General features: G+C 42.7%; 1 protein-coding gene across 1 annotated transcript; it reads right to left on the bottom strand.

Annotated features, from left to right (window-relative positions):
* Positions 1-46,079: 46,079 nt before the first annotated feature.
* On the bottom strand, positions 46,080-121,016 carry ccdc6b (coiled-coil domain containing 6b). Its single transcript, XM_068052459.1, has 9 exons — positions 120,725-121,016; positions 68,972-69,121; positions 66,217-66,345; positions 63,025-63,128; positions 62,007-62,167; positions 60,592-60,748; positions 59,568-59,668; positions 58,641-58,765; positions 46,080-54,006 (listed from the first exon to the last, which is right to left on the bottom strand). The coding sequence occupies exons 1-9, from the start codon at positions 120,977-120,979 to the stop codon at positions 53,821-53,823; spliced, it is 1,368 nt and encodes a 455-aa protein (XP_067908560.1). The 5' UTR covers positions 120,980-121,016; the 3' UTR covers positions 46,080-53,820.
* Positions 121,017-121,721: the final 705 nt, after the last annotated feature.

The raw sequence follows: 121,721 nt of genomic DNA, 5'->3' as shown, positions 1-121,721 counted from the left end.
TGCCACAAGAACCATTCAAGTAGGGGGAGTAAATAATAATGTACTGATAGTAGGAGATAGTATTATTATTACTGGCTATCCCTTGCAGGCAAGGATGATTGTCTATGAATCCAAAGATGGCTGGTGAGGCCGATTCAGGATCTACAGACTTTATGCCACGTAGGGCATTTGTCGTCATGTGGGATGTCTGGTCTTGTATTATTAGTTCGGGTCATGGCTTGTCCTTTTCATCACACTCGCTTTTCCTCTTCATTTTGTTGTCGTCGGGTCTCAAAATGCTGGGATCCTTCCCACAGACTCTGCCTTCATCTGGTTCGGTCCAGAGCGATGGTTTCCCAGGAGTTGATGTTAATGTTGCATTTCATCATGTTGGCTTTCAGCACATCTTTGAAGTGCTTCTTCTGTCCTCCTCTGATGCACCTGCCCTGCCTGAGCTGGGAGAAGATCAGCTGCTTTGGAAGCCTGGCATCTGACATCCAGACTATATGACCAATCCAACAAAGCTGATGGAGGATAATCATAGCCTCGATGCTTGTGGTGCCTGCTTGTGAGAGGACACTGATGTTGGTGCACCTGTCCTCCCACTTGATATGGAGGATCTTCCACAAGCAGAGTTGACGAAATGACTCCAGTGCTTTGAGGTGCCTCCAATATATCGTCCATTTTTCAACCCCGTACTTTAAAGGTAGGGATCACGACCCCATGGTAGACCATGAGCTTGGTTTTAGTTTTGATGTCGCGATCTTCAAACACGCGCTTCCTCAGGTGGCCAAAGACTGCACCAGATTTCAGGTGATGCTGGATTTCTTCGTCAATGTCAGCCTTCTGTGAAAGATACTTCCAAGGTACTGGAAGTGTTCCACATTTTTTGGGCACTCATCGTGAATCCTAATCAATGAGGCTGAGGCGTGTGCATTTGGAGCTTGCTGATGGAGGACTTTGGTCTTCTGAATGTTCAGTGTAAATCCCATCTTCTCATATGCCTCAGTAAATATGTCAACGATTCTCTGAAGATCCGTTTCCAACACAACACTTACTGCAGCGTCGACGTCGTATTGGAGCTCAGTGACTGAAATCAGGGTGCTCTTAGTTTTTGTTTGGAGTCACCTGACATTAAATAATTTACCATCTATTGAATAAATAAGCTGCACTCCAGCAGGGAGATTTTCTCTAGTCAGACAGAGCATGGCAGATAGGAGTTGGGCGATGTTTGATTGTTTGACTTGGTTAACTTTTGTCTTAACCTCAAAAGGGTCTGTAATAGATCTGTTGCTAAGGATCACTGCTCTATCATCGTGCAGCAGGTGAAGGATGGTGTTGAATTTTGGAGGACATCCATACTTCAGCAGAATCTTCCAGATTGTCTCACCATTTACAGAATCGAAGGCCTTTCTAAAGTCAAAAAATGCCATGTAGAGAGGTTGATGTTGTTCGCAAAATTTTTCTTGTAGTTGGTGAGCTGCGAAAATCATGTCAGCAGTGCTTCTTGATGGCCTAAACTCACAGTGAAATTCGGGGAGTAGCTCTTCATTAAGTATAATGAGTCAATTCAGAAAGGTTCTTGTAATAATCTTTCCTGCAATTGAGATCAGGGAGATGCCTCTGTAATTTCCACAGGTGGATGTGTCCCCTTTCTTGAAGATTGTCACAATCATGGTGTCCTTGAGATCATTTGGGATTTCCTCTTCATTTCTGATCTGTAGAATGAGGGCGTGGAGCTGGAACGCAAGTTCCTCTCCGCTGTGCTTAAAGACTTCAACGGGGAATACATCACCTCCTGCCGCTTTGTTGTTCTTCATTTGTGATGGCTTTCATCATCTCCATAGGCATTGGTGGAGTTCTCAGCTAGTCTCTAACTGGATGTTGTGGGATTGAGTGGCTCAAAGACTGGTGTGGGAGAAGTGGGTTTTGATTCATGGGACACTGGCACCAATACTGGATAAAGCGGGAGCTGTACCATTGGGACCAGTGTTCTGGCAAGTCATATAACTAGGGCGGTAGACAGGGTTTCAAACTGAACAGTTGGGGGAGGGGGGGTGCGGAGAAGGGGACCATGTGAGAGGAGATGTGGTAAATTAAATGGAACCAATGAGGTAATAGAGCAGGGTAGCGATTTGGGTAATGATAACCGGAGTATGGCAGGAAGGGACACAGTGTGCAAACGTAAGAGTGCACCAGCAGTTAAGGCCAGAGATTGCAGAAATGGTAAAAAGGTAGAGTTAAAGGCTGTGTGTGTGACTGTATACAGCATTCATAACAAAATGAATGAATTGTTAGCACAGATAGAAATAAACATGAATGACCTGATAACCATTACAGAGGCATGGTTGCAAGGTGGCCAAGGCTGGGATCTGAATATTGAAGGGTATTTGGCATTTTGAAAAGACAGGAAGCTAGGAGAAGGTGGTGGGGTAGCTCTGTTAATTAAGGATGTCATTATGACCACCTCAGCACGAAAGAGCAAGATGTAGAATTTCAGTTTGGGTAGAAAAAGGTAATAGGAAAGGTGAGGGGTCATTTATGGGACCACTTTATAGGCCCCCTAACATTTGTTACACTGCAGCACAGAGTATACAGGAAGAAGTAAATGAGGCGTGTAAGAAAGGTACCACAATAATCCTGGGTGAGTTTAATCTACATGTAGATTGGGCGAATCAGATTGGCAAAGGTAGCCTGGAAAATAAGTTCCTAGAATATATTAGGGACAATTTCTAAGAGCAGTACATTCTAGAGCCAACCAGGGAGCAGGCTATTTTAGACCTGGGAATGTGTAATGAGACAGGATTAATCAATAACCTCATGGTAAAGGAGCCTCTAGGCAACAGCAATCATAGCATGACAGAATTTTATGTTCAGTTTGAAGGGGAGAAATGTGGGTCTAAGACTAGTGTTTTAAACCTAAATAAAGGTAATCGTAAGGGTATGAAGGCAGAGCTAGCTAAAGTGAACTGGCAAACGCGGTTAAAAGGTAGGACAGGATTGATGCAGTGGCAGGCTTTTAAGGAGATATTTAACTCCTCTCAGCAAAGATTTAACCCAATGAGAGAAAAGAACTCTGAGAAGGATGCATCATCTGTGGCTAAATAAGGAAGTTAAGAATAGTATCAAATTGAAAGAAACACTGTACAAATCTGTAAGGATTAGCAGTATGTCAGAAGATTGGACAGATTTTAAGAACCAGCAAAGAATGACAAAAAAAAAGGGAGAAAGTAGAGTATGAGAGAAAGCTAGCTAGTAATATAAAAACAGATAATAAGTGTTTCTACAAATATTTAAATAGAAAAGCCAATGTTGTTCCTCTAAAGAGAGAATCTGAGGAATTGAAAATGGAAAATAAGGAAATTGCGGAGACGTTGTACAGGTATTTTGTGTCCGTCTTCACTGTAGAAGACGGAGAAATCCTCCCAAAAATGCTTGACAATCAAGAGGTGAAAGAGTGGGAGGAACTTAAAACAATCACCAGGGAAAAAGTGCGAGGAAAACTATTAGACTTAAAGGATAACAAGTCCCCAAGACCAGATGGCCTGCATCCTAGGGTCTTAAAAGAAATGGCTGCAGAGAAAGGAGAGGCATTGGTTACAATCTTCCAAAATTCCTTAGATTTTGGCAGGGTCTCAGCAAAATGGAAAATAGCAAATGTAACACCTTTATTCAAAAAAAGGGAGATAGAAAGCAGGAAATGATAGGTCACTTAGCCTAACATCTGTCATTGGGAAAATGCTAGAATCTATTATTGAGGTTATAGCAGGATACTTAGAAAATCATATGATTTAATGAAAGGGAAATAGCGTTTAACTAATTTATTCCAGTTCTTTGAGGATGTAACAAGCAAGGTGGATAAAGGGGAAACCTGTAGATGTGGTGTACTTGGATTTCCAAAAGGTATTTGATAAGGTGCCACATCAAAGGTTACTACATAAGATAAGAGCACATGGTGTCGGGGTAACACATCAGCATGGATAAAGGATTGGTTATCTAACAGGAAGCAGAGAGTAGGGATAAATGGGCCTTTTTCAGGTTGACAAGCTGCAACTAGTGGAGTGCCACAGGGATCAGTGCTGGGGCTTCAACTATTTAAAATCTATTCCAATGACTTGGATGAAGAGACCGAATGTATGATAGCTAAATTTGCCAATGACACCAAGATAGGAATGAAAGTAAATTATCAAGAGGAGGTAAAGAGCCTACAAAGGGATTTAGATAGGTTAAGTGAGTGGGCAATAATGACAGAGGGAGTAAAATGTGGGAAAATGTGAACTTGCCCACTTTGGGAGGAAGAATAGAAAAGCTGTATATTGTTTAAATGGAGAGAGATTGCAGAACTCGGTGGTACAGAGGGATCTGGGTGTCCTGGTACATGAATCACAAAAGGTTAGTATGCAGGTACAGCAAGTGATCAGTAAGGCAAATGGAATGTTGGTGTTTATTGCAAGGAGAATTGAGTATGAAAGTAGGGAAGTTTTACTGCAGCTGTACAGGGCCTCGTTGAGACCACATCTGGAATACTGTGTACAATTTTGGTCTTATTTGACAAAGGATATAATTGCATTAGCAGTTCAGAGAGGATTCACTCGACTCATTCTGGAGATGAAGGGCTTATCGTATGAACAAAGCTTGAACAGTTTGGGCCTATAACGGTTGGAGTTTGGAAGAATGAGAGGTGATCTTATTGAAACATATAAGACCCTGAGGGGACTTGACAGGGTGGACACTGGGAGGATGTTTCCTCTTGTGGGGCAGACTAGAACGAGGGGACACAGTTTAAGAATGAGACAGAGATGAGGAGAATTTTTTTTTCTCCGAGGGTCATTAGTCTGTGGAATTCTCTTCCACAGAAAGCAGAGGAGACTAGGTCATTGAATTTATTCAAGGCTGAGTTAGATAGATTTTTGATAGACGAGAGTGTCAAAGGTTATGGGAGCCAGACAGGATAGTGGAGTTGAGACACAACCAGATCAGCCATGATTTTATTGAATGGAGGAGCAGGCTTGAAGGGCCGAATTGCCGAGTACAGTTCCTGTGTTCCATGTTCTTAGGTTCCGAGGTACACCCACTGTGCTGCTAGGGAAGGAGTTCCAGGATTTTCACCCAGTGACAGTGATGGAACGGCGATATACTTCCAAGTCAGGATGGTGTGCGAGTTGGAGGGGAACTTGCAGGAGGTGGTGTTCCCCATGTGTCTGCTGCCCTTGTTCTGAATCTAGGTGGTAGAGGTCGCGGGTTTGGAAGTTGCTGTCAAAGGAGCCTTGCCAGGAATAATGCGTGGAATTATTTGAAGTAAGCCGAGACTAAAACTTTTACCTTAGACTGTTTTATGAAATAAGCTGTCACAAAAGCAACCCTGGCCTTGGCAGACTCAATTGCGTGCAGTTTCACAGTTCTCATTGTTAAGATATATTGGCAACATTTTGGAATATTCAGCCTGTCTGACCACTTTGTGGGGTGGGGGGGGGGGGGGGGGAGCGGAGGAGGTGGAGGATAAAGGACACTGATAATGGCATGTGATATGCCAAGCTATAGTCAAAAAGAAATTGCTGTCAAACTAGCTGTTGGCTAGTACTTTATTTTCAACTGTTAACATTCAATTTACCACTGGAAACTGGAAAGTACATAAGATATAGATAGCAGGCAGGTTAAAACAGGGGAAGGAATCAGCATTTTTGGTGCCTGAACCGATCAAAAATACTCCACCCAGCTATGCATGACAACAGCCTTTAAACTTTTCTCCCATATCTCTCCAAAACTACTCAGTGTTTAAAACAAAAACAGAAAATGCTGAAAACACTCAGGTCAGGCAGCAACTGTGGAGAGAGAAGCAGAGTTAACATTTCAGATCTGTGACCTTTCATCAGGTAAGAAAAGTATTAGGTTTTAAGCAAGTGATGGGGAGTGGTGGTGGTGAGGAAGAGAACAAAAAGAAAGGTATGTAATAGGGCAGGAAAGATTAAATAACAAAGATGTCATGGGACAAAGGCAAAGAGCGTGTTAATGGCTCTGGTGAAAAACAAAGCATTAGTTCAGAAAGTGTGTTAATGGCAGAATAATGAGCAGCTCTGTCCAAACCCACATGAAAAACAGGCACATGGTTAAAAAATAAAACAAAATAATTTTTAAAAGAAATTAAAAAAAAAAATAAAAGGCCAGTCATTCTCTAAAATTATTGAACTCAAGGTTGAGTCCGCAAGGCTGGAGAGTGCCTCATCGAAAGATGAGGTGCTGCTCCTCGAGCTTGTGTTGATGTTTTCTGGAACACTGGAGCAAGTGAAGGACAGAAATGTGGGCATCAGAATAGGGTAGTGTGTTGAAATGGCAAACAACTGGAAGCTCAGGGTCATGCTTACAGACTGAGCGGTGGTGTTCCCCAAAGTGGTCACCCAATCTACTGTTGGTCTCCCCAATGTAGAGGTGTGAGCAGCGAATACAGTATAGCAAATTGAAAGTAGTACAAGTAAATCACTGCTTTACCTGGGAGTGTTTGGGGTCTTGGATGGTGAGTTTTCCAGCACTTTGTTTTTATTTTGGATTTCCAGCAGCTGCAGTACTTGACTTTTATTTTACTAAGTGTTTTCTTTGCCCTACGAAAGGACAGGAAATCTTTTTAACTACCTGTCAACAAGCTGCTCTTTTCTTGTTCTCCTTTCCACCTGCTATTCACATACTAGTAGATCTTCTATGGCATTGTGCACCGAGTGCTGAAAGGTACTTTCCTCTTCCATACAATATACAAGGGTCACAAATATATGCTGATTGAATACGTCAAATTGCGCTATTGGTACAGAATATTGTGCGAGTATTAATGATATTAACAGCCTCGAATTATATAATTATGTGCGTACATGCAAGGAAAACTATAAAACAGTGGCCTTGATTACTATTCAATAGTTGTTCAACAATCCAGTCAGCTTTATGATGTACCTTTTTTAAAAGCCCAGGCTTCGGAGGAAGATGCTAAAGGTGGTGTTGCAGGTAGACATGGTAAATTGCAGAAACTGCTCGAGGAGGAAATTTGAGAGGGAGCGTGAGGAAAAGTGACCTAAAAATTGGGCTAAAAATTATTTTTTTTCCCGTAAACATACTGCTGAATTCTGTGAAAATCTAAAGAATCAAAACTGGAAGTCTCAGAAATTCAGGCAACACTTGGGGCAAGAGATAAACTCAGGCTCTTTTACGAGCAGATTGTTACTAATTAACGGTTGGAGTGGAGAAACTGTGGAATACTTATGTTGGCTGGGATAGCTTTGCTAATCTGATATCATGTTTGCTCACTTGGAGACAGTGGGAGGTAAACAACTCCCAACAGCCTGTCTTTTGCCAACTAGTTGGAATGCAATAACGTGCATTTATACTGCACCTTTAATGTCGCAAAACGTCCCAAAGTGCTTCACAGGAGTGTAATCAAACAGAATTTGACAATGAGCCACATAAGGAGATAATAGGGCGGAAAGAGGTAGATTATAAGGAGCTTTTTAAAGAAGAACAGAAAGATGGAGGGGTTTAGGGAGCGAATTCCAGAGTTTAGGGTCTAGGTAACTGAAAGCTTGACCACCAATGGTGGAGTGATTAAAATCAGAGATGTTCAAGAGGCCAGAATTGGAGGAGCGCCGATATCTCATCGGGTTCTGGGCTGGAGGAGATTACAAAGATAAGGGGGGTGGGCGGGTGGGGTTGGGGGGCAGAGGAAATTAGGTCATGGAGGGATTTGAAAACAAGGATGAGAATTTTAAAATTGAGGCATTGATTAACTAACCAGGAGCCAACATAGGTCAGCGAGCACAGGGGTGATGGGTGAACAGGATTTGGTGCGAGTTAAGACATGAGCAGAAAATCTTTGGATGGCCTCAAGTTTACAGAGGGTAGAACTTGGGAGACTGCCAAGAGTGTGTTGGAATGGTCAAGTCTATAGCTAACAAAGGCAGACATTAGGGTTTTGGCAGATGAGCTGAGGCAGGGGCAGGGTTGAGTGACGTTACGGAGGTGGAAATAGGTGATGGCACAGATATGTGGTCAGAAGAAAATCTCGAGGTCAAATGTGACACCAAGGTTGTGAGCAGTCTGGTTCACAGTTGCTAGGGAGAGGGATAGAATCGATGGCTAGGGAAACATTTTTATTGAAGTTGGGGTGGAGGTCCCAAAGACAATGGCTTCAGTCTTGCCAATGTTTAATTGGAGGAAAGTTTTACTCATCTAGTACTGGATGTCAGACAAGCAGTCTGACAATTCAGACAATGAAGGCATCAAGAAAGGTAGTGGTTTGGTAGAGCTTGGTGTTGCCAGCTCGTGTGTGGAAATGTACGCTGTGTTTTTGGATTATGTAACAAACATGTAATGGTGGTGACATGTGTAGGAGGACAGTTTAAATTGAATCTGTGTGACAAGATGAATTATATTTCTTGGTTCCCCTTACAGGTAGTTGAGAAAAGTAGGTCAAAAGTAGTTTTGATACCCAAAGATTTTGAGAATCACCACAAAGAAAGTTTGGAAAAGATTGTTGGAATAAGCCCAAGAAAAAGGTTTTAAAAGACAATATTCAGAAGGTTGAGAAAATTTAACCTGTTGAATTATGATACACTCGACTCTATGGAACTGTCTAAGTCAGTGAGAAGAGAGAGACAGAAATTAGAACTAGTCAAGGTGCATACAACAATGCACACACAGATTGAATATACCAGAGGAAAAAGACAACACAGGAAGGGAGGAATTATTTCCAGGCCAATGAGGAAGGAGGCATTACTGGATCTGTGTCTGGGGAATAAGGTGGATCAAGTGAATCAAGTGACAGTAGGGGAACATATAGGGGACAGTAACCATAGCATAAGGTTTAGGTTAGCTATGGAAAAGGACAAGGAACAATCCAGAGTAAAGATAACTAATTGGGGATGGCCGACTTCAATGAAGTGAGAACAGATCTGGCCCAAGTAAGTTGGAATCAAAGATTGGAAGGCAGAACTGTAACTAAGCAATGGGCTGCTTCTAAAGAGGAGATAGCTTGAGTACACTCAAGGTACGGCAAACAGATCCAGAGCTCGCTGAATGACAAAAGAGATGGACAGTAAGATGGAGTAGGAAAAGGGTGCAAATGACATATGTCAGATAGATAATACAATTGAGAACCAGGCTGAATACAGACGGTTCAGAGGGGAAGTAAAGAAACAAGAGAAGCAGAGAGAGTATGAGAAGAGACTCACAGCTAACATAAAAGGAAATCTAAAAATATTCTTAAGGAAATTAAATAGTAAAAGGAAGAGTGGGGTCAATTAGGGACCTAAAAGAGGATTTACGGGTGGAGGCAGGGGGCATGGCTGAGGTACAAAATGAGTACTTTGAATCTGTCTTTACCAAGGAACAAGATGCAATCCAAGTCATGGTGAAAGAGGAGGTAGTTGAGACACTGGATGGGCTAAAAATTGATAAAGAGGAGGTATTAGATATCCTGGCTGCACTTAAAGTTGGTAAGTCATCAGGGCCAGATGAGATGCATCCAAGGATACAGAAGGAATTAAGAGTGGAAATTGCAGAGGCACTGGCCACAATCTTCCAATCCTCCTTAGATACAGGGGTGTTGACAGAGGACTGGAGAATTGCAAATGTTACACCCTTGTTCAAAAAAGGGTGCAAGGCTAAGCACAGCAACTACAGACCAGTCAGTTTAACCTCGATGGTGGGAAAGCTTTAAGAAACGATAATTCGGGCCAAAAGTAATAGTCACTTGGACAAATATGGATTAATTAAGCCAGCACAAATTTGTGAAGGGCAAATCGTGTTTAACTAACTTGCTTGAGTTTTTTGATGAGGCAGAGAGTGTTGATGAGCATAATGTCGTCATGCACACAAGTAGTATAATGATGCAAATTATGAACAAAATCTGAACAGTTACAAAAAACTCACTTCGTCTTTTAAAAAATGGACTTTTACTTTAAAAAGTGAACAATGATCGAAAATGGCCACCGAAGAAAAAAGGATTGGCCTTTGTATATTCAAACTGTCTGACAGGGATAAAGGAATCTTCAAAGCTAAGAGGTGTCAATTGTAGCCATCCTATGTTTGTTCAGGGGATGTTGGCATGGCTGACGAGGCCAGCATTTATTGCCCATCCCTAATTTCCCTCGAGGTGGTGGTGGTGAACTGCATTCTTGAACCGCTGCAGTCCTTGGGGTGTATGTACACCAACAGTGATGTTAGGAGGGAAGTCCAGGATTTTGACCCAGTGAGAGAGAAAGAATGGAGAAATAGTTCCAAGTGTGGCTTGGAGGGAACTTGCAGGTGGTAGTGTTTCCATGCATCTGCTGTGCTCATCTTTCCAGATGGTAGAGGTCGCAGGTTTGGAAAGTGCTGTTGAAGGAGCCTCGGTGAGTTGCTGCAGTCCATCTTGTAGATGGTACACACTGCTGCCACTGTGCATCAGTGGTGAGGGAGTGAATGTTGAAGGTGGTGGATGGGGTGCCAATCAAGCGGGCTGCTTGGTGGCGGATGGTGTCGAGCTTCTCGAGTGTTTGTGAAGCTGCACCCATCCAGGCAAGTGGCGAGAATTCCATCACACTCCTGACTTGTGCCTTGTAGATGGTGGACAGGCTTTGGGGAGTCAGGAGGTGAGTTATTCTTTGCAGGATTCCTAGTCTCTAACCTGCTCTTGTAGCTACAGCATTTATGTGGCTGGTCCAGTTCAGCTTCTGGTCAATGATGATCCCCAGGATGTTGATAGTGGGGGAATTCAGTGATGGTAATGCCATTCAACATCAAGGGGAGATGGTCACATTCTCTTTTATTTGAGATGGTCATTGCCTGGCACTTGGGTGGTGTGAATGTTACTTGTCACGTATCATCCCAGGCCTGGCTATTGTCCAGGTCTTGCTGCATTTCTACACTGATTGCTTCAGTATTTGAGTCGTCGCAAATGGTGCTGAACATTGTGTAATCATCAGCGAACATCCCCACTTCTGACCTTATGCTTGAAGGAAGGTCATGGATGAAGCAGCTGAAGATAGTTGGGCCGAGGACACTACCCTGAGGAACTCCTGCAGTGATGTCCTGGAACTGAGATGATTGACCTCCAACAACCACAACCACCTTCCTGTGCATTAGGTATGACTCCAACCAGCAGAGAGTTTCCCCCCCCGATTCCCATTGACTCCAGTTTTGCTAGGGCTCCTTGATGCCATACTCAGTCAAATGCTGCCTCATCTCTTGAGCTCAGCTTTTTTGGTCCAGGTTAAACCACGGCTGTAATGAGGTCAGGAGCTTAGCAGCCCCGGCGGAACCCAAACTGAACATCACTGAGCAGGTTAGAGCTAAGCAAGTGCCGCTTGAAAGCGCTGTCGATGACCCCTTTCATCACTTTGTTGATGATCAGGAGTAGACGGATAGGGCAGTAATTGACCACGTCAGATTTGTCCTGCTGTGTGTGTGCAGGACATACCTAGGCAATTTTCCACATGCCAGTGTTGCAGCTGTACTGGAACACCTTGGCTAGGGACGCGGCAAGCTCTGGAGCACAAGCCTTCAATACTATTGCTGGAATGTTGTCAAGGACCATAGCCTTCGCAGTATCCAGTGCCTTCAGCCATTTCTTGATATCACGTGGAGTGAATCGGATTGGCTGAAGACTGGCATCTGTGATGCTGGAGACTTCAAGAGGAAGCCGAGATGGATCATCCACTTGGTACTTCTGGCTGAAAATGAAGGCAAATGCTTCAACATGGTCTTTTGCACCGACTGGCAGGCAGTGACAAGTGGGGTACCGCAGGGATCAGTGCTAGGACTCCAGCTATTCACAATATATATGAATGATATAGATGAGGGAATTAAATGTAATATATCCAAGTTTGCAGACGACACAAAGCTGAGTGGGAGTGACAGCTGTGAGGAGGATGCAGAGAAGCTCCAGAGTGATTTGAACAGGTTGAGTGAGTGGGTAAATACATGGCAGATGCAGTATAATGTGGATAAATGTGAGGTTATCCACTGTGGTGGCAAAAATAGAAAGGCAGATTATCTGAACGGTGATAGATTGGGACAGGGGCAGGTGCAGTGAGACCTGGGTGTCCTTGTGCACCAGTCGCTGAAAGCAAGCACGCCCGTGAAGCAGGCAGTTAAATGGTATGTCGGCCTTCATAATGAGAGGATTTGAGTACAGGAGCAACGATGTCTTGCTGCAATTATACAAGGCCTTGGTGACACCACATCTGGAGTATTGTGTGCAGTTTTCGTCTCCTTATCTGAGGAAGGATGTTCTTGCTATGGAGGGAGTATAGCAAAAGTTCACCAGACTGATGTATGGAGAGAGATTGGGTCGATTAGGCTTATATTCGCTAGAGTTTAGATGAATGAGAGAGGATCTCATAGAAACCTACAAAATTCTAACAGGACTGGACAGACTAGATGCAGGAAGGATGTTCCCGATGGTGGGCGATTCTGGGACCAGGAGCCTCAGTCCAAGGATAAGGGGTAAGCCATTTGGGAATGAGATGAGGAGAGATTTCTTCACCCAGAGAGTGGTGAATCTGTGGAATTCTCTACCACGGAAAGCAGTTGAGGCCAAATCATTAAATATATTCAAGAAAGAGTTAGATATAGTTCTTAGGGCTAATTGGATCAAGGGATACAGGGAGAACGCAGGAACAGGTGACTGAGTTTGGATGATCAGCCATAATTCTATTGAATGGTGGAGCAGGCCCGTAGGGCCGAATGACCTACTCCTGCGCCTATTTTTCTGTGTTTCTATGTTTCTTGTTCAGTCAGTAGTGGCGCTACCCAGCCACTCTTGGAGATAGATATTGAAGTCCCCCACCCAGAGTACATTTTGTGCTCGTGCTACCCTCAGTGCTTCTTCCAGTTGGTGTTCAACATGAAGCAGCACTGATTCATCAGCAGAGGCAATGGGGTGGAGTTGGGTGGGGTGGGGGGGCCGCTGTAGTAAGTGGTAATCAGCAGGAGGTTTCCTTGCCCATGTTTGACCTGATGCCCTGAGACGTCATGGGGTCCGGAGTCAATATTGAGGACTCTCAGGGCAATTCCTTCCCGACTATATACCACTGGGCTGCCACCTCTGGTGGGTCTGTCTGCTGGTGGGTCAGGAAATACCCGGGGATGGTGATAGTGGTAGTGGTATCTGGGACATTGTCTGCAAGGTATGACTTCGTGAGTAAGTCAGACTGTTGCTTGACTAGTCTGTGGGACAGCTCTTTCAATTTTGGCACAAGCCCCCAGATGTTTGAAAGGGGGACTTTGCAGTGTCGACAGGGCTGGGTTTGCCGTAGTCGTTTCCGGTGCCTTGGTTGATGCCGGGTGGTCCGTCCGGTTTCATTCCTTTTCTTGGACTTTGTAGCAGTTAGGTACAACCGAGTGGCTTGCTAGGCCATTTCAGAGGGCAATTAAGAGTCAAGCACATTGCTGTGGGTCTGGAGTCACATATAGGCCAGACCAGGTAAGGACAGCAGATTTCCTTCCCTGAAGGACATGTGAACCAGATGGGTTTTTACAACACTTGACAATGGTTTCATAGCCATCATTAGATGATTAGATCATTAGACTAGCTTTTAGCTCCAGATTTTTATTAATTGAATTCAAATTCCACCTTCTGGATTCGAACCCATGTTGCCAGAGAAATATCCTGGGTCTGAGTTACTAATCCAGTGGCAATACCACTGCACCACCACTGCCCTAAATAATATGTTTCAGTTGTCTTATGACCAATTGATTATTCTACTGGGCAGGGGGATGTAATTAGACTCTCTTTGGTGTTGAATTGGCTCCAGGATGACATGGTAAGTGTTGTAGGTTGAAACTGAGTCAACCTTCTGTTGCAGACTTAGCAAGTTGGTACCTGAACGAGGCAGGTCCCTGGCACTCCGCTGGCCCTCTAGCCAACATGGTGCATGAGACAGTCTTGATGGACTAGCTGGTCTTTTCCTGTTAATTTTGAATGTTGGCAATACTGGGGTTCGTGGATTTAGTAGATTGAAAGGGTAGCCATTGAACAAGTCCTACACATGAAACTCATTGCAGCCTGCCACAATACTTCTGTCATTGCCTGCCATAGGTTGGGTCCCACCTTTGGTACAACTGAGTGGCTTGCTAGGCCATTTCAGAGTGAACCACATTGCTGTGGGTCTGGAGTCACATGCAGGCCAAACCAGGGAAGGACAGCAGATTTCCTTCCCAAAAGAACATTAGTGAACCAGATAAGTTTTTTTAACAAACAATGGTTTCATGATCACCACTAGACAAGCTTTCAATTCCAGATTTATTAATTAAATTCAAATTCCACCATCCTACACCCTTCCTAAAACATTCCAGAATTGAAGGTCTTCTTCTGAAACAAAGAAGGTGTGAAGTAGTCACGTCCTGGGCCATTATGCTACCACCATGGGGAAGAGACCAAAGCGTCGCCTACCATGAGGTGAGAAGTAACAACTTCATTTTTTAAAAAGCGGCTTAGAGACACACACTGGCAGAAAGAGAAAGAAAAGCAGCATCCAGAGGTTTGCTTCCAGAAAACCAGAAGGCACATGCCCTTCTGTAGAATCCTACATCTATACTAGACAGTAGTGAACTAGAAGTGATTCATAGTCTTCAACTGAACTTTCAACCGAGAGAAATCTACAATCACATCAGCACTACAATCCAATGGAACTAGATTTCCAAGAGAATTCAACAGCTTTATCGTGACCTCCCCCCCCACTTAAAAATCACTTTCCCCTTTTTCTACTCTCTATCTGTCTCTTGGTGTGTGTATGTGTGTACATGCGAGTGAATGTATGAGTGGATGTAGTTGGAAAAACTTCGTGATAAGGCGTATTTATCAATAAACAATTGATTTTCTGTTTTCAAACTTGAAAGAAAACCTGTCGCTGACCGTTTGACAAATAAAACACCAAGGGGTTAAACCCCAATAACAAAACACATTTGCTGTGGTCAGGTGGGGAGTTGAACAGTGGAAACCACCCACCTCTTACCACATGACTAACAATGTGGTGTACATGGACCTCCAAAAGTCATTTGATAAAGTGCCATATAGCAGGCTTGTCAGACAAGTTACAGCCCATAGAATAAACAGGTCAGTAGCAGCAAGGACACGAAATTGGCTGAGAGACAGGAAACATAGTAGCAGTGAACGGTTGTTTTTCGGACTGGAGGAAGGTATATCGTGGGGTTCCCAAAGGGTCGGTGTTAGGATCCCTTCTTTTCCTGATGTATCGATGATCTAGACTTGGGTGCACAGGGCACAATTTCAAAATTTGCAGATGGCACAAAACTTGAAAGTATTGAGTACTGTGAGGAGGATAGTGATAAACTTCAAGACGACAAAGACAGGCCGGTGGAATGGATGGACAAATGGTAAACGAAATTTAATGCAGAAAAGCGCGAAGTGATACATTTTGGTAAGGAAGAATGAGGAGAGGCACTATAAATTCAAGTGTACAATTCAAAAGGGGGTGCAGGAGCAGAGGGATCTGGGGGTATATGTACAAAAATCATTGAAGGTTGCAGGGCAGTTTGAGAAAGCGGTTAATAAAGCATTTCGGAAAGTTAGGGGCAGAGTACAAAAACCAGGAATTTATGATAATCCTGTATAAAACCCTGGTTCGGCCTCAACTGGAGTAGTGTGTCCAATTCTGGACACCACACTTTATTGAAGATGCGAAGGCATTACAGAGGGTGCAGAAAAGATTCACGAGAATGGTTCCAGGGATGAGCAACTTCAGTCACATGGTTAGGTTGGAAAGGCTGCGTCTGTTCTCTTCGAAGAAAAGATCAAGAGGAGATTTGATAGTGTTCAAAATCTTGAGGGGGCTGGACAGAGTAGATAGGGAGAAACTGTTCCCATGTGTTGAAGGATCCAGAACCGGAGGACACTGATTTAAGGTGATTGGCAAAAGATGCAACAGTGACATGAGGGAAAATGTTTTTACAGAGTGAGTGGTTCGGATCTGAAATGCACTGCCTAAGAGTGTGGTGGAGGCAGGTTCAATTAAGGCTTTCAAAAGAGAATTGGATAATTATCTGAAAAAAAAATTCGTAGGACTACAGGGAATAGGTGGAGGAGTGGGACTGGGCGAGTTGCTCTTGCAGAGAGCTGGCATAGACACAATGGGCCGAAAGGTCGTCTTCTGTGCTGTAACCATTCTATGATTCTGTTGTGTGTTTTTGTATTTTGTAGCATAGCTGGGGCATTCTGGAGAAAGTTGGCCTTATCCTGAGTCTGAGACTAAGAACTCTATTTACATAATACTACATACACTCTCATCAAGCCTCTTAAGCCAGCATCCTTTGTGCTGCTACCTCTTCAAGTCTAACCTTTTATGACCTGCTACATCACTCACAATGGGAGGGGTTGCTGTCACTGTCTTCAGCATTATACCTTTACATGCTTATACTACAGATTCTACAAATACTAATACTGAAAACACAGATTAATCTGAAAAAAACCCAGAGGTGAACACAAGTATTGCAAAAGGAAGGCAAATTTTCCCATTCTACCATAATCTTGTCCTTCTAAGCCAGTTATATGAATCTAGTAGTTTATCAGCAATACTCTGAAATGGGCTTTAAATGCACTAGGCATACTGGTTATTCAACGTTGTTTTAACCTGTGGAAGGAACCCAATTATAAAATAGTCTTGCCAATCGTGCTTTAATCTTGAATATTGTGACTTAATCTTCTGTGAAGTAGAACCCAACTGGTGCTGAGTTAATGTTATGCACTTAAAACTATGTTTGAGGCTACAACGTTTGAAACTTGTAACTACATCTGCCAAGTATTCTGTGTAATTTTATGATAGTAGTAATCATGTTTGACACCAATGGTTTTGCCAAGAGGTTTTTTTGTTAATTCAATAACATACCACCTCCAAAGTGATTGATTTGGTTTGTCTAACCGTGAAAATACTCTGAACTGGTTAATAAAACAGAGTTTGGAAGGAAACTTTAGTTTTAGGCATCTAATAACCCTCAGACATAGTAATTCTTCAACCATTTCTCAGATCGTCATTCCTGAATTCATTCATGCTTTTGAGGTACCATACTGTTGAAGACACTTTAGATATGGTTTGATTTTTAAATAGACTATTGATGAAACACTCAAGACTCACCTACATGAGGGCGCTCGCATGAACACTAAAGAAACTCAGCAACATCCAGCCCAGAGCAGTTTACTTAATTGGCAACTCTGTATCCACACCAACACACTGCGGTTGCACTATGTGCAATTTATAGATGCACCAAGGTTATTTCGATAACACCATCCTCACCTGCAACCTCTATCGCCAAGAAAGCCAAGAGCAGCAACGTCACAAGAACTGTATCACCTCCAAAGTTCCCTCCCACCATTCATTATCACGGGATCAATAGTCCAGAATTCTCTATCTAACACCATAGTGGGAAAGCCATCACCATGAGGGCTGCAGCAGTTCAAGGAGAAGGAACACCATCTTCTCAGAGCAACGAAGGATGGATAATAAATGAGAGCTTGCCAGCATCACCTATATCCCAATAATATGCATCAAACTTCACTAAATTATTAAACTACTTTTTTTCCCCCCATTTTTTGATGTTCACAGCACTCTAACATGGTATAATACATTCCCCTATCATATGCGATGTCTCTCGGGACTGGAGTGAGCTTTAGCCACGTTTAGTATAAAGATCTGAGAGACAGAGACTGCAGGCTGCTGAACACAAATGCTTCTTCTTTATTCGGTTTTACTTTCACTTTCCCTTGGCTAGCATGTGTGTTCTAAGGTGTACACAAAGCACAATGCAACTGCAATTTCAAAACACTATAACACTACATCTTAGTAAATGAGAGACATAGCATGCTTCAATAGTTTGTTTCCAAAATGTAAACAAACAAATGTAAATAGTTCACTTCATAACAGTCACTCAACTATGGTGGACATTTTCTCTCGAGTAGGATATCGTTCGACATCAGATGTAGTTCTCATTTGACTTATGCTCCTCAACTGAGGTGTCAATGTCAGAATCGGATTCAATGTTTGCGAGTGGTGTTTTCAGTGTTTTGAAGAATGATGCGTTTTGCGTGATGATTTGCAAACCGCACTTAGCAGTGATCATTGATCCTTTTGCGTTGATCACAACAAATCGTTGGATGTCATAAGCGGGTTATTTGTTTTCCATCATGACTATCACGTTTCACAAGTACTTTATCTCCTGGCTTTAGACGTGTAGGTCTAAATTTCATTTTTTGCTCTGCATTTAGCTTCATTTGATCCTTCTGTTCTAAATTGTGTTCGCATACATGTTGACCATTAGCTCTGCAGGGTAGCTCAGGTAGACATGTGCGCATAGGATGTGCAAAGATGAGTGCAGCTGGAGGTTTTCCAGTAGTCAAGTGAAGAATCGCTCTGTAATTACAAAGAAAGTTATATAGCGCTTGCTTCCATGACTTGTTCTCAGCTGTAGCTGTATGTATTATTTCCTTCACGGTTTGCATAAATCTCTTGACTTTTCCATTAGTTCTTGGCCAACGGGGGTGCGATTGTCCTATGAGTGAACCGGAGATAGTTTGCAAATTTGCTGAACTCATCGCTGTTGAATGGGGTCCATTGTCACTTCTTACTGTTTGAGGGATTCCAAACAGAGCAAAGATCTGGTCAAGTTTTGGGATGACTGCTTTCGTTGAAGTTGACGTAACGAATTCCATAACTGGGAATCCGCAAGTCATTGGTGACAACAAGCAGGTGCTCATCTATGGGCAAATCTGTGAAATCAACCCTAACTTCAATCCATGGTCCTGGAGGTAGTTCGGATTTCTTGAGAGGACCATGAAGATTTGACATGGCTGCCTGACATGGAAAACCACTGATTGATTTTGTGCTCTCCCATGCAGTCAGTTCCTGGAATATTTGTAGGATCTGCAGTGTTTGCCATGGCTTCAACTTCCCAAGGATCTTATGATACTGCTTCACTGCTGAACACGTGACCGAAGAATTCAATTCTACTTTCATTGAACAAGCATTTGTTTTTGTTCAAGGTGAGGTTACATTCTCAGACGTTGTAGGCATGCATGTAGGCATGTCACGCGTTCCCGGTAATGTTCAACATGCCTTCAAGTCCTTGAAGTGCAGACTGAATCAAATGCCGAAGTACCTCAGCTGCTGAGCTGACTACGCTGCTGAGCCTCTTGTATCGGAAAAGTCCGACGTGAGTCGAGAATACAGTAAGACACCTCTATTATTCTACAAGCTTGATTTGATGGTAGCCTGCATTGAGGTCAAGTTTAGTGAAGTGTTGAGCACCATTCACTTTCTCTATATCATTGATTGTCATGGTCAAGTATCTTTCTCGTTGTATGGCTTTGTTTGATCACATATCAATGCATTTCTAATCTGGTTCTCACTCTTGGGTTTCTTGACAACTTGTATGGGCGAGACCTAAGGGGTAGGCTCATCCCCAAATTTCTCAATGATGTCAAGATCAAGCAGTCATTGTCAGTTTCCTGACATGAAACTGTATTCATCGCTGTTAATACACAGCTGGGGGCACATTAGGGTCAACATGCATCTTGCTGATACCAGTGAAGTGATCAGCATACAGTTCGAGAATATTTTTGTTATGGCTGCTTTTGCTGACAATGCACCCACTAGGTGGCGCAGTACTGGCACATGCAGAAATGCAGCCTCATCGACTGAAACGTCACTATCTGTGACTTCTCAAACAGCTGCCAGTAATCAAAATGGCGCGACTCAATTTGACACGAGAAAAGGTCGCTTCAAGTCTTCACAGTGGTCCGATGGGGGGGAAAAAGGTCCTTCAAAGATAGGAATTCAACAGTTCGGCTGTTGTCGCATTAAACTGTCCCTTCAATAATGAACAGCAAATACCAATAATTTGTTGGGAAAGAAAAGCTTTTCTTATTTTCTCTTATGGAATTAATTCAGCTTGAAGCTTTGTAGAATTTTAACACAGCTTCTTCTGTTCAAATTGCTGCAGAACTCTCTGCCAGCTAGTTTAAAGCCAAAACTGCAACACTGAATCATGTGACACCTCTCTCCTGCTGCTGTTGCTTGGCAACCAGAATGCAACTGGAAGACTGAGTCTCTGGAACCTTCTGTCTTAAAGGTGCACTGATCTATTTAGTCTTAAAAGGCACACAATGTTTCCAAGGAGAAATCTCAAGACCGTGACAAGAGACACTCTGTTTTGTTATTATTTGTTGGAATCGCATATGTGACCACAATCATGTGCAGATCTGTTACTGTGTGGAAACAATGAGCATGTCGCATTCTCCAGATATAATGTAGAATACAGATTTTGGTTGAATGTCTTTGAATGAGACTGGCATTTCAAACATTGAGGATATTCAGCAGTTTGTCACTGTTGTAAGGGAAAACTTTTGTATTCTCTGGTTTGCAGAGAATGGGGCAATCCTGAAGTTTGTTGAATGTTTTGTCTCCCATGACATTGGCAGACACTCCTGTGTCTATGAGAGCATCTATGTTCAAGCAGCCAATGGTCACTGTCACACATGGCTGTTTGTTGTATTGGAGAGAGAACTCAAAAGTATGTTCAGGGTCATCCGCCTCTATATTAGCTACATTATCTCTTCCTTTTGCTGTGGTATGCATATGTGGCACCCTTGCGCTGGTATTGGTCTTAGTGGTCGATTTTGCTGATGAGTGACAAACACGAGCAAAGTGGTTGAATTTTCCAAAGGCTTTACGCTAGTAGCACGACACTCAGTCTGGTGTGGGAAAGCACTGCTACAGTGGAAACATTCTTTGGAAAAGTTGCAGCTCTGTTTGTGAGATGACTGTTGTTGCTTTGCAGGTGGTTTCCTGGTACGTGAGCAATGAACAGTGTTTACAGGAGTTGAAATGAGAGTGTGGTCATTCCATTAGCAGCCTCAACTTCAGTGGCTCTGGATTTAGAGCGATAGTGATCTTGCTGACTGCAACAGCTCTGACAGCTTTCTATCTTTCTCAGCATAGTTGACAGGAGAGACAGCGTTCGATTATTTTCATTTTCATTTTCCATTTAACATGTTCAACATCACCAAAGTCGCATTTGATTTCTAGTTGCCTCAATTGCATGCAATATGGGTCAATTGTCTCATTTTCTTCTTGCTTACTGCATTGGAAGGCAATAGTTTCGCATATGGTGTTTTTCTTAGGTATGAAGTAGGTTGTTAGTGCATTTTTTTGCTGAGTCGTAGATATTTCGCTCAGCCATAAGTGTCTCGAAGATATCTTCTAATTCTTCACCTGCATAGTGGAGAAGTAGGGCCTTTTTCCTGTTGTCATCTGTGATTGCAAAACTTGCCATCATGCCTTCGAAACTTTGCAACCACTTTTTGCCAACATGGTAATACAGATGATGGCTCTGAATGCACATCAAAAGGTGGTAGATTGGACATGGACAATGCCGTATTGATCAACAACGCAGAGAGAAAGGATCTAGGACTGAGCTCTTTTCAGAGGAAGCTTCTCTGTAATGATCAGAGATGATTTTTTTTTGATTGGATAGTTATATTGGAGAGATCAGTGTGTGAGTATACACTGTACAAGCTTTCTATGCGTCACTCTAACACATTCTGCAACTTAAAATGCTGTGTAAAACTAGACAAAAACTTCAAAAATTTTCATACCTGAAAGCGATGTTTCCAGTTTTTCACCATCCTTTGCTATTTACCTCGGCATCATTGTGATGCCTTTCAGGACTGGAGTGAGGTTTAGCTGAGTTTACAAAACTATAGACATAGTAAACTAAGATATGTGAGACAGAGACTGCAGGCTGCTGAACACAAAGGCTTCTTTTTATTCTGTTTTACTTACATTTCCCTTTGCTAGCATGTGTGTTCTACAGCAGCACCAAGTGTACATAAAGCACAATGCAATTGCAATTTCAAAAAACACTACATCATATACTTTTTTGCACTAACACAGCTTCTTGCCCAAGATTAAAGCACCAGAAACATGTGTCACCCTGGCCTACCCTGTTCTGACCCTCACTCAATCCTCACTGCTTGTGGGAGCTTTCCCTGGGCAAAACGTCTGCTGCTTTTTGCCTGCAGAACGAAACCCCCCCACTTCAATAAACGTGAAGTACTTTGAAACGTTTAAGAGATACTATAATGGGAGACATGGATGCAAGGCTATTTCCTATTTAATAATAAAAACAGAATATTTCAGCTTTTCATTAAGCTACAACTAGTCACCTAGACAGTTACTGGGCACATCAGCCTGCAGTTTCTATGGACTACTGAGGGCGAAATGGAGTTCAAAGTCAAATAATCCTTACCAGAGATGTAGCTTGTGAAGTGTATGAACAATCCCCCTGCTGGATTGCAGGCGCTTTTGCAAAGAGCTCTTCACAGTCCTTCAGTATTGAACAACAACCTTGTTCTTTATGTACCTCAGACCCAAGAAGCTCTCTGAAGAAAAAATTTAATATAGTGTCATAAATAACATTACAATGCTTTTGTTTGTTCAAGAAAAACAAACCTATTCCAATAATAATTTTGATAATTCTGCTCAGTTCAGTTTGAAGAAACTGTAGAATTGAAAGCATAGCAAGGAAACTGCTTACCGGAAAATACTGGGCCCAAAGGCTATCGCCAGGTTTTGCAGTGTCAGGGACCAGATTCAAGGTGGGACCCAACCTTTGGCAGGTAGTGAGAGAGGTATTGCGGCAGGCTGCAATGGGTTTCAGGGTGTGGGGCTTGTTCAATGTGCTACCCTTTCAATCTACTAACCCCAGTATTACCAACATACAAAATTAACAGAGGAAAAGACTGGCCAGACAATCAAGTCTGCCTCATGCACCATGTTGGCTAGAGGACCACCAGAGTGCCAAAGGCCTGCCTCGTTCAGGTACCAACTTGCTAAGTCTGCAACAGAAGGTTGACTCAGTTTCAACTTACAACACTTACCAGGTCATCCTGGAGCCAATTCAACACCAAAGAGAGTCTAATTACATCCCCCTGCCCTAGTAGAATAATCAGTTGGTCATTAGACAACTGAAACATATTATTTAGGGCAGCGGTGACGTAGTGGTATTGTAACTGGATTAGTAACCCAGAGACCCGGGGTATTGCTCTGGCAACATGGGTTCGAATCCCAGAAGGTGGAATTTGAATTCAATAAATAAAAACCTGGAGCTAAAAGCTAGTCTAATGATGGCCATGAAACCATTGTCGATTGTTGTAAAAACCCATCTGGTTCACTTATGTCCTTTAGGGAAGGAAATCTGCTGTCCTTACCCGGTCTGGTCTACATGTGACACCAGACCGAAAGCAATGTGGTTGACTCTTAACTGCTCTCTCAAATGGCTTAGCAAGCCACTCAGACATATCTAACCGCTACAGTCAATAAAGAATGAAACTGGACGGACCACCCGGCATCGTCCTAGGCACCGGAAACGACAATGGTAAACCCAGTCCTGTCGACCCTGCAAAGTCCTCCTTACTAACATCGGAGGGCTTGTGCCAAATTTGGGAGAGCTGTCCCACAGACTAGACAAGCAACAGCCTGACAGTCAATATACCGAATCATATCTTACAGACAATGTCCCAGACACTGCCATCACCATCCCCGGGTATGTCCTGTCCCACCCACAGGACAGACCCACAAGAGGTGGCGGTACAATGGTACATAGTCATGACCATCCTTGGGTATATTCTGTCCCACCGGAGGACAGACCCAGCAGAGGTGGTGGCACAGCGGTACACAGTCTGGAGGGAGTTGCCCTGGGAGTCCTCATCACCACTCCGGACCCATGAAGTCTCATGGCATCAGGTAAAACATGGGCAAGGAAACCTCCTGCTGATTACCACCTACCGCCTTCCCTTAGCTGATGACTCAGTACTCCTCCAGGTTGAACACCACTTGGAGGAAGCACTGAGGGTGGCAAAGGCACAGAATGTACTCTGGGTGGGGGACTTCAATGTCCATCACCAAGAGTGGCTCGTTAACACTGACTGAGATGGCCAAGTCCTGAAGGACATAGCTGCTAGACTGGGTATGCGGCAGGTGGTGAGGGAACCAAGAGGAAAAATATACTTGACCTTGTCCTCACCAATCTGCCTGCCACAGATGCACCCGTCCATGTATTGGCAGGAGTGACCATCGCACAGTCCTTGTGGAGACAAAATCTCATCTTCACATTGAGGATACCATCCATCATGCTGTGTGGCGCTACCACCGTGCTAAGTGGGATAGATTTCAAACAGATCGAGCAATAAAAAACTGGGCATCCATGAGGCACTGTGGGCCATCAGCAGCAGAATTGTATTCAACCACAATCTGTAACCTTAAGGCTCAACCTACCCCCACTCTACCATTACTACCAAACCTGGGAACCAACACTGCCTCAATGCAGAGTGCAGGAGGGCATGCCAGGAGCAGCACCAGGCATATCTCAAAATGAGGTGTCAACCTGGTGAAGCTACAACCTACTTGCGAGCCAAACAGCATAAGCAGCATGCAATAGACAGAGCTAAGGGATCCCACAACCAACAGATCAGATCTAAACACTGCAGTCCTGCCACCTCCAGTCGTGAATGGTGGTGGACAATTAAACTAACTGAAGGAGGTGACTCCACAAATATCCCCATCCTCAATGATGGGGGAGCCCAGCACATCAGTGCAAAAGATAAGGCTGAAGCATTTGCAACAAGCTTCAGCCAGAAGTGCCGAGTGGATGATCCATCGATGCCTCCTCCTGATGTGCCCAGCATCACAAATGCCAGTCTTAAGCCAATTCGATTCACTCCACGTGATATCAAAAAACAACTGAAGGCACTGGATACTGCAAAGGCTATGGGCCCTGACATCATTCCGGCAATAGTACTGAAGACCTATGCTCCAGAACTTGCTGTGCCCCTAGCCAAGCTGTTCCAGTGCACCTACAACACTGGCATCTACCCAGCAATGTCGAAAATTGCCCAAGTATGTCCTGTTCACAAAAAGTAGGACAAGTCCAACCCAGCCAATTACCATCCCATCAGTCTACTCTCAATCAGTAAAGTGATGGAAGGCGTCGTTGACAGTGCTATCAAGCGGCACTTACTTAGCAATAACCTTAGCGCCCCAATACAGCTACAACATTAGCATCTACCTGACAAAGTAGAACATTGCCCAGGTGTGAGCTATCCACAAAAAGCAGGACAAGTCCAATCCGGCTAATTACTACCCCATCAACCTCCTTACATAGCAATAACCTGCTCAGTTTGGGTTCTGCCAGGGCCACTCAGCTCCTGCCCTTATTACAGCCTTGATTCAAACATGGACAAAAGAGCTGAACTCAAGAGGGGAGAGTAACTGCCTTTGCCATTAAGACAGCATTTAACAGAGTATGGCATCAAGGAGCCCTAGCAAAACTTGAATCAATGGGAATCAGGGGGAAAAACTCTCCGCTGGTTGGAATCGTACCTACTCCAAAGGAAGATGGTTGTGGTTGTTGGAGGTCTATCATCTGAGCTCCAGGACATCACTGCAGGAGTTCCTCAGGGCGGTGTCCCAGGCCCAACCATATTAAACTGCTTCATATCAATGATCTTCCTTCAATATTAAGGTCAGAAGTGGGGATGTTCACTGATGATTGCACAATGTTCAGCACCATTCGCGAATCCTCAGATACTGAAGCAGTCCATGTAGAAATGCAGCAAGACCTGGACAACATCCAGGCTTGGGCTGATATGTGGCAAGACACATTAGTGCCACACAAGTGCCAGGCAATGACCATCTCCAACAAGAGAGAATCTCACCATCTCCCCTTTACATTCAATGGCATTACGATCACTGAACCCCCACTAACAACACCCTGGGGGCTACCATTGACCAGAAACTGAACTGGAGCAGCCATATGAATACCAAATTGACTCCTGAGAAGGCAGAATCGCGCCCCCCCCCCCGCCCCCGTCGATGTCATTAGAGTGCTCCCAGATTCGCACATGTGCAGAACAGACACTTGCTGCCAGTACGGTGCTGCACAGCCTACGTCAGCACCGGCTTGCCACGACTAACTCGTACATGCACGCAAAAATGTCATTTGTCGCTCGTCACTCCTGGCCTCGCCACTTCGTCCCACTCTGCGTCCTCCCGTTTCTGGTTCCCGGTACTGCTCCCCACTCCCTCCCGCTTCTGGTCCTGCTCCCTTCTGCGATCGCAGCCTTTTTTCCCTGCACGGGGGAAGTGTGGAAGAGAGAGTGACAAGATAGGCAGGGGAGGGGAGGGAGACGGCGAGCGGGAGGGAGCGGAGGAGCGAGCAGCCAAGCGGGAAGAATGGGCGAGGCAACGGATTCTGTTGAAATGCACCCACAATCCCGCACACGTAGCTTTTCCTGGAGTTCAGGTCTAAACACAAAGCTCACTGAAGTGATGCTGGATCAAGTTGTTGATTTGGCTCTTATTGCATCACAGAAGCAGCTCTCTGCTGGTGTTCATGTTGAACACGAGCTCCCAGGATTTATCTGTTCCAACTTCCAAAATGTTAGAAAGCTCTTCTTAAAATGCTCTCTGGTTTAAAATTCGGGTTTGTGTCCTGAAATGATAGTCAATAAAATTCTTTAAACAACTCGTTGCAGGGACCAGAAGTGGTCATTTTGGTTTTATTTGTTTTTGTTTTTAATGATATATTGAGCAGCGCCATCTTTGCTACTGGCAGCTGCCAAAACATCACAGACAGTGATGTTAGAGTGCAGGAGACTGCATTTGCGCATATGCAAGTACTGTGCCACCCAACGGTTGCGTTGTCAGCAAACGCAAACTATAAATACCATGGCTACAAGAGCAGGTCAGAGATTTGGAATCCTGCGGCGAGTAATTCACCTCCTGACTCCCCAAAGCCTGTTCACCATCTACAAGGCACAAGTCAGCAGTGTGATGGAATACTCTGCTTGCCTGGTGCAGCTTCAAAAACACTCAAGCTTGATACCAGCCAGGACAAAGCAGCCCGCTTGATTGGCACCCCATCCACAAACATTCACTCCCTCCACCACTGATGCACAGTGGCAGCAATGTGTACCATCTACAAGGTACACTGCTGCAATGCACCAAGGCACCTTCGACAGCACCTTCCAAATCTGCGACCTCTACCACCTAGAAGGACAAGGGCAGCAGATGCATGGGAACACCACCACCTGCAAGCTCCTCCCCAAGCCACACATCATCCTGACTTTGAACAATTTCGCCGTTTCTTCATGGTCGCTAGGTCAAAATCCTGGAATTCCCTTCCTAACAACACTGTGGGTGTACCTACCCCACATGGACTGCAGCAGTTCAAGGCGGCAGCTCACCACCACCTTCTCAAGGGCAATTAAGGATGGGCAATAAATGCTGGCCTAGCCAGTGATGCCCACATCCCATGAATGAATAGAAAAAACACACCAGACCCTAAAGACAATGATCAGGGTATACTGCTATGAGTACCCCCATGACTGGGACAAAGGGTTGGGATATCTTCTGTTTGCTACCAGGTACTCACCCAATGATTTCACTGGCTTTAGTCCCTTCAAATTAGTTTATGGACACGAGGTGAGAGGTCCACTAAAACTAATCGAGGGGATTTTGGGACACAGGGACAAATCTTCCCTGGAAGGTTACATCTCCACATTTTGAGAATGGCTTACGAGTGCCTGCTTGGTGGCTCAGGAACACCTAAAACCTCCCAGACAGCCATGAAAAGGCAGGCAGATAAACATGCCAAGGCCAGAATATTTTAGCCTGGAGAACATGTGTTCATGCTATTACCAATACAGGGAGAACCACTGAAATCTCTGTTCAGTGGACCATACAGAATAGTAAAGAGAATTAGCCAGGTGAATTATATAATTGACACCTCAGATCATATGAAAAAGCAAAGGCTATGCCACATCAATATGCTAAAACAGTATCACAGCCAGGAAGGGGACAAACAAGCACAAGTCTATCAGGCAGTCAGGACAGAGGAAGGTGAAAGAAATAGTGAGGATGAGTTAGAGGGAGGCCTGGAGGATTCCCAAATCGAACGCTCTACCGTCCAGTTAGCCAACACTGAAATGTTAGGGAAATTAGACACTGTACTCTGCTATATAAACACAGAACAGAGGGGAGACCTACCAAGGCTGCTCACAGCATTTAAAGGGATCTGCAGGGACTAACCAAGGTGCACAACCCTAACCCTACACGATGTGGATGTAGGAGAGACCCCTCCCATAAAACAAAATCCCTATCGCATAAGTCCCAGAAAACTGACCTAGATCTGGGAGGAAATTCAGACTGAAGACCTAGAAATTAAAGATTTAAATTCTGAAGGGAGACACAGAAAAGCTCATAAGCCAAAAGGAAAACCTTCAGCCCAAAAAGGTTTTGTGGCAGTTTTGGAGGGTGGTGATGGCAAGTCAAGTATCCTGAGGAGGAATTGTGGGTCAAGCTGGATGAGCTGGAACAACAGGAAGAGATGCAGGACAAAATTGATACATGGCCTCAAGCTGCAAGGAAAAGAATGGGATTAGTGTAGGATTAGTATAAATGGGTGGTTGATGGTCGGCACAGACTCGGTGGGCCGAAGGGCCTGTTTCAGTGCTGTATTTCTAAACAAACAATTCAGCACTGGGTTAAAGTACAAAATGACGATGAAGCAATTCAAGGGAGGCTTAAAACTTTGCCTGACAAAGTGTCTTACATTGGTATGGTGCCATTTGGTCCACTTGCATTTATACCAGGACAGCTAATCGACACAAATTAAGTCATTGTTTTACTACATGACAATTGGTTTGAAAAGTGCTTTGCAAAGCAAACTGTTGGCCCAGTGGAGCACTGGAAAAAACATGTACAAAAAACACTGGATGATCTTCACAAAGATCTTCACAGTCAGAGCAGTTGGAGTTCCCCAGTTGTGCTCGTACCCAATACCGGATGAAAAAAAAAACTGGAGCATGGCCACAACAGTGAGACTGACGAGTGTGTGTATTACCTCATAAATTAAGTGTTCCTGTTGTCACAGTTCATTTTGTGTGGTGGGGAGGTGTCACGCCAATGTGCTTTATTGAATGATAATTTTCTTTAATCCACTGACTGGAGATCTGAATTTATTTTTTTAAAAAGACATTTAAGACATTAAAAGGATGACTTTGCTGGCAGCTTAAGATGACCACCTAACTGGCAACACCATATCCTACATTGCAAAGGATTGTGAGGAGGGAGCCAAAATGTCTGCTCATTTCCTAGCAAGATCCAAGACCCAGAAAGTTCAAGGGAACGGTTTGTTCTCTTTCTTTTACCAAGAAGAAATACTTCTAATCCTGAGAAGTGTGAGGAGATGCATTTTGGGAGGATTAACAAGGCAAGAGAATATACAATGGATGGTAGGACCCTAAGAAGTACAGAGGTACCTTGGTGTACTTGTCCATAGATCACTGAAGGCAGCAGATGGGCTAGTAAGATGGGCGGAGCAGTGGCAAATGGAGTTTAATCCTGAGAAGTGTGAGGTGATGCATTTTGGGAGGACTAACAAGGCAATGGAATATAAAATGGATGGTAGGACCCTAGGGAGTACAGAGGGACCTTGGGGTGCTTGTCCATAGATTACTGAAGGCAGCAGCACAGGTAGATAAGGTGGTTAGGAAGGCATATGGGATTCTTGTATTCTATGCCTTGGCTAACAAAGGCAAGAGCAGGGAGGTTATGATGGAGCTGTATAAAATACTACTTAGGCCACAGCTGGAGTACTGTGTACAGTTCTGGTCGCCACACTATAGGAAGGATTTGATTGCACTGGAGAGGGTGCAGAGGAGTTTCACCAGGATGTTGCCAGGGCTGGAGCATTTCAGCTACTCAGACAGACTTGATAGGCGAGGGCTGTTTTCCTTAGAGCAAAGAGGCTGAGGGGGGACCTAATTGAGGTATATAAAATTATGAGGGGGGTAGATAGGAAGAAATATTTTCCCTTAGCGGAGGTGTCAATAACCAGGTGGCATAGATTTAAAGGTAAGGGGCAGGAGGTTTAGAGGGGGGTTATGGGGAAAAGAAATTTCACCCAGAGGGTGGTTGGAATCTGGAACACACTACCTGAAGGGGTAGTAGAGGCAGGAACCCTCACAACATTTAACAAATATTTAGATGAGCACTTGAAATGTCTTAGCATACAAGGCTACAGGCCAAGTGCTGGAAAATGGGATTAGAATAGATAGATGCTTGTTGGCCGGCACAGACACGGTCTATGAAATTCCGACTGTATTCATTTTGTGTTGTTTTTTTTTTTTAAAAAGGGCAATGGCTAAACAAACTTACTCTTACAAAATACAAACACTAAACATAATTGAAGTAAAATCATTTTGCTCAAATTCGTACTGCAGTTTTCTTTTAAAACACTGATCAAACATACATATTCTTTTAACCAAATTCTGTTCAAAAAGTCACTAAGTTACTACAAATAGAGTTACAAATCTGTTAAAAGCACCTTGTTCGACAAATGGTTAGACACTTATCCAAGCGCAGCATATCATGAAAAACTGAGGTACAACTGTGTTAGGGAGGTGAGTGTACAAAGCAACCGTTATAAGCAGGTTCACTTAGTTGAATCAGTACAACTACCATAATGATACAAAATTAATATGCTACACTTCTCACATGGTTGGATCGTTGACGTAAGTGGGCTCCTAGCTATCTTCCAGTATTTGTAAAACTCTTTTCTATAGGAAATACTCCCAAGCTTTTGTTGGAGGGGAAAGAAAGAAAAGGGGGTGAGAGAGAGGAGTGGGCTGGAAGGGGGGGGGGGGGCGAAAGGGAGGAGGAGGTAGGGAGGAGGTGGTAAGGAGGGGTGAGGGGGAGGAGCAGGAGGGAAGAGGGGACGAAGGAGGAAGGGGAGTGAGAGGGAGGAGCAAGCAGGGAACAGGAGGGCTGGTGAGGTAAGGAGAATGGGTGGGGGGAGGCAGAGAGGGAGGGGTTGGGGAGCATGACGGGGGTGACAGAGCAAGGACAAGTACAAGGATGAGGGGGAGCATGGGTGAGGGGGCGAGCTGAAGCGCGGCGGAGCGTGGGGACGGGATGGGACAAGTGCAGGGAGCAGTGAGGAGGATCAAGTCGAGGGGGAGCACAGGGTTGGGGGTGAAGGGAAAGGCAGGGAGGACAAGGGCCAAGGGCGAAGGGGAGAGAAGAGTGCAGGGGCAGAGGCCTGGGCAGCAGACGGTGAGAAAGGAAGGGAGCCAGAGAGTAAGGATGACCTCTTCAACGAGCCTGCGAGGAGGTCACCAGGTATTACTGGGCAGCTTCCTCAGGTGAATTGCCCATCCGCCACTGGTCATACACCAGCGGCAGTGGGAGGAGGCCCTTAATTAGCCACTTAAGGGCCTCAATTGGCCTGGGTCAGGCCGTTCGCCACCTCCCCTGCCACTAGTAAAATAGCAGCAGGGATGGAAAGGCAACAGGAACTGCACCCCATCTTCCATATGATTTTACAACCCCCGACCCCACTCATTCCTGAGGAGGGTGGGGGGGGGGGCATAAAATTCCAGCCAGAGGGCTAGAAAGCGAGACAGCGAAAGACGGAGGGCAAGGGCGAGAGAGACAGGGGGTGATGGCAAAAGTGAGAGAGAGACAGACAGACAGACAAAGGTTAAGAGAGTGGAAGAGGGTGAGGGGGAGAGCCACGGAGGGAAGGAGATTGCTAGAAAGAGAGATATAGCTAGAGAGAATGAATGATGAAAGAGGGAGAGTGAACAAAATGGAGGTAAAAAGATTGAGCACGAGAGAGAGAGGGAGAAAGAGAGAGAGAGTGAGGGAGGAAGAGCTGAAGTGGGAAAAGTGTCACCAATATTTTCACTTTTGGAATGCTTGCATCGAGGATCCATAGAAGTGGTCCCATGCCAAAACTGGAGGGGACTGTGCGATCAGTGTGAGTATTGCTGTACATAACTCAGCAATAAAGGTAGATTCATTTTTGTGAAAAAGGAAAATTTGGGATCTGATGACCTTGTTTCGGAATGCTGAGATCTAATGATGCAAGTCTCTGTCCCCAAGCTAACAACTTCATGCAGCTGGAGTTCACTTGAGAGCATTCTGCAACACCAGCTAAAAATATTTATAACAAAAAAATGCAACAATGACCTCCAAGGAGATATTGCTGAGAGACTAACTACAGGCCAACTTTGTGCCAGAATCTCCATAAATGTATTCTCTTTTTAAATTGGTTTTATGCTTTAGAAGCTGGAGGAGTTACTCTGGCTAGTCACCACTGTACCTGCTGTGAGTCTGCAAGTTAGGCCTGGCAGTACAGGTCCCAAAATAATGTGCTAATAATGGACAGGAGTAACAATCTAAAACTTTGGGAACAAGTAAAGTTGAAGCAGATTTGTTCCTACTTCACTATTCAGGGTCTAATCCACATTCTGTATTCTGTTTGACTTGTACATTACTAAATTTGATGATATCAAAGCTTACACTCCAGTGCAATACTGAGGGTGTAGTGTTGGAGGTGTCATCTTTCAGATGAGACACTAAACCAAGGTCCCATCTGCTTACTCGGCTGGATGCAAAAGGTCCCATGGCACTATTTTGAAGAGCAAGGGAGTTATCTCCGGTGTCCTGGCCAACATTTACCCCTCAATCAACATCATGGAAACAGGTTACTGTTCGTTATCACTTTGCTGTTTGTGTGAAAATTGGCTACCATGTTTCCTACATTATAATAGTGACTATAGTCAATCATGCCCATTAAAGACATATCATATTCCTAACTTTTAAGATACGAACTTTACCCAATGTGGACTCCTTAAAATTGACTTTTCCTTTAAAAAAGTGGACAATGTGCTGCAAAGATAGCCGCTGAAAGTCAGATGACCTGGCCTGTGTATTCAAAAACTGCCTCACTGTCTCAAAAAGACAAATGGATACATTCCAGGTGGTGTTAATTACACCCATCCTGAAACCATCAAGAGACATTCCTAAATTGCTGGCTTTCTTCTGAGACAAAGAAGGTGTAAAGTAGCCACATTATAACAGAATAGTACTCATCCAGATATCCATAGATAGCCATGGATTCCACATCCTGGTCCATTGTGTGGTCACACCAGGGGAGAAGGCTATGTGCCAAATAGCAGAAATGGTAATGTGATGAATTTTCACTTCAAAAGGAAACCCTCTGGAGAGATAGGGAGAGATCAAGCATCATAAAAAGTCCAGCCAGGCTGTTAATTCTACACTTTAAAGTTCTCTGCTGTAGCAAGTTGAAGTGACCACCGCCTCCAGTCTGAAGTCACCACCAGAAATCTACAACACCTCAGGCCTGCACCTTTAGAAGTGACTGTCCTTCTGAGAAGATTCAACATGTTTACCATAAACCATGAACACCTACCTCACTTAAAACCACTCACCCTTTTCCCTCTCGATCTACTCTTGTGTATAAGCGCATGAGTGAATGTGTGCATGAGTGAGGTGGCGAACATTTCGGGAATCATGTAAAAATAAATCGTAACCAACCAGCCTGTGCTTGCAAAACTCAATACAGTGTCCAACATTAGATGCGATTCTGCAATTGGACAACATTTGCTAAATAATCCGCAGTGTGCTAAGAATTACGCTGGCAACCAATTTAAGATAGTCAGTAGGGCTCGCAGTGTGGTGCATTTGCGCATACTGGAAGCTACATATATTAACACGCAGGGCCCTGTTCTTTGCAGACAGAAAGAACAAAATAAGTGACAGCCATTTGCAGGTTCATTCCTCAGGGCAATGCCTTGACCAGAGTCAAGCTGCCTGGTTTAAATTTCAAACGACACGTGGCTGTTAACTTGCCAACCACTCAGCACTCACTTCTCATGCAGTATAAGTTGTTGTTTTCCCTTACATTGGTTATTCTTGCGTATTGACCTGAGGCGTGCAAGACGAAAAGCTTCGACAACATGTCTCTATTTTCAGCAATTCTCAAGTTCTGTACTACCAAATGAGTAATTCAAAGTCTGATGTAAGTTCCCAATCGAAGAAATCAATATTTCACATTTGGTGTATAGGGTTTTCTTGACACTATTGATGAATGCATATAACACCTATCCTTTTTATTTTAGCATGCAACGTTGACAATGCATTGAATGCAAAAGCTTTGGTTTTAAAGCTAGACTTAACAGTAGAAGAGGAAAAATATATCTAATAGAGAACACATAAGAGTAAGAACAGAATCTTCAGCGGGTGCCCGGAAGTTAGCAATTTCAATTTTATTTGACAAAATGTTGTTATGGAGATTCAAAAGTTAAGAGTGCTGCATTACCAACACATTAATTTAGTCAAGCAAAGGGAGCTATTTTAACTACAGGAGGTTAAACTAAAATATAATGCAAAGGAGTTAAGGCAAGCAGCAAGGATCACAGAACAAACATAACCGGCATTAACTTTGAACTGGAAGTTCAGACAGAAAGCACAAGGGGCAAAAATGAGTCAGAAATAAAGTAGAAGTTACAGCCCAAGAGGCCATTCAGTCCAGTGTCTGTTGTACTGATGTTCCTTCTTCAACTGAAACTACCTACTCTAATCCTCTTTCCTGCTCTTCTATATTTTTCTTTTGACCAAGTTCTTTTAAATTTTGCTTTTCTTTCTGCCTCAATGGCCACTTCTGGCAAAGCATTCGATATTCCCGTAACCCTCTGCAGACATGAAAAAATGTTCTAAATTACCTCTTCTTTCTTCTGGTGATAATCCCAAGATTATACCCCTTTATTCCCAGTCAACCTGTGGAAAGAATCATTAACTATTTCTCCTTTCAAAACCATTTATAATTTTGAAAAAGTCCACTAGATGTTCCCCTAACCTCTGTTTCAGACCCAATTTTCAACCCATTTTTCAAATCTATAACTTCCTTTTTATGGTATAATTCTACTATATCTTAACTAAACACTTCCTGTAACTGTACTACCTATAACGTAGTGCCCAGAACTGTCCATCAGTACACACATCACTTATTTGCTTTATATTCAATGCTCCATAATCACATTTGCTTTTTCTACCTACACTGTACTTCAAACACCTATGTATCTGCATCCCTAGATCTCCCCATTCCCCCAATCTCTCAACAATGTTAGCATTTAGAGTATACATTTTTTCCCCCTTCTTCCCTTGTCAAAATGGACTTCTTCACAATTCTCTGCATCTGCCACCACTCTGCCCAGTCCACTAAGCAAGCCTATGCACTACTGCATTCTGCCTGAGTTTGCCAAGCACCCTAAAATTTGGTATCCGAAAACATTGAAACATTCTGAGTAGAATCTTGCAGCACAGGAGGCAGTCCTTCAGCTTGTCATGCCTGTACTGGCTTTTTGAAAGAGCTCTCCAATCTACTCCCACGTCCCAGCTTTTCTCCCATAACAGTACAAATTAATTCTCAAGTGCACGTCCAATTACCTTTTGCATGTTTCGATGGAATCTGCTTCCAGCAGGCTTTCAGGTAATGCGTTCCAGTTCTTAACACTGTGGAAAAAAATCATTTCCCCTCCAGTTCTTTTGCCAGTTATTTTAAATCTATAACTTCTGATTATTGCCCCACTTACCAGAGGAAAGTTTCTCTCTCCCGACTTGCTCTATTAAAACCCCTCATAATTTTGAATATCTCTATTAGGTTTCCCATAATCTCTCCTCTCAGACCATCTGATCAGCTGCCTCTGCCACTCCCCTCCCTTCTTCTAGCCCATTTGACCAAACTTTCTCTAAAGTCTGACCACCCCCCCCCCCCCCCCGACCCCCCACCCTAGCCCTGAACTCGCATCATTCCCTAATTTCTCTCCGGGCTCATCATCTTCATAAGACTCACCTCCTGCTCCCTCAACCCTATTCCCACTAAAGTACTGATAACCCAACTTCCCTCCTGATCTCCATGTTAGCCAAAATTGTTAATGGCTTTCTCTTTGGGTACTGTACCTCTCATTCAAATCTGCCATCATCTCTCTCCTCAAACAAAAAAACCCTTGAGCCCACTATCCTTGCAAACTACTGCCCCATCTCCCAACATCCCTCTCCTCTCCAAAGTTCTTGAATGTGTTGTCGCCTCTCAAATCCATGCCCATCTTTCCCAGACACCAATGTCTGAAGGTCTCCTGGCAGGTTTCCACCCCTGTGCAGGACTGAAATGGCTATCAAAATCTCAAATGACATCCTATGCAACTGCGACAAAGGTAAACTATCCCTCCTCGACCTCCCTGCAACCTTTGACATGATTGACCACACCATCCTCCTTCAACACTTCTCCACCCTTGTCCACTGGGTGAGAATGCACTTGACTGATTCCATTATCTATCTAATCATACTCAGAGTATCACTTGCAATAGTTTCTCTTGCTACTCACACACCATTACCTCTGGTATCCCCCAAGAATCTATCCTTGCCCCCTATTTCTAATCTACATGCTGCATCCTCAGCGACATCATCTAAACAGAGTCAGTTTCCTATGTGCACTGATGACACTGAGCTCTACTTCACCAACACCTCGCTTGGCTCCTGCACTGTCTCAATTATCTGACTGCTTGTTTGAATTCCAGCACTGGACAAGCAGAAATTTCCTTCAATTAAATGTTGGGAAGAATGAGGCCATTGCCTTATACAAACCTATTTCCCCTATACAAACTCCATTCCTCTCCCTGGCAACCGTCTGAGGGTGAACCAGACTGTTTGCAACCTTGGTGTTATATTTAATCCTGGGATGAGCTTCCGATCACGTGTCTGTAAGACTGCATATTTTCAACTTTGTAATATCGCTCTGCTGCCCATATCCATACCCACACCAAGTTCCATTTACCCATCACACCTGTGCTCACAACTTACATTGCCTCCCAGTTAAGCAACAGTAGAATTTTAAAATTCTCATCCTTATTTCCAAATCCCTCCATGGCCTTGCCCCTCTCTATCTCAGTAATCTACTCCAGCCCCACATTGCTCTCATCGAATTCTGGCTTCTTGAGCATCCCGATTTTAATTGCTTCCTTCAGCTGCCTGGGCCCTCCTTAAACTTCTGTGCCTCTCTCTCCTCCTTTAAGTTCATTAAATCCTACTTCTTTGACCAAATATTTGGCCATTTGCCCAAATATCACTTTATGTGGTTCAGTGCCAAATTTTTCTTTATAATTTAATGTTTTATTACATTGAAGATGCTAAATAAATACAAGTTGTTGTTCAAAAAATTCCACCTTCTGCAATCTCCACATAACCCAAATTCCCCATCTCTCATCCTACTGGTAAACTTTCTCCAGGGCCCAAATCCTTCCTGAAGTGTGGTGCCCAGAATTGTACACAATATTCCAGCTGAGGTTTAACTGGAGCTTTGTAAAGGTTCAGCATGACTTTTGTTTTGAATTCAATGCTCCTGTTTGCAAATCCAAGTATCCCACACACTAAATGCCTTATCAGCTTGCCCAGCCACCTTCAAAAGATTTGTGATTATACATAACAGGTCCCTGCTCTTGCACATGCCCCCCTCAAAGTAGTACCAGTTAGATTATGGCTGGAACTTTACAGTGGGGGGGGGGGGGGGGGGGGGCCCGTCCACTGGCCAAAAAGTTGGTGGCCAGCCCATCTCTGCCAGGCCTGGGGATCCAGACTGGATTTTACACTTTCCAGGCCCTTAATTGGCCTTGGGTGGGACTTCCACTTCATTGAGGCAGGAAGTCCTGCTTAATGGAGCTGCTGGCCAGCAGCTCTTAGTCCCAGCAGTGTCACTGGGAGCTGGGACTACACAGAGCTTCAGGAGGATGACAACGATGGCCCCAGAGAAAAATAAGTTTTTAGGGCCTCGCCAGGGACAACCGGTCAGGCCCTGGCAAGGCAAATGGGGTTGGTTAAGGGGAGCGTGTTGTGCATTGGGGTTTCGGGGCTGGCCCTCTATTGGGCACAGGGTGTCTGATCAGGAGGGCCCCCCCCAGTTGGTGGACAATTAAACAACTAACTGGAAGAAGCAGCTCAAAAAGCATCCCCATCCTCGATGATGGGGGAGCCCAGCATATCAGTGCAAAAGACAAAGCTGAAACATTTGCATCCATCTTCATACAGACGTGCGGAGTGGATGATCCATCTTGGCCTCCTGCTGAGGTCCCCAGCATCAAAGATGCCAGTCTTCAGTCAATTCAATTCACTCCACTTGACATCAAGAAATGGTTGAAGATACTAGACTACTGAAGATTTCTGCTCCAGAACTAGCCACGCCCCTAGCCAAGCTGTTCCAGTACAACTTCAACACTGGCATCTACCTGACAATGTGGAAAATTGCCCAAGTATGCCCTGTCCATAAAAAGCAGGACGTCCAATCCTGCCAAATACCGCCCCATCAGTCTACTCCTGATCATCAGCAAAGTGACGGAAGGTGTCACTGCCAGTGTTATCAAGCGGCACTTAGACAGGAATAACCTGTTCACCAATGCTCATTTTGGATTATGCCAGGGCCACTCGGCTCCAGACCTCATTACAGCCTTGGTCCAAACACGGACAAAAAGAGCTGAACTCCAGAGGTGAGGTCAGAGTGACTGCCCTTGACATCAAGGCAGCAATTGACTGAGTATGGCCTAGCAAAATTGAAGTCAATGGGAATCGGGGAAAACTATCCACTGGTTGGAGTCATACCTATTACAAAGGAAGATAGTTGTGGTTGTTCGAGGCCAAACATCTAAGCCTCAGGACATCGCTGCAGGAGTTCCTCAGGGTAGTGTCCTTGGCCCAGCCATCTTCAGCTGTTTCAATGACCTTTCCTACATCATAAAGATCAGAAGTGGGGATGTTCGATGATTACACATGTTTAGTACCATTCGTGAGTCTTCAGATACTGAAGCAGTCCATGACCATACGCAGCAAGACCTGGACAAATTCAGGCTTGTGCTGATACGTGGCAAGTAACATTTGTCCCACACAACTGCCAGGCACTGACAAGCTTCAACAAAAGAGAATCTAAGCATCTCCCCTCAACATTCAATGGCATTACTATCAGTAAATCCTCGATCAACATCCTGGGGGTTACCATTGCCCAGAAACTGGACTGGAGTAGCCATATAAATACTGTAGCTACAAGAGCAAATCAGAGGCTAGGAATCCTGCAGCGAGTAGCTCACCTCTGGACTCCCCAAAGCCCGTCCACCATCTACAAGGCACAAGTCAGCAGTGTGATGGAATACTCTCCACTTGCCTGGATGGGTGCAGTTCCAACAATGTTCAAGGAACTCGATACCATCCAGAACAAAGCAACTCGCTTGTTTGGCGCACCATCCACTACCTTAAACATTCACTCTCTCCACCACCGACACACAGTTGCAGCACTGTGTACAAATACAAGATGCACTGCAGCAACTCATCAAGCCTCTTTCGACGGCACCTTCCAAACCTGCGACCTCTAACAACTAGAAGGACAAGGGCTGCAGATGTGTGGGAACACCACCACCTGCAAGATCCCCCTCCAAGTCACACTGGACCTGACTTGGATCTGTATTATTGTTTCTTCGCTGTCGCTGGGTCAAAAACCTGGAATTCCCTTCCTAACAGCACTGTGTGTACCTACACCACATGAACTCCAGCAGTTCAAAAAGGCAGCTCACCACCACCTCCACAAGGGCAATTAGGGTTGGGCAACAAATGCTGGCCTTGCCAGTCCACTCGCATCCCATGAAAGAACAAAAGCAATGGTCCGAATATCAAATCTGGGCGACCCAACTGCATGCTTCTCTCCAATCAGAAAAACATCCATTCACCAATTCTCACTGCCTCCCATCTGTTAGTCCATGCAGACCCCTCACCATCCTTTTAATCCTATATTTTGATTTTCAAGTCTATTGTGTGGTACTTTATCAAATGCCTTTTGAAAGTGCAGTAGGGTTATAAATAGAATTTCTTCATCAACCCTCTCTCCAACTTCAAATAACTCAAATGGGATGCATCACCCATGATATGCCTTGAACAAATCTGTGCTGGATCTCCCTTATTAACCCAAGCTTCTCCAAAGGACAATTCATTTTTTCCTTGGGAAAGGTCTCTAGTAGTTTTCCCACCACTGACATTGGGCTGACTGGCCTGTAGTTAACAGGTTTATCCCTTGCCCCCTTTTTGAATAGGAGTAAAACATTTGCAATCTTTGAGTAATCTGACACCACTCCCATATCAAGCTCCTCGGAGTTAGGCTTACATCTCAAATAAATGAAAAACAAGCAATTCCAGAATGTGGCTTTCCTTTCCTCACATTTTACAAGAGGTCTCATGGCATCAGGTCAAACATGGGCAAGGAAACCTCCTGCTAATTATCACCTTCCATTCCCCCCCTCGGCTGATGAATCAGTACTCCTCCATGTTGCACACCAATTGGAATAAGCATGGAGGGTGGCAAGAGTACAAAATGTATACTGGGTGCAGGACTGCAATGTCCATCACCAAGAGTGGCTAGGTAGCACCACTATTGTTCGAGTGGCTAAGTCGTAAAGGACATAGCTGCTAGACTGCGTTTGCAGCAAGTGGCGAGGGAACAGAGAGAAAAACCTGCTTGACTTCGGCCTCACCAATCTACCTGTCGCAGATGCATCTGTCCATGACCGCAATGGTAGGAGTGACTGCCGCACAGTTATTGTGAAGAGGATGTCCCGTCTTCACACTGAGGGTACCCACCATCGTGTTGTGTGACACTACTACCAGGCTAAATGGGATAGATTTCAAACAGATCTAGCAACTCAAAACTGGGCACCCACGAGGCGCTGTGGGCCAACAGCAGCAGAATTGTATTCAGCCACAATTTGTAACCTCGTGGACCAAATATCCCCCACTCTACCATTACCATCAAGCCGGGGGACCATCCCTGGTTCAATGCAGAGAGCAGGAGGGCATGCCAGGAGTAGCATCAGGCATACCCAAGAATGAAGTATTAGCCTGGTGAGGCTACAATCTAGGATTCCTTCCATGCCAAACAGCGGAAGCAGCATGCAATAGACAGAGCTAAGATCCCACAACGAACGGATCAGATCTAAGCTCTGCAGTCCTGGTACAAACAGTCGTGAATGGTGAACAATTAAACAACTAACTGGAGGAGGTGGCTCCACAAATATCCTCATCCACATCAGTGCAAAAGACAAAGCTGAAACATTTGCAACAATCTTCAGCCAGAAGTGCCAAGTGGATGATCCATCTCGGCCTCCTCCTGAAGTCACCAGCATCACAGATGCCAGTCTTCAGCCAATCCGATTCACTCCATGTGATATCAAGAAACAGCTGAAGGCACTGGATACTGCAAAGGCTATGGGTCCGGACAACATTCTGGCAATAGTAGTGAAGACCTGTGCTCCAGAACTTGCCGCACCCCAGGCCAACAGTTCCTGTACAGCTACAACACTGGCATCTACCCGGCAATGTGCAAAATTGCCCAGGTATGTCCTGTGCACAAAAGAACAGGACAAATTGCACCCGGCCAATTACCACTCCATCAGTCTACTCCTGATCATCAAAGTGATGGAAGGTGTCGTCGATACTGCTATCAAGCGGCACTCACACAGCAATAAACTGCTCACTGACGCTCAGTTTAGGTTCCACCAGGGCCACTCATCTCCTGATTTCATTACAGCTTTGGTCCAAACATGGACAGAAGAGCTGAATTCAAGAGGTGAGGAGAGAGTGACTGCCCTTGATCTCAAGGCAGCATTTGTCAGAGTATGACATCAAGGAGCCCTAGCAAAACTGGAATTAATGGGAATCAGGGTAAAACTCTCTGCTGGTTGGAGTCATACCTAGCACAAAGGAAGATGGTTGTGGTTGTTGGAAGTCAATCATCTCAGTCTCAGGACAGCACTACAGGAGTTCCTCAGAGCACTGTCCTAGGCCCAACCATCTTCAGCTGCTTCTTCAATGCCCTTCCCTCCATAAGGTCAAAAGTGGGGATGTTCGCTGATGATTGCACAATGTTCAGCACCATTCGCAACTCCTCAGATACTGAAGCAGTACATGTCCATATGCAGCAAGACCTAAACAAGATCAAGGCTTGGGCTGCTAAGTGGCAAGTAACATTTGCACCACACAAGTGGCAGGCAATGACAAAATACATTGATGAAGGAAGAGCAGTGGATGTGGTGTATATGGATTTTAGCAAGGCGTTTGATAAGGTTCCCCATGGTAGGCTCATTCAGAAAGTAAGGAGGCATGGGATTCAGGGAAAGTTGGTTGTCTGGATACAAAATTGGCTGGCCCATAGAAGTCAGAGGGTGGTAGTAGATGGAAAGTATTCAGCATGGAGCTCGGTGACCAGTGGTGTTCCACAAGGATCTGTTCTGGGACCTCTGCTCTTTGTGATTTTTATAAATTACTTGGATGAGGAAGTGGAAGGTTGGGTTAGCAAGTTTGCCGATGATACAAAGGTTGCTGGAGTCATGGATAGTGTGGAAGACTGTTGTAGGTTGCAACAGGGCATTGACAGGATGCAGAGCTGGGCTGAGAAGTGGCAGATGGAGTTCAACCTGGAAAAGTGTGAAGTGATTCATTTTGGAAGGTCGAATTTGAATGCAGAATACAGGCTTAAAGACAGGATTCTTGGTAGTGTGGAGGAACAGAGGGATCTTGGGGTCCATGTCCATAGATCACTCAAAGTTGCCACCCAAGTTGATAGGGTTGTTAAGAAGGCGTATGGTGTGTTGGCTTTCATTAACAGGGGGATTGAGTTTAAGAGCCGCGAGGTTATGCTGCAGCTCTATAAGGCCCTGGTTCGACCACACTTGGAATATTGTGTTCAGTTCTGGTCGCCTCATTATAGGAAGGATGTGGAAGCTTTAGAGAGGGTGCAGAGGAGATTTACCAGGATGCTGCCTGGACTGGAGGGCATGTCCTACGAAGAAAGATTGAGGGAGCTAGGACTTTTCTCATTGGAGCGAAGAAGGATGAGAGGTGACTTGATAGAGGGGTACAAGGTGATGAGAGGCATAGATAGAGTGGATAGTCAGAGACTTTTTCCCAGGGTGGAAAGGGCTATCACCAGGGGGCATAATTTTAAGGTGATTGGAGGAAGGTTTCGGGGAGATGTCAGAGGTAGGTTCTTTACACAGAGAGTGGTGGGTGCGTGGAATGCGCTGCCAGCGGTGGTGGTAGAAACAGATACATTAGGGGCATTTAAGCGACTCTTGGATAGGTACATGGATGATAGTAGAATGAAGGGTAGGTAGTTAGTTTGATCTTAGAGTAGGTTAAAGGTTCGTCACAACATCGTGGGCCGAAGGGCCTGTACTGTGCTGTACTGTTCTATGTTCTATCTCAAACATGATAGAATCTAACCATCTCCCCTTGACGTTCAATGGCAATACCATCACTGAAACCCCCACCAACATCCTGGGGGGTCACCATTGACCAGAAACAGAACTGGACCAGCCAGAAAAATGCTCTGGCTACAAGAGCAGGTCAGAGGCTGGGAATTCTGCGGCAAGTAACTCACCACCTGACTCCCCAAAGCCTGTCTACCATCTGCAAGGCACAAGTCAGGAGGGTGATGGAATACTCTCCACTTGCCTGGATGGGTGCAGCTCCAACGCTCAAGACAAAACAACCCACTTGATTGGTACTCTATTCACCACCTTCAACAGTCATTCTCTCCACCACCAACACAGTGACAGCAGTGTGTACCATCTATAAGATGCACTGCAGCAACTCACCAAGACGCCTTTGACAGCATCTTCCAAACCAGTGACCTCTATCACCTTGACGGACAAGGGCAGCAGATGCATGGGAACACCAAAACCTGCAAGTTCCCCTCCAAGCCACAGACCATCCTGACTTGGAACTATGTCGCTGTTCTTTCTGTGTCACTGGGTCAAAATCCTGGAACTCTGTTCCTAACAGCACTGTGGTGCACCTGCACCCCAAGGACTGCAGCGGTTCACAATGACAGCTCACCATCACTTTAAGAGCAATTAGGGATGGACAATAAATGCTGGCTTAGCCATCAATGCCCACATCCCCCGAGTGAATACAAAAACATCTGCTCTTTAAAATGTGGCATAATTCCCATGCACTTGTGACTACTTTGTCTCTTTAAGGCAGAACGCTTGCAGCTGAAATAGACTACACAGTCCTGCTCTTACCCAAATTTGTGGGGCTACAAACTGTAGAGCTACTTGTGCATGTTAGGAGATTGTGCCTTCCCCACCTACAGTTGACCATATAAAGCCTTTCACCAGGTTGGCATTGTGCGTTCAAGGTGCTGTTTCGTACAAGCAGAAAAGTAGTCTTAAGATGTTGAAAATTGAAGCAGCATATTCACTCTGATATACATAACATGTCATTTGCATCTCGAGTATGGAACATTTTGTGCCATGCAATCTTGGGTCATCTAGGATATAGGCGATACTGTACTGTTGAGTCGTCCTTTCTTGACAGAATCCTTCAAGAATCCATTTTCTTACATATCCATTCCTGGATCCTGCATAGAAAGCATTGATTCTGACCTGTCAGAACTGTGCACTGCTTTGTCTGGGAAGGGTGCCCTGAATTGCCAAGTTGGTTAACTGTACCTGCATGGCCATTTTACCTTGCAAACAGTGGGTTATGTTATGTACCATTCTGCCGTTTGCCCACAGAAACTATTTTGTGATACCTCTCCATCCAGCGACTCGGGTTCAGTTCTGGGTACTGCCTGTGCAGAGTTTGCAAGTTCTCCCTGTGACCGCGTGGGTTGCCGCCGGGTGCTCCGGTTTCCTCCCACAGTCAAAGACTTGCAGGTTGATAGGTAAACTGGCCATTGTAAATTGCCCCTAGAGTAGGTAGGTGGTAGGAGAACAGTGGGGATGTGGTAGGGAATATGGGATTAATGTAGGATTAGTATAAATGGGTGGTTGTTGGTCGGCACAGACTCAGTGGGCCGAAGGGCCTGTTTCAGTGCTGTATCTCTAAATAAAAAAAAATCTCCTTAATCAGATTGAAGAGTACTTAATGAGACAGAGTCTGATTGCGAAGTGCAAGTTAGAATCTTGAATTCAATGCCAAATCATATATAGAAAGCTGAATAAAAAGGGAATTAAGATGGGATTGAGAGTCAGAGAGGGAGATGGGACTGAAAAAGTTTTTAAAAAATCAATAACATTTTAAGGAATGAGTCTCCACACTTCTAAAAGTTATTTTTCAGTGCCAGAGATTGTCGGGCAGTAATTAAGACTTATCGTGGCATCGAAAATTTACTTATACTGGAATGGATAAACCCCAATATTTTTCTGGCGAGTTTAGTGGGTATCAATTGGGCAAATACAGCAACTTCACACTGTTCCATGCATTTCTATGCCGAATCTGTCGGCAAGATATTGTAGCACAGTTTCTGGAGGAGCAGGATAAATCAGACAGCAACGTACACAAAAGCAAAATACTCTGCTTAAAGGTCAATCTGAAACGTTAACTTTTGTTTCTCACCGCTGATGCTGCCTGACCTGTTCCTATTTCAGATAGCATCTTCTTGATTTCCGCATTTAACTGCACATGTGCAGTCACCAGAAGTTGCTGTCTGATTTATTCTTTAATAATGGTGATCACTGACAGCCTCAGTTACTTTTAGCTGCCAAATCTGGACCAATATTGAACAGAATAAGCTTCCCTGAAAAACAAGACTTTTGAACAGTTAAATTTCTAAAAATCAAGTTGGTTGCTCATGTTAATTTTTCTTCCCAAGTACATTAAACCCATCATGTCGGTCTTTCTGTGGATCTCAAGCTATTCGAATCCATTCTGATTCTGCCTCAGTTTCAATTTAAGAACTGCAGTTGCATTGTTGCAAATGGACTCATAACATTTATATCTGCTGGGCACAAATATATGATTCACCTCAACGCAATCATGGTTATTTTCACCTTGGCTGATTATTTGAACTCCCAGTTGTTCCAGACTTTAAAGATCACATTTGTTAAGATAGATGTTAAATTGGTCCACAATGTGTTATGGAGAGCCTACCCTACCGTTTGAGAACAGCCCATTACCTTATGCAAGATTGGGTTGGTATTTAAGAATAGCCTGGTTCATATTGTGTTGAGTCCCAAAGCAGTTACCAGTTTTCTCTTTTTTTAAAATAAAAAAACCCTGCACTATACAGTTTACTTGATTAAATACCGATAAAACAAAAGCATTGGTGTAAACGCCTATGTGAAAAGCTGCCAGTATCCTACTGTACATCAATAGAACATAAGGTTCTGGATATAGGATTTGTACAAAGCAGTTTATTAGCATTTTCAGTCACAAGAAAACAATCACATCGTACATGGGTTTTCTTAATGTGGAGTCAGCTACCTAAAGTTTGTTAATTTGAAATAGAACTAAAAGTACTATACAGTTCAGGTCAGTTTACTTAAAAGTAGAGGTTGAAAGAGTAATTCACCACAATTAGCAAATTTTAGATCAATTAATAGGGGACAAACATTTGGATTCAGGCACATTTTCTGCTGTAAAGCTCAGTACTTATTAGCAAGGTGTGCGCATAAATGGGCCAAATACTTCTTATATTTAATTGAAATGCACATGTAGATGAATGCATTATTCACACATTAAAAAAAATTCTGAGGACATCTAATTAAAATAAAGGCACTTTTGTAATATTCATCTGTAACTAACCCAAATCAAAACTTACAAGGCAGGAACTATGTAGAAATCAATTAATTCATTTTTTCATGAAGTCAATCAAAAAAGATAGCCCTTGAAGTGATTTTTGTGAAATTGTGAAGCACCTGAAAAACCTTCAGATAGTAAACAAGTTGATTTAAAAATGAACCAAACACAAGGTAATGTAAACTACGATCAAATTGTACACAATTTTTTTTTGCTGTTGTAAACACCATCTAAAACATCTCCATATGCCAGAATTTGCTTGTGTTTATCACTTAATTCAGCAGTTTGGATGCCCATATTCTAGATATTTAACCTGAACCGAATGTGTATATAAACAAAGAACAGCTACCAGAAATTTGCCGAATCTTGCATTTATCAATGTACATTATGTACACAGTACACAGGGTAGGCTGTGGCGTAGAGGTGCAGAAACCCAGGCTAGTGCTCTGGGGACATGGATTCGAATCCCACCATGGCAGATGGTGAAATTTGAATTCAACTAATAAATCTGGAATTAGAAAGCTAGTCTAATGGTGACCATGAAACAGTTATTGTGAAATCCCATCTGGTTCACTAATGTCCTTTAGGGAAGGAAGTCTGCTGTCCTTACCTGGTCTGGCCTAGATGGAACTCCAGGCCCACAGCACTGCGGTTGACTCTTAACTGCTCTCAAATAGCCAAGCATGCCACTCAGTTCAAGGGAAATTAGGGACGGGCAATAAATGCTGGCCTAGCCAGCGACGCCCACATCCCATGATGAAATAAAAAAAAATATCTGTTCTGATACATTCATATCTACCAAAACAATGAGATTAATAATGGGCACACAGGGAAATATCAGCAGTCTGTATGACAAAATTTTATGCTTTACTTTTTAAGCCAACCTGGCATTATAGCTACAGTCGAGTTAGATGTCACAGGCATGCAGGATGGGAGGGTCTGAATTTTATGCAACACCACTCTAGTCATAAAAACACGAAAAAATACACAAAAGATTAAATTTGTCTTTAAGATCACTGTTTAAATTATTTTACATGTCTCAAACAAAATTATTTTCTGAATGACTTGGGTACTACAGAGATATTGGAAACAGCAAAAGGGCCAATTTTCTTACCAAGATGCATATAAGCCAGTTCCTTTGAAATAACCAATCTTTTGGTGCAAAATCATATTCACCTATGTGAAATAGGAATTGCATTGTAAGACGTGTGGCACACCTACAATCCTAATGCAGTTTTCTGAAAGTACTTCACCTGGTTTGGATTTAACTGCTGTCATTTGGCCAATTATAAGGACCATTTGTGAATTGCATATGGAAGGTAATGTTGCAATCAGCGACGCAAACGTAAAAATCTAATTTGAGCCACGTACTTCAACAGGAACTCACAGCTATATTAAACAATACATAAAGAATGAATGGGATTGGGACAGTTTCAAATCATTGAAATGAAGTGGAATTATGCTACAGTTTATATATTAAAAAAGGAACAAATTAGGACTTGACAAAACAATTGTATTTCCATGGTCACATCCAATCATATGCAAATACTGTAGTACACTTACCTGCCCTCATGTTGCTAGTCAGTAAGTTTGAAATCAGCTGAATACTTGAATAAAGCTCACGTTTTAGCTATGGTAAGCCATTTAATGAGATCATAATGTTTAGTTTAAAAGCCAGGTATGAGTGTTGCAGATTTAAAATACAGTTCACCTAAAATATGAATGATTTTGGTAGCTGCAAAATCTTTTTAAAAAAAGCTTCAGTCAGGATACACTATCACTACATTATAACATAATGACTAGGTCAGTTTACAATAACTGAACCAGATTATACTATTTCCAACAGACATGAGTAGGCTCAAACTAAAGCAGTTTAAGTCAGAAGCAACTACTGTAAAAGTTTGGAAACATCTGTTTGAAAACTATTTGGAAACATCTGAAGTCCTAATTTGTTTGCCTTAGAAATACAAACAGTCATGCAGATGTGCTACATATTTGTCTGCATGACAGGAATGACTGCACTTCAATTCTATTTCATTGGTTGTAAAGCCCTTTGGGATATCCTGAGAACATAAGGCACACTATATAAATGCAAGTTCTTTTACTAAAGAATAAACATAAACTGATGTGCACATTTGTCACGCAGACAGTGGCATGTTCTTAATTACAGCAATTCCCATACATTCTATCGTATCCCTCAATTTGAAATGGACTAAAGAATTGTTTTAAGCACCATATTAGGTTGCTATTGGAAAGCATCTACTGCAATTTAATTTTTAGAATTTGGGTCTCATTTAGAAACTCACATGTACCATGCGAGTGGTTTTGCAGTTAACTATAGGCATTTACAAAAAATTGGTCAAATATATGTCCAAGAAAAATGGGTGATTAGGTCAGGTTAAAATGATTAAAGTCTATAGCAAGGGGCTATTTTAATACTGGTGGTTAAAGTACAATTACTCAAAAGCCCAGATATAGTTTTTGTTCCGTACGCTCTAGGACAAAGCCTCATCGGCGTACTTTTATGGTTACAAAAAAAAAATTATGCACCTACCTCGACAGACACTCATGCCACCTCAATTGTTATACATGGAAACCAACAGAGCTAAGTGTCCATAGCAGGACTGAATAATCATTACATTATTTTGGGCCCCCGTCACATGGCTTTGATCAGTAATTCCAATTGATTGGGAAGCTCACAATAGAAAACTTCTTTGGTCTCAGTGTGATGTTGACATCAGGACAAACATCAAACTCAAACCATTTCACCAGGGCTGGTCCAAATAACAGCAGGTTGTTCAATGCTCCCTTCAGTTATCAAAAAGTACACATTTCGAACTAGACTGCAGCCAATTGAAAAATTGCAACTGCTGGAGAAAAAAATCATTTCTGCCAATGTGCCAGTCTGTTCAGCAACTAGTTTGGGACACCCCTCACCAAACAGTCAAGCTAATAAATGCCTTTAATCTTTCACACATTTTTCTGATAAAGGAGTACAGTGGGAGCTATGTTTAAAATCAAAAGCAAAAAAATGGATGATAATCTTATGTACTAAATTGAAATCAGAAACCCTCCTTGGCAGGGTAATGTCAAAATAGACACAAATAATTAGTACTAACAGTCACAGTTCACTCCTGGACACAAAATTAAGGCTGGTGAAATTTAGGTCTTTCAGATTAGAAGTTTTAGGTCATACTAATATTTAGACTCCTGGGGGTAGGGGGAAAAAAGAGAAAGATAGACTTTATCCACAACTGTGACCAGCTCCCACTTGACCATTAAGACTTTATAAGGATCCATCTACATCTTTTTCAGAAATTTTCAGACCAGTTGATATACTTTAAACCTACCAATGATTGAGTCAAAACTGGGGACAGTAATGTGCTTTATCTGCCACTCTGCTAATGAAGCTTGCTGATGAGTGTATGTACAAATAAATATCAGAAATCTAAGTTGCACAGGCCGTTCACCTCTCCCTGTCCACAGGAGAGGGGAAAGTATTCCTTATATTGTGAAATTGTGAGGAATCTCACAACTGCTCAATATTTCAGTTTCTCTTGTGCCACACTCTTTCAAATGTAAACAAGCTTACTCCAGTACCATGGACTTTCTAGATTTGGGTATTTTGGAGACAGTTGACCAACTAAAGATCTTCTACGTAAATTCATTTTGGGGTTTTGGGGGGGGGGGGGGGGGTTTGTGGCATGAAGAGGAAAGGTGCTGAAGCTTGGACCTTCCTCTGGTGATGGTTGGGGCAATGCAACTTTCAAAATCCTGGCCTGAAATTCTATGTTCATGGAACAACGTTGGGTATGAAGTGAGAATATACAAGGATAACATTAAGGGGCCACTGATTTGCAGTTTCCACAGAAAAATGGTTGGATTTGCACATTATGATCCTCAAAACTACAGTGAAAATCTCAATTCCATGCAATAAAAGGAAATTGTGTCTTAGTCACAGTAAGCCAGTGGCCTTGAATACGGCTGAGACTTGTCTCAGTACCCAAGATACGCATAATATACACTATCTGATCAAATCAAACTGTTGTACATTAAAAATCACTAATTATGGTCCCATCTAAAAATCCTGGGCCCGTAATTAAATTAAGCCAGTTTTTTTTTCAAAGCATCAGCCTCAAGCGTCTGAAGCCCTGAAGCAACATTTCTGCACTACTTATCTCCTCTGCTTTTCAACAAATGGTACTTTAAACCACAGACAAATGTTATGGGTTTACTATGATGGGTTGCCAACAGATAAGCACTCCAGTCCTGATGGGACAGTGTTCTTATCTCTCAAGATTTATATAGTGATTAGGAATGATCTCCAGCATACTTAGAATTAGGGCAAGGTGTACAAAACACATGATGATAGGAACACAACAGCCTTGCCTTCCCTAGTACAATAACCCCAACCCCCAATATGCTGAAACTTAAGAAATCATGACTCTTCAGTGCCTCTAGGATGGAACATAATTCAGAGAATGAGCTTCCAATTTGTTTGGAGTTAAGGACTTACTCAGAAGCCAACTCCTTAAATGTCATTCATCATGTTAAATAAAATGTAAATATTAGCTTATTGACAAGATGTTATGAATGGCTCCAGCAGAGCCCGAGGAAGAAAGTAGAGCATGACTGAAAAATGAATGCCTCTTAAGGCACCATTCTTAGCCAAGTGGGCCAGTAAAAGAAACAATGAAAAAAACTTGGTAGAATTTGGCCAATGGCTGCATCCTATTGCACCTCAGTATGGTGAATCACATTAAGAAACCCTTAAGTGTTCACAATCCAGCTAGCTGAAGGAACATAGGGAGCTGGCATGCAAAGGGCTAGAAGTTATTAAATAAGGTTTGGTTACACTTGGTCAAGAATACTGCAGTCAGGATGGAAATACAGGCCTTGCAGCAGGTGAAGCACGGATTTACCAGAACTTTAACAGGACTGAAAGGGTTAATTTAGGAGGACAAGTTGCACGAACTCGGCTTGTATTCCCTGGAGTATAACGGATTGTGGGGGGGTGGCGGGGAGAAAACGGGACACAGGCAGACAGGAGGGAGATCACAACTTAACTTGATCTTGCTCTCACCCAACATCCACAGACAGCATTTCAATCAGGAGTCAGCGGACACCAATCAGGAGCAAGAAATCATGTCAACACTCTCTGCCACCCAATACTTGGTTGCTGCAACCAACTATGATCCCTATTACAAAAGCAAAATACTACAGATGCTGGAAATCTGAAATAAAGACAGAAAAATGCTGGAAACACTCAATAGGTCTGGCAGCATCTGCGGAGAAAGAAACAGAGTTGATGTTTCATCAAAGTTCTGATCAAAAGGCTATCGACCTGAAACATTAATTGTTTGTCTCTCCACAGTAAAGGCTGGCTACCCGACCCCAACGGGACCAGACGGCGTGTGTTGGGTTTGGGTTGGGTCAGGTACGCTCGATCACCACCTCCGGTAAGTGGCTCCACTGTTAATGTACCTTTTGGACTTGAAAGGTGGTTTTCTTAGTTATTTTAAGCTTGTGCAGATAAGCAACAAAGTGAAAAACGGAAGGTAGGTTACCTGATGGTTGGGTCGGGCGCGGGAAAAAAATGAAAGGACTCGGTCCGGGTCAGATGTGGTTCTGTCGAGCTTGGGTTGGGTTTCATTTGCAGACCCGAGCCGGCCTTTACTCCACAGATGCTGCCAGACTGGAGTATTTCCAGCATGTTTTGTCTTTATTATCTATGGTCCCTATTGCTGCCTCAGCTATGAACAGTTACTTTAGCATAGACTGGAGATCGAAGTTGATGCCTGTTTGATCTCGGGGACTTTGTGCACAAAGCCTTCAGGGGAGTCATAACAATCCAGTGTGAAGTTAACTAGGAGTTTACTGTAAATAATGCCACAAAAAAAAAACATGACTTACATTAACTGGCAGCTACCTATTCTCTTCTCACCCTTTCTCCCAGCATAACACTTTTGTTTTTAAAAAAAGGACACTTACATTTTTGATGCTGCTGTAAAGTCAAACCAAACTATTTATTTTTGTTGAGTGAACGGTAAATTGCAGTTCGGATTGCTCCCTTTTATACAGTGTACCGGCTTAGTATTATTGAAACTTTCATTACAGCCAAGAAGTTGCGCTCTCCGCAGCCTGTCCCATATCTACCAAGCAATACAGAATTATCTGGCTAAGATAGCGTTATACCTTGATAATTGGAAAGGTTATCACACCTGGGTTAGCAGATTATACCTCAATGCATCTGCTCAAAACAGTTCCTTTTTTCAGTCATCTCTTCAAACCCTCAAAAACTGATTTGGCAGGAAATAAAAACTATTTGTTCTTTAAACATGGTACTTGCATTTGCAGGGCTCACCAATATTTCAGCTAATGATTACTTGTCATCAAAAGCAGGTATTTTACAGCAGGCAACATTCTCTCAAAATCAGCACAACACACGGCAGCTTGCTTGTCTAATGACTTAACTATCTACAAAGCTCAGACATTAAACCTAAGTTTAGTTACATCAAAAAATGTTGATCGCTGGATTGAAATGTGAAAAGTTAACGATTTAATTTCGCCCCAAGCCGGATCTATAATAAATTTGATGATTAAACTTGGAAATAACCCCACCAAATGGTATATATTTGCCAAAATCAGTTTCTGAAACTTTTGTTGAAAAAAAGCAGTCACAGCACATCACAGAAATTCAATACTGAATCTGTATTAAGCTTATATGCTGTTTATTTGGATACAAATCATACCACCGATAGACATTAGATTTAGCAATGATGCTTGATGTATCTGAATGTTTCCCCTAAAACTCCGTTGTCACTTTGTTTCAAAATGTAGTGCGAATTCTGTAAATGCTTGGCAAAACCCAACAAGACACTAAAGCATTAACACTTAAGCGTAAACACGGCCTAGAAAACAAGACACATCATGCTTGCAATTACTGCAAAATTTGTGATGAAAATTATTGGAAATGTTGTCCTGTATTTTTTATTTAACAAATCTGCGGAATGAAGCTTTGGAGCTGTCGGACCGACAGAACATTCAATCACGTACTGTTATTATCAAATGGGTGTGGCAAATATTTGAAGCAACAAAATGAAGGTTGTGCATGAGGTTCCAGTCAACACTGACAAAATGCAGTAAATTAGTGTTGTGGACAAAACACCAGCTGCCCTCCAGACAAACATTTACAACACAGTTAGCGGTGAAGCCTATATAATCTCAGTGCAAATAAGTCAAATCCAAAAGATGCCAGTTAAGCCTTTGGCTTTAGTAAACTGCTTTTTATGTCATCAGTCCACTCTGGATGCAGCTGCTTCACAGCATGTGCGCTCTACGGCTGAGGAGGAGGAGGAGGATATGCTGAAGGCTGGGGATGGGCTGGTGCACACTGAAGCGCTGGTTGGACTGGTGGAGGTGGCGGCGGTGGCAGCTGAACCACTGTCTGTGTGTTTGGGGAGGGCGGAGGTGTTGGACGTTTAAATTTGTCAGGGCTGTTGCTTCTTCTTGGGGAAGGCCTCTGCAAAACAAACAGATGCACATAAGCTAAAGGATACGGTTTTAGAACAATACAGATCAAAACTTCTTAAAAAGTAACCTCAAACAGAAAAGACTATCCCATATAGAATTACACTTAAAAGAATAAGTTCAAAAGGAGCGAGTGAAAAGCTGGACATCAGCATAGAAACTTTTGAAGGTTCAGCCTTGATGCAACTTTAACAATAGCATCTGAAACGTCAGCAATCCCATTGACATTTTCTTTTTTTGCTTAAACAAGTTAACTGCTCAAATTGAGAAAGCAAAATTTAAGAGAGTTCCAGCATTGGTGAAGCAGCACTAAAGACTTTATTGCTACCTGCACAGCTAAAGGCAGTGATTCAATCCAAGACATGGTTCCACTGAGCAGCAGCTCACTCCTGTACCTCACCTAACAGTCATTTCTTTATGCAAGGATCTAGTGAGTGCTAGTAGAGCATCAATTATTAACTGTATAGTAATTGTGATTAATGGTATGCACATGGTGGGCATTAATTGAGGTTTCACTTGAGCCATAAGTAGACACTTATCGAAACTGTGGGGTGGTTGAGTTAGGAGGTACAAGCTTGTGATATTTCATTCTGTAAATAAAAGACCCACTAAAGATAGGCTCCAGTATTATCCTTCACCAACTGACTTTCTGGAATAGAACTACTACTGGCATTTATACAACACCTCAAACTCAACAAACAACTTTACAGGAGCATTATGGAACAAAATCTGACACTGAGCTGCATAATGAGATATCAGGCTGAAGGAGATTACAGACATAGGTAGGGGCAAGGCCGTGGAGGGATTTAAAAAGGGTGAATATTTTAAAAATCAAGGCTTTGCTTGACTGGGAGCCAATATAGATTAGCAAGCAAGGGGAGATGGGCGAGTGGGGGTTATATGGGTGGCTAGCCAAGAGTGCGCTGGAATAATCATCATGTCTAGAGATTTTAAAGCCATAGATCAGAGTTTCAGCAGCAAACAAACTGAGGCAGGGGTGGAGTCAGGCAATGTTACAGAGATGGAAGTAGTGATAATGCAGATGCTTGGTCGGAAGCTCACCTCAGGGTCAAGTATAACACCAAGGTTGCTAACAATCTGGTTCAGCCTCAGACAGCTGCCAGGGAGACAGAAGGATTCGATGGCAAGGAACAGCGTCTGTGACAGGGACCAAAGAAGATGGCTTCTATCTTCCTAATATTTAATTGGAGGAAATTTCTGCTCATTCAATACTGGATATCAGACAATAGAGGCAAAGGAAGGGTCAGGGGAGGTACATCACAGTCAAATCTATTCCTATCCTCACCAAGACAATCCACATAACTTTCCAAAAAATATTTACTGCATAAAACAGAAGTGAAAATTCCAGCTCCTTTCCTCTCCCCACCACCCCCCACTTCCACCCAACACTTCCCCCTCCCACACAATGGAAACATGAAAACCAACTGCAATGCTCTGCTTGATATCAGTTGAAGGATTGAAACTGTTACCTTCCAGGCACCAACAGTTTGAATACTACGAAAGGGCCACCCCCTCAACACATCATGAAAGAGAAAAAAAAACATGAGTGGTAATCGCTTCAGTGTTGCTCTTTCAGAACTCTACCAATGACATGATGCAAAAATTTAAACGCAAAATTTGAATGAGTTGTTCTGGAAAAGTGAAAAGAAAGATGAAAATCCCAGGTGGTCGATTCTAATACATTAGATGAATGATCAGTTCCTCCATTTTTGGTGGTAATGCTGAGGGAGGAATGCTGGTCAGGAGTGCAAGTCAATAGCCTGCCTTCACTTCCTCCACACTGGTCTGAATTTGCACTGATACCTATAGAATGACGGAAGCTTGTAGCACAGATGGAGGCCATTTAGCCTACTGTGCCTGCGCTGGCTTTTTGCTGGAGCAATCCAGAATTTATTGCAGCGCCCTGCTCCCTCCCCATTGCCTTGTATCTTTCTCTGCTTCCAAGTCTTTTCTTAAAACATACAACCTTTTGAAAATTAAACAATAGACTGTGGAACATTTCATTCTCCCATTTCTTTTACTCGGTGTTTTTGGAGCAAGAAGAACGTTTCTCCTCATTGTCAGCAACTCCCCAACCAGACAAAATAGTCTTTCCTTATCCAACAAAACACCTGATTATTTTTAAAACCTCTATTAATTCTCCTCTTGGCCTTCTGTGTTTCAGTGGAGATAGTCCCAGCATCTCAAGTCTCTCCTCATAACTAGTTTTGCATCACTGCCATTATCCTGGTGAATATACATTTTCAATCTACTCCCTCACTCCATATGCCTGAATTTTTCTAAGCAATGTCAAGACATTATAAAATGCCTTCTGAAAATACACTGCAGTCCCTTTATCCATCTGATCAGGCAGTTCTTCAAAAATGACGATATTTTTGCATCCTCGCTGACCTTAATAAAAAGCACGTCAAAGTGCTTTCAATTTATGGATTCTAAGAGGTTGCCCACTGAAAGAAACCTGGTTTATTCTCACTTTTTGAGCAGAGATATGGCATCAACTGTGCTCAAGTCCCATGGCACAATTTGTATATTTGAGGACTGATTAAAAAAAAGTGTTCAAAGCTTTGCTATCTCTGTCCAAACAGCTTATGGTACAAGTTAATAGAACTTAGTGACTTATCTAGCTCAAGATCTGCCAATTAATTTTTTTTTAAAGAATTAACTCTTCTTCTAGTTGGCTTTTAAAATTGTTGTATATCCTTCTCACCTGCATCATTTCGGAGAAACCGATGAAAAATATTTAATATTTTTGCCATATCTTTATCCTCCACAAATGGAACTTCATCCCAGTGGTCATAATCTTCTGCTTTTTGTATACTTTTGGAAGGCCATACCATCTCCTTCTATAACATCTGCTCGCCTTTCATCTTATCCCCTTTATGTCCCAATCTCTGTTCATCGCCACATTACACGTCTACATTCTTCATGATAATCTTTCGTACCGTTAGCCCTAATGTCAGTTTGTATCCATTTAACTCTCTTCTTTGATGGAACCCCTTTTCACCTTATTAGGGACATAAACATTGCACTCCATTTCATTTTTTAAAATGTCCTTTCATTTTTTTTTTTGCTTATTTAATTTAGGCCTGATCCCTCATTTTACTGAACTTTGCCCTTTTGCAGTTTGATTATCGGTTTCTACTGCCACAATGAACCTAACCATTTCCCAACTGTTCTCCGATTGTCACGTCATTTATTTCATTTCTCAAAAATCAAGCCATGCTCCCTTCTTTGTTGGACTAGAAACACACTGATCTAAGGAGGAATCCTGGATACATTTTACAAACATTTCCCACTCTGACATAATGCATTACCTGAGTAGCAAAACAGCAAAACAGATTTGTTGCTTTTAAATCTCTCTAGCTCATTGTCACTAGCAGTTGTCATGCTCACTGAAAACTCGATCTCACTTCCAATTTCTTAACGCTATTCATATGGATTCTGTTTTAGTGCAATTCCTAGGGAATCTTTGTTCCAACTCTGTGATAGCATTGATAAATTTCTACCACCCAATCTCTGCTGAAAACCCAAGATCCACGAACACGAGCTCTGAGCACATTTATGATTTCACACTCTCGGGCAATATCCCAGTGTCATTCAATGCATTTATGGGCGGCGCAGTGGTTAGCACCGCAGCCTCACAGCTCCAGGGACCCGAGTTCGATTCTGGATACTGCCTGTGCAGAGCTTGCAAGTTCTCCCTGTGACCACGTGAGTTTTCGCCGGGTGCTCCGGTTTCCTCCCACAGCCAAAGACTTGCAGGTGATAGGTAAATTGGCCGTTGTAAATTGCCCCTAGTGTAGGTAGGTGGTAGGGAATATGGGATTACTGTAGGGTTAGTATAAATGGGTGGTTGTTGGTCGGCACAGACTCGGTGGGCCGAAGGGCCTGTTTCAGTGCTGTATCTCTAAATAAAAAAAATAAAAAATTCTATTTATGGAATTGGATCAAGGAATGCCCCTGTATAATCCATCCACCTCCTCCAACAGCACAGTCATACCTCAATATTTTATCTGAACTGATCCAAATTTGGCACTGTAATCAACCATTTTATAACTACTTTTAATTTGAACATGCTTAATTCCGATTAAGCAGCTCAAATCTTTTGGTTCAAAGTAACTTTGAATTTTTAGTAGAATATATATTAACTGCACTCAACAGCTTTCTTCAAATATCTACCAAAGAACAGCTTTTTAAATTCCTCATTGCATTCTACCATTCAAATCTTCTAGACCTGACTTTTTCCCCTTCTCTCCTCCCTGATTCTATGATCAATTTAACAATGAGATCTTAAAATACCCACATCACATTAATCATCTTTGTTCAGTTTTTAAAGCAAATCAGTTTTTAGAGCAGAGTTCACCATTCATCCTTGCTACTCCATTCTGCACCCTTTCTCAGGCATCAGTGCCCTTCAAGCAGAGTCCAAATTCAGACACAAATGTAAATAAGCATGCCTTTAAAACAGCATTTCCCCTATGGTTTGTTGTTAATCCTTTACTCAAATCCATTTCCCAATTAGTTTGTGTTACCCCTTTCCCCAAACACACAAAACTTCATTAGCTATATACAGATTGACATTATTCACTAATTTCTTTCACTCACCGCAATACCGTGTGAAGTTCCCATATGCTGTACATGAAGACCAGGTGAGGTATAATAGGACATTCCAGCACGAGTCAAAGTAGTAGGCGGAGTGAAACCGACACTGTGGCTTGCATAAGATAGTCCTAGAAAGGAAGAATACACATTGGCTTGCGCTCACTCTGCTTTTTAAGCAAAATTAGTTTTTTTCTCTGGTGGCCAAATATTTTAGGACAATTGAAAAGACACAGCTAACAGCAAGTGAAATTCACTCAAAAGTTAGTCAATTTAAAACACTGAATGCGATTCAAATTCATTCCTCAAATAAATCCAGCAATCTACTATCTCAACAACCAGGAACATCGGTTGAATATACAAACACAACAGTGTCAAGCATCCAAAGATTTTTTTTTTTTAAATCCTTCCTTTCAATACATATCTAAATCACCCTTTGACTGGGAAAGTGACTGCAAATATTAGAATTACTAATTTCCCCCTTTTCCTCTCCTCCCAAATTACAAAACTGTCCGTCATATGTTGGGATCCATGATCTGTTACCAGCAGTCCTCTGGTACCCCACCAAATGTGAACCTAAACAGTGAGTGTCAGTAGGTTATTACAACCATGTTATCGGAGTCACTGGACAACATCAGGAACCATGGCTAATTATTTACCCAACTGCCACCCAATGAGCATGAAGGCCATCTGTAAAGATCCCAACCTGCCGTCCTGGATCAGCTTACTCAGAGACCAGAAAATGAACCTGGGATTTTCTATCTGGATGGCTCAGTGTTGCATCAGCAATTCCTCTGCCCACTACTGGGGACAGTTTTTCCATAAACTCTCATACTGATACTGTCGCGACTGATCGATCAGAAGATACTACAGGAAGTCCAGATAGTAGGAGTTTCATATTTCTCATGAGCATAACACACGTCGAATACATACCAGGAGATATAGGCCTGCTGGAACTTGGAGATGGCGTGTAAGGAATAGGACTGGATACAGTGCGAGGTCTAAGCCCCTGTGCAGACATTTCATTAAAATATCTGGAAAACAAGAGTGCTGACTTAGTAGTTTTACTTATAAAATTGCACCAATACTTAAATTGAATATATCCAAATTCTAGACCAAAGTAGTTATTAATAAGTCTTATTTACCCATTTACTTATTTATTTTGTAATTGAAAATGATCACTGAGTTAATGCTCATCAACTACCCCAAAACAGCAAGCCCCACAACTGCAACCTGGCTGTGTGGAGGATCAATAATACGACCACACCCCCTACCAATCCAGAGCATGAAGCACTACTTTCTTTTGACAATGTTCCAGTTTGACATGCTTCATGTTGCTTCATCTGCTTATATGCAAAAAACAGGACTGATACAATTGTATGCAAGGAATTCCACAACACACAATGCCAAATAGAGGCGTAAACACACCAATCCTGGGCTCCTTGTGAGGAGTGATATCAGTTAGAAATTGGACTACAACAATGTAGCACAAATTCTCCAACCTGTGTTGGGAAGCACTGGGAAGCAGATAAAGGAATTTATGTTATAACATGCAGAACCAGAATAGGCTCACGTCCAATTTACTTTACCCCATACTTCACTCATTTAAACAACAGAGGATATCCTGCATAAATATTTACAAAGCCATGTGACAACTGAGTGATTCCCTCCAGTATCTATCCCCATATCTTCATTGAACCAGCATAGGAATCAGTGAAGCCTGTGGCTATTTGATTATCGCCGTCTACAGATCTCTCTAAATTCAAGGTTGCTCCAAGCCACTTGTTTATGCATGGAAGATAAACAGCAACAGAGACTGGTTTTCATGTTGTAACTTCTACGTATTTTGTTAGACTTTTTAAAAATATAATTAAAATTGACCAGTTTTTTTTGCTCCACTGCATGTTCAAGTCTAGTCGAAAGAAATCTCATTAGAGGCAACTTCCAGCACACAAACCTTTCATCATCCATTTCTAAGCTAGATTCGCTTTCCGACAGCTGTCTGCAAAGAGCCTCTCTCCTTTCCATTTCTCTTTGTAGTTTACGCTGGAGCCTCAGATTCTCTTCCCTCATGTGACGCTCTTCTTCTAAATACTGTGCCATTTTTTCTGTATCTGTAAATTTTGAAATGAATGATGCATCAGCTTAAAGCTGTGTGGTTTTGTAACTGAGAAACAAAACAGACAATTCCAAACTAAAATAAGCTGTCAGAATGAAAGGTGAAAGTGTCAAGAGAAAAATATGCATGGCAATGAAGCATGTCTGCTGATTCAAACATGCAGAAAAGTATGCGATTTAGATGTCTTGAACACAATGCAGAAACTTGGTGAAAAGTACTTGAGAATGTCAATTATGAAGTGAAAATAAACTGCTAAAAAGGCATCCAACAATAAACAAAATACAAGGTTTAAAGAAATAACAGTTGTCGATTGAAGCAGAACTGTGCAGAGTAAATGCAGCTGTTGCCATGCATGCACATGGCACTTTCCTGCTGCACAAAAAGTTGACATAGCACTGGTCAGTGTACCTTAACAAGGCATAAAGTCTTCCAAAGAGGGGAGGAGGCCAGGAATCTCAGGTGTCCTTATAAATTTCAACTGAATCAGCCTAAAGCTACAAAATATCTGGTGATCATTTATAAATAGATCACTGGCTAATGCAGCAACAAAGAAGTTATTTAAAACACAGAAGGCAGCCATTTGGACTATTGTGCCTGTGGTGTTAGCTCTTCAATTGGACAGATCTATTCCAATTACTATGCGCTTTGTCAGTATTACATTTAATATATTTCTGTATTTACAATAATTTAACTGGATCTTCACACTTCAAAATTCATCAACGGGCTTGATTCAGTTCACACAGTAGAGTTAATAAATGAGAAACATACACCCTAAATTTCTTATGACTATTGAGACTTTGTGCTCAAAGAAAGGAATGGAATATGTGCTATTTCAGGCACTGGCAAGGTATATGATGATTAAATTTAGAATAAAAAGCTCCTTTGATTTGGTCACAGCCCCAACCAAAGAAGAACACTTCGTCTGCATCACTCTGGATCACGACAGAGTCTGTCAAAGGGACAGTCTTATGATAAAAGATCTATGTCACATCAGACCCACAGGCAGCAGCTTTAATCCTGTCGAGCTGGGCTGGCTTCAAGATGCGAAGGGCACTATGTAATCTTGTGCACCAGACAGTCCCAGAAAATGCATTTTTCTTTTTACAACGGTTAAGACATGATTTTAAAAAAAAACCTAAATCATGCCGTTGTTGTCTAAATTGATTTCTTTTAAATCACTTAATAACAATGGAAACAGAGATATGGAAAAAAATTCCACCAGCATGACATTTCAAGTTTATGGTCGAACTTACGCTGTAACTGGGCAGCTCGAAGTTGTTTTTTTAGCCTCTCTACCTCATTTTTCAAAAATCTGATATGCCGCATCATGTTTTCTGGTGAGTCTATTTCCATAGAAATATCCCTCGGCGAAGGTGGGGCTGACACAGGCTGATCTAGTTTCTCCTGTAAAATGCTGAATTAAGAAATACTTAGAACCTAAGCCATAAAAAAGTACATTTTAATTCTAAAATTTACTCATCAAGCCTTAATTAAGTGTACAGAGAAACAAGCTAATCAAGCAACCATGATTGCTTTTTATGGACAAGATACCACAGCAATATTTTAAGTGCTTAAAATTGATAATCATTCACGTTATTGCGTCACTCACATTAGTTAACATTTGTTAAGGTCAGAAGAGAAACTGCCTACCCTGTAGGATGTGTGTTCTTCAATTGAAGTATGTTCTTCACACACCTAGCTGGATAAAGCTCTGGAGAAATCATGTGCAGCATGTGAAAATGTCATGTCACTGCAGTGAAGCATTGCCTCACATGATCCAATCCTGCATAAAGCCCCCAAAACCTACACTGATTAGCCGGCTTGCTTTGACCTGAAATTATAGCGAATAAGGGGCACTAACTATACCCTCATCTTCCTCAAACTATACCCTTCTACAACGAATGAATGGGTTAGCTTAAATTATGTAGAGGATGCATATATTATAGGACAATTGCTGAGGTAGGTAATCAAACATTCTTAATTCCAGTATCTCAACTGTAGGACAATAGTTTCCAAACTTCTCCCCACAGTGGGGGGGGGGGGGGTAAACATAACCACCACTCCACCGCATCCCCCCCCGCCCAATTCTGCAATTAGACACCCTCAAGCAATTAGATTAGTTATTTTAGCATATGAAAAAGGTCTAGTAATATTTCCCTACTGCACTCCCATATAGAACCTTTAAGTTTTATGTTTACCTTCTTGCTAACGACTTAATGAAATACTCATGCACAATCCAAAAGTAGTTCAACAGTTAGTCAAGAAATTTACCGCTTCTCTGCTTCAAGTTTGTCCATCCGTTTCCATAGTCGATTTACTAATGCTTCTTGTTCTTGTTCCAAAGTATTTTCAAGGTCAATTTTCTCACGTCTCAGCTATCGAAAAAAAAAGTGCTTTAACAAATACTTGCTCTCAATGGACGGCACACCATCAGCATGATAAATACATAATTAATATACTGTAAATACACACATTGTGCATCCCTTATCCTGGGCCAGTTGTTGTGCTGCAATACTGCCATGCGGGAGTTTGAGACAGTATTTATAATACTTAGGTTTTATAACCTGGGAATGTTTTTGCATAAGGTACCCATTTAAAAGTGGAGAGAAGACAGAAACTATAAAGAGGTACTGAGAACACCCCTATCCAAACAGAAAGCAGCAGAATTTTGCATGCATTCTTATTCTATAGATAAATATAATTATATAATATAAATAAAATACAAATGTATTCATATAATTCTCAAATTTTAACTCAAATGTCAGAACCCAAGGGTATGCAGACTGAGTAGGCAATTCAAACTTTTCGAAATAATCATTCTTAAGAAAGTTGCTCTATACCTGCACTCATTCTTTCACTGAAATTTAAAATTGTGAAGCAAAAATTTACAAATTACTTCACAAGGTAGATGATTGCGAAAATTTTTTTTGCCATTATTATCCATTCTTCTACTTGTATATTCTCCCAAGTACACATTGCACAAATTGTTCCAATTTTAATTTCTTGGAATCCAATTTAAAATTCACAGTAGTCTACTGTTTGAGGCTATCAATTGATAGCCCCTACCTGCCTCTAGTTACACTTCTCCTACCTGCAGCACTTAGTATATCCCTGATTCCAGCTCTCATCAGCTTCTACTCTCATGCACATTAACCTCCCCCATTTATTCCCTTGTGAACCAGCTCCTTAACACTCAACCTCTGCTTTTCTTCTAATGGAATCATTTCAACCATTCTCAAAACTTATTACTTCCTTCTGAAAAAGCCTATCTTCAACCCTCTGATCTCTAACTATGAATTCATTTCCAATCTCCCCAACCCCTTTTAAGTCCCTCAAATGCAACAGCACCATCCAGTTCCTCATCCAGCTCTCCCAGTAGACTGGTCAGCTCTCTCCAGTCCAGTTTCAATCTGAGCAGAGCACCAAAACTGCCCTTGCCAAATTCAATGACATTTTGTGTGACTATCACCAAAACGTGCCATTCTCTATTTTCATTAACTTGCTCACAGCTTTCCACACAAATGACCATTGCATCTTCATCCACCTCCTTTGCTCTGGTACACTGGTTCCATTTCTGTAGGTCTCAAATTGTTCAGTATATTTTTTTGTATTCCAAATTACACCCAATCACCTCCAGTGTACCCCAGAGCTTTGTCCTTGGTCTTTCCTGTTCTTCACTGGGTAGAAAATCAGTCTTGGACAGTTGAGCAAAATGCACGTTGCCTGTCAAGTGAACTGAATATCAACTGGACAATATATCAGGCAGCCAATGTGATGCCAACAGTTTTGCAGCAACACCCGTGGCGAATTTCTACCCTTATATTAATATCTTGAGTCAGCATTCCTATATGTATGCTGAGGATACTCAACTGTACCTATTCACTGCCTTTTGATTACTTAATTGCTGCTATGTTTGACATCACATAAAAACTTTTCAGTTAAGCAATGGCAAGACTGAAATCTGTCCAAATCCCATGAGAATTTTTGGACCCTAAGTGGTGGTGATTCCATTTCCTTCCCCAATTCACTCATTACTGGATATCATAAGGAACTTTCCTCATTTCAAACCCTTCTGTTAAGGAAGGTACCTGCAGATGTTGTGATTTAGTCTGGAATTTTGTGGCTGTGAGTTAGTTGTCTGTGACAGCGTCAGTTTCCACACATACACTAATGACTCCCAGCTCGACCTCACCACCATCTCGTACGAACCCTCCGCTGTTTCTAAATTGTCAGTCTGAAAATACAACTATAAATTACCTCCAAATAAATACTGGGAAGACCAAAGCCATTGTCTTCGGTCCAAACCACAAACTCCGCTCCCTAGTCATCAACTCCAGCCTGCTCCCACGCAACTGTGTGCAGCTGAACTATACCATACGCAAACATGGTGTCATATTTGACCCAGAGATGAACTTCCGACCACATATCCGTGCTATCACTAAGTCGACTTATTGCCATCTCCATAACATCGCCCAACTCCACCCTTACCTCATCCAAGCCTTTATTACCTCTATTCCAATGCACTCCTGGTCAGCCTCCCATGATCTACCCTCTGTAAACTCGAGGTCATCAAAAACTCTGCTGCCCGTGTTGTAACACACACCAAGTTCCATTCACCTATCACCCCCGTGCTCACTGACCTACGCTGATTCCTGGTCAGCCAACGGCTCTACTTTAAAATTTCATCTTTATTTTAAAATCCCTCCATGGTCTCACCCTTCCCCCACCTCTAATCTCCTCCAGCCCTACACCCCTCCGAGATATCTACACTCCTCCAATTCTGGCTGCTTGAGCATTCTGATTTTAATTGTTCCACCATTGGCAGCCATGCCTTCAGCTGCCAAGCCCTAAGCTCCAAAATTCCCTCTCTAGTAAGCAGGCAAAGAAAGTACTTCAGTTGGCACTCCTGCTGGTCCCATGAGACCTCTGCTGTCATTTCAGACAGGCGTCCAAATAGCCAGAAGTCAGAGCAGTTGCTTGTATTCACTGATCTTGTCGGCCTGCACAATAGTGGTACAGGAATAATTTGCAGGGCAATGGGTAAACAGCAGGGGGTGGCAGTAATTGGATAGCTCTCATGAACAGCCAACATGGGCACAATGTGCTGTGTGATTCTACAGAAGGGTGCTAATGCTGAAGGGATTAGGAAGGATGGCAGCTTGGGTATTGAAGGGTTTTCTAGCAACATTCCTGGGAGGCAGATGTGAGGAAAAATGGTTTATTTCTGACTGCTTTTCAGGGAGAAATGAGCTTTAGGGTCTGGAGCTCTCTTCCTAAGCAGCTACCTCAGCCATGTCATCAACAGAGGTCTGTTTATTTATAATTATGCAGTTAATTATCAAAAGTACAGATCTGCAGTCTAAAAAAGAAATCAAGTCCCTAGAGCCAGAAAAGGATCCAAACTAAAGCCACAAACTTGGAGCAAGCCAGTAGTTTGTTAACAAAGCATTAAAAGATGCTGACCTGTTCGAGTGTAAATTGCTTGGAAAGAGTATCATTCTCCAGTTTTTTGATCTTCTTCATCAGTTTGTTTACTTGAAACTCCTGTTCCTGCTCCAGTGTCTGTTCCAGTTCAGCCTTTTCATGCTGCAACTAAAAAGGGAAAAGCAAGAGCAATGCAAGTCAGGAACAATGATGGAAAGTTTGGCACTTGCTAAAATGGGTAGCTGTACAGTTTAATTTTACAAACCAGCAGGCACAACACAAGTTTTGCCTGCCAAGATGTACTTAGTTTAGAGATACAGCACTGAAACAGGCCCTTCGGCCCACCGAGTCTGTGCTGACCATCAACCACCCATTTATACTAATCCTACACTAATTCCATATTCCTACCACATCCCCACCTGTCCCTATATTTCCCTACCACCTACCTATACTAGGGGCAATTTATAATGGCCAATTAACCTATCAACCTGCAAGTCTTTGGCATGTGGGAGGAAACCGGAGCACCCGGAGGAAACCCACGCAGACACGGAGAACTTGCAAACTCCACACAGGCAGTACCCAGAATTGAACCTGGGTTGCTGGAGCTGTGAGGCTGCGGTGCTAACCACTGCGCCGCCCTTCAGGAGCTGGAGCAGGTGGCAATGGTTTTCTGAAATAAAAACAAGAAATGCTGGAAATACTCAGCAGGTCTGGCAGCATCTGTGGAGACAGAACAGTTAACGTTTCAGGTCAGTGACCCTTCATCAGAACTGGTTTCTGTCCATTTAACGGTTAAAGAATCATGAGGCTAAATTCCTGATAAACTCTCCTAGCAGTCAATATACTGGATTGGGTGCACAAACCTTTACTTCAAAGAAAAATTAGAGTCACAAATGCTCTTTATGAAGGAAAGAAAATTAAGTCGCATTAGTGTCAGTTCTCAGCCAACAGCCATCATTCTGGCATCAATTTGATGCTATTTAAACTGAAGTGGATGAAAGGCCAGCTAACCAAAGGCAATGCCTAAAATCCAGTGTTTTCCCTTTTGCCTTGTGCAGCTGCACTACAAAATAGTTTGAAAACCATTTTTATTTGTCTGCAACCCAGCCCTTATTGAAGACACTACTAAAGGGACTACGTTTCAATGTATTTGCATGGCCAGATTGCTGATTCATTGGTAGAAAGAAAGGCAGGAATTGCAACACTGAGGATTAGTCTATTAAATGGAGGAAACTGCAGCTCATCGAAGGCTGGATGCAATTCCTTTGATTCAGCAGAAACTGAAGTTATGCTGAACAGGAATGCAATAGTGTAATGTAATTTACCAATTCGAAAACAACTCTGCCCCAAAGCTGTACTGGACAAATTCTCAAAGTAATTTCTAACATTGATATTCTAGGGGAGTCGGTCAAAAATTCTGATGTTCGTGCGTTCCTGTGAATAGTGTGGATGACAAACCAATTTTTCAAAATATCAGAAGGAATGCGTTTATTGACAACTGGTGCCACATTTTCTCAAAAAACATGCTTATGCTGCTGGGAAAATAAACAATACATACGTAACTAGTGGGATTTAGCTATAAAAGAACCCCCACGACTTATGCTCAGGTTTGGAAAAAAATGTAGCTGGTCTGATTAGTAAGTTTGCGGACGAGACAAAGGTTGGTGGAGTTGCGGATAGTGATGAGGATTGTCAGAGGATACAGCAGAATATAGATCGGTTGGAGACTTGGGCGGAGAAATGGCAGATGGAGTTTAATCCGGATAAATATGAGGTAATGCATTTTGGAAGATCTAATACAGGTGGGAAGTATACAACAAATGGCAGAACCCTTAGGAGTATTGACAGGCAGAGAGATCTGGGCGTACAGGTCCACAGGTCACTGAAAGTGGCCACGCAGGTGGATAAGGTAGTCAAGAAGGCATATGGCATACTTGCCTTCATCAGTCAGGGCATAGAGTATAAAAATTGGCAAGTCATGCTGCAGCTGTACAGAACCTTAGTTAGGCCACACTTAGAATACTGCGTGCAATTCTGATCGCCACACTACCAGACGTGGAGGCTTTGGAGAGGGTACAGAGGAGGTTTACCAGGATGTCGCCTGGTCTGGAGGGCATTAGCTATGAGGAGAGGTTGGATAAACTCGGATTGTTTTCACTGGAACGACGGAGGTGGAGGGGCGACATGATAGAGGTTTACAAAGTTATAAGCGGCATGGACAGAGTGGATAGTCAGAAATTTTTTTCCCAGGGTGGAAGAGTCAGTTACTAGGGGACATAGGTTTAAGGTGAGAGGAGCAAAGTTTAGAGGGGATGTGGGAGGCAAGTTCTTTACACAGAAGGTGGTGAGTGCCTGGAACTTGCTGCCGGGGGAGGTGGTGGAAGCAGGTACGATAGCGATGTTTAAGAGGCATCTTGACAAATACATGAACAGGATGGGAATAGAGGGATACGGTCCCCAGAAGTGCAGAAGGTTTTAGTTTAGACAGGCATCAAGATCTGCGCAGGCTTGGAGGGCCGAATGGCCTGTTCCTGTGCTGTACTGTTCTTTGACTGCAAGTATGCTGACCCAGTAAGACATAAAACAGGAAAAACTTTGCTCAAGTTTGAAATGCATGTATGTTAAGCATAATATAAAATTCTGATTGCATGTTGTCTGAAATGCATGTTATACATATGCACTCTACTCCTCAAAACTTAATTCAAGCTATTTACTTTGCTTAATTACTGGATATTTTGAATTTTTTAAATGAAGGATACCCCAAAGCAGAGCACACAACACCTGATATGCCTACCTGCATCAGCTTGCGGGAGAGTTCATTTGTGAGAAATTCTTCTTCTTTCTCATAATTTACAGCCAGTGTTTCTTTTTCTTTTTGCAAAGCCTGAATCTTCTTAAACAAGGTATTACTGATAAATTCTTCCTCCTGTTCAGCCCTTGCTTGCTGCAGAATGAAGAGAAAAACGATAAAGAATACTTTCAACAATTAGGTGAGGAAATTTGAGCTAAGACAACATGGTTAAACACTTTTTTGCCCTCAAGGAAATTTTAAAAAGTCTTCGGTGACTGTGTTTTGATTAAACTTAGGGCCAATTTTCCACACGTTTGCCCCTAGAGAGTGCCCATTCCCGAGGCACAAAGGTTGCCCTTTTACATTTGCATGGAGATTTCCAGAGCTTTTGTGGCAGGCTTCAGAACTGGGCCTGTTCCTACTGCAGGTGCATCACATCAATGAGGCAGGAGAGCACAGTCCCAGCTCCTGCCGCATTTATGGTGGGAGGCAGTGGCGTAGTGGTAATGTCATTGGACTAGTAATCCAGAGCCAAGGCTAATGTTCTGGGAACATGGGTTTGAATCCCACTACAGCAGATAGTGAAATTTGAATTTAATTAATAAATCTAGAATTAAAAAGCTGGTCTAATGATGACCTTGAAACCACTGTCAACTGTTGTAAAAATCCATCTGGTTCACTAATGTCCTTTAGGGAAGGAAATCTGCTATCCTTACCTGGTCTGGCCAATATGTGACTCCAGACCCACAGCCATGTGGTTAAGTCTTAAAATGCCCTCTGAAATGGCCTAGCAAGCCACTCAGTTCAAGGGAAATTATGGGTGGGCAATGAATGCTGGCCTAGCCAGAGATGCCCACATCCCACAAACGAATAAAAAATAAATTCCCTGATACAAAGATCACTGGGTGCCCTGTAGGGACACCCAGTGAAACCTATCCCCACCTCATTAACCCAATCATTTCTAAACTCACCCTGAAATTTGGGAACCAAACTCTTCAGAAATTGGAAAGCCCCAAACTCAAAGGCCCACATGCAGCTGTAGTCCTCAAGAGGGTCTGATGCTCTTGAATATCCACTAGTGCTGGTGGTGCTCCAAGGCCATGTCAATGGCTAAGGGCATGGAATACTCCCACTTCTGGGTCTGCAGAGGAATAGTACACTGTCTAGTGCTGGGCTGGGGAAGAAAAATTTGCTCCTTATTTAAGGGTAACACATATGTGACAGAATTAAAAAGGCAAGCTGCCTACCATTTGATCAAGTGAACTTAGTGAAGCTCAACAATAAAACCTCAAGCATATCGGAAACATCTCACGTAGTAAATGGCCGATAAGATATTAAATAAACTCAATGTCATGTCATCTGACAAACAGCAAAATTAGCCTGCCATCATTCAGGAACCAAAGATGAACGAGTTCCAGGACAGTACAGTTGCATAAAAAAATTCTTCCTCATATTCCCTCCGCATCTCTTGCCCCAAACCTTCAATCTGTGCCCCTTAGTCCTTGTATCATTAGTTAATGGTAACAGTCTTTCCTTCTCTAACTTATCTAAGCTAGTCATAATCACAATCATTGCAGTGCAGGAGGCAGCCATTCGGCCCATCGTGTCCGCATCATCTCTCCAAAAGAAATTCCCTCAGTTCCATTCCACTGCCTTCTCCCCGTAACCTTGCACATTCTTCCTTTTCATATAGCAATCTAATTCCCTTTTGAATGCTTCAATTGAACATGCCTCCACCACAGCAGTGCATTCCAGACCTTAACCACTCGCTGCGTGAAAAAGTTTTTCCTCATGTCACTTTTGCTTCATTTACCAAATACTTCAAATCTGTGTCCTCTCGTACTCAATCCTTTCATGAGTGGGAACAGTTTCTCTCTATCTACTCTGTCCAGATCCCTCCTGATTTTGAATACCTCTATCAAATCACCTCTCTGCCTTCTCTTCTCCAAGGAAAACCGTCCTAATTTCTCCAATCAATCTTCATAACTGAAGTTCCTCATCCCTGGAACCATTCTTGTGAATCTTTTCTGCACTCTCTCCAATGCCCTCACATTTTTCCTCAAGTGCAGCACCCAGATCTAGACACAATACTCCCTCTGAGGCCAAACTAGTATCTTATACAAGTTCAACATTAACTTCCTTGCTCTTGTACTCTATGCCCCTACTAATAAAGCCCAGGATACTGTATGCTTTATTGACTGCTCTCTCAACCTGTCCTGCCACCTTTAATGACTTGTGCACATTTACACCAAGGTCCCTCTGCTCCTGCACCCCATTTAGAATTGTACCCTTTATTCTACATTGTCTCTCCATGTTCTTCCTACCAAAATGAATCACTTCACATTTCTCCGCATTGATCATCTGCCACCTATCTGCTCATTTCACCAACTTGTCTATGTCCTTTTGAAGTTCTACATTATCCTCCTCACAGTTCACAATGCTTCCAATTTTCATATCATCCACAAACTTTGAAATTGTGCCCTGTATAACCAAGGTCTAGGTCATTAATATACATCAGGAAAAGCAAGGGTCCCAACACTGATCCCTGGGGAACTCCATTACAAACCTTCCTCCACCCTGAAAAACATCCATTAACAACTACTCTTGGTTTCTTGTCACTCAGCCAATTTCATATCCATGTTGCTACCATTCCTTTTATTCCATGAGCTACAAGTTGCTCACAAGTCTGTTGTATAGCACTGTATCAAACGCCTTTTGAAAGTGCAGGTACACCACACCACATTAACAGCATTGTCCTCATCAACCCTCTGTTACCTCTTCAAAAAAACTCCAGCAAGTTAGTTAAACATGATTTCCCCTCAAGAAATCCATGCTGGCTTTCCTTAATTAACTCGCATTTGTCTGTGTGACTATTGATTTTGTCCCGAATTATTTTTTCCAGAAGTTTTTCCACCACCAAAGCTAAACTGACTGGCCTGTAGTTGCTGGGCTTATCTTTACACACTTTTTTGAACAAGGGTGCAACGTTTGCAATTCTCCTCTCTGGAACCGCCCGAGTCTAAGGACTCCAATTTATTTGCCCCAGCTCCATTCTTACCCCATTGAAGTTGGCCTTCCTCCAGTTAATTATTCTTGCCCTGGATTTCTCTTTGTCCTTTTCCACAGTCAACCTAAACCTTATGATACAATGATCACTATCCCCTAAATGCTCTCCTACTGGTACTTGATCCACTTGGCCCACCTCATTCCCAAGAACCAGGTCTAGCAGTGCCTCCTTTCTCATTGGACAAGCAAAATACTGTTGCAGAAAATTTTCCTAAACACACTCTAGGAACTCTTGTCCCTCACTGCCCTTAACACTACCACTTTCCCAGTCTATGTTTGGATAATTAAAGTCCCCCATTATAACTACCTTATAATTTGTGTACCTCTGCAATTTTCTTGCAAATTTGTTCCTCCACATCCTTGCCACTAGCTGGTGGCCTCTAGACAACACGGAGCAATGTAACTGCACCTTTTTTGTTCCTTAACTCTAGTCAAATTGATTCTGACCTCGACCCCTCTGGAACATCCTTTTTCTCCAGCATTGCGATGCTCTCCCTTTTTCCCCTTTCCTATCTTTCCTGAACACCTTGTATCCAGGAACATTCAACACCCAGTCCTGCCCTTCTTTGAGCCAGGTCTCGGTTACAGCCACAACCTAATATTTCCACAAGACATGTGCCTGTACTTCACCAGTCTTAATTAACCACACTCCGTGCATTCACATACATTCACAAAGTCTGATTCAGACTTTATTACTTTCTCCCTTACTCTGACCCCACCCAATAACTTACTATTCCCTACTCTCATGCTATCTTTCTCCCCCAGTATTCTGTGCTCCTTGGTATTGCTCTCTGATACTTGCTCCTGGTTCCCACACTTGACAAGTAACCAGTTTTGCTTCTCTCCAGTCTGAGCTTCCTCTCAGGTTCCCATCCCCCTGACAATTTTGTTTAAATCCTCCCTAACAGCACTAGCAAATCTCCCTGCGAGGATATTCATCCCAGTCCCAAGATGCAACCCGTCCATCTTGTACAAATCCCACCTGCCCTAGAACCAGTCCCAATGTCTCAGAATCTTGTACATTTCTATCAAATCTCCCCTCAATCTCCTTTGCTTTAAGGGGAACACCACCCACTTTTCTAACCAAACCTTGTAATTAAAATCCTCCATCCCTGGAACCATTCTGGTAAATCTCCTTTGCATCCTCTCAAGGGCCCTCACATCCTTCATAAAGTGTGGTGACCAGAATTGTTGCAATACTCCGTCAGGGCCTAACCAGAGCTTTATAAAGGTTCAGCATAATGTCCCTGCTTTTGTACTCCATGTCTCTATTTATGAAGCTCAGGATCCCATATGCTTTTCTAACCACTCTTTCAATATGTCCTGCCACCTTTAAAGATCGATGCACATGCATCCCCAGGTCCCTCTGTTCCTGCACTCTTTACAACTGTGCCATTAAGTATATATTGCTTCGCCCTACTCCTCCTGTCAAAAAGCAACACTTCACACTTGTCAGTATTAAATTCCATCTGCCCATTCTGCTAGCCCTGGTTCTGTTGCAGGCGGTTCATTCATCCTCACTGCCACACCTCCCAAGTTTGGTGCCATTGGCAAACTTTGAAATTCTAAGTAATCCTAGAACCAAGTCATTTAAATATAGTCAAAAAAGTGATTTTATGTTAAAGGCACAATGTAAATGGAAGTTGTGCTGAATAGAATGTGGAAACCCAACATACAAAAATAGAAATAACCTGCATTTGTATAGCAGCTTTCACAACCTTGGGATATTCCAAAACTTTTATTTATTTATTTAGAGATACAGCACTGAAACAGGCCCTTCAGCCCACCGAGTCTGTGCCGACCATCAACCACCCATTTATACTAATCCTACATTCCTTCCACATCCCCACCTTCCCTATATTCCCCTACCACCTACCTATACTAGGGGCAATTTATAATGGCCAATTTACCGATCAACCTGCAAGTCTTTGGCTGTGGGAGGAAACTGGAGCACCCGGCAAAAACCCACGCAGACAGGGAGAACTTGCTAGCTCCGCACAGGCAGTACCCAGAATTGAACCCGGGTCGCTGGAGCTGTGAGGCTGCAGTGCTAACCACTGCCAATAAAATACATCTGAAGTGCGGTCACTGCTATCGTGTAGTGTTTCCTACATTACATCACCATATAATTTGCTTTCTTGATGGTGTTGGCAGAGAAATAAATGTTAGCCAGGATTCTTCTCCAAATTAGCTCCTTGGGATCTTTTACAACTCATCCAAAAGACAGCATCTGCAACAATGCAGCACTCCTTCTGTACAACCCTGGAGTTTCAGAGTAGATAGTGTTCAAGTCTCTAGAGTGGGACTTGAACTCAACATTCTGACTCAGAGGCAAGAATACAACCAAGGCTGACATCAAATGCTGCCCTTGGATTAGATTATCCCATTTGCTGGCAAAACAGCTCCCAGCATTATGGATCCTTTTCCAAATTAATTTCCTCAATAAATGTCTGCCATCTGTGATATTCCTCTTAACTTCAAAAAATTACAAGTGTTCCTCCTGAATTTAATATCTTCACACTGCCATTATTTTCCTAATGTACAGGATTCTCAATCAAAAAACTATTACAACTTATATTTATATAGCACCTTTAACATAATAAAAATGTCCCAACGCACTTGACAGAAGCATTAGAAAACAAAGTATGACACCCAAGCCACAAAAGGAGATATTAGGGCAGATGACCAAAAGCTCGGTGAAAGAGGTAGGTTTTAAGGAGTGTCTTAAAGGAGGAAAGCGAGGTGGAGAGGCAGAGGTGTCGGAAGGTTATTCTAGAACTTGGGGCCTAGGCAACTGAAAATGTGGTCACCAATGGAGCAGCAATCAAAATCGGGGCTGCACAAGAGGCCACAATTTGAGGAGCATAGATATCTCAGGTCAGGGTTGTAGGGTTGGAGAAGATTACAGACATAGGGAGGGGCAAGGCAATGGAGGGATTTGAAAACAGGGATGAGAATTTTAAAATCAAGACATTGCTTGAGTGGGAGCCAATGCAGGTCAGTGAACACAGGGGTGATAGGGGGACAGGATTTGGTGCGAGTCAAGACACTGTCAGCATTTTTGGCTGATCTCAAGTTTTTGGAGGGGAGAATGAGACACACCAGCCAGGGGTGCATTAAAATAGTCACGTCTACAGGTAACGAAGGTATGAATGACTGTTTCAGCAACAGATGAGTTGTGACAGGGAAAAGTCAGGCGATGTTAGGGGTGGAAATAGGCAGTCTTAGCTATGGTACGAATGAGGTTGGAAGCTCATTTTGGGGTCAAATGTGACACCACGGTTGCAAGCAGACTAGCTTAATCTCAGAGAGGTTGCCAGGGAGAGGGCATTGGTTGCTAGGGTATGGAGTTTGGAGCAGCAGCCGAAAACAATGGCTTCAGTCTCCCCATTATTTAATTGGAGGAAACCTTTGCTCATCCAGTACTGGATGTTGGATAAGCAGTCTGATAACTTAGCAACACGGAGGAGTCAAGAGGTGGTCGTGAGGTAGAGCTAGGTGGTGTCAGCATACATGTTATGAAGGTTTCCTTTTTTAAAAAAAAAATTACAACTTGAATGTATTTTTAAAAAGCTGCAAAGGATTTCATGGATGCTGGAATCTTGAAGCTAAGCTATCAGTATTTGTTTTTTTTTTATAAAAGGAAGGTCTACAGAAGGTTGACCAGTAAACCAATTTTTACTGGAAGGCACATGTTTGCAAAGAACACAGCAGGGGGTTGTGTTCTAACCTGAAGGGACAGGTGTTTACAAGGAATGACAGACCACAATTTATGGCTGTCACAGGATTGCTGAACAGTTAGTTTCATTTTGAACTGTTTAAAAAAACAAGTTGGTTTGGTTAAAAACAGGCAGTTGCCAGCTGATCGCTCCCTCTTTGAAGAATCCCTTGCTCTTAAAAAGCAAATCCTGTACCAAGTTGTACTGTTGCCTCCTGTATTTGAAGAAATCCCGCATGTTTGCAGAAAACCTTGCATCTTTGAAGGAACTTTGCATCAAATGTGCGAAAATTGAAACCTTTGTTGCTGCACACCTGATGCAAGACCTATGTGAAGCCTTCTGTGAATATCTTTGAAAGCCGACCCAGACTGTTCAACATCGCCTGGAAGGTACTGTTTTCGGAAGATTCCTAGAGGCAGCCACCTATTCGCCTTTGGGACACCTCGCCAAAACAAAGGACTTCCATACCTTCTCTTCAGCATAAGTTATCTTTTTTATGGCTGAGTTTGCTGACAATGCAACCACTAGGTGGCACAATACCGGCACATGCGCAAATGCAGCCTCAGCCACTGAAACACCACTGTCTGAGACGTCTCAGGCAGTTGCCAGTAATAAAGATGGCGCTGCACAATTTGTCACAAAAAGCAAACGCAGCCTTAAACCCAAATCCCCACAGTGGCTGCAATCGCCACCTCCATCCCCAACAGTACCCCGCTCCCTCCTGCCATTGCGTTTCTCTGTCGCTCCCTCCTGCGTCCGTCTGTTCGCTCCCCACTTCTCCCCCCCCCCTTGGCAACTTGCTCCCCGCCTTGCTGCTGCCTTCCATCAGCCACTCGTTCCACCCTTCGCAACTTCCCCACCTCGGCCACTTGTTCCCTGTCCCCCACCACTTCTTTGGGCAGTACAGTGGGGAGCAATCAGCTGAAGGGGAGAAGAGATGAGGCCAGGAGCAAGCAGTCAAGGGAAGGAAGGGCTAGGGCGGGAGCAAGTGGCGGCAGGGGGTGGGGGGGGGGGGGGTGGGGGAGAAGAGAGAGCAGTGAGGCCTCCAGCAAGCGCCTGGGGGAGGGGGGGGGAGGAAGTGGCAACGTGGGAAGTGAACTGTAGGGGGGGGCGGGGCGCGAAGTGGCAAGGGCAAGAGCGAGCAGCTAAGGGAAGGCAGCGGTGAGGCGGGATGGAGTGGGAAATTGAAAGCAGCAATTGAAGCGAAGAGCAGGATACTGTTTGAGGGAATGGAGCCAGCGATCGTAGCTATTAAGGGGTAAGGACGTTAATGCGTGGTGATGTCAGCGCGCGGCTGCGCACATTCATACTGGCAAATGTTCACACGCACTGATGACAAACATGATTGCTCCGTGCATGCCATGCATCGTCAGGAGTCACTGTTTTCTTATTCCTTCTATTTTTGACAGCTGTAAACAAAAATCCCTTTTTTTCTCCCCAGTTAACCGGTTGTGTATGAGTATGTGAGGGGGGGCCAGGATAAAAATAAGGGGCTTTAATATTTCAATTTGTGCGTATATTTTACTTCATTATTGGTTCAGCCTTGGTTTATAATAAATGGATAATTTTTGTTGTTTATTAAAGAAACCTGGTTGGTGTGCTTTATTCTGGGTAAAAGTAGAGTATCTGATTAAATTTTCCCACTTAGCGAAACAATCAAATAGATGTTGTGACCTGTGGAGAAGTGGGGCGGAATTAACAGTGCACTCCTCCCGACTTGGTCCTAACAATGAGTAAACTAACGCTGTGATTTTGGATGAGGTCGCCGAGGGGCAGCATGTAGATGAGAAATAGGAGGGGGCCAAGGACAGATCCTTGGGGGACATCAGAGATAACAGGGTGTGAACAGGAAGAGAAGCCATCGCAAATGATTCTCTGGCTATGGTCGCATAGATAAGAATGGAGTCAGGTGAAAGCAGTCCCACCCTGCTGGATGACAGTGGAGAAGCGTTGGAGGAAGATGTGGTCCACAGTGTCAAAGGCAGATCAAGAAGGATGAGGAGGGGGAGTTTACCTTCGTCACAGTCACATAGGATATCATTTGTGGCTTTGGCAAGAGCTGTTTTGGTACTGTGGCAGGGCAAGAAAGCTGACTGGAGGGATTCAAATATGCTGGCCCGAGAAAGATGGGAACAGATTTGGGAGGCGACAACACATTCAAGGACTTGAGGAAAGGGAGGTTGGAGATGGGACGGTAGTTTGCCAGGACAGTGGGATCAAAGATTGGTTTTCTTGAGAGGGATGATGATGATAGATTTAAAAGGAGAGAGGGACAACACCTGACGAGAGAACCGTTTACAATAGTGTCTAATATGGGGACCAGGAGGGAAATTAGGGTGGTCAGCAGTTTACTGGGAATAGGATCGAGGATGCAGGAGGTGGTCTCATGGACAAGATGACCTCAGAGAGGGCATGAGGAGAGGTTGAGAAATTAAAGAACGATGAGTTTACAGCTGGGGCAGCTGGGAGCATTAAAGGTTGGCCACGTGGGCTAGAGGAAGGGAGGGACGTGGCAGAGGCAGCTGATCAGATGGTCTCGATCTTAGTGAAGAAATCGATGAGCTCCTCACACTTATTGTTGGAGGTGACAGGAGAGAGGGGCTTAACAGGAGGGTTTGCAGTAGAGAAAAGCCGGGGGTGACCTTTGCATTTCAGGATGATCCTAGAATAGTTTTAACAGATGATAGCAGAATCTGACAGTCTTTTAAGTGCTCCAGCCAAATCTCGCAGTGGATGGCTAAACCAGTTTAGATTTTTTTACATTTAGAGATACAGCACTGAAACTGGCCCTTCGGCCCACCGAGTCTGTGCCGACCATCAACCACCCATTTATACTAATCCTACACTAATCCCATATTCCTACCACATCCTCACCTGTCTCTATATTCCCCTACCACCTACCTATACTAGGGGCAATTTATAATGGCCAATTTACCTATCAACCTGCAAGTCTTTTGGCTGTGGGAGGAAACTGGAGCACCCGGAGGAAACCCACGCAGACACAGGGAGAACTTGCAAACTCCACACAGGCAGTACCCAGAATTGAACCCGGGTCGCTGGAGCTGTGAGGCTGCAGTTGTCCGCCATATTCTTTCGAGTCTGCAACCCGTAGACTTTAGGGAGCGGAGAGAAGGGTCAAATCAGGGGAAACGTCCAGGTTGGGAGGGGCAATGATTTTACTGCAATCAGAGAATGTGCAGGTTACATATGAATCCATAATAGGTCAAAACGTATTTGCCTGAAAATAGAATGGGATTGACAAGCTGAAAATCATCTCATTCCATACCTGGTATTTTCTCAGCAAATATTTTTGTCACAGCAATTAAATAAGTGACCCAGTTTTCATCTTTCTCAACTAAGACAAATACGGCATCACGCTGCTTCAGAAACCAATGCCTAATTGCACCACAATTGCAGTGTCACGAAACAGTTATTTCCAGGCTAACTAGAATAGCTTTCCAAGATGCTTCGGCTATAATGCACAATACAACGCTAATTTGGCAACACATTAAGTGTTTAGTTGAATTTACTACTTATTCAAGGACTACACATAATGCAGTTTCATAGATTTCCAGTTGAGTTGACATCGATGTGTAGACATACGTTACACAAGTGATGAAGCAAATTTTGATCATCTTTTAAGTCAATATTCAAACATGCATTTAAGCCCTCAGTATCTAAGTTGGCTCCAAGTACAGACCTGGCATTGTTTAGATCGTAGGCATTGAATCCATTGTCCTCCACAACTCTATTCCAGCTTTCAAGTACTTCTTCAGTGAAGGCTCCAAAATCCTCCACATAGTCGCTGTTGGTTTTTGTCTTGAATGCAGCACCCAGGGCCTGTCTCCAGGAGTTTTTGATACAGTGGTTTAGCACTTCTCGTCAGGCATGGCCACCTATATAGATGCCCTCTTTCATGCTGAGTTTCTTCAACCAAGTTGTCACATTGACCTTACTGTCCACCATTCTCTCGTTAGTTATATTTGAAGGTTGATCTGTGCCTTGGTCAAGGGTTGAAGTTTTGACGCGTTTTTCAGTAGAGACACATTTGATGTTCCCATCGTGTTACCAGGTTCTCTGGGGGTGGGGGTGCAGGGCCGTTGTCAGGCAGCAAGAAGGCATGGTAGCGAATTTAGGTTTAGATGATGGAAGCAGCATGGTTTGGAGAATTTTCCAATCACAAGCAGAGTCAGCTTGTGTAGACCAGTTTTGTTGCAGCAAAGGAGGACTGTCACCTTGTCTTCATCTGTTTAAATCCAGACATTTTGTTGCTGTCATTTTTATCACTAGTATCTTCTCTGGTAACATTTTGTAGTATAGGGTCTTCTCATTGCAGTTGTAGACTTGTTCTTCGGTGTATTCTCCTTGGTGTAAAATCTGGAATTCAGTGGGAAATGATGTTGTGGCTTGCTCGTCTGTGGACAGCTGTTCTGATAGTAAGTTGTGAAATGCTACACTGGTTCTTGAATCTTGCTAACCATCCTTTGCTGGCGCCAAACTGTATTGGGGCATTAGTGTTGTCATTCATTTGGTGACAAACGTTCTTAGCCTGGTTGTGAACAACAGGACCAACTATGGGTACGTCCTTGGCACTCTGCTGAGGGCCTTAAGTGGCAATTTGTAGCCACTTATGGGCCTCTGCCACACGGGGAGGTCACCCGGAAAAACAGGATGACCACATATATGAGGGCTTGTCGAAGTCAGTTGTCGGCATTTTAGGCTTTCCTTCTTGCTTGGCCACCTTCATCCATCTCAATCGATACCCTTATCAACTTCACTTCATCTTTAAACTACCCACGAAGCATTGATTCAGTGATCCTCATTCTTTGCAGAATCGATGCTTGCATAGCGCCTTTCCTTGATCTGGGCAATGATTTTTAGCTTCTCGGCAATGGTGTAAAATTTTCTCTTTCGTGATTCAATACACATGATTTTGCATTGATTGTTGTATAGGTATCAGTGCAAGTTTGACCTGTATTTATACAGAGAAAACTGGCGCCTTAATTAGTCACGAAGCTGCCATCTCATTGGCTAGTTCTAAATCATTTGTGGAACACGTTCTGAATTATGTTCTAAAATGACAAACTTACATGAAATTTTTACGGTCCATGAGTTCCACGCTATTGAAAACTGTTATAGTAGGGTCTCAAATTAGAAATTTCAGACACTTCTATAACAGCTAATACGTGATAAAACAATTTTCTAGCCCAGTCACAGTAGCTAAATTCATGGAACCAGCACATTAGCAACATTAAATACATACTTGGGGCTATATTTTAATGAGTGCCTGGGAGACAGAATGGGAAATGGGTGGAGGAAAGAAAGAACCCATAAAACAGCAATGGATGGAGTGCCCATCTCCTCCCCGTTAGCCTGCAATTAAGTCGGGGCAGGAAAGGTCGAAGCCGCCCAAAGGGCAATTGAGGGCCTTAAGTGGCAATTAGTAGCCACTTATGGGCCTCTGCCACACGGGGAGGTCACCCGGAAAAACAGGATGGCCTCCCTGCAGGTTTTGAGAGGGAGGGGGGAAAAAGAGACAGAGACTCCTATGTGGGCAATCTACGGCCAATGGGTCAAAGGCCACCCCCTCCGCTAAAACCCCACCACCACCCACTTCGCTGGGGTCTGCCTGACTAGTCCCAGTGACCCCACCGCACTTATCTGGGATCCAGGGCTCCAGCAATGGGCCTGGTCCCAGGCCTCTCGTAGTACCAGCAGCAGCCACTGCTCCCGGTGGCACTGTCGCTAGTTCCAAGCTCCAGGCCCTCCGATTAACCAGAAATGCGGAGGCAGGATCCGTGTCCTTTAAAGGACGGGGACCACGGCGCCAGGCAGTTAATGGCCTGAGTACAGTTAAATTGAGCCGGGGTTTTGGGGGGTGAAATCTGCAAAGTACCGAGGCAGGGTTCCACTTGCCTTTTTGGCTAGGTGTCGCAACCCCTGTCAGCTCCATTAAATCCAGCCCATTCATTGCAAACACTTTTTAAAAGAGTCAAATCTTCAATTCCACAGTCTCACTTTTTGTTCATGTTTGTTCCATGAATCAGACAACTTGGACTTGCTTTGATACAATAATGCGACGTGTACTCGAAATATAATCTGTTTCACTGCCTAATAGAAAGAGCTACTTTGTAGCCTGATCCATAATATACAAGAGAGAGTGCATTTTATGATTTTATTATTGATGCTGACAGGTTTGAGGGAAACAGCCCAGGAATGAGCATTAAATAATACTTCATAGAAAATTAAAACATACCTATTAGCCCTCATTGTTAACAAAAATTTAACGGGGTTTCACTTAAACCTCTGTACAGACTATGAGTTCCAGAGAGCAACTGTACAGGTACTGAGATGTAAACTGGTTTTCTACAGAAAACCCCTTACTACAGCAACACCAACAAGCGTTAACAGGTACTGCAGGTAAATATGGATACTCAAAATCCTTAGGGTCGCATTAACATAACAGTTTCATACGAACATATGAATTCAGAGCAGGAGTAGGCCACTCGACCCTCGAGCCTGCTCCGCCATTCAATAAGTTCATGCCTGAACTGATTACTCCACATTTCCACCTATCCCCAATAACCTTCCACCTCCTTGCTCATCAAGAATCTACCTCTGCCTTAAAAATATTCAAAGTCTCTGCTTCCACTGCCTTTTGAGGAAGAGCATTCCCAAGACTCACGACCCTCAGAAACAATTTCTCTTCATCTCTGTCTTAAATGGGCGGCCCCTTATTTTTAAACTAGGTCCCCTAGTTCTAGATTCTCCCACAAGGGGAAACATCCTTTCCACATACACTCTGTCAAGACCGCTCAGGTTCTTATATGTTTCAATCAAGTCACCTGTTACTCTTTTAAATTCCAGCGGATGCAAGCCTAGCCTGTCCGATCTTTCCTCATAAGACAGCCCACCCATTCTAGTCCAGTAAACCTTCTCTGTACTGCCTCCATTGCATTTACAGCCTTTCTTAAATAGGGAGACCTGTGCTATACACAGTAACTCCAGATGTGGTCTCACCAATGCCCTGTATAGCTGAAGCATAGCCTCCCTACTTTTGTATTCAATTCCCCTCGCGATAAATGATAACATTCGATTAGCTTTCCTAATTACGTGCTGTACCTGCATGCTCGCTTTTGTGATTCATGCACTAGGACACCCAGATCCCTCTGCAATCTCTCACCATTTAGAGAATATGCTTCTTTTTTATTCTTCCTGCCAAAGTGGACAATTTCACACTTTCCTACATTATACTTCATTTGCTAGGTCTTTGCCCACTCACTTAACCTATCTATATCCCTTTGTAGCCTCCTTATGTCCTCGTCATAAGTTGCTTTCCTACCTATCTTGGTGTCTTCAGCAAATTTAGCAACCATATCTTCAGTCCCTTTATCCAAGTCATTTATATAAATTGAAAAAAGTTGAGGCCCCAGCACAGATCCCTGTGACACACCATTTGTTAAATCTTGCCAACCAGAAAATGACCCATTTATGCCTACTTTGTTTCCTGTTAGCCAACCAATCTTCTATCCATGCCAATATGTCACTCCCTACACCGTGGGCTTTTATTTTCTGCAATAAACTTTAACGTGGCATCTTATCAAATGTCTTCTGGAAATCTAAGTACAATACATCCACCGATTCCCCTTTATCCAAAGCACATGTAACTCCCTCAAAGAACTCCAATAAATAGGCTAAACATGATTTCCCTTTCACAAAACCATGTTGACTGTGCCTGATTACCTTGAATTTTTCTAAATGCCCTGCTATAACGTCTTTAATAATAGCTTCAAACATTTTTCCTATGACAGATGTTAAGTTAACAGGACAGTAGTCTCCTGTTTTAGGTCTCCCTTTTTGAATAAAGGAGTTACATTCACCAATTTCCAATCTAAAGGAACGTTCCCCGAATCTAGGGAATTTTGGAAAATTACAACTAAGGCATCAACTATCTCACTAGCCACTTCTTTTAACACCCTAGGATGAAGTCCATCAGGACCTAGGGACTTGTGAGCCCGCAGCTCCAACAATTTGTTCAGTACCACTTCCCTGGTGATTGTAATTTTCTTGAGTTCCTCCCTCTCTTCCATTTCCTGACTTACAACTAATACTAGGATGTATCCTCAATAGTGAAGACCAATGCAAAATATCTGTTCAATTAATCTATCTCCTTATTTTCCATTATTAATTCCCCAGACTCACTTTCTATAAGACCAACGCTCATTTTGTTAACTCCTTTAGATTAGATTAGAGATACAGCACTGAAACAGGCCCTTCGGCCCACCGAGTCTGTGCCGAACATCAACCACCCATTTACACTAATCCTACACTAATCCCACATTCCCACCAAACATCCCCACCTGTCCCTATATTTCCCTACCACCTACCTATACTAGTGACAATTTATAATGGCCAATTTACCTATCAACCTGCAAGTCTTTTGGCTTGTGGGAGGAAACCGGAGCACCCGGAGAAAACCCACGCAGACACAGGGAGAACTTGCAAACTCCACACAGGCAGTACCTGGAATCGAACCCGGGTCCCTGGAGCTGTGAGGCTGCGGTGCTAACCACTGCGCCACTGTGCCGCCCACATTCTTTTTAAAATATCTATAGAAACTCTTACTATCTGTCTTTATGTTTCTAGCTAGCTTTCTCACTCTAATTTAACCTTCCTTCTCAATCTTTTAGTCATTCTTTGCTGTTTTGTATATTCTGGCCAATCTTCTGACCTGCCTCCCATCTAAGCGCAATTATAGGCTTTTCCTTTAAGTTTGTTCTATCTTTAACTGTTTTAGTTATCCACGGATGGCGGGTCCCACCCTTGGAATTTTTCTTCTTTCTCGGTGAAATTTATCTATTCTGTGTATTCTGAAATACCCCCTTAAATGTCTACCAATGCATCTCTATTGACCCATCCCTTAACCTGATTTGCCAGTTCACTCTGCTTTCATGCCCTCATAATTGCCCTTATTTAACTTTAAAATACTGGTCTTGGACTCTCACTTCTCTCCCTCAAACTGAACGTAAAATTCAATCATATGATCGCTGCTACCTAGGGGCGCCTTAATTATGAGGTCATTAATTATTCTTCTCATTGCACAATACCAGGTCTAGTATAGCATGCTCTCTGGTTGGCTCCAGAACATATTGTTCCAAGAAATTATCCCGAAAATGTATACCATGCAACATACATACCACTTACTGAGCATCATGGTAATCATTTTGTACAACAGTCTGTTGCATTTCATTGTATGCAAATATTTATATCCTGCAGAATACTCTGCACAAAGCTCAGAGCAGCAAACCTAGCCACACTTTTATTTAAGGTAGCTATCATTCTTGTAATACCAAGTCTACATGACAAAAATATTATAGAACCACCACCAGATTATTGGAGCTGCTGTAAAATTCCTATACCCACTACGAAATCTTGTTTAGGCAAACTAGATACTGAGGAGTAATCACAAGGCAGTGATTGCAAGAGCTTGTAATGAAGTCACAAATGTCATAAGAGCGAAGCTTCATTCTTTCCTTCACTGCTTGCTAAAAATATGTTTATAACAAGAGTTTGAGGAGCCTCATCTGAAGGTAAATCTGGGGCAAGGTGTGGCAGTGAAGGGAATTGCCAGAGACAGCATCAACAGTGGAATTAACTTTGCAACATGCAAAGTATTAGCCAGTGAAATTATTTTCCTCAAAACTGCTTTGGTCACTTTAGACTAACGACATAGCAGAAAGGTGGTAATATTGTTGAAAACATAGAAAGTTTACTGTTCTTAAAAGGAACTTGGTTCATGCAATACACAGTCTTTGGATTGTGGTGAAAATTGACGTACGTATCTGTTATGAAAGTGATTCTTTTTTATTTAAAAATATTTTTAAAGGAATTTATGGAAGCTGAATAAATGTGGACCAGGGATTTTTTTTTAAAAAAAAAGGAAGCCATCAAAAGGACGGAGGGAGCTGGATTAGCAACAGTGTCGCTGGTTGTCACATGGCTCAGGTTAGGCTTCGAATGGAAACCCTGGTAACTGAGGCAGAAAAGCGACAAGCACTTTGATTGGACAAGCCCAGTAGTAACAGTGAACATCTGGATGGACAGAAAAAATAACAAGCTTTTTGGTTGTTAATCAGTGTGTGTTTGTGGTTTTACCTTCTGGAATGAGATAAAAGTCAAGTGCTGCTGAAGTGTCAAAAAAGACAGGTGAGAATTCCAAGGAAGAACAAAAGACTACAACACAGCTCGCTTTCCCGCAATTCCCTAACAGATTGTTAAGTCCACTGTGTCTATTCATCTTGTTTCCTATATTTGAGAAAGGCCTGCTAAATTAGTTTTCAAAGCTGCCTGAAGAGAATCTGCGTGGGTTTTCCCCGGGTGCTCCGGTTTCCTCCCACAAGCCAAAAAACTTGCAGGTTGGTAGGTAAATTAGCCATTATAAATTGCCCCTAGTATAGGTAGGTGGTAGGGAAATATAGGGACAGGTGGGGATGTGGTAGGAATATGGGATTAGTGTAGGATTAGTATAAATGGGTGGTTGATGGTCGGCACAGACTCGGTGGGCCGAAGGGCCTGTTTCAGTGCTGTATCTCTAAATTAAACTAAACTAAACTATTCAGGAAGATTCTAGAGACCTGTCGGCGTGTGCTCGAAGGTTGGACTGTGTACCAGTTTGGTGCAGTGTCTCACAGCTGCTTTTTTTTCAGGGGTGGGCAGGTGATCTGCCCGGGTGTTTTTTTTTGTCTATATCGAGCTCTGATCAAAAAATTATTTTTTAAATTATTTGTGTGCGTGTCTGTATGTATGAGCTTGACGGGAGTAAGGTAAAAAGTGGAGTTTAAAAAAAAAATTAAAGTCGGATTTTTAAACATTCAATCTGCATGTTTATGTTTTACTTTATTACTAGTCAAGACTTGTTTAATTTTGCAGTTCAGTAAAGAAACCTAGCTAGTGTGTTCTATTCTGGGAAAATTGTGTATTTTCAGTAAGTGGGAAAACGAAAAAAAAAGACCCGTGGAGAAGTGGATTGAATTCAGTGCACTCCACCTGCCTCAGTCATAACACTGCAGTAAGATTGTTAATGTGCCCTGGATTAATGCATACACTAACAATACAACTCTCCCAGACTCTGCATCCACTAACCTTCCCAAATTAGTTTTCTCAATGTAAGCCCACCATTTATGATATTTCACCTGTCACAGAATTGTTTTTTTTCGACTGTTTAAAAACAGTGTGCCTCTAAGACTGAGCAGTGTGCCAGCAGCTGCACCTGTTTCCTCGGCCACAGCAAGAGAGAGGTCACATGGTGGACTGTAACTTTTAACTGTGGATAAAAACTGGTTTCAACTGGTTTGAACTAGAGTCCAGCAAAGCATGTTCTGAAGGAAGTAGCTATTTATTTCTCTTAGCAGAAAAAACACATAGAGTTACAGGTTGTGTTATTGCCGAACAAGAAAAAACCCTGGAAAAAGAACCTTCAAGATTGATCCCGGTCATTTGTTTGTGTTTGTTGGAATTCTCAGTAAAGTTTCTACTGAAAAACTACCAATATTAGAATCCTTGTTAAAAGAACTGTGATGCCTAGTGCAGCCGAAGTGCTTCGAATGCCTATCTATTAAAATACTGTTCCATCGAATCCTCCTGAGACTTCGAGTGGCATCTGATTGTTCTAATCTCAGGACTTACAACTCAGCTACTTATTTTATTCCTAAGAAATACTATTTTTAAAAACCGGTTAACCATCGTTAGTTTTTGAACATTTGTGTGTGCACGAGAGGCTTAGGTTAAATAAGTTATAAAGGTCTTTAGACATAGGTTTATCATAATAGTGTTAAGATTTAGTTTATTAATAGTTATTTTGTTGTCTAAAGATACCTGGTTTGGTCTGTTTATTCTGGGGGTTACTAAAGTGTCTAATTTGGCTAATATCCGGTAGGTGGGAGAACATTAATATGCTGTGACCTGTGGAGTATTGGGACTGAACTGACACTGCATTACTCCTGCCTCGGTTGTAACACCTGGCATTTAAAACAAAAATACAAATACTCCCCTGTATTATATAGCCCTACAACCACTACAGTCCATGATTCTTAGAAATGAATATTACTAGGGGATAACCCAAGGTACTACACATCGTAATTGAGGCAATGTGCCTTTTCTCAAAGTCCATAAGGAGTCCCCTTAAGTTTCCCAATGTCATCATTCAAAAACTTAAGGTCCCCCCGCGCCCACCAACCCCTCCTTCCCCCCCCCCCCACCCCGTTATAGAGTGACACAAAAATTAACTTAATTTTCTTTTTTTATGATCTTGTTTAATATAAATATTGCCACCAGTGTCCAATATTCCCTATGGTACCAACTGGTTGTGGAGGGCCTCAAGCATACTGACAGATACTGCAAGCTCATTCTGCAGGGCCACCTGAGTACAGATAAAGAAGCAAGAGCGTCCACCTCTACCAGCCGTGTCCAGCTTAGACCTTGGATGACAACCAACTTTGTTTTTTTTTTTTGAGTGCATGAGTGATTTCTTTGTGCATCCCCTTTAATTTTTTGTGTGGCTGCGCACATGTGGCAATTTGAAGGGGCCAACTTGGCATGGTGACTTTCACTTCGAGGGAGAATTGATGATCTTGGACAGCTCCAGGAGCAGACCCACAAAGAGGAGTCCTGACGAAGGTGAGGAAATGGAGTGCGTGTAGGAGCAGCCTGTACAGGGAATCCCTCCACCCAAAGCGAAATAGCTCAAGTTGTAAAGTGCAAGTTCCTGATAGAGGTTTCAGAGCCTTGCACTGATGAGAAATTCCATCCGAAGGGGGATCAGGTCTTTTTATTTAACAATGATAGGGCAGTTAAGTTTCCAGCTGGATACCGCGACAGTTGCTTGTGTTCTCAGTACAGGATCTTACCAGCAATTTAATCCAAACAGAGGGTGAACTAACAAATATTGGAAACCTACTTCATTGTAGGTCTTCTCCACAGTGCCCATACTCTTGACTAGAGTTTGAAATTGCAATCCTTTCTACCAGACTAATTGTTCTAGGAAAGAACGCGGATTCAAGCCCTAGGCTTCTCACATAAACCGGTGATGAGAAATAGCTTCAGGCACTTTGAATATAGAAAATGCTGTTGTAGATGAAAGTGTAATCTTTTCTTGTGAATTTTCTAGCTTGTATCCATTTTGTTGCAATCCACATCCCTAGTATTAAAAGAAAAAAGGAAGATTTTCGTATATAATGCCTTGGATGTCTGAAGGCACCTTATAGTAATGAAGTACTTCATAAGTGTAGTAGCTGTTGCAATTTAGTTCCTCTGCTAGCCAGTGTTCAAGGTGGCAGACCAATGGACTTTGGAAGAGATTTAAAACTCTACTGACTTGCTTCCCCTTTCTTGTACAGTTGCCAATAACCTATTTTTGAATCATAGGTTTTGCCTTTGACCTTCACAATTGCTGACTTTCATTCATGCTTGCTGGCTGACATTTTCTCTGCCCAGTTGAGCTAATCAACCATGTGCAAATGAAAGACTAAAATTTCAGGTCTGCACTAGGTATTTTTTAATATGTTCAGCATCACCAGTCACTCCTACAAGTGGACTTCATGGCCTCTATGACCAGGAAAGCTCTGTTTACTATGCAACAGCTAGTTAACAATAGTGTGACCCAGGGCCATAACAAAATCTGTGTATGCTGGACACCTAGGGCTATAACAAAATCCTTGTGCGTGTGCTGGAAGCCATCATCTCACACAAATGCTTAAGTTCTTTTGGAAGGCAGATTGAAAAATACTCTAGTGAGAAGAAGCAGGATTGCAAACTAACCAGAACAGAACACAGTTTTCGCAACCGTATTTACAGATTTCCTATCATTCCTCATATCAAAATAATAGCAATAAGTAAACATGCCTCTTTTTATAGGTTAAATTAATTTCACAAGTCCTGAAATGACTGGCACGAAGCTGACCCTTAGGCATTCATGCCTTGTAGTCTCTGACTGGCTATAGAGAACGTAAAATTCCTTACAAGCTGAATAGGTAAAAAAAAAATCTCACTGTTACAAACTTCCAGCTTATAAAATCTGTTGAGATTTCCATTACAGATTTTCCACTCCACACAGGGCTTTTTAAAAACTAGGGTTTAGTATTTTTGTTTCCTTCATTTTCATCTGTAGTTTTTGAAGGTTCCTCTGGTTTACCCAGTTAACAGCTCAGCCACAAACTGACCAAGAAGGTTGGAGGTTCAGTCACCACTCTGATGAATTAGGTATCTCAGTCAGGCTGTTAGTAGGTTTGCTTCAGCCTTTCTGAACTTGGCAGGATGGGAGCAGAGGAAAGTACAATGGGCCAAGATGTCTGTTCCTGATTGCCTACATTTGGTTCTTGAACAGAATCAGGCTAGAGTTCAATGGTCTCCATGGTGAGATAGTCTACAGTCACTCAACATCAACGTTCATGAACAATTAAGGTACAGTACTGTAGAGAATGTGATGCTAGTGGATTTATTCCTGAACAGGGTGTTAAGTCCTCTAGGAGAAAAGGGGAATTTTAAATGCAGTTTCATCTTAATTTATTATTGATGTTAGTTACATCCGCTGCCATTTTGCATTTCTAACAATATAAGCATGCTTTAAAATATACAACTTGCATTTATATCACCTTTAGAAAAACATCCCAAGGGCCTTCAAAGCATGAGAAACGGATAGCAAGTTCAAACAGGAAATTTTTAGGACATGTGACCAAAGGAGCAGAGGCCCAGGGGCGTGTGTTAAAAGACTGAATTCAACACTGCTGAAGGCATAGTCATCAAATGTGAGCCAGAGGAGTTGGGGAAGGTTAATGTACAAGTAGCTGGAGTCAGAGGAACGAAGAATTCGGAGAGGGAATAGGTTTGGAGGAGACTGCAGAGATCAGAAAGGGTTGGACCACTTCAATAATCTAGAATCAGAAACAATAGCGTCAAGCCACATTAGGAATGGCATGGCACAACATGGACACAACAGGTCAAATGGCAGCCTCCTGTGCCATAAATGGCTCTGACTCTATTAGTGAAATTGGGCAACAGTGTAGAATTGGATGCAATTATTCCAATTCTTTTAGAAGTTTCCAGCCATGGTTACACTAACGACTAATCTGGAAGCATTTCAGTGCAGTTTTAATCAAAGTGCGTAGGAGTACAGGGCAGTGGATATGCAGTAGGGATATTTATTACACTGATTAATTCCTGTAAAACAAATATGAGACTCACGGGTCAGGATGTGTGGAGTCAAGGATCAAGAAGCAGAATGAATTGATAGATGGCTATACAACAAAGGCCAGGAGTTAAGAGACATTTCTCAGACTGCAGAAAGTAAAATCCAACAGCGATCCATGGTGAGACTGCTGTTGTTCACCATACACACAAATGATTTGGACTCAGAAATAGGAGGCAGTGTTGAAACTTACAGGTGAAACCAAATTTGTGGAGGGGGAGGAGGTGCAAGGGGAGAGAATAACTAATAACATGGAGGACTGCACCAAAATACAGGAAGACAAACAGGCTTGCAGACTGGGTGGATAAATGGCAAATTAAATCCAATATAGCCAAGTATGAGCTGTTTCACTTTGGTAGGAGAATTAAGGAGTCCACTTATTTCTTGGAAAGTCAGAAACTAAATGGGGCAAGGGAACCAAGATCTGGGAATACAAATACATAAAACATGCAGTGAAACTAATCAGCTTTATCTAATATTCATGATATTAATTCCACTGGCTACAATAGGCGAGCTGAGTAAGCCAATGTAATGCACCTAGTATATATCACTTCATGCTGACTAGATTTAATGGCTCTTTCACATCCACACAGCACACTCCAACAGCTGTTGTCAAACAATAATTAAAGCTCTTTGAACAAGAACCAACACAACCAAAACAGTGACTATGTATAAAGTTCAACTGCATTTAACGGTCAGACAGCTGACATTTTCATGACTGAGCTGATGGTGCTGTTATCCAAAGACAACTGACCCTGTCTCCTACACTAACTTTACTCGAGTACATTCCTCGCTCCAAATCTTTGAAGAAAAAGACAATACAAAATAGACTTGTGCATGATCAGGCAATGGTGAGTATTTCGCATTGCCCTCGCACACTCCAACACCACTCATCCATCCCATCTAAAAAGAACTAGCAAAAGGTATAAACAGGCGAGAGAAAAACTCAAAAAAAGTGATAAGCAGAACATCCCCTTTGATTGGAATGACTCTGAGATGGGGTGATTTTTCAAAGCATGAGATTGGCAAATCACCCCTTAGACCTTAATGATTCATTGTCATTTAATCATAAAAGATAAAACAATGATTTAATTCTGAAATAAAACCAAAGTGCTGGAAATATTCAGCAGGTCTGGCAGTATTTGTGGAGAGAGAAACAGTTAACATTTCAAGTCTGTGATCTTTCATCAGAACAGCACTTTGCTTTTATTTCAGATTTCTAGTATCCACAGTATTTTGCTTTTATGATGATTTAATTGGGTTTGTTAAACAGCAGCATAAAAAACAGCCTACTCAAATTTGATAGTGTCATATGAAGGGTCTCATTTCAGATAAAGCCATTATACCCTGGAAACAGGTTCTTGCTTTGTTCATTCCCCCTCAGTTTTGAAAGGTTTGATTAACATCTCAGTGAAGCAGTGTGGCATGTTTCCTATGTTAAAGGCTATACGTAAATGGAAGTAGTCAGTGAGTCAAACATAACTACAGCTTGCACTGCAAAAATGTAAAATGTATTATTTTATTTCAGATTCGCTATATTACAAGCGATTTAAAAACCTGGTGTCTTTCCATTGCAAAAATCAGGGCTGAAGCAGTCACGCCTCTCTGAAGAAGTGATCTGGTTGGCCACTGTTTCTCAAATGACACAAGGACTGTAATGCTTTTAAATAATGAAATAACTTTGGGGATAAAGGAAGAAAATATGTAATGTTTTCCAAATTAATGATTCAAACCAAAGAATGGCATAGCAACTCGTTACCAACACAGGTGGTCAGTGTGGAGGACTACAGTCTTCATTCTAGAGTTTTTAATTTCAGCCAGAGATACCATGTACAAGCAAGACATCTTCCAACAAAGAGGGAGCAAAAATATAGATGTGGAATTTTTGTTGAGACACACTCGTGCAACGGGAAGAAAACTTACATACATTACAGGGCAAGAACATATCTTTAAAAAAGCATTGAAAATGATGCTTGGTGCTATCTGATTTAAATCTCACAATTAGTTGTAAATGTTTAAAACTTGTTTTTGCTTACATGCTGCATCGTATGCAAGACTTGCAATCAATAGTCCCATGGTAGCTGGAATTCTCACAATGCTGCACTGAGCACCAAGTTGCAGAGTTGACAGCAAGAGCCTCAAAAAAAAAAGTGCCCTGACTGCAGAAACATCAATCCTCGTCAAGGGATACTGGTCTCAAGCTACCATTGGAACATTGGCACTCAATTTGGTTCATTTACACAATACCATTCACTTCACGCCCACATCTTCCTATTATACAGATCCCCCTCCCGCCCCAGTCATACAATTCTCTTTCTAGGCTCCAGGCTCTGGAATCTCCTCACAAAAACATCTCCACTTCCTTTATGACCCTCTTTTTAAAAAAAACCTTACTTCTTCTAAAAAGCTTTGAGTCATACCTCCTAAAATCTCTGTTGGCTTGGTATCAACTTATCTGATTAAGCTGCTCTGAAGCATCTTGGAATGTTTTCTTACAGTGAAAATGCGAGCTAAATGCTTCTGGGTTTTCGCTTTTCTGCCTCTCCCAGGTAAACATGGCTACGAGAATGGGTATGAGGTGGGGGTAGAATGGGGGATGGTGGGGAGTCAGGGGAAAGGAGAATTGTTTAGTCATTATGGTGTGAGGCTGGCTTGATGGACCAGCTGATCTTTTCCTGCCCATCAGTTTATGTTCATGTTATCAGGAGCAGTTTCCAGGTAGTTTAGGTATGCACCTGACAAATGTCAGCTTGCTTCAGTACTTAGTACTACTTTTGCTTGAGTAAGGCCATGAATCCATAGCCTTCTATGCCAGACTTGAACAGATAAGTCAGGCTGACTCTTCAGTGTAGCACTAAAGGAATTGCCGTCTTCCTATTAGACTGTTGGCTCATAAGAGAGCACAGAATGCTCCCACTACTCCAATCAACATTTCTTCAACAAGCAAAGATTAATCAGTCATCGTTTTGTTTGTACTTTGTCTTACTCTGCTGCATTTGCCTTCATAAGCAGTGACTGAATTTATAAAGCATTGTCTGTAAAGTATTTTGGAACATTCAGGTGAAATAATAAAGTTCCAAGTTCATCAAGTCAGCTTGACTTCAATTGCCATTTGTGGCACGACCCAAGCTACGACGTTTAGAAAATGTCAAGAAAATCAACAAAAATACACCACACACACTGACTAATTCTCATTACGATGTAAAAAGTGAATCACCGGGTTATCAGCGCAGTGAAACCGATTCATACGGATAATAGTCAGACTTTGGAGTAATCAATTTCAACCCTGGAATCAAGAAGTCACTATGGAGGCAGGTCCAGAGGAGTGGCCAAAAGTGACAATTATGTCTTCTAAAACGACAGAATGGTGCATTTCACAGGTAAATGTTTTTGCGAAAAGGAAGAAAGTTAACTTTACAGTGACCTCATAATAAACCATTTGCTACACCTAGCCAGTGGCAACAAGTAACTAAGAAAGATAGGCCATGCCTTCATATGTACTTACTTCTCATCTATGTAACATTTTTCTAATTTTAATAGTTATAGTAATCCTTTAACATTTTTACAAAACATTTTTATTTTACCTTTTCTTTTGGGCCTCCTTATCTCGAGAGACAATGGATACGCGCCTGGAGGTGGTCAGTGGTTTGTGAAGCAGCGCCTGGAGTGGCTATAAAGGCCAATTCTGGAGTGACAGGCTCTTCCACAGGTGCTGCAGAGAAATTTGTTTGTTGGGGCTGTTGCACAGTTGGCTCTCCCCTTGCGCCTCTGTCTTTTTTCCTGCCAACTACTAAGTCTCTTCGACTCGCCACAATTTAGCCCTGTCTTTATGGCTGCCCGCCAGCTCTGGCGAATGCTGGCAACTGACTCCCACGACTTGTGATCAATGTCACACGATTTCATGTCGCGTTTGCAGACGTCTTTATAACGGAGACATGGACGGCCGGTGGGTCTGATACCAGTGGCGAGCTCGCTGTACAATGTGTCTTTGGGGATCCTGCCATCTTCCATGCGGCTCACATGGCCAAGCCATCTCAAGCGCCGCTGACTCAGTAGTGTGTATAAGCTGGGGATGTTGGCCGCTTCAAGGACTTCTGTGTTGGAGATATAGTCCTGCCACCTGATGCCAAGTATTCTCCGAAGGCAGCGAAGATGGAATGAATTGAGACGTCGCTCTTGGCTGGCATACGTTGTCCAGGCCTCGCTGCCGTAGAGCAAGGTACTGAGGACACAGGCCTGATACACTCGGACTTTTGTGTTCCGTGTCAGTGCGCCATTTTCCCACACTCTCTTGGCCAGTCTGGACATAGCAGTGGAAGCCTTACCCATGCGCTTGTTGATTTCTGCATCAGGAGACAGGTTACTGGTGATAGTTGAGCCTAGGTAGGTGAACTCTTGAACCACTTCCAGAGCGTGGTCGCCAATATTGATGGATGGAGCATTTCTGACATCCTGCCCCACGATGTTCGTTTTCTTGAGGCTGATGGTTAGGCCAAATTCATTGCAGGCAGACGCAAACCTGTCGATGAGACTCTGCAGGCATTCTTCAGTGTGAGATGTTAAAGCAGCATCGTCAGCAAAGAGGAGTTCTCTGATGAGGACTTTCCGTACTTTGGACTTCGCTCTTAGACGGGCAAGGTTGAACAACCTGCCCCCTGATCTTGTGTGGAGGAAAATTCCTTCTTCAGAGGATTTGAACGCATGTGAAAGCAGCAGGGAGAAGAAAATCCCAAAAAGTGTGGGTGCGAGAACACAGCCCTGTTTCACACCACTCAGGATAGGAAAGGGCTCTGATGAGGAGCCACCATGTTGAATTGTGCCTTTCATATTGTCATGGAATGAGGTGATGATACTTAGTAGCTTTGGTGGACATCCGATCTTTTCTAGTAGTCTGAAGAGACCACGTCTGCTGACGAGGTCAAAGGCTTTGGTGAGATCAATGAAAGCAATGTAGAGGGGCATCTGTTGTTCACGGCATTTCTCCTGTATCTGACGAAGGGAGAACAGCATGTCAATAGTCGATCTCTCTGCACGAAAGCCACACTGTGCCTCAGGGTAGACGCGCTCGGCCAGCTTCTGGAGCCTGTTCAGAGCGACTCGAGCAAAGACTTTCCCCACTATGCTGAGCAGGGAGATTCCACGGTAGTTGTTGCAGTCACCGCGGTCACCTTTGTTTTTATAGAGGGTGATGATGTTGGCATCGCGCATGTCCTGGGGTACTGCTCCCTCGTCCCAGCACAGGCATAGCAGTTCATGTAGTGCTGAGAGTATAGCAGGCTTGGCACTCTTGATTATTTCAGGGGTAATGCTGTCCTTCCCAGGGGCTTTTCCGCTGGCTAGGGAATCAATGGCATCACTGAGTTCCGATTTGGTTGGCTGTATGTCCAGCTCATCCATGACTGGTAGAGGCTGGGCTGCATTGAGGGCAGTCTCAGTGACAGCATTCTCCCTGGAGTACAGTTCTAGGTAGTGCTCAACCCAGCGGTCCATCTGTTTGCGTTGGTCAGTGATTATGTCCCCCGATTTAGATTTGAGGGGGGTGATCTTCTTGATGGTTGGCCCAAGAGCTCTCTTCATGCCATCATACATTCCTCTGATGTTTCCGGTGTCTGAGGCCAGCTGAATATGACTGCATAGGTGTTGCCAGTAGTCGTTTGCGCAACGCCTAGCTGTTCTTTGTGCAGTACTTCTGGCTGCTTTAAGTGCTGCGGATGTTAAATCGCTGGGGGCTTTCTTGTAGTTTATTTTATTTTACCAATCTGGTTAAAAATAACGTCATTGTATGCAATGCTTTCCAAACTAAGGTGCATTTTCAGATGTTAAATAGTAAAGAAAATCTAAACTTTAAAAATTATATTTTGTTTGTGTTTATGCAGATGCAACATGACACTCTGCAAACTGAAACCTTTATTTGCAACAATCACTTGATTTATATTCCAGCGCGCTGTAACAAAACTATATTTATCTGCAGGAACTCAACTGCTGGGCATAGGAACATAGGAAATAGGAGCAGGAGTAGGCCAATCGGCCCCTCAAGTCTGCTCCACCATTCAACTAGATCATAGAGGTAAATGAATATGATCTAATTGCCATAACAGAAACATGGCTACACGGAGAACAAGACTGGGAACTGAATATTCAAGGATATTCGACATTTAGGAAGGCAAAAAGGAAAAGGAGGTGGTGTTGCACTGATAAGGGATGGGCTCAGTACATTAGTGAGGGAGGATCTCAGATTGGAAGAACAAAATGTGGAATCTGTTTGAGTGGAGCTAAGAAACAGCAAGGGGTAGCAAACATTGGTAGTTGTTTAGAGACCAAACAGGAGTGGTAGTGTGGGACATGGTATTAATCAGATCAGAGAAGCATGTGGCATAGGTAATATAGTAATCATGGGTGACTTCAATCTGCGTACAGATTAGGTAAACCTAATGAGCACTAATGCTGTGGAGGACGAGTTTCTGGAGTGTGTTCAGGATGATTTTCCAGAGCAATATGTTGAGGAACCGAGTGGAGGACAGGCTATTTTAGATCTAGTTTCATGTAATGAGAAAGGGCTAATTAATCTTGGATGAGTGACCATAATGTGATAGAATTTTACATTATGTTTGAAAGTGAGGTAGTTCAATCTGAAGCCAGGGTGTTAAATTTGAACAAAGGACATTATGAAGGTATGAGGGGCAAATTGGCTGAGGTGGATTGGGAAAATACAATAAAAGGTATGACAGTACATCAGCAATGGATAGTCTTTAAAGAAATATTATAGTTTACAGCAACTACACATTCCTTCCAGGCACAAACCCCAAAAGTAAAGGCGGTCAACTGTGGATAACAAAGGAAGTTAAGGATTGTATAGGATTAAAAGAAAAGGCCTATAAAGTTGCCAGAAATAGTAGTAAACCTGAGAATTGGGAGGATTTTAGAATACAGAAAAGGAGGACCAAGAAACTGATCAAGAAAGGGAGAATAGAATATGAATGTAAGCTAGCAAAAAATATAAAAAAGGACTGAAAACTTCTACAGGTACGTAAAAAGGAAACATTTGGCTAAGACAAAAGTGGGTCCATTACAGGAAGAGTCAGGAGAAGTTAAAATGGGGAACAGAGAAATGGCAGAGATGCTAAATGATTATTTTGCGTCTGTCTTCACTGAGGAAGATACAAGAAATCTCCCAAAATTAGAGATCCAAGGGATTAGGGGGAATGAGGAATTGAAGGAAATTATTAAGAAGGTTATATTGGAGAAATTAATGGGGCTGAAGGTTGATAAATCCCCAGGACCTGATATTCTACATTCCAGGACAATGAAAGAGGTAGCACTGGAGATAGTAGATGCATTGACCATCTTCCAAAATTCTATAGATTCTGGAGTGGTTCCTGCAGATTGCAAGGTCACAAATGTCACCCCACTATTTAAGAAGGGAAGGAGGGAGAGAGAAAACAGGGAATTACAGACCTGTTAACCTTACATCAGTCATTGGGAAAATGCTAGAATCTATCCTATATGATGTGATAAATGGACACTTGGATAATAATGACATGATTGGGCATAGTCAACATGGATTTATGAATGGGAAATCATGTTTGACGAACTTGTTAGGTTTTTGAGGATGTTACTAACAGAATTGATAAAGGGGAGTAGGTGGACATGGTATACTTGGATTTTCAGAAGGCTTTTGATAAAGTCCCCCACAGGAGGTTGGTTAGCAAAATTAAATCACATGGGATAGGAGGTAATATACTGGCATGGATTAAGGATTGGTTAACAGGCAGAAAGCAGAGTGTAGGTATAAACAGGTCATTCTCACATTGGCAGGCTGCGACTAGTGGGGTACCACAGGGATCAATGCTTGGGTCCCAGCTGTTCACAATACACAATGATTTGGATGTGGGGACCAAATGTAGTATTTCCAAGTTCACAGATGACACAAAACTAGGTGGAAGTGTGTCAAAGCAGCTTCAAGGGAATTTGGACAGACTTAGTGAGTGGACAAGAATGTGGCAGATGGAATATAATGTGGAAAAATGTGAGGCTATCCACTTTGGTAGGAGGAACAGATGTGCAGAGTATTTCTTAAATGTTAAGAGATTAGAATGTCTAGATGTACAAAGGGACCTGGGTGTCCTTGTCAGTAAGTTACTGAAAGCTAACATGCATGTGCAGCAAGCAATTATGAAGGCTAATGGTATGTTAGCTTTTATCACAAAAGGATTTGAGTACAGGAGTAGCGAACTCTGGCTTCAATTGTATAGAACGTTGGTTAGATGCACCTGGAGTACTGTGTGCAGTTTTGGCCCCCTTACCTTAGGAAAGATATTGTTGCCATCGAGGGAGTGCAACAAAGGTTCGCCAGACTTGTTCCCGGGATGGCGGGACTATCCTATGAAGAGAGATTGGGGAAACTGGGCCTGTATTCTCTAGAGTTTCGAAGAATGAGAGGTGATCTCATTGAAACCTGCAAAATGCAGCTGAGATGTTTCCCCTAGTTGGGGAGTCTAGAACCAGGGGACACAATTTCAAAATAAGGGGGAAACCACTTAGGACAGAGATGAGGAGAAATTTCTTTACTCAGAGGGTTGTGAAACTTTGGAATTAGTTACCCCAGAGGGCTGTGGAAGCTCGAGTTTGTTTAAAGCAGAGATTGACAGATTTCTAAATATAAATGATATAAGGGGATGAGAACTGTGTGGGAAAAAGGCATTGAAGCAGATGATCAGCCATGATCATATTGAATGGCAGAGCAGGCTTGATGGGCTGAAAGGCCTACTCCTGCTATGTTCCTATGGCTGATCTACCAACGCCATTTTCCTGCACTATCCCCATTTCCATTGATATCTTTAATATATAGAATTCTATTGCTCCCGGTCTTGAATATACCCACTGACTGAGCCTCCACAACTCTGAGGTAGAGATTTCCAAAGATTCACCATCCTCTGAAGAAATTCCTCCTCATCCCAACCAGTCCCTACCTCTTATTATGAGACTGTGTCCCCTGTTCTAGACCCCCATCCTTCCTGCATCCACCTTGTCGAGCTGTTAGAATTTTGTATGCTTCAATGAGATCACCTCGCATTCTTCTAAACGCTAGAGAATAAAAGCCCAGTCTCCTCAATCTCTCCTCTTATGACAATGCTCATAGGATTTGTTGAGCATGAGCAGAGTATCAGTTATCATGGCAGATTGAAGGCCATAAGTCAAATGTTTAATATTACTGGAATCAATGGGCCTTGCTAACATTAAAAGGGCATTCCAGCAGAGTAACCTGACACTTTTAAACAGGCTTTAAAATGCTTGCTTTGCACTGATTGCTCTTACAGCCAGTAAAAATCCAAAGCAGTTCAAGAGGAAGTCGGCTTGCATCTTAAGCAAATCCCAAAATGACACTGGATCCATTGAAGTCAAAACACACTTTGCAGCAATTTAAAAAGTGCAGTATAATTCCTTCGTATATTGCTCCAGTCTCCTTAACTTGCATTTATGTAGTGACAATGCACAGGAGCATTATCAAACAAAATTTGACTCCAAGCCACCTAAAGCGATATTACAGCGAATGGTCAAAGTAGTAGGTTTTAAGGAACATCTTGAAGTAGCGTAAATAGGTCGAGAAACAAAGGTTTAGGGTTTAGACAACTGAAGGCACAGCTGCCAATGGTGGGATGAAAGTAATTGGGAATGCACAAGAGGCTGGAATTGGAGGAAATTTCAGTTTTCATCTAAATTCCCTTTGCCACATCACTTCAGACACCTCCTCTTCCCAATCAACCCTCCACATACACTTACCCATCCACACATGATAACTCCCTTGACATGATCACCTAAACAGGTTTTGCCAGCAGAGACTCTGATCACTTTATTTCCTTTAGAGCATCACTCTACCTGTTCCAAACAGGTCAATAACCAACTTTCGCTCCTGGAGAAAATTGCTTCCCTGTTCCCTTTGGAACACCTTTGCAAACTTCAAATAAATTCTCAACTGGCCTTCATCTGCCATGATACCTCGGATACTCTCCACATGCTCAACAGATCCCTTGCCCCAACTTTTCATGTCAGTGGGTGGTACTCATGCCTCTTAGGGTTCAAGACACACACCAGAGACTTGTGCACAATATCAAGGCTGACATTCCAATGTAGTGAGGGAATGCTGCACTTTCAGAGGTGCCATCTTTTGGATGACACGTAAAACCAAATCTGCCACCTGCCCTCCGATGGACGCAAAAGATCCTGTGTCATGATTCAATGAGCATGAGGAGTTCTCTCCACTGCCTTGATCAACATTTATTTCTCAACTAGCACCATCAAAAGAGATTATGTAGTCATTAGAACGTTGCTCTTCGTTGGAACTTGCTGTACAAAATTTCCTGTCATGTTTCCTACATCTCAACAGTGAATATACTTCAGAAATATTTCATTGGCTGTATAACTCTTTGGGACGTCCTGAGACCGTGAAAGGCGCTATATAAATACAAGTCCTTTTTCTTTATCATCCAAAATGCTTTGTAGACCCAATTATAGAAGTAACTGCTCTCTGCATCACTGTACTGTTACAATTTACTCTTCTCCACCTCACTTCTTCCTGTTCCAGCCCTGTGGTACCTTATCATTTATATCATAGGTGCACAGTTTCAGACTGCCGTGAGTTTCCAGCACTTTCTGCACGAGTCATCTCTTGCCCTCCAACCTTACCAGCAGTCACCCACTTTTCATTCACTGTCTCACCGTTTGTCTCAAGCCATAGGGTGACCTCAACCTACATGCGAGGAGCCCCTCCTCATGCATTAAGTGCAATAAGTTCTGTAGCTTTAAGATTAATTGAGTCCTCGTGGAAATGCTTCTTATGCCTGTGGACACAGTTTTGAGAAACTCACACATTACAAGGAATTACAATACATACAGTCAGGCCACTCAGCCCAGTATCCTAATTCCACGTGCCTGCTTCAATTACAAATCCCTTTATTCCCATTTCCTTCAACCACCGATCTAACCTATTCTTAAAGAGATGATGGTCTTGACGTCAATCATGAACTCCATGAATGCATTCCACAGCCTCGCAAACTATTATTTAAAAATGCTCTTGCATTTAATCTTTAACAAGTTCCTTTTCACAATATTGTTTTCTACTATCCTGTCATAATTAAGGGGCTCAAAATCTGAATAGTTTCAAGCCAGCTACAATTCTGTTATCACACGACTGGATTCTAGCAACTTTGTTACACAAAAAGAGACCAAAACACAACCAGCACAAACAGCCACCTCAAACATAGGTACTGCTTCTAAAATAGCCAATAGTGGTGGTGGGAGTGGGGACACAGTAGCCAACAGTACTAGCTCCCACAGCAGAGACAAATTGTAGTTGGAACCAGCTGGATTATGTCCCTCATTCTGACAACAGTGGCTACAATGCAATCTGCTCCTTTTGAAGAAAATCAGTCCTCAGGCTCCATCTACAGGCCATTTAGTGCAGCGAGACTTTGGATTTGAAATTAAATGTTTAAACTGGCCATACAAGTGTATGAACAACCTCCACATACAGCACCTTTAACAGAATAAAATGTCCCAAAGTACTTCTCAGCAGTGAAAAGCCACAGTATAAAATAAACTAATGTAGGAAAGAATAGATTCTGGCCCTGCAAAAAAAGTTTTTAAATTAACATTAGGAAACAGAACTTCAAAAATGTAGCAATTTCAGAATTACTACTAGTGCCACTACAGGAACAGCCAGCATAGATAAATGCGTAACTAGAGGTGTGGATTGGGTTTGTAGTTCTGTGATTCCTAGGACAAGAGTGAGCTGTAATGACAGGAGACCTTCACTGGAGCAGTCCTGGAATTAACAACCTGACAGGAGGTTAGCTAGAGATACAGGGAAAAGGCCAGACACTAATATGGTAGGGGTTTGGGGAAAAAAGCCAGTGTAGAGTAGGCAACTTGGAAGGGAAAGATTTGGGTGTGGAAGTAATGAATTGAGCTCAGGAAAGGTTTAACAGGCTAATTTTGTTTTTTTAATTATGGTGCAAGGTAATGAAAAAGGAACAGAGTGCAAAACTAAATAATGGAGAACTGCAATCGTTGTTAGAATAGAAAATCACAACTAACTGAAGTATCCTTGTAGCAAGTTCAGGATAGACAATTAAATATAGCTGGGCATAAAACTTCAGTGATGGAAATCCCACATGCCAAATGGAAAATATTAATTTTGTCATATGGAACTTTGCCTGAGAATTTTACTGAAATTGTTCCAAATAACTTTTTTTTTTAAAAACAGGACAGAGCAGCAAAGATGGCCACATACAAATTTGCGCATGAAAAGCCAAAGGCCGACTGGAAACAAAGGTGATAGCCCAGTCTAGCCAGAACAATAAAGGTAATCTCTAACTAAATTACCTCGAATAGCTTTTGATCATTAAAAGCTATCGACACCCATTGACTTTGAAAGAGTCAACCCCCCCCACCCCAAGTATGTTTGCACAACTTGAGAGCAGAAAAGTGAATTTCAAAAAACTTTCCGGAAACATGTTTCAATCAAAGAGTTGGTCACATGACTTGCCTGCCTGTGTAACTGTGTGTGTGAATTGTGTCGCTGAAAGCAGACAGTAACTCAACTCCAAGGAAGAAAGCACCTCTCTCTCCAGCAAAGACCTGGGGAGCCTGGGCTGCAGCTTAATCTCAAATCTACAGATCTTCACAGTCAGTAAAAGAGAATAGATAAAGCCTCTCTTCACCCTTCTAGAACCCAAGAAGCAAGCCAAAATTGTGCACGTGGTCCAGCGAGGACTTCAAGACTTCAATTTCAACTAAGGACACTGGTACTACACTTCCATATTTAAACCCCATTTTTATTAAGGACTTTACTCCAACCTCCCAACTCTGTTTTTTCCCTTCTATTTGTGTGCGTGCGCCTCTCATATGAATGCGTGTGTCGATATTTCACGTGTTTTAGTAAATTTAAACAGTTTAGAGTGATAAGGTTAATAAACTTACATCTTTCTTGTCTAAACTCAAGAAAACCAGTCTGATTGGTTTATGAACAATTATAATTACAAGAGCAAGTGATCACTGAGGTGGTAAGTTAAATGGATAAATAAACCCTGGTGCAGGAGAAGGGGCAAAAGGGGAGCCTGAGACACCTTCCTCACCTGGTCGTAACACTTTCAAGAGGGATACAAAGAGGGGGGAAGGAATAGTGGTATTGTCTCCAATAATCATAGCACTGGAGCACAAGAATCTAAACAGAGAACTGGTTCAAAACGTACCTCCAGATTTAGCAGAATAGCAAGGATTGTTCATGTTACTGGGAATATACTGCAGACTGAATGATAGGGAATTTGAAGATTAAATCTCAAACTAGATAGGACAGCACTCAATGTTTTTGAATAATTAACATCTACAAATACATTAGATGGGTAAGGAAAACAGTGGTGTGATCAGGCTGTTTCTTAATCAATATGCTGCTACTCCAATGAGGAATGAAACATTCCTTCACCAGATTTCAAGCAATAAAGTAGAGCAAGTAGGTAAACTATAAGTAGGGGAATATTTGGAGCAGCAGTGATCAGAATATATTTGAGTTTAATGCAAGAACTTTAGAGGAAAGAGAAGTGAAGGACAAGGGTACATGACTGGAAAAAGCATTTGGCAGCCAGATCAAAAAAGGCCTAAATGGAAGGTAATACAGACAAACAGAACCATATATCAGCACTGGGAAATATTTCAACAGGAGACAGAAAGTGAACAAATATAATACAGTAAAGAAAAAGGAGTTTTTCCACAGAAAGAGGCTCATTGGGGAAATTAGATAAAACCAGTATTTACAGCTCATTAATCCTCATCCACTTTACCTGCTAAACAGGCCACTCAATTATTTACCCATTTAACTCCACTGGTTGATTCCTTGTGGCAATGTGCATACGGTAAACAAATTAAATGCAAAAAATTATTGAATTAAGCCTGAGGTAGGACTGTGCAGACAAGGACTGAGAATAAGGCAGAAGGGGAAGCTACTGTGGTATGGGGTGGGGAGAGAGAAATGGAAGGCAGTTTGAGGTAACCATTTCACCTCTAATTGTTTTTTCCTAGTTGATTACCCCTGTCCTTCACTTCTCTCATTCTTGCCATACAAACATACAAAATGTTAGTTAATTCTAAATTAAACCTGATTATATTGTGGTCACATGTTGGTAGAATATAGCAAGAGGCCAAGGGAGCAACATCCAAGAGATGGAAAGGGGGTGGGGGAAAAAAAGAGAGGAGGAGGAGAAAATATATCACTAGAGGTTTTCAGGGTGAGGATGGAGGCTAAAGGATGATTAGGGCTTTAAATGGGAATTTTTTTAATTCATTCATGTGATGTGAGCATCACTCTAAGGCCAGCATTTATTGCCCATCCTTAATTGCATTTGAAAAGGTGGTAGTGAGTCACCTTCTTGAACTACTGCAGTCCATATGGTATAGATACACCCACAGTGTTAGGTAGGTTAACTCCAGGATTTTGAGCCAGCAATGAAGTAACTGTGATACATTTCCAAGTCAGGATGATGTGCGACTTAGAGGGGCAACGTGGAGGTGCTGGTATTGCCATATACCTCCTGCCTTTGTCCTTCAAGGTGGTAGAGATTGCAGGTTTGGGAGGTGCTGTAGAAGAAGCCTTGGCAAGTTACTGTGCAACCTATAGTTTAATGCTAATTAGTTGATCATGTTAAGGTTATGCCCCTTTGTTCTGGAAAACTCCATGAGATGAAATAGCTTTTATCTGTAAAAATAAATTTACTACAAGGCAATCAAGATGCCGATTAGGAGGGCCAGGGATAAGAACAAGTGAGAGGACCGCAAGAGCAGCAAGGGAGATGGACAGACTCCGCAAGCATGATCCCGAGCTTCCGGATGCTTGCCATTTTAATTCATCACTTTGTTCCCAAGCCCACATTTCTGTCGTCTGCCTGCTGCAGTGCTCCAATGAACATCAACACAAGCTCGACGAACATCACCTCATCTTCCGATTAGGCACTCTACAGCCATCTGGGCTCAACTTAGAGTTCAATAATTTCAGACCATAAGCCCCATTATTTTTTGTTTCTAGTTTTATATGGTTTTCCTTTAATTATTTATTTTTTAACCATGTGCTAGTCTTAAACTTATTTTTCATGCCTTTGCTTTAATACAGAGCCGTTCATGATTCTGCCTTTAGCACTCTCTCTGGACTCGTGCTGTTACTACAACTATTTAGCGCTCCTTTTAAATTTCTGTTCCACGACATCAGTCATTTAATCTCTCCCCTCTCTGTCCTATCACAGTCCTTCCTTCTTGTTCTTCTCCACCCCCCCCCCCCCCCCTTTCACTTGCTCAAAGACTAACTTTTGCCAGTTCTGACGATGGGTCACAGACCTGAAACGTTAATTTTGTTTCTTTCTACACAGATGCTGCCAAACCTGCTGAGTATTTCCAGCACTTTCTGTTCTCAATTCATGATTTCTATTACTCTGTGTGTCAAGAAGTGTTTCCTGACATTACTTCTGAATACCCTAGCTCTAAATTTTAGATTATGCAACCTTGTTCTAGAATTCCACCAAAAGAAATAGTTTTTCTCTATTTACCCTATCAACTCCTTCGATCATCTCAATTAGATTACTGCTTAACCTCCTATGTTCAAGGGACTACAAACTTAGTCTACGCAATCTCTCCTCATAATTGAACCTTTTTAATCCCTGTATCATTCTTGCGCTGCACCCCCTCGAACAATATATAATTCATGAGATGCGATATCCAGAACAAAACACAGTACTCCACATAGGGTCTAACCAGAGCTCTGTATAGCTGTAGCATAACTTTGTAATAAACTTCGTAATTCCAGTCCTCGAGATAAAGGCCAACATTCCATTTGGCTTTTTAATTTTTGTACCTGTCCACTAGCTTCTACTCTGTACTTGGACTCCCAAATCTTTCTGCTCATCCACAGTTCCCTGCTTATCATTTAGAAAATACTCTGATCTATCTTTCTTAGGTCCAGTGAATGACCTTATACTTTCCCACAATGCACTCCATCAGCCAGTTCTGCCCACTTAATCTATCAATGCCCCTTTGCAAATTTCTGTTCACATTTGCACTATTTACTGTGCCGCCCAACAGGCTCATCAGAAGATGGAGATATATGACTTGCTATTCCTTCATCCAAGTCATCTAGAAATATAGTAAAAAGCTGAGGCCCCAAGTACATATCCACTAGTCACATGCTGCCAATTTGAGTCCATGCCCAAGACGTATCTGTTCTCCAGAAAATACACTGCTGTAGCACCACCCTGTGTGAATGGCAAGTATTGTACAATAAATAGAAGGACAGAGTTCAATTGATTGATGTTCAAGTAACGTTTGGATGCACTGCATTACTCATTTTATTGTGCCCATAGGTGGCACAATTAGAAAGTTGTGACCAGTCACCATTTCTCTTATATAGTGAACTGAATTGCAGAAGTTCTGAACCCAACCAGTGACCTCATCATTGTAACAAACGGTGTTTTTATTGTTTAAAGTGTGGCAACACCAGCTGGTTACTGTATCTAACATAAGGTGGTGAGTTTATGAGCACTCAAATACTAGAAGATACAATGTTGTAATTTTCAACGTGTAAAACGAAGAAAAAAAACAATTTCAACAGTACTGTTCATTATAGAAGATACAATACTGTCATTTTAAACAAAAAAAAGTGTGGTAGTTTGCTCCCCACTTAACAACTAGCTGTCACTTCAAATTCACTTGAGACAACTAGGCACAATAAGCTGCTTCTGAAACAGTTTAAAATGGCCAATTATTAAACAATGAACAATTTTAGTCTTTTACAAATTATAGTATAGAAAAATTAGTGGGTTAATCAGGCCCACCATTCTATTAGATGACTGATCTGTACCTTAATTCCATTTACAACAAGTTTGATCCTGATCCCTCGACACCCTGACCCAACAAAATCTGAGCCTTGAAAATTTCAACTGACCCCAAGCATCCATATCATTTTAAAAGAGAGTACAAGATTTCCATCAGCTTGTATGAAAAAAAATCACCTCCTGATTTCACTCCTAAATGGCCTAGCTTGAATTTTAACTTTGTGTCTGTTCCCAGCTAACTATTTTCTCTGCATCTACCCTAGTAAATCCCAAAAATCCCATTTTCAATTTAAACACTTCGATTAGATCACCCCTCAACCTTCCAAACCCACGGGAATACTCAATTAAAACCTTTAAACTCTGGTATCATTCTGGCGAACCTCTCCACGGCCAACATATCCTTCCTGAGAAACAGTTAACTTTTCAGTTCTGCCTGATCTGCTGAGTATTACCAGCATTTTCTGTTTTTATTTGATTTCCAGCATCCGCAGTATTTTGCTTTTATCTCCTTCCGGAGGTCTCCAGACCTCCAGGTCTGGAGTTTTGATTCTCTCAAACAATGGAATGGCATTTGGAATTTTCAAATCCAAACGGCACAACTCCTGAATCTGGAGCATTTTGTAAAATTACAACAAAAGCAGTTGCAATTCCTGACCTACTTAAGAAAAATTATTCCTTCATGGACATGAGCATCACTGGCAAAGCCAGCATTTACTGCCCATCCCTAATTGCCCTTGAGAAGGTGGTGGCAAGTCAACTTCTTGAACCGCGGCAGTCATGTGGTGAAGGTATTGTTAGGAAGGGAGTGAAGGAACAGCGATGTAGTTCCAAGTCAGGATGGTGTGCAGCTTGGAGGTGAACTTCCAGGTGGTGGGAATCCCAGGCGTTTGCTGTGCTTGTCCTTCTAGGTGGTAAAAGATTGTGGGTTTGGAAGATGGTGTAGAAGCAGCCTTGGCCAGTTGCCGCAGTGCATCTTGTAAAGGGAACACATTGCATACACTGCGTGCCAGTGGTAGAGAGAGTGAATGTTTAAGTGGGTGGATGGGATGCAGATTAAGCAGGCCACTTTGTTCTGGATTTGTCAAGCTTCTTGATCATTGCTGAAGCTGAACTCGTCCAGGCAAGTGAGTAGTATTCCATCACACTCCTGACTTGTGCCTTGTAGATGGACAGACTTTGGGGAGTTGAGAGGTGAGTTACTCGCCACAGAATTCAAAGCCTTTGACCTGCTCTTGTAGCCACAGTATTTAAAGGCTGGTCCAGTTCAGTTTCTGGTCAATGGTGACCCCAAAATGTTGATGGCGGGAAATTCACTTGAACGTCAAGGGGAGATGGTTAGATTCTCTCTTGTTGGAAATGATTGTTGCCTGGCACCTCTGCGACGCAAATATTATTTGCAATTATCTGCCCAAGCCTGAGCATTTTCCAGGTCTTGCTGCATGTCGACATGGACTGCTTCGGTATCAGAGGAGCTGCAAATGGTACTAAACAATGTGCAATCAGCGAACATCCCCACTTCTAACCTTATGATGGAGGGAAGGTCATGGATGAAGCAGCTGAAGATGGTTGGGCCTAGGACACAATCCTGAAGAATTCTTGCAATGTCCCGGGGCTGAGACGACTGACCAACAACCACTCAGCCTCCTCCTGAAGTCCCCAGCATCACAGATGCCAGTCTTCAGCCAATTCAATTCACTCCACATGATATCAAGAAACAACAGAGGGTACTGGATACTACAAAGGCTATGGGCCCTGACAATATTCCGGCAATAACACTGAAGACCTGTGCTTAGAACTTGCCGTGCCCTTAGCCAAGCTGTTCCAGTACAGCTACAACACTGGCATCTACCCAGCAATATGGAAAATTGCCCAGGAATGTCCCGCACACAAAAAGCAGGACAAGTCCAACCCGGCCAGTTACCACCGCATCAGTCTACTCTCAACCATAAGTAAAGTGATGGAATGTGTCATCAATAGTGCTATCAAGCTGCACTTTCTTAGCAATAACCTGCGCAGTGACACTCAGTTTGGGTTGTACCAGGGCCACTCAGCTCCTGACCTCATTACAGCCTTGGTTCAAACATGGACAAAAGAGCTGAACTCAAGAAGTGAGGTGAGAGTGACTGCCCTTAACATCAAGACAGCATTTGACCGAGTATGGCATCAAGCAGCCCTGGCAAAACTGGAGTCAATGGGAATCAGGGGGAAAACTCTTTGCTGGTCGGAGTCATATCTAGTACAAAGGAAGATGGTTGTGGTTGTTGGAGGCCAATCATCTCGGCTCCAGGACATCACTGCAGGAATTTCTTGGGGTAGTGTCCTAGGCCCAACCAACCATCTTCAGCTGCTTCAATGACTTTCCTTCAATCATAAGATTAGGAGTGGGGATGTTCACTGATGATTGCATAATATTCAGCACCATTCGCGACTCCTCAGATACTGAAGCAGTCAGAGTAGAAATGCAGCAAGACCTGGACAATATGGGCTGATAAGTGGCAAGCAACATTCGCGCCACACAAGTGCCGGGCATTGATCATCTCCAACAAGAGAGAATCTAACCATCTCCCCTCGACATTCAATGGCATTACGATCAGTAAATCCCTCACTATCATAGGGGCTACCATTGACCAGAAACTATTATATATATATGTGTATACATGGCTACAAGAGCAAGTCAGAGGCTAGGAATCCCACAGCAAGTAACTCACCTTCTGACTCCCCAAAGCCTGTCCACCATCTACAAGGCACAAGGCAGGAGTGTGATGGAATACTCTGCATTTGCCTGGATGGGTGCAGCTCCAGCAACACTCAAGTAGCTCGACACCATCCAGGACAAAGCAGCCCACTTGATTGGCACCCCGTCCACAAACATTCACTCCCTCCACCATTGACGCACAGAGGCAGCAGTGTTTACCATCTACAAGATGCACTGCAGCAACGCACCAAGGCTCCTTATACAGCACCTTCCAACCCATGACCTCTTACCACCTATAAGGACAAGGGTAGCAAATGCAGGGGAACACCACCACCTGCAAGTTCCCCTCCAAGTCACACACCATCCTGACTTGGAACTATATCGCCGTTCCTTCACTGTCGCTGGGTCAAAATTCTGAAACTCCCTTCCTAACAGCACTGTGAGTGTACCTACCCCACATGGACTGCAGCAGTTCAAGGCAGCAACTCACCACCACCTTCTCAAGGGCAATAAATGCTGGCCTAGCCTGTGATGCCCACATCCGAGTGAATTAAAAAAACCACAACCATCTTCCTTTGTGCTAGGTATGGCTCCAGTCAGTGGGGAATCCCCAATTCCCACTGACGTCAAATTTGCTAGCAGTCCTCGATGCTGCACTCGGTCAAATGCTGCCTTGATCTCAAGGGCAGTCACTCGCACTTCACTTCTGAAATTCAGTGATTTTGTCCATGCTTGAATCAAGGCTGTAATGAGGTCTGGAGCTGTGTGGCTCTGGCAAAACCCAAACTGACCTAATACCCTGGTGTGGAAAGCATCAGACCATTGAAATTTGTCTACCTTAAGATTCATTATTCTCTCCATTATATATCTGTCAATTTTGAGCTGACATAACTCAGAACCTACATTCTTAGGCCTCAATGTTCTTGATCTTGCTTGTGAAGATGTCATGGAACTGCAAAGTTCTAAATTAAGAGACTTTTTTTGGGAGGTTTTTCAATTAAATTCCTTCATGGGAATGTTACTTCTCAAGTTTACTGAAAATACATCGTACTTTATTACTCCCATATTCCCTTCCCTCTCAGGAGTGTATTACTGTAATAATCTTCACATTAACATTAAATAAAACAGGAAAACACTGGTTGCTCCAGTAAGCCTTTCCCATATTGTCACAATTCAACCTGTGGACAACAACCCCATCTGCTTCTCCCAGCCAATTGTCTGGGAGAGGCCAAGAAAGAATAAACCTCAGGCCAGTTTAGGAAAACGACTCTGGGAAACCTCCCCGACAATCTAAGGGTAGCAAACAAGTTCCAGGTGACCACTGTGACGGTGAGAAAAAGCCCACAATACCTACCTACCTTCTGCATGTAATGCCGGTGCCCTTGTCCAGCTTCCCTATAAAAGCTTGCAGTGAATCTGCACTCACTACATGCCAGTAAATTGTACCCCATAACATCTAGCCTTGTTCTATGTTCATGCAACTTATGTTCATATATCCTGGTTCTTCCTAACTTATCTAGCTAGAGTGGTTTATCCACAAGGACCAGATCTTTTATTTTTTTTGAAGGCCCCAATCAAATCTTGAAATCACACTTTCCTAGAGTAAAAAGTCCCAGTTCTCCAAACCTATTGCAATAACATAGTTTAAAAGACCCTTAAAGGCCCTCCTGTGAACTTTTACCAATGCCTCCACATCATAAAACAGGACATACAGGCCACAGTATTCTCGATTACAACTAACCAGTGCCTTGTGCAGAGAAAATGCTGGGCCATTAGAGCCCAATTTGTTTGCAAAGGGGTTAGCTACACAAAAGCAAAAACAACAAACTCACAGTACATTACTTGCCTTACAAAATATATATATTTTAATAACTACTCAATCTTTAGAAGTTCAATAACTTGTGAATAAATTGACGAACTGGTACATGGCAGGAATCCTACAGTGCCCTTCTGCTTCCATCACACCATACAACCCGATTTTTACTGTCTGCTCCGGTTGCACTAGATTTCAGTAGGGCACCTCTCTTCAGTACTACTGCTTGCTTCACTATAGTCATCTATTATATATTTTACATCATGTAAAAGATAGCAGATACATCATGACAAGCTACACAATACTCAGTCAGAAAAACTGAAATGCAACAACTGAGTATCAAACACAAAATTAAAGCAACATGGCAGACAAGTAAGGTAGACCCCGTCGTAATTGGCGACAGCTATTATGGTAGCGACGTAATTAGAACAGCAACACTGTTATGTGGTGCTAAAATCATTCTTGACATCAGTCCCATTTTAGCTGCACGTCTAATTACAAACAAATCTATTTCAGTTTGCAAACTCTGATGTTTGCTGAACTGGCAGAATTTTAAACAGCTTACCGTTCCACCATATATAACATCCAATGTGAACAGAAAGAAATATTCAGGAACGTTGGCTAGGACTGAGGCAGATCAATCCTCATTTCCAACTAGAGGTGCCAACCAGGATCATGTTTTCTGGTGTTCCTCGCTGTTTCCCATATTTATTTCTAAATATCTACTTTATATTATGACCAACAGGTGCAAATGCATGCAAGTCCAACAGCTGGGGTCTCTGATCTTCATGGACTAGTTACCTTGGAGTTTCATGCGATGAGAAGTCATCCTTGCTTGAAATGCTAAAGTTTCTAGTTAATTTTAAAACTTCAACATGTGCGTTTATGCTATACTCTGCGAGATCTCCAGTTTATCTGCCTATGCATGGGGAGCAGCAGGGGTTTGCAGACTCTGTGTGGGTCATTAGTCCAAATGGGAAGGACTTTAAGACTATTAAAAGGAGTTGTAGAGTTGAGAGGGTAGTTAGAGAAAAACTATTTTCTTTCATAATCTATTAACAGGCAGTTAACAGTTCAAACCCGAAGCAAACAAGAGGATTAGTTAAAGTTATATCCAGACACATCTCGGGAGTCATATGTGGCTCAGGGTTCCATTGTTTAAAAAAAAAATCAGACCTTGGAAATTATCGACCTATGCATTTGACTGTGGTAGTGGAGAACATACTATTTGGGATGTGATGTAGGATCACATGGAGATTTTGGTCATTATTAGCAATATTCTAAATGGCTTTAAGAAACAAGTCCTGCCTCACTTAAGCTCTGAGCAAGTGACCAGAATGATAGAAGACTGTCTGGTTGTTGATCTAAACCTCCCCTTCCAAAATGTTAATTAGAAAGAAATTAGATCCGTCAGGATTATAGAAGATCTATTACAATGGACAGGTAGTTGATTAGAATCATGTAAACAAAAAGTTATTATGAGGGGGACTGGATCTGACTGGAGCAAATTTTCAACAATATTCCACAGTGCTTAATATTGACTTAGTTGCTCAGTGATCTAGAAGATTGTTTAAGCAGAGCCAGTCTTCGATTTTGGACAGTACAAAAGTAATTCGGAACAAAATCGCTAAGTTTCAGGACATTTAATTACGTTGGGCAAAGCAGACAGTATATTGCGAATGTCATTTAATATGTACACGTGCTGTGTCATGCACTTGAGGTTAGCAGGTGTATCTACTAAGGATATCAGATCAGTAATGAGAGTGGGGAGGAGCTAATTGCTCACTGACTGTATACAAGCAGTATGAGGCTGTTAAAGGGAAATTAAGTGAGTTTTAGGTTGTATTTGAGGATCATATACAAATCTTAAGTGTGCAATGCAAGGGTCTTGCATGCTCCCACTTGCAGTAGGTTTCCAGTTTTAATCCCCACATATAGTGAAGGATACCAATGCTCTGCAGAGATTGACTAGGATGATACCTAATCTACTCAGTTAGAAAACGTTCCCAAGAGACAGGATTATTTGCTTTCGACAAATGCAAGCTAATACAAGGGTACGATTGAAGTTTCAAAAATGAAGCAGCGAATGGATGCAGATGGCTGCATTGTTATTTGAAATTATAACCTGGATACGGGTCATTTGGCCCATAAACAGCAAGATAAACGGCCAGAAAATCTACTAACGTTGGTTGAAGGATAAATATTGGCTAGCACACAGTGGAGAATTCCACTGTACCTGGTCAAATAGTGCCACAAGATCCTTCATATCTGCCATATGAGGCAGGTGGCAAGGCCGACATCTCAATATCAGTCTGTTACCATCAACTTGATCGCACCCTTTCAAAATTTTAAAAACTTTCACCCCATAACCTCTGCTGTTCCAATAAACAGGTCCATTTTTCAAACTTTTCTTATTTGTATTTCCTTATATCAGGCATCATCCTGGCAAATCTGCACTACACCATCTCTAATGCCTCAACATCCTTCCTACGATGTCGAGACCAAAACTATACACAGCATTTCAAGTGCGATCTTAGTAAAGTTTTACAGATTCACCACTACTTGGACTTGTATATTCTATAACTCTTGCCATTAAACCCAATATTACAAAAAAAAAATTTTTAATGACCTTATCCACTCCCTTTTAACATCAACCTCCCTTCTGCTCTTCCACTGTCCAAGTTTCCCCACAGATTTTTTTTTGAAACCAGCAAAATGTACTAGTTCATATTTAACAAAATTCAATCCACCACTGTTTTGTCCATTCTATCATCTTATTATCCCTTTGCAGCATCTATTGGTCCTCCATTATTTATTGGCTGCAAATTTGGCACTCACTCTCACCTAATAATTGATGCACAGTGAACAGAAGTCGTTCAGAACAGTATTTGATGCAATTTAATATCTGACCTTTAATTCCAAATCCCTTTATCTTCTCCAGTCGTCTTCTGGATGGTAACTTGTCAAAGGCTTTGTGGAAGCCATATACACAACATCTACCGTTTATTACCTCAAAGAACTTTGATACATGGGACCCCAACAACTGGAGCACTTCCTGGCCACGGCACCACACCTCGTCAGCGTTGATGATGCAACGCTATTCTTAAATGTAAAATAAGCAACTAGCCTGGGAGCGAGTCCAGTACCCAATCAGTGGCACTGGAAGGGTTATGGAGGCGGGAACAGGAAATTGATTGTGATCTTTAAAGGCTAGCAGCAGCCATCTCTGGGTTTGTCGTTGCCAATACAAATGAGTCTTGAGAGATCTGAGGGCCTGTGTGGGCATGGGAACGTGCCCCGGACTGCACTCCACTTTTCCCTACCCGGTTTCCTGCCACTCTCCAAGCATCTGAAGCAGCTGCTTCTGAATTCATTTAATCAGCCCTTCGCACTGTTCATGTCTTCACAACCCTGCCACGTTCCTCTCATAGCACTCTCCACGTTCCTGGCCTTTAATTGCTCCCTGCTACTGACAAGCCTGTTAATGAGTTCAACAGGCACTGAACTGGAGGTGAGCCCCCAACCTGTTCCCTCCCTGCCGGCAGCGCTTTGAAAATAGCATCCATCACATTCCGGAGGCGGCGGGCCCCAGTGCCGACCTCCAATATATTCAAACCAGACTCGCTGCCATTGCTGCTCTCAGCAGGGTTTGAAAATCTAGCCCATGATCTTTCTTTCTGAAATCTGTGAAATTGATGATAGTCGGACTAGAGGTCTAGAGCTGTAGGCAAAGGATTAAGTTAAGTACCATGAAGTGTTTCTTTTCAGAGAGTCATCCCCTGATAAAATGAAGCATTTCTATGATGTATATTTGTTTATTTCTTTCAGTCACAATGCATGTGGAATTAAAAAAACAAGTTTACAAAAAAAAATGGTCTAATTAATATACAAAGCCTCTAGTGTGTACATTCTATGCTTGGCCATATACCAAAGGAGTCACCAAACCATTCAATTCAACACATTTAATTTTTCTTTGTACCGAATTTTGACAAATATTTCTTAACCTTTGTTCGAGTTGGGCAGTCTATTTGAAACCTTCAGAGCAGTAGATAGGTCAAAGACATTGCCATGCTTTTCAGGGATTGTGCAAAGCTAAGGGCGTCCTTGTTTCTGTTCATTAATTCATTTATTATTTATTTATTTCTAGCCTATGACACAGGCTAGTGAAATATTTACTGCACAAATTTTCAAAGTTAAAATCACTTCAGGATACATGATATAACTAATAAGGCAAAAATACACAAGAGATTTTCTGTTTGATCCTTGGGGTTATTACAAATTTATCTAAATACTAGGCAGTTAAAGGCACAGCGTTGCTATAGGAAGCGAGTGCTTGCCAACAGGAGTAGTCAGAGCTGAACATGAGGAAAAAAGTGTCTAGAGGAAAAATAGTATTTCTTTCAGCAAAATGCCATCATGTTCCAGAACCACCAAGTCCCTACAGTGCTTTAAACAACTCAAGTTTCCAAGAAGACATTTTCAAATACAATTGGTAATTTATCAGTTATCGTACAGCGTGTATAAAAGGACTGGAGGTGCTACACCTCAGCTATTTATCTTGGCAAAAGACAGTTACTATCGACCAATTGAAATTAACCAGTAATTGCGTTTCTTTCTTAGAATTCTTTATCCACTTGAGTACAGTTCTGCAGTGCAAGTTCATTATGTTCTGATGCAGCTCTCCTTTAAGTATACCAGAAGGATTCAGTCAAGCAGTTCAAGTAATTAGATAAGCAATTTACTTACCTATTTCACCAAGCTCCAGTCCAACAGCTGCATTGGCCCCAAAACTGCTTATAACTGTAAAATGCCTAAAGCAAAAAGTTACGTAAGTCAATTAAAATTGCAAAGCCACCAGGCAGCTACCACTTTCTTGAAAAGATGAACACAGCTTCACACTTGCACAGGACTTTGTCCAAAGTTCTCTACTCAACTCAGGTGGGCTTTGCATCAGATAATATGGTTTTAAACCATATCTTTTGGTGCAGGGACTGTACAAAGGGCTCAGATGACAACAATCTCAGGTGAGGAAACCAAAGGCTCTGGTATAGTAATGCTCAAATCAGATTCAATCAGCTTCCTCTATCAGTCACCAACTGCAGCTCAGTCTTTCAATGTGGGTCATGCTGCCCACCTTTGCTCTTAGCTCACAACAGGACTAACGGCAAGTTTAACTACGGATGGGCAGGGGGTGTAGTGTGGGGTGTTAGGTGCGGCAGCTGTTAACCACAGTCAACATGTATGCAGATATCACTATTTTCTTGAGTCCATATTTTTAATTCCTATTAAAGGGAAATGAAAATACAGAGTTGTTTTGTTCAAAAATACTTCCTTTTTCATATGAGAAAATACTCTTCCTGAAATGATTTAGACAATTCTTTCAGCACAGAAAGCCCAGAATGCAGCCCCTCCCTGATAGGGCACTCCAAAATTATCCATCACAAGGGGTTACTCCTGTGCATCTGGACAGACTTAAATGCAAACAGAGTCATGACATTCAACTGCCCAACCCTAGGAAACCACCTACGGGTAAAGCGCGACTCCATGTTTCTACATGCTGGAGCATTCCACCCTGTTTTCTGTGCCAAATGCACATTTACGTTTCATACCTGAACACATTAAAATAATGGAAACCTTATATGCCTTATTTTCTCATTCCACAAAGCGATCTTTTCACCAACCAAAATCACACTCAGTAACATTAACTTATGTAAAATATACAACCCTCAATATCAACCCTGCCCAAACCTTTTGTTACAATAAGCCACTACATAATATGCCACTAATTCCATGGGCACATAGCTACACTACTAAAATCAGTCAATTTTCTCCCCATATTTCATGGTAAATTCAGTTTATTACAAAAAGATTCTGCAACCACCAAAAATTGAAATGGCAAGAGTAGGTAATGTCAACTTTGCCACAACTTCATGTCTGCTACTCCCCTGCCATTCTCCACTCTCCATCACCACTAGTGAATCTCACTGAATTTTTCTCTCCTCAATGGCTGCCTGCTTACAATTTAACGATATGTACCTTGCTTATGGCTTTGGCTTCTGGATTGGCGCAATTCTGGCAAATTTGAAAAGACTGGTCGACACTCAGCTCATTGGTCACAGGTGGATAATCAAATTAAGGAGATGCCGAAGTCTACCAATGATCTAACAGCATTTTCTAATCCCAACAGGAACACAAAGTTCAAGCCAAACTTTACAGCAGAACAAATACAATTTAAGAATCAAATAAAAGCTGCAGTATCAGTAACTGCGTATTGCAAGTCAGATATGACCATTCTGTTCCAGAATATAAAGATTATTCTGATATCTATAGCTGCCCCCACTCCCATTCTTTTCCAGTTTCAATGAAAATGTTTATAGTTTCCAGAACTTTACAACAGCAGGACTGGGCAAGATGAAATTTCTGTCCATCCTAGCTTGATTGTGATTTTTATCAAAATGCAGTGGAATCTCACTTTATCCCAAAAGCTCAATGTTAAATATAGATAGGGAAGGAGTGAGAGGTGCAGGAGGCAAGGGCATCTCTGACAATATTCTAGAACATGGCCCATTGTTCTGGAATTCTATGCATAGAAAATCCCCAACAGCTGGTGACGCCAGGGAAACATACAGGCTTTGCAACAAAGATTCCACCAGGCTTCTTCTCTGTCATGCCCATACGTAGCTGCCAAAAATAAAGATATTCCTGCTGACTGCTCTTCGTGCAATTCAATTCATAACTACTGGCTATTTCTAGTTTAAAAGGAATCCCTTCCATTTGAGAGTGTCGACTCAAGAATTCTCCAAAATTTTCAGCGCACAAGCCAGTCAAAGCATGACCTGCAGAAGAATACACTGATAGTTAGATGAAGTAGGATGAGTGGAGGCCCGTGTGCGGCTTGAACAGCAGCACAGACCAGTTGGGCCAAATGGCCTATTTCAAGGGTTCAAATTCCACACAATTAAATGGTTCTGCACAGTGGTTTGTCAATTTGCTCTTTTGAATGGAAATTGCAATGAAAGGGAATGAATGGGCAATCTGCCAGTACACATTTATGAAAAATGGCACAGAACCACCCCAATTAATGTTGTCTACCAGTACTGTTGGCACTAAGTTTAGTGTATGACATAGGAAAAATACTTTGCAGTACAGTTCAAAGCTTTTTTTGCTTTATAGACTATTTAACGCATCAAATTAGAGACCTGTAACCACCAACACTGCAGTGTTATACACATTGAGATGCTGCAAGCAGTGAAAACATTTCACAAAGACGGGCACAATATGCAAACTTCAGTCACCTTTTGCATTAAAGTACTACTAAAGATTCACTAAAGTTTGTTTCCAAATACATCCTATGCCTCTAAAACAGTTAAACATTTGACTATGACAAATCTAATTTCTCTAATCCGAATCGATCTGGTCTCCCTTGAAATAAGTGGCAGATATGATTGCAAACTCATTGCACATGACAGGATTGGGCAGAAGGTGCGCAGAAATATGCAACTACAGTTTGACCACAACAAAAATGGAGGCCGCTACAACTGATGTTTCAAATGATGCTTAAATTGTTAATTATACCTCTAGCTTTCTAAGTACAGCAGTTATGATTTTACTAAGCAGCAAAGGAACACTAGGTCAACAGACACACGCACCCTTTCCAGAACTTTAGATGCTATTTATTTAAAAAGCACAAGTCTTTTTTAAAAAAAAGACGTTTGCAAGTGGCAGTCACAGTTTATTGCAACATGTGTGTCGGCTGCTACACATTCCTATTCTGAGATGGCGTGTCAGAAACACTTGGGACAAATCAGAACAGCATTTCATTAAATGGTTCCCCGGCCCCCAAAACAGAACTTAACATTGCAAAAAAAAGTCATCCTCAAAACACCTGTTGCTAGTTTTGTTTTCTTCATAAGGTATAAATGCAAGATCATCCACTAAATTGATACTTTAAAAAATGCATAATTTGCTTTCAAAATAAAGTGCAGCTATACAGCACCTCCAATGATTTAACAGAACACAGTACTGACTTCGCCCTCCCCATTTCCTTGGACTGTAGAGTCTCACCACCCCTCACCTGGAACAGTGAACGGGCTGAGGGTCGTGGTGCCTCCTTTGTAGGGCGGGGGGCAGGCGGAGTTACGACCACCCTATCCTACCGCCGAGGCCCAGCCCGTTCACGGCTTCAGTTTGTGCCCCAGTCATCACTACCCAGCTAACAGCCGACTCAATTCGAGTCAACGGGAAAGCCCACAGGCCAGGATTGGGCGCTAGACTAGGCCCCAGAGAGGGAGAGAAAGGCGGCTGTCGGGCCTGCCGGGGTTGGGTGGGGAATGGGGAGCCTCGGGCTCACTTACGATGGTGACGCTGGCCTTCCGCAGGTCGCGGTTCTCCTCCTGCAGGGCCTTGCACTTGAGCTTGTAGGTCTCCAGCTCGATCTTCAGCACCTTGTTCTCCTGCTGCAGCGATGCGAGTCGGTTACTCAGCTCCTCCAGCTTGGAGGCCGAGATCACGATGCTGGCCTTAGAAGCCGCGGCTGCGGAATTAGAAGGCGGCAACGCCGACGAGCTGCCCGCTGCATCCGTGTCACTCTCACTGGCGCTGTCCGCCATGTTTGAGCCCACTCGCTGCCTGATCCCGGCTTGTGGGGCGGGGGCGGGGGCGGGGCCGGAGTGGAGCCTATCCACTGGAGGGGCGGAGCCAGTAGAAGGGCCAGCCAGGTCGGGGTCGGAACCGGGAGTGAGAGGGCGGGGCTGCGGTGAGGGGGTGTGATGTGATTGGCTGGGGAGCTGCCTGCACTGAGCCCCAGGTAAGCTGCTTCATGTGAGGCCTTATTAGAGCAGATGGCTGAACGCTTGGGCAATGAGGTATTTTTTAAAGAGCGCCTGAAATGAGGATTGAGAGGTGGAAAGGTTTAGGGAGGGAATCCCAGAGCTGAGGGCCAAGGCACAGCCACCAATGGTGGAGCAATTAAAATTGGAGAGGCTCAAGAGGCCAGAATTGGCAGACCACAGATACCGCAGAGGTTTTTGAGACTGGAGGAGATTAGAGATATGGAGGAGCGAGACCATGAAGGGATTTGAATACAAGGATGTGAATTTTAAAATCAAGGTGTTGCTTACCTGGGAGCCGTTGTAGGTCAGCAAGCACATGGGTGAATGGTACTTGGTGCAAGTTAGGACACGACCGGCAGTGTTTTGGATGGGCTCAGGTTTATAGAGGGAAGTACGTTGATGGCCAGCCAGGGATACATTAGTGTAGTCGAGTATTTAGCTAACAAAGGCATGGATGAGGGTTTCAGCAGCAGATGAGCAGAGGAAGGAGCGGAATTGGGCGACGTTGTGGAGGTGCAAA

The sequence above is a fragment of the Heterodontus francisci genome, chromosome 20, assembly GCF_036365525.1.
Source record: "Heterodontus francisci isolate sHetFra1 chromosome 20, sHetFra1.hap1, whole genome shotgun sequence".
In the NCBI taxonomy this organism is placed as follows: Eukaryota; Metazoa; Chordata; class Chondrichthyes; order Heterodontiformes; family Heterodontidae; genus Heterodontus; species Heterodontus francisci.
Note: the sequence above shows the minus strand (reverse complement) of the source record. Positions and strands in the feature narration are given on the sequence as shown.

Coding starts and splice junctions, on each gene's coding strand:
- ccdc6b (XM_068052459.1), bottom strand. CDS start 120,979: ATGGCGGACAGCGCCAGTGAGAGTGACACGGATGCAGCGGGCAGCTCG. Junction 66,346..68,971: donor TCTCCCGCAAGCTGATGCAG/GTAGGCATATCA, acceptor TTCCCTTTTTAG/TTGCAGCATGAAAAGGCTGA. Junction 63,129..66,216: donor AGCAATTTACACTCGAACAG/GTCAGCATCTTT, acceptor TTTTTTCGATAG/CTGAGACGTGAGAAAATTGA.